The following is a 139,019-nucleotide window of genomic DNA, read 5'->3' on the forward strand; positions in this document are numbered from 1 at the left end:
TGCACTGAGTACGAGAAATTTTACAGGTTGTTTCATAAAAGTATCAGAATTAGTCTCCCTCTTAACAGAAAGTGGAGCCACCTGCAAAGCATAAGCAAAAATCACTCTCCTTGAAATTAAGGAGAAGATTTTTGTACACAAATTGGCATTGCCAGTTGCATGTTCTGAGATATCCTATGAAAAAAAAAATAGTAGTATACCAGCTGAAAACAATGATAGCTATTTTATTACAAGTCACAAATGAACTTACCTATCATCTCTGTAGTGTGTCATGCAAATATGACATGGAGTGCTTGTCTGTTTGACATTGTTAAAGAGTAATTATGTGATAAGTGAAAAATTGGTTCTTTAGCCTGATTAAATTTGGGGCAGAGGCAACAGCTTGCTCATTGCTTTGTGATTATTACAATGCAGCAGGAAAAAAAATAATCAGCGTGTGGAAAACAATGGATTCAGTGAATTAATTTAAAGAAGTCACTGTAAATGTTGCTCATGAAGTATTACAAGTTAAAAACAATGTGGTGCAAGAAGTAATTATGCTGTTCCTGTAAATTTATAATTGTAACAGAAAGAAAAGCAGCTAAATGCCAATATTCTTTTAAGTCTGAATACATTAAGAAACTCTTGAATGGCCAGACTGTTAGGAATAAATGTTGTCCAAGCTTCAGTTGTTAAATTGCAAGGAAATGAGATCAGGATGTGGGGACTAAGAGAGTGAAAAAATGAATGAAAAATGAATCCTCAAGCCTTGTTGGTAAGATAAAGGCTGGGGAGAAAAGAAGGTTATTCAAGCTCCACCCCACAGGAAATATTGCAAACAGGCACCTTTACACCTAGACTTTTAAACAAGTGAAAGGCACCGGCCATTCTGTGAGACAACAGAAGTAAAGGAGGCCATTCAGAGGAAAGCTTCAGAGCTGCTTATACAGGACATATTGATCAGATATGGGCCAAGGTGAGCAAGGAGGAAGCCCCTTCTGTGGTGCTGCTTGTTATTTTCTTACATCCACACCTCATACTCAGCTCTGTAATGGACACTGAAAGATCACAACTTCTCTAAGGAGGGTTGATCCAATGTAGGGAGGGGGTGGTGGGAAAGAAGGAAGAGAAAAATTCCTCCATCAAGAGTTCAGAGAAGGATTTTTCACAGGCATTGCATTTTTTCCCAATTGCATGGGGAAAGCAAGATTATCAGAATGAGATTCTGGAGAGCAAGCGTATTATCTGATGGAAAAATTCTGTACTTTACTTTGCAAATAGGAAAGAAGGGAAAGTCTGTAGATATTTGAAGTTGCCAGGCAAATGAAAATGAGAGACTGTCAAATGTGACACAAGAGAAAAACAAAGCAGAACTTGAAGGTGTTGTTGCAAAGGCTGAGGGAGGCTACAATACGAAGAGAAGGTTGAAACCTGAAGTTAAAGCAGAGAGGATACAAAAATTTAGAGGATCTTTTTCAGGGGTCTGTTTGTTGCAATAGGCTTTTTTTTTATTTATTTACATGCAAATATTTGTAAGCATGTAAATTGACAAGTCTAATAATTATTATAAATGGTCCCAAGTTGCTTTTCCAACCTTGCCAGATAACTCCTGCCTTTCTAAAGAAACATCTTCCCTATCTCTCAGCTTGTTCTAGAATAGATGTGATTAACTGCTAAGGTTCTAAAGATGTGGGGTTTTTTTAAAATAGGTATGTTCCTGAAAAACTGAAGTATGTTCTGCTCACCCTGCTGCTGTAAAAAAAGATGTTCCCCACATCTGAACTGTGACTTCATTGCTGTAGTTATTTCAAGACTTACCTAAACTTGATAAACTTAAGCTCATGTCTTTAAAATCTATTTAAAAATATCTTTACACTAATAAATCTGGTTGAACATGGGATAATGATTTTTTACTGAATAATGGCACAGGATAATTGTGTTCCCCTACTAACGACCACACTCTTACTCTTGCCTAGTCTTGCGTTTTGGGGCTGGGGGGGAAGGATGGAGAAAAATAAAAATATTTTTGAAAAGCACATAGTGCCCTTAGGAAAAAAAAATTAAAAATCACTTTTTCTTCTGTACTTCTGCACTTCATTTAAAACATTTGAGCTTCTACTAGAGAACTGTCATAGGCTCTAATGATGCCAGAGCCAAACCAATCTCAGATGCTTGTTCTCTGGCCTCTGACTGAAGCCACAGTTCACATACAAAAGCTTTCTGCAACATATTATTTCACATACATTATTTTAGTAGTGTTCTCTCCAATATTGCCATCTCTCCCACTGCCAAATAACAGACCAGCGTCCATCAATATATTCTTGTTGGGTGCTTCCCACAGATAGCAGCTGTCAGTTATATCAGAGGTACATGACACATAAATGGGGCTAAAAACGTCATGGTTTAAAACGTGTGTTTCTCAGCTCAATCAGGCGTCTTTATTTTTTATTCAGAAGCAGCAAGGCTATGCTTACATTAGTACAGCACCATGATTGGAATTAGCTGAGTTCAGCCAGATTCTTTATCTAAGTAACTCACAAGTATTCAATTCTCCTAGGGTTCTCCACTCTTAGATGCCTTTCGGATTTTCCTTTAGTACCAGATACGCTATTCCTTCTATATTTAATTATGCAGATAATCTCTAACAGAACTACACAAGGTGGAGTCTCACTTGAAAAAATAACAATTAAAAATAACAAAATGCTATAAATAAGTTATTTCTATTCTTGGTGGAAGCCTCACATGGGTAGAAGTTACCTGTAGAAAGTAACATGCAATTCTTGAGAGTGTGTCTGTGCTCCTTCCCCCTTGGATGTCCCTCTTCAAGTTTTCTTGCTCTTCTCACTTTTTATAGCTGCAACGCAGCCAAGTACCAACTGGCACCTGAAAGAAAATGCAAGAGATCACCACACAAGTAAATTTTCTAGCGAAGAGTTAATTGTGAGGAGAGGACAGGCCTTCACTGTCACCTTCAATGGAACAGGACAGCCTGAACAAAATTTAACATTCATCGCAGAAACAGGTATGGCTTCCAACTTCTTTCACAGAAAGAGTAATGCTATCTTGTGACACTCTTTTGGCCTGATACGCAGTACAGGGCAGCAAGGTAATTCCTCAGAGCCAACATGCTGGTTCACACCATAATGGAAGTAAGCGTTTGAGGTGTTTGTTGTACTGCTCACATCTCAGCTAGCAGTGATAGCTTCCTTCAGTTTCCAATGTATGGCACAAATTCATCAGAGGGGAGGGTTACATCCCTTCTGAGTTTATTGACAACTAAATCAGTATTTCAGCAAGCTGGGGGAAAAAATATATGTTGTTTATTTTCCTCAAAAGGTCCAAAACCCTCAAAGCTGGCTAAGACCCAGGTCACATTTGGTATCTCCAGCACAATGAGCACAGAGAGCTGGAGTGCAATCCTGCAGTCTACCAGTTCCAGCTCTGTGAGCATCTCCATTTCCAGCCCACCTAATGCTGTCATTGGACGTTACAAACTGAGTGTTCAAACTACTTCAAGTGGCAGCTCCTCTCCAGCAATCCTTGGCACTTTTGTTTTGCTCTTTAACCCTTGGTCTTCAGGTAAGAACATGTTGGATTTCCCCAGAAAGAACTAAATTGCTTGTAGCTTCATTAATATTTGCAGCTTCTCCATTTGATCTATGCTTATTTAATATGGGGGCTGAAGATACACCACATAATGTATCAGTGAGAATAGGGCTTAACAGTTTGTTAGGACCTTCTGGTACATAAAACCGGCTCTATATCATGTGCTTACTAGAAAGCTTCTTGTCCTAAAAGATTAAGTTATGCTTTTGGCAGAGCTTTCCTACTTCTGCACAAGTACAGAAGAACGCGTCTGGTCTCTGCAGAACCAAGAGTCATATCTACCAGTTGCCATCTTCTCCCAGATTTGAGTGTCATACCTCTGTCTTCACTCAGACACTCCCCACCCACCCTGAGTTTCATTTGTAACATGATCCATTTGTAACAGCAAGAACAGCAAAGGGTGGATATCTGCAAGCGCTCTTACTGATGGAAAATGAGTGGGTTGCACATTGTAATGGAGACTGTGGTTGTAGACTGTTTTGGTTTTTCAGGTGATGATGTGTTCATGCCTAACAAGGCTGAATGTGAGGAATATGTGCTAGAAGAGTTTGGCATCATTTTTGCGGGCAATAAAAATCATATCAACAGCTTTGGATGGAACTTCGGCCAGGTAAATGCGGCACTGAAGCACTAGACAGTGTTCTGTGCTCTGGTTTGCACATGAACTGGGTGACAAGGGCTTGTTTGCTTTTTCCAGTTCATCACATACACCTCTGTAGAGGAGGACACTGTGGTATTGAAATCAGAACTTGTGCCAAGCCCTGTTATATTGATTAATATGAAGATTTGTAATTGACTAGTCAGTGACGTTACCTAGGACTCGGAGGAGCAGCCAGCAGAAACCTTAGTGTCTGCTGGGCAGTAAAGTACTGTAGCAATGCTAAGAGTCAAAGACCCAGCCTTAAGTCCACAGATTCCAATTTCTGAAAAGCTCTTTGAGGTCTAACCTTCACAGTTTGCTCAGGCTGCCTTTTTATATGGCAACTCCTGGCTGAGCTGCAGCATTTCTTTAAGCAAGTAAAAAAAAAAAATTAAATGCTCACATGGCTCTATTTATCCTGATTATTAGTAATTCCAGAACACTAACTTACTTCTCTATCTAACATAGTTTCAAGGAGATATTCTCAATATTTGCCTTTCCATGCTGGATCGAAGCTTAAACTATCGTCAGGATCCTGCCACAGATGTATCTCACCGAAATGACCCCAAATACCTGGGCCGTGTTCTCAGTGCAATGGTAAGCAACATGTCCAAAAAGTCCAAGCTACCAACTCACTGTTCTTTGTAGCAGAAAACTAAGTGAAAGTAAGTATATGTAAGTTCTCAGAAATTTAGGCCACTGACTGTATGCACCAAAAATGCGGGCCAAAGAAACATCTAGGTGGTCCTTTGATCTAAGCCTGCCAGATTTATGTCATCTGCAGTGTTTCTGACACTTACACTTTGATATCCAGTGGTCAAACTGAAATTATAAGACATGGGGTGGTATGTAAAAGGACGAGACCCTTGGAGGTCTTTAGTCCAACCTTCCATTTGAAGTGGAACTACAGTGGTGCTAGATCAGCTCAGCCACGGATTTCACAGCCTCTCTGGCTGCCTGGTCCAGAGCTGCACTACCCTCTTAGTGAGAAATTTTTCTTTTATGTCAAACATGATTTTCCCAACCTATAACTTCCTGCCACTGCCCCTTGTAATATAACCTGCCAGCACAGAGAAAAGTTGTAATCTGACAATTTAGTGTGCTCCATTCAAGTACGTGTAAGCTGCTATTCCATTCTCTTTATCCCCTTCTTAACCAGAATGAACTAGCTGAGTGCTCTCAATTTCTCCTTGTAGATTTTGTGCTCCAGGGCCCCTGACTCATGCCCTCCTTCTTCAGTGTCTCAATATCCCCTTGAACTGAGAGACCCTAAAGTGGATAGAGGATTCCTGGCACAGCCTTGCTAGGGATAATGAAAGGGGGCTACGGCTTCTGTCAGTCTCCTGCTCACACTTTTTCTAATGTAGCTGCATGATATGCTTTGATGATGCCATTCAACCAGTGGTGAAGTTGCCAGCCACCTCATGTCAGGAAGGTTCACTGAAAACTGGTGTTTGCCTTCTTGCCTGATGCTACTGTATATTTGAGTAGGAGAAACAGTGATTAAATGCTCTCCATTTCTTGAGAGGACACATACTTAATTTCCCTAAAAAGATAAGCTGCATGAAGCAATGGACTTTTGTCCACTAAAATGTCATTTGAGACTTTTCTCCTTCCTGCTCCCCAAATGCTATCACATTTATTGTAAACTCTTAATTATCTCATCGTAATTTTAGTGACTATTTTTATAGGTGAATGCCAATGATGACCAAGGGGTGCTGCTAGGAAACTGGAGTGGAAATTATGAGGGCGGAAAAAGTCCAAACAGCTGGACTGGAAGTGGTGAAATCCTGCAAAACTGGAAGAAATCAGGATTCAAACCTGTTAGATATGGACAATGTTGGGTTTTTGCAGCGGTATTGACTACAGGTATGTTTTATACCATGCACATAACTGACACTGAACAGATTCTATTAAAAGAAGCACTGATAATACTTCACGCATGAAAGCCTTTCAAGACATTAGTATGTCATATGAAACTTCATATTCCAGAAATACTGCTTTCTGACTGTCTTTCTATTCACTCTTTAGTGCTTAGATGTCTGGGGATTCCCACTCGTACAATTACAAACTTCAGTTCTGCCCATGATGCAGATGGAAATCTGCGTGTAGATGAGTTTTACGATGCTTCTGGAAATCAACTGGACCGGTCAGCTGACAGCATATGGTAAGGCTTTATGATATTTAATGGTAGGACCTCTCAATGCCTATACAGTCTTCAGGTGCAGAATACAGATTCTAATGACAAATGTTTTGTCACCTTCTTAAATGTTGCCTTAAAAACAACTACAAACACTGTGGATCAATTAAAAATAATGCAATATAATACTACAAAATAAGACAATATATGAAAAAATCTTGCAATACTGCAAAAGAATACAAATAATAATAACAAGTAATACAAAATATAATAATTTAATTATAATAAAATAATACAAAATAATTACCAATAATACAAAAAAAAATAACAAACCTTGGTGCTCTTTTTTTGGTTAAGCAGAATTGTGACTTGAGTTACAACAGCTAACTGAAGCCAGAGCAGGCAAAGTTAACAGTTACGATACCAGAGATGACTGAAAATTTGTGATATTACACTGCAAATATCAAACAGTTGGACTTTACTTAGTTTGGAACTATTCTTCAAAACAAGTTCATGTTAAAACTGTAAAAGTTCAACAGAACCAGCTTCACTGACTTTTTTTTTTTCAGTGACATCATTAACAGTGAAAATAATATAATTAATGCCACTACTGAGCATCAATGAAATTCAAACAAGCTTGTACTCAGCAAAGAATGGGTGCAGTCCCAGTCCTTCATTTTTTGCCTTTACTCCTCTGCTTGTTCTGGACCCATTCTAAATATAAGTGCTAACTGCAGCACTGTGCTATAAGTAAACCAGCTAAAACTAAAGAAGTGCATGTGCTCAGAACTTTTAGAGAAAAACTGGCTCAAGACATTTTGTATAATTTTATAAATTTGCTTTCTGCCTTTGAACATTTATGTCTGTTCCACAATATTCAATTAATCCAGTTAAGATCAGAATGGAATCAGTCTCAGACAAGAACCTATGCAAAGTAAGGCATTTAATACATTTAACTGTCTGATTAACAGATGTGAACCATTCCAACAGCAATTTAGACATACATACTAGTAGCTTACTTTGTTCATTTTTGTACATAGGAATTTCCATGTCTGGAATGAAAGCTGGTTTTCCCGCCGTGATTTGGGCCCCTCATACAGTGGATGGCAAGTTCTAGATGCAACTCCCCAAGAAGAAAGTGGAGGTACACAGATTTAATTTCACGAATAATGGTGAAAAATTATAAAGTCACTCATCTTCAGAGAGAAGGGGGAAGAAAAAAAAAGAAAGTAAAACCACTGTAAAAAGTAATTCCTCATCCTGCTCAGAAAGAAAGTGGCAGAAAAGAATACTTTATCTGTTGCATTAGAAAAGCCTCAGATTACTTGTGGGTGCCAAGAAACAAACTAGACTTCTAGGAGCAGTCTTTTGAAGCAATTCCTACATTTCCAATGTAGGCATCCTGAGTTACTGAAAATCAAGGAATGATATTAAATAAATCAAGTGTCACTTCAGCATAAACACAAAATACACTGATGCTTCTTGGCCTGGTATGAGGGTCTGTATGGGTGAAAGGGCTAGAATTGGACAACAGCACTAAGCAATCCAGGAGTCATTGATAGATATCTGTCTAGTAATCTGCTTACTGTCAGAGAGTTGATTAGGTCAGCTTTTTTTTTTTGATGCCATAGGAATTTATCAGTGTGGTCCTGCCTCACGGAATGCCATCAAAGAAGGAGATGTGGATCTGGACTACGACTGTCCATTCGTATTTGCAGAAGTGAATGCTGACTGTATGTACTGGAATTATGAGGCCACAACTGGAAAGAAAACATTAATGTTCTCTAAGTCTACTGTAATTGGCCAATTCATCAGCACAAAGGCAGTTGGTAGAGATGATCGTGTGGATGTCACAACTGATTATAAATATGAAGAAGGTAAATAAAAACACTGGTTCTTCTGGTTACATAGCTACTTCATCCCCAAACACATATAAACTTAGGCTAGGAGTCTCTTAAGTGTCAATTTTGGGCAACTATAAAGGTAGGAGCAAAGTTTATACTCAGTTTATTAAGTTCTAACAGAAAAGGGAAGAGAAGGTAAAGAATAAAAAAATACTGCCTTGCCCTTTCTGATATGGAGTTGCTTTGTGGGACCTAAGTAAAGGAAGTGTAAGTATCCCTGAGCAGAACATTCACTGTTCCACCTACCTGCTGCTAATGTTTACTGACTGCCTCTGCTTTGTGAAAATTAGTCTACAGTCCAGTTATTTGACACCAGAATGAAAGGCCTCTTAAAGAAACCTAAACTAAATCAGCACTTTTAGTCAAGGAAAAGCAACTCTTTCAAAGGGTCAAACCTTGCTGCTACAGTGAGTAAATAGTGTGAAGGTGGGCAAGAGGCTGGGAGGGGACCCAGCCAGGACAGTGGACCCAAACTGACCAAAGGGATAGTCCATGCCAGTGCTCAGCAACAACAGCTCAGCAAGAGGTGGAGGAAATGGGGAGGGAAGAGTGGGGGCCTTTGTGGTTATGGCATTTGTATTCCCAAGCAACCATCCTATGTGTTGAAGCCCTGCTTTCCAGGAAGTGGCTGAACATCTGCCTTCTGTAGCATGGAGTGCATGTGTAGTAGTGAAAATATTATTCTTTTTGCTTTGCTCATGTGCAGTTTTTGCTTTCCCTGTTGAATTGTCATTATCTTGATTTATGAGCCTTCTCGCCTTCCTTTGTTTTCTCCCCATCCTGCAGCAATGGGAAGTGAGAGAGAGACTTGGGTTGATGTTTGGCTGCTGGCCACATCAACCCACCACATAGTGCTATCAGCCTTCCCTTATATCAGGGCCTTTTCTCTATTAGCAAATTAAGAGTACATTTCTAATTATTACAACCATATAGAGGGAGAGAAATGGGAAGAGTGAGCAACTTCGGACTTAAGATTTTGTGTTACCGAAAAGAAAAGCTATTAGAGGGGCAGTGACATTACTAATGGCAGTACCAGAAAATCAAGTGTGGCTGTAGAAAACAGAGGCTCTGTTCATCTGCAAGTACAGATGCGACATTCTGCTGGTTTGTCTCTAGCGTACGTAAAATAAGAGATGCATGTTAACTAACCACTAAGAATAAATTTCATGGTTGTCTCTGACAGGCTCTACAAAAGAAAGAGATGTTTTTAAAAAAGCCCGTAAGAAGCTGGGACTTGAGGATAAATTTGATCCTACAGCACCAAAGCCACAGGAAATCGATCAAAAGCCTGACATCTCAGGGAGGTTCAAGGTGGCTGGCCCTTTAGAAGTTGGCAAAGACCTCAGTCTAATTCTGGTTCTTGAAAACTTACAGTCCGATGCTAAGACTGTTCATGTAAATATGACTGCTTGGAGCACTGTGTACACTAGAAGACCAGTTCATGAGATCAGGAAGGACTCCATATCTGCCACTCTGTCTCCCAAGGAAGGTAATTTTTCAAAACACTCTTAATCGTAGTTGTAAAATTATTTTATCAGTAAATGGGCATTAGAAGCTGGTCAAATCCAGGGGGAAAAAATTAACAAAATGTAATCTTAAATTTCTGTGCAGAAAATGGCTGAAAAAAAATCGTTTCATAGAATCATAGAATCGTTAGGGTTGGAAAGGACCTTAAGATCATCTAGTTCCAACCCCCCTGCCGTGGGCAGGGACACCTTACACTAAATCATATCACCCAAGGCCTCGTCCAACCTGGCCTTGAACACTTCCAGGGTTGGAGTCACACTTATAAACATTGAAAAGGCATGTTTCACACCACCATTTCCTTAAGTAGTATTCACATTTTGAAAAACTTACCTAAAAAAAGGGAAGAGAAGATGGTGAGTAAACATGAGGTTTCATTTAACAAAGTTTGCATAAAGAAAATAAGGGCAACATAAGAGCATAGAAATCAACTCCAACTAAATGCGTTCTGGTCAATTATGAGGGGCCCTACTGAAAGGTAACAGGACATGGCAAACAGCAGAAACAAGAATCTTATTCATTAGCACATTAGAGAATGGAATTAAAGTGTGAGGAATAGAAACAGCTGAAACAGCCTGCTAAGATCCACAGAAAAGAAACTTTCTATTGAAAAACTGTTGAGGAGTAAAGGATGTCAGATTTTTCTTTAAATTTTTTTTCAGATGCAGTTTGATAACCTTTTGGAAGAAATTTTCTACTTAGATATGAGTATTGTTGAAAGATGACATTAAGTTACTGTTAGGAGCTTGGGATTAATAGATATATATCAGCATCCCTAAAGTGAACTGAAAAATCACAGATTTGGAACTGATAGTATATTGTATTAATATTAGGCTTTGAGTCATTAGTGAGAAGCAGAAATAATATTTCATTTCTTTAATATGTAATTTGATTTCTGAAGTTGGGATCTATCAGCTTCCTCTAAAGTATTAGGAACTGGACTTTCAGTGAAGACAAAGTTTATATGCCTAATGGCACTGACATCATGAAGGCACCTCATAGTATCTTGTACTCACACAGGCTGTGTTAAACCAGTAGCTGAATTTACAGTCAGCAGGGAGGGTTTTCCCCAGATCTGATGGCAGGGACCATTGAAAGAGATTTTTTCCCCTTCTGGAGGTATGCTCTGTTTGCTAGGGTTTGTAGTTAAATCTGTTTGCTACTGCATGAATCTAAGAAATTCACCCTGCCCCCATTTTCTTGCTTACATTTGTGGAGTTTGCATTGGTGATTTGTGATCTTTTCTTTGTTTTTCATTTGCTGTCTACTGCTGGAAAGTACTTTGTGGCTTACAGTGTTACAAGCAGCACAGCTACTCTACTTTTTTTCTGAACTTGATGTTTATTGTACAAATAGTCAATAATGTGCAAATGGCCTGGATTCAGAGACAGAGGAGACCCCTTCCCATCCAATATTCCTTGATTTGAACTACAGCATGGAAACTACCATAAAAACACATTATAACAAAAAGTGACTAGGGAAGACAAAAGAAACGGAAAGATGTCATTCACCTCATCTCAGTGTATCATGAGCAAGTAGAACTGATGAGGCCTGTCAGATAATGTCCTATAACAAATGGAGTGCACTGGTAAACTCCTTAAACTTCAGCTGTCTTATCTTTCCGAGCAACTAGGAGGAAGACAATACAGTCAATCTGGCAGTAGGGAATGGAGGAGGGATAACATTGCACTGAAAAAAAAACACTCAGTCTCCATAGCAAAACAGTAGATTTGCATTAATTGAATTTGGCAGTGATGGCTGAAGGCCCTCCTAGTCCCAGACACATAAAAGAACATACTAATTTCAGGTATGAAACTCTGTGGGCTTATAAAAGTGTGTATGAATTTATTATTTTTTTCTTTTTCTTCCAGAAATACAATTTCCCATTAAGATACTGTATACTGAATATCAACAGCAGTTAACTACAGACAACATGATCCAGGTAACAGCTTTATGTCATGTAGAAGGTGGGATTCAAGTGCTAGTGCAAAGAGACATCACCCTCGACAATCCTGCCATCGACATACAGGTAAATTGCTGTCCCTTTGCTCTAATCGCAGTGTCAGAGAAAGGGGAAAATAAGCTCTTATAAGCACTTTCTTCACCAAAAATATTCTGCTCACATTCTGCCATGGCCCATCATAGCATCTCGTAACACCTCCTCTTCCAATGACTGAGAAGGCTTGGACAGAAAAGAACACTGAGAACCTGGCTTCTCAAGCATTTTATTTGCACAGGTACTTGGTGAAGCACAAGTGAATAAAGAAGTGGATGTGGAAGTGATATTTACCAATCCTATTGATATGGAATTGATGAACTGTGTGCTGCAGGTAGAAGGCAATGACCTGCTCAGAGGAATCCTTGAGATAGAGTAAGTACAAGAAATGCCTTCTTCCTGCTATTAAAGATACATGAGCAAGAATGTAGGCATGGATGACCTGGAAGCGAACAGTGGGATGAGACAGCACTTTCTTCTTGCTAGGAGGCCAGTCAATGTAACATCTCGTGATGAAGTACACAACTTAGCACCATTATATCCAAGCTAGGCTTTGCCTGCATAGTTTGAGGAGTCAAATAATTGCTGTCGTAATTGGACAGAACTTGTTTTCCTGCCTATCTAGCAGGACTCACAGTTTCAGAAAAAAATACATTCTTACTCATGCAGTAAATTTTGCTTTCTATGCTACTATAGGCCAGGTGGGTTGAACCTTCTTGTTCTGATTATAGGGACAATAATAGGATATGTGACTGTTTCTGTCCATACTATACACAAATTATAGCATATATTAACCACGGAGTTTTTTTCCCCTTCACTTTATTAAATGGACTGCAAGTGCCAATCTGGTGTTCAGCCTTCTAAACAATTTATGTTACATCAAACAGATAGACCTACACATATAAAGCAGATGCACAAGTGTATAAAAATGAACACAGATAGCTTCAACACAGGTTGTGATCTCAAAGGGTGGTACCTCTAAAAAGTGCAACCCCAGGTATACTTCATGTGTAGCTTATTCCAGAGAGAATAAATCACAAATATAAGGAGGATAGCTTTTAAAGAACAGACTAAACACAACCAGCAGATATCCCTTAGATGATTGAATTTACCTTACTAAAGTATGGCACTTGAGCACAGCAGAAATCCATAAGGCAAGCAGAAAGAGAATAGGGAAAATGGTGAATATTGCAATTAAGGTTTGGGTTGAGTTTTAATAAAGAAATTAAAAAATTAAAAAATCCAAACCAAGAATTAAACTACAGGCACACTGATTTTCAAGCTCTCCTTTCAGAACTTTACAAAATAATTATGTTAGGTTATTAATAAACAAAGTCAAGAAACTATTAGATGGTGTTGCGATAGTGAATAAGAAGACTGGAATAAAATAGGTTCCTTTTACTATAGATCCCAGGTTCCTATTCTTATGCTTTGAGGATTTAGCATCTTGTTTTTTTTTTCCTTCAGTATTTCACAACTGAAACAGAATTTTTCAGACTGTCCCCCACTTTGTACATATACAAAATTGCACACACATTTTTACATATGCTAGAAAAGGCAGTTATTTTTAAAAAATACTTGGGATGGACTGACTTTTAACTGAATACACACACATATAAACACAAACGCACAAAGCAACTTAACACTGTCATTTGTGCTTGAGCAACTAGCAATGGTCTACCCCATAAACTGTCCTGAGGGAATTTAGCAACCTCATGTTGCCTTACCACATAGAACTTTATCCTCAGGCGAGACAAGACAATATGACAGTGTAAGGCTGCTTGGAAAAACCATAAACATGAGTTTCCAAGAATTATAAAATATACTGGTTTAAAACATCTTAATTTTCATTCAGAATTTCCTGCCATGTAAGCACTGAGGTTTTCTTGAGGCTATAATCTATCCTAATTCAGGAGTCTCTATAACATTCTTAGTAGTGTAAGATTATTTTTTAGTTTTTTTTTAATAATTCAGTGATGTGTTTTACATCCTCTGTTCTGCATGAAGCTTTATCTTATATGATACTAATATGTCCACCTTTGTGTGCTTATCTTGGTCACCACATCATGTATTCATGAGAGACCTTAATGCATGGGTTTGAGTATTTAAATACATATCAAATAACCAAGTCCTGTATGGCCTTTTCACGGTCATCCTACACTGAACTGACAGGAGTTACTTAAGATGGGAGATAGTTAAGAAAGTCAAGATGATGCACAAGCCTGTTTACAGCTTATATTTTTCCTTATTTTTTTTCTCTTTTTCTCCTACTTTTAGTGTACCACCAGTGAAAGCCAGTGAGAAATCCAGTACAAAGCTTAAACTCATGCCTTTTGAGACGGGTCGCAAACATCTACTTGTTAATTTCTCCTGTGATAAATTTGCAGATATCAAGACCTTTAAGATGGTGAATGTGATTGACTAACATGAAGATATACAATTAATGGTGTGTGTATAAATAGAACAAAATGTCACAAGAAATCTTGCATAAGAAAATAATGAGAAAATTAGCAAAACAAAGTCCTTGCTTCCTGTAATAAGGAGTTATGAACATCAGATCACCAAATTTTTACATTGTAATTTTAAATAAACTGAGAAACAGTTGATTCTTCATTTACCATTCTGAGTGTCCATGTTGATAAGAAGAGCATCTTACCTTCTATTCAGAGACTGTTAGTTTGACATTTGTCTGTTTTTCTTTGGAAATAATTTTCTTGTATCTGCAGAAACATTCGTAAACTCATTTTTACACATTCAAAGCCATATACAGTGGACTTTCAAAGCACTGTTTCACCTTACTGCAACCATGATACTAGAAGGCAGCCAGGATACATTCCTGGAAAAAAAGGAAATTTTTCCTTTTTTGGTAAATTACAGTAACCAAATGAAGCGTAGGAAATGTTCAAAAAGAATCTGGGTGGTGCCCAATTTGAGAGCCATTTGACAAACACGGAGATAATGGCTTGGCTCAACACACATGGTATTTTGCACACTGCTATTTTGCACTTGCTGAAAGTCTTCTTTGGGAATCAAAGGGAGGGTAATCTTAAATTTTAACTTGAGAAGAATTAGAAATTCTTCACCATAGCTTGTGCATCAGGAAGTCATCTTTCAGAATTCAGGTTTAGTAAAGCTCACTTAAACCCTTTATGGGAGGACAGCATTTAAGGCCAAAAGCTGGGTTCCAAGAACAAGTGAACTAGGTGCAGCCCAGCGAGTGACTTGGTTTATGGCCAATAATTGTACACCACTTAAGTCAATCTCTGACTGAAAATGATCTCTGTAGATGAACTGAATGGAAAGTCAAGCTAATGCTCTATTGCACTTTGGACTGCTGGACCAGAAAGCCAATAAGATCTTAAAAAGTGCCTGGAGGCAGCATTGGCCCCAACTCTACCACATGGCACAAAGTACCTGTGACATGCCAGAGGGACTCCTCACTATTACTTAAGCAGCCCCAGTTCAGACTGACTATAGACTTTAGTGTGCCTACTTGGACATACTCACAGAAGGGACTCCACAACATTCGTGGAAGTTATACCAATCTCTTTCTAGTAAAGAGTAGTAATAATGCAAGTGCCTTGTTACCCTGAGGATATGGTAGTGCAATACTTGAACAATAGACAAAAATTATTCAGGAGATGAATGGAATAAAAGAATATATTTTTCTCTGAAAGTTAGCAAGCTGCACTGTAATGTCAAGGGAAAAAGGAGGAATAAAACACTTTGAACCATTTTGGATGATAGGTGGGTGGAACTGAGCTAGGAAAAACATTTGCGACAGTGTTAAGTCATTAGTCACTTAGGAACCATGACCACTGCATTCCAAAGGGATTACAAAAGCAGCTGCTGATGCTTTACTGTGGTGAAGGTGTGGACTGGCAGGTGCCAGTTTGGGATGTAGGCCAGTCCAAGAGAGAGGTTCTGGTGGCTTGGTGAGCACCGCTGTGGGTGTGTCACACAGAGGTAAAGGTGGTGATTGCAGCTAAGACAGAAAAAGTGTTTGGAGATTTAATTACTTATGTGAGTAGCAAGGAAGAAGAAAAGAAATCGTCATATTCCAGTGGGAGCAATGTGTAACATCTGAAGCAATCACTGTAAGTACTGAGCACCTGAACTTAAGAACTGGTCGATGCGGTTTGTCACTAGGACTCTGTGTGAAGATCAGGTAACATCAGAGGCTTGTGGCTCTTATGGTTTCCAAGGAATATGAATTAAGGAAAAGAGAAAAAGACCAACTAAAGTAGCTCTGAACAGCAATCAAATCCATTTGAGGCAGAGTCTGGAACAAGCTTTGACAGCCTGAACATCCCAGAAATTTCCAAGAGGAGGAAGAACCTCTGAATTATAATGTAAGTGGAGACACCAAGTGTGAAAAAGTGGTTTTAGTTTGGTTTTGGTTTTGTTTTTCAGGCTAGGGCTAGCATGAATAAGTACTCTCCTATTCTTTGTGGTATCAAAGAGTGCTCCTCAAAAAGGCGCAAGAAGATTTTTGGTTTTTTGTTTCTTTTTAAATCAACCTTAGAAACAGCTGTTGGAGCTGAATGGCTGCTGCTCTTCCAGTTTGTGGGGGTTTTGTTTAGTTGTTTTTTCTTTCAAACTTGAAATTCAGACTTATTTAAGTCTTTACTGAGTGCTAAAAAATAATCAGTGCAGCTGCATGATCTTAAACAGCTAAATATTCCTTGCCACAACAATGCTACTTTATTATCTGTATCTTAAGCAAGGGTACAGAAATAAGTTCACAGTTGTGAAGCTAGACAGGCTTAGAGTTTGTACTGATTAAAAACTACTCATGCTTAATAGTTTGGGGGTTCTTTTTGAAATAAAACTTCTGCTGAAAGAGTAGTATGGAGCTGACCAGCGTAACAGGTAAACAGACATTTGTTTCTGTTGAGAGTTTATAATTTCACATAAAGCAGGAGGCAGTTGGAGATAATTTGAGACCCAAAAAAACCTTCTAAAACCAACTCACAGCTGCTTAGCAAAACCAGAAGTGACATTAAGCAATCTGGAAGTTAAGTAATCAGGAAATGTTCCTTTTTCCTTCGTATGGCTTTTATGTCCCACCACACTCCCCATTTCCTCATCCTTAAAGATAACTTATTCATGGCACACCTATTATCCTTTGTAGGAAGTTCTTCTTGTCTTGGAATTAATGAGACCGCATTTCCTCTGAGTAAATAATTTGGTATCTCCTCCCGTAATTACACCCACATTGAGTAGGAACATTGGCATTAGGCATACATATATTATAGGAACTAGTTAATCCATTTGACAAGTCTACAGGTATTAATAACAACTAAGTACCTCTCCCTTCTCTCAAATTTCAGCTGACAGCAAAAAAAGATTGCTGGTTGTTGGTCTTTTGGTTTTTTTTATGATTAACGTGACTTGGACATCCTTGAAGAACAAAGTAGAAGTTGTATGCAATTCTCATAAGCTAAGGGAATGGCAGGTGAGTTCTGCATGTCATCTGCTCCCCTTCAGCAGGTACTTTATTCAGGACTGTTTCCAAAAGATACATGCCCTGTAGGTATCTGCTCAGATCTCTTATCTGAAGGATATTTCATAACGTTATTTGTTCTTGTGCTTAATTTTCAATGTTCTATTGTTCTTATAATAGTAAGACCTGTTAGAGAATAATTTTTGAGCTAAGCAGAGGATATTGGGGGGGGGGGGGGAAGGAGAGAAAAGAAATTCCCATTACTTCAGAAGGAACCATGCAGAACTCCATCTAAACCCTTTATTTTTTAAATGGTATTTCAGAGATGGGTTATGCTTTGTATTAACAAAATTAGCTCCATCCAAATGGAGCTGTGAGCATGGAGTCAACAGATGGGAATTCAAAGATGCACTAAAACTCTACCAAAGAAAAGTGGTAATAACAGTGTATCTGCTTTTTAAAGTTGAAAATGAAGATGACTATTGAACCGGGCAATTGCCAAGCAGAGTTCTCTCTTGTTTAATGATGAAACAAACATTTTGAAATCAATTTTTAAAATGTTGCTTTGCAGGGAAAGCAGCAGCCTACTGCAGTTCATTCTCCCAAGTGCGTCATGTTAAAGATTCTTTTTTTCAGTCCATCAATGCTTGCTCACATTACTTCTTTGCGTGTCTTAGACTACAAAGAAAAAAAATGATTCTTCCTTGAATTTAATTATGGCACTTTTTTTTCCCATAAGTTAAATGTTACTTTGACTTCTTCCTCAAAGATTATGTATAAATTGTAGTTTAATATGCAGCAATATTGTTTCAGATCTGATGTAGTATTTCACTGCAATGCTATATGGTATGAGACAGACTTAGAACTTGTTTGAGGATCCCTACCATAAAAGTGCATGGTGCCATAGGCCTTAATTCAGCCTTTCTAACCCACTTTTTTGTTTTGTTTTGTTTTGTTGTTACTGTTTTCTTTTAAATTCCTTTTAAAATGGTGGTGGTCATGTCCCCCCATTCTGTCCCCTCTCCTTCCAACCTCACTGCATTTACGATAGTAGCATTAATAAAAGTGACTTGGAAGAATCTTCATCTCTTCTTTTGTTTTATAGATTTGACACCAACACATATCAGCTGGCAGCCATCAGTAAATGCAAGCGCACACCATACTGACAGATATGCCAACACTGAGTTGACTGTGAGGCGAGGACAAGCCTTCACTATTACTCTGTACTTCAACAGACCAAAGCAGAACGGAGAGAGCCTAGCATTTGTCACTGAAATAGGTAATACTCCCCTAGCTTGATCCATATTCTCACAGAACTGTAATCTTTACCCCTTGTACTTCTCCACTTATACTATTTAGAGATACAATTTTTCCTGATGTATTTTTAATGCTTTCCCCTGGCTAATGTGCTCATTAATATTGAAACTGCACAATGGAATGGAAACCAATTACCCCTTATTTCTGGCAGGACCATCCCCCTCAGAATCTCATCGTACAAAGGCTGTATTTAACCTCTCTGAGGTGGGGGTGAGTGGCTGGAGTGCTGTCCAAGGACCCAGTGAGGCTGGTTATATGAACTTTACAATATCCAGCCCAGCCAATGCTGTCATTGGACGATACAATCTCATCCTCCACGTAACCTCAGGGAACAAGATCTTCTCCAGATTTCTGGGGCAGTTTGTGTTACTCTTCAACCCTTGGTGCCCAGGTAGGTACCAGGGCCCTTGCTCTTGAACACAACTAACCTATTTGCTTTCATATCTGCACACTGAGCTTGCTGCCTCAAGCTGCCTCTCTTTGGGTCACCAGTGGCAGCAATCTCAGCTATCTGTTCAGAGATCTGGTTTTACTACTTTAAAAAGCTATTGCTGCACCTCCCCTCTCCCTTTTATCATAGAGAGATGTGCTATATGGGGTGATATCAGAGACTCTTACTTCAGGACTAGAGCAGATCACTTTTCTGTAGATGAGGGGTGACAGACTTTTGTAAATTAATGAACTTCTCAGCAACATCCTTGACTTGCACCTAAATCAAAACAAGACTGTTCTTACAGATGTTAACTGCAAAGACAACAGCTGAACTAACTGTAAGAACTGATAGAGGGCTAATGTGAGGAAGATTGACATTTCCCAGGTCTTTCATCATGGGTTGAAAAGGGATATCTCTTGCTGCTGGTTGGTTGGTTGGTTGGTTTTTTTTTCCTGCAGCCTTAGCATAATACAGAGGAAATGCAAATTCCTAACCACAAATTTTTGCAAACATGCAATCGTCTAGAAACCTAGATTAGCCTTAAAATATACCACGAGTTACAGGAGCTCTTAGACAACCAAGTGACTAAACAGCTTATAAAAGAAATGTAACCACAATCATCCACTGTTTTCTTCCATGACTCTATGTTCGCCAAGGGCCCCTAACAAATATATCAAGAGCCAAGATGAAAAAAGCTGCTACTTAGCTCAGCCTGTCTTAAAGATAGAAATAATTATAGAACTATGCTCAGGAAACTCAGACTGTCTCTGCATAGACAGTCTTTTGGGAAAAACCTTCCCAGAACCCCTTGAAAGATCACTTGTGGTGCAACTTCCATGTAACTTCAGATGGAAACCACACTGCAGGCAAGGACTGAAATATTTGACAGCTCCTGAAAAGCTTGTTCAAAGTACTGGCTCTAGAACATTATAATTGAGAGCATATGAACTTCAGAAAAAAAAATATTCTTCAAGTGATTACTGAAGGACATTTAGATTGCTCAGAATCATAAACTCATGGGGCTAGAAGGATCTTACGAAGTTATCCATGCTCTATTTAGCACTTAGGTAATTCCTGACAGATCTTTAATTCCTTCTTAAGGGTCAGCCATTAGGGAAGCTCCAGTACCTCCCCTGGCAATTCATTCCAATTAAACACTAGCCTTTCCACAAGAATTTTTTCCTACTAACCAACCAAATTTTTTTGCTTTGATGTCAGCATAAAACTTGTCATCCTACATATGATAGACAAGAAGAACAGATTTTCTCCCCTTTCTGCCTCATCCTCTTCACAAGAATTTCTGGAATTGATTACCGTGCCCCATTCCTCATCCCCTTTTTTTTTCTACCTTAATAATTGAGTTAATTTATAAGTTATTTTCTTCATAAGTAGTATTTTCAGGATTACTGAGCATTCTCAGTGCTCTTCTCTTTCCAACTGATTCACACATTGACATGCAGCACCTGCAACTGCACACAGTTCTCCAGGCCTGTGCTGGCTCAAAAGATTGGGAATAAATAATGACATTATTTAAAAAAAAAAACAACAAAGTGTGGACAGCCACCACAAAAACAGACTTTATATAATGTGACATTTTTAAAATAAATTATACAATCTATATATTTGCAGGAAGGGAAGGTAAAAAAATTGACTCACGAAAAGCTGGTTTTAGTATGCATTTCCTGAAATCCTGAAGCTTTTAGAAAATAATTTTTAACATTATGAAACACTGAGCTAAGTAGGCATTGCTACCTAAAGAGTGATCAAAACCTAAATATCTGCTTTCATAGCAGCTACATGTTGTGCCATAGATTAGGGAACCAACGAGTAACAATAAAAATCAAAGTGAGTGGTGAACAGACTATCCTAATAACATTCTCAATAGCACTTTGGATTAAGCAAGGAGACATTTTCATTTAGGAATCTTAGAACAAGACAAACATAACAGGAAAAGAGAGAGAAATGTCATCTGTGTGATTCTTTTCAAATGTCTATGTTAATTATAACTACCCTGAGAAGGCAGATATATCCAGTGAACTAGCCTGGACTTTTCTTCATCTTCCTCACAAAAATACAACATACAGATAGGAGATATTTAGATAACAAAGACTATAATAGAATTAGGGAAAAAGTTACATTCATTTAATGTGGAATCCCTCTTCCCCCCAGCCATATACAATAGCAGGCCTTTTCACTGAGCTGTACATGTTCAGGGAGCTGTAACAATACATTTTCCAAATAGCAGTTTTCCCCCTTGCTAAATCAAGATTCAAATGTTTTTGAAAGGCTGTTAGTATTCTCAGTTTTAAGTGTAAAAGCATGTCCAACTTGGGTTTCAGGTGATGATGTCTACATGGATAATGAAAACGAGAGACAAGAATATGTCCTAAATGAAAATGGAATAATCTTCGTGGGTAATGCAAAGTACATTGAAGCAAGAGGATGGTACTATGGGCAGGTGAGCCATAAGGAATTCATTTAGGCTCCTATTCCATCTCCAATAGCATTTTCTTTTATCATTACTTGCCTCTGTAATTGGCATGCCTATCTATATGGAGACTGAACAAACCTGGCCAGCCTTGCTTATGGTTTGCTCACTGTGTGCCTGACAGGACTTTCATGTGAGTGGTGACTTAACACAGCACTGAAGCTAGGACTGGCTTCTACATGTGCTTGAAGCTCATGGTATAAGCACGGACCTCATCTGGGACCAAAGCACCACAAATGACAACATACCTGTGTGCCTCCAACACACTCACTATTTTTGTAATGCTGTAACAATGGGCTAGAACAGACACTGACATAGAATCATAGAATGATTTGGGTTGGAAAGGACCTTAAGATCATCTAGTTCTGACCCCCCTGCCACTGGCAGGGACACCTCACAGTAGACCATGTCACACAACGCCCTGTCCAACCTGGCCTTGAACACTGCATTTAGCACTTCTTTGGCCAAGAACTGCAGTAGAATTTCCTCTAATTCTCTTTGTAAAAATATTTTCTTTAAAAAATTATCTTATTTGATCACAGTTTCAAGATCATCTTCTGAACATCTGTCTCACCATGCTTGATCTGAGCCTGTACTATCGTCAGGACCCAGCCATTGATGTATCCCGAAGAGGAGATCCTAAATATGTAGGCCGAGTAATCAGTTCTATGGTAAGAAATGGACAACTTAATCTGAATTACACGTTTAAGCAGAAAGCATTAGTTATACCACCGAAACCCAGTCACCCGCACCTTAAACAACATAATTAACTACATATGGTGCATTACACACAATTGATTTTGTGCATTCTGTCCATTGGCCTATTTTTAGATCAATGGAAACGATAATGATAATGGAGTTCTCCTGGGAAAGTGGCAAGGAAGTTTCCACTCAGATGAGAATCCATCCAGATGGGATGGTAGTGTGGTAATCCTCCAGAAATGGCGTCAGGACAACTACAAGCCTGTTCAGTATGGCCAGTGCTGGGTTTTTGCAGGTGTCATGTGTACAGGTAAGCTTTAAGAAAAGAGCACTGTGGTGAAATGGAGGCATTTCTGACCTCTGGTTTTATCAACACTACAAAGCAATTAATTCTACAAGAGCAACAGTGCTCTGAAGACTGCAAATGCTGAAGAATCGCAAAATATCTAGACACTTAACTTTGTTTCTCAGATATATGCAATCATTAAACTAAAGCTCCGTGTGTGTGTGGTTTGTGTTGCTTGGGAGTTGTTTGTTTGGGGTTTTTTTTGTAGTTTTATTTTTTGTATTATTTTTTAATATATTTCAGTTCTAAGGTGCTTGGGGATTCCTACTCGTTTGGTTTCAAATTTTAACTCTGCCCATGATGTGGACAGAAACCTGAGCATTGATAAGTACTATGACAGCTCTGGAAAGAGTCTTAATATCGGCAAGGATTCCACATGGTAAATATGATTATTTTTTTTTATATCACCAGTAATTAGAGAGAGGATTTAAGGGACTTACAAATATGAACACCAGCAGTACAAAAGCAACTGAGAGGTGCCTGAATAATTTTTTTTTTTAAATTAATACACCCATTTGGAAAGAAAACATTCTTCATGGTTTTGAGATAACAATTCCAACAACTAGCCCAATTTTTTTCAATCTCTGATCTCCAAAAATTGCAATTTTCTTTAAAAGTATGTTTCCATTGACAATATACCTATTGTCAAGGCTCTTTTAATTACTGGCACCTAACCGGTCTGTTCATAATAATGCAGCTGTGCACCTTTCATGCTCTGAACTGGTTTACTGCTGTCATAACTACCTCTCATCACCACTATAGATAGATTATTTGGACTTTATCTCACTCAGTATAGTTATTTTGAGTTTCTGTTTAAACAGAGCATTTCCCACATTTGAAGGTAACTAAACCAAATCACTAAGTATATAGAATCATAGAATAGTTAGGGTTAGAAAGGACCTCAAGATCATCTAGTTGCAACCCCCCTGCCATGGGCAGGGACACCTCCCACTAAACCATGTCATCCAAGACTCCATCCAACCTGGCCTTGAACACTGCCAGGGCTGCAGCATTCACAGCTTCCTTGGGCAACCCATTCCAGTGCCTCACGACCCTCACAGAGAAGAATTTCTTCCTTATATTTAACCTAAACTTCCCCTGTTTAAGTTTTAACCTGTTACTCCTTGCTGTATCACTACAGTCCCTAAAGAAGAGTCCTTCGCCAGCATCCCTGTAGGCCCTTCAGATATTGGAAGACTGCTCTGAGGTCTCCACGCAGCCTTCTCTTCTCCAAGCTGAACAGCCCCAACTTTCTCAGCCTGTCTTCATACAGCTCCATATATCCACAACTTAAATCTTTCACTTATAGTTCGTATTGCTCCCAAAGCAAGCTGCAAACATCTATATTCTCTCCTTCCCTGTCCTGAGGTCTACACCTCAAAAGCAGCCAGTAAACCTATCCTTTGAAGGCGGCAGTAAGTCGCTGTAACAAGACAGCTTCTGTCAGACCTTACAGAATTTAAAATAAAAAAATCCTTACTCTTTTCAAACTGGAAATTTGTAGGCCTCTATAGTACTGTGCTTTCTAGACACTGTTCTTTGTCTCCAGGGATTATCATGTCTGGAACGAAAGCTGGTTCATTCGCCCAGACCTGGGAACATCATACAATGGGTGGCAGGTTTTGGATGCGACTCCACAAGAACAAAGTAAAGGTAGCAGGAGAAGTTCTCATCATGACTTAACATTTTGTCTTCAAACTGAGCACGACTAATGAAATTTGAATTTTTTATTTCTTTTCCCCCATGTTTTAGGATTATTTCAGTGTGGTCCTGCATCTGTGAGAGCCATCAAAGAAGGTGATGTAGACTTGGATTATGACACATTATTTGTGTATACGGAGGTGAATGCTGATTGCAACAGATGGATTGTATACAAAGATGGAACTAAGAAAAGAGTTTATTGTGATACTGAAATAATTGGCAGGTTTATCAGCACCAAAGCTGTGGGCAGCAACTCCCGTGTGGATGTCACCTATAGTTACAAATATCCAGAAGGTAAAAGAATTATCACAAGTATCTCCTACTGAATTATTGGTGCTAGGCTAGGATGGGTAACCAGTTTTGTTTGATTATTTCTCCTCTTCCTTCAGAAAATATTCCTGCCCTTGTTTTCAGAGAACTTTCTTAATACAATGGGTATTATATTTCTGGGTTTGTGTATTTAGTAGTGTCCTTATTAAGACACAATACAAAATATAATTTAGTCCCTTACAGAGAAGTATAAAATGTAATATATACACAAAACAGGGCTATAAAATACATTTTACTACCCAAGGCAGACAAACCCTCAAGCTGTCAGACCAAAAAGCCTTAAAGCTGAGTCCATTGTGTATCATGAACCGCAGGTGTGCAGTATGGGAAGTTACAGAACAATAAATACTAGGTTACTGCCATATCTGGCAGATGAAGCAGGGCAACAACCAAGCCACCAACCTAAAATCTTAAACTCCAGTCCTAGACATCCACCTCCCAGTAAACCCCATGCTCAGTCTTTCTCTGCAAGTAACTGTTGATGTGTCTATTCCAATTCCTCATGTTTCCTTCTGAAGACCCCATTACATCCCACTCCCAAAAGAAGCGACCGATCTCCATTTCTGCCTGTATAAATTCACCAAGTTAGGCTCTCTTGTGCTCCTGCTCTGACTTCCAGTCATCACCTTGCCAATCAGTTATGTGTTTGCACTCCTGCTGGACTTGGCCTCCACATTATTGGATTCTGGAAACAAAATACTAGGAGATGGCAAAAGATGAAGTGCCACTCATCTGTACTTCAGAAAAAAATGCAACAAAGTTTAAGAACTGCATAGCCATACGTTTGCAGGAATATTTTTATCTTCCCTCAAAATCTTGTACTTATGTCTTTCCATCTTTTTTTTAAATTCAGGGTTACAGAATTCATATATTAGTCTGCTTAATGTCCGTGGCTCAAAGTCTTAAAAAAATGGAAAAAAAAAGAAGGAAGATATATTTAACATTTTTTAATATTTGCCATCCAGAATCAGTGGCCATATTTCAATACTTCACTCCTCAAGGTTTTAGTGCAACCATATTTAATACAGAGACTGATCATCATCAGATTAGCAAAGTAACGCCACATTACTGTATGTTCTGACCAAAGAAAAAGGAATCCTGCATCCTAAACAAATACAAATGCATTTATTTTATTTTAGTGACTTATTCACCTTAGTACAGTATGTTTATTATTCTCTTGTGAAAAACCTGATCAGAGGCCTAATAAAAGCATGGGGAACTTTTAGGTATTGCAATATTTCTGTGTGATGCAGAACTGACACCATGTATCATTCTGAAAGCCTTTCTACAGAGAAGGAGCAATAGCAACAGAAGTATGAATTTTACTTGGTTCTTTCCTTTGACCAGGTTCTCCTGAGGAAAGACGAATTTATAAAAAGGCCTTGGCCAAGATATTTGGGCCAAACATCACAGAAGGACACAGAGAATCTCCAGATGAAAGGCCCTCAGAGAATATTAGAAACCCTGGGATCTCTGGGAAATTCAAGCTGGCTGAACCTCCAGTATTTGGCAAAGACATTACCCTGATCTTAATTCTCAGTAACCTATCTTTTGACCACAAGACCGTGAAGGTGGACATGAATGCGTCAGCCATCCTGTACACAAGGAGAGCAGTGGCAGAGATCCTGAAGGCAACCACTTCTGTGGATCTTGGTTCTAAACAAGGTAACTTTTAATGTCCCTAAGGAGCCAATAGAGCTCTCTTAGCTACATGAAGTTAACTAGAAGGAAGAAACATCAATATCCGTATCAACCTTGTAATGCATCTGCTTGTTCCATCTCTTAACAGTATTTTTATGAGCACATTTCATAAGACATTTTTTACTCAGAAAACTTTAACTAGTTCAACCAGGAACGGAAGGTCTCTTGAGATGTTATATAGAAGGCTACATTTACATTATAGCTAACATATATATTGTATACAAATAACAAATAGGTTATAAGGATGGAATAGATAAAAATGATTATACCTCTAATTTCAAGAAATACGAAGAGATAAGAATCCAGTGAAATGCAGATGAGTAGATCTCCCTGGTTTCAGGATAAAATCCTCCATTCAAAACTGTAGGGGTCAAATGGATTAAGAAAAGGATCACTAGAACAGGGAAATACACCACCAGTCTCACATGGAAGAAATACAGACTCAGCTCTCTTATATTCTGTTCTCTTCAGTAATTTCAAGACCACCACCACCCTCCCAGTAACAATCTTTTCTTTAGCATTCTTTGAGAACGTAATGATTCCTAAATACATGTCCAAATTCCAGGGAAACATATCCGATTAAAGATCCCTTATTCTTATTATGGAAAATATCTGACTACCGACAAAAGGATCCAAGTTACTGCTTTATGTGAAGTTATCCACATGCATGGGGTAAAGCTGCTGGTGGAGAAGACAATCATTTTAGAGGACACAAACATTATCATTAAGGTAAACAATTCTCTTTCTGATGCCCTGAACAGACAGAAAGAATTAAAGAGTGTTTCTGGAGCTCAGATGTTAAGATGAGAATGTGGGAATAAATGCATTATTTTAGGCTGCAATTTCAGACGTTGCTCTAAAGTTCTGCCTGCTTAAATTGAGAAAGTAAGCATGCAAGTGAGCAATTTCTTTGGCTGAATCTGCTCCCTGTTCTTCTGAACAGCTCTGTTACCTTCTTTCTTTCCCAGTCACATGTTCACAAAACTTGTTTTCATTTCATCTGTATTCTAGTTATTGGCAAGTGCTTGTGTTGCCTTTGAACAACTTTGCCTGCTCACAAAATATAGACTTAAACCCTTAATTCTAATCTATGTTAGGGACAGTTTATATTGTTTTAATGCTTTAACCCTAATCAATGATGTGCGAAAATAAAAAAATAAAAAAATAAAAAAGCCACTTAACAACCCAAACAGCAGACAGGTTTAATGAGACGTGTCCACATAGTCAAGACCATTTACTGAACTAGTGCACAAAATATTGCATACAGCTTGACAGCACTGTTTAGCTAACCCAAGTCCAGCTTCAAGTACTGAGAAAGGAGTACCAGTTGTTAGTTAAATTTCAGAGCTCCTACCAATATCTCATTCAGCCTCAAATATGAGAGATGTTCTGCTTGCAGTCTGACTGAAGCCTGACTCCAAAAAAAGTGTGAAACAGTGAATGATTAGAAATGTGTCTTTGCCATTTAGATTCCTCGGCGGGTTGTAGTGAACAAAGCTGTTTCTCTAGAGATCTCATACGCCAATCCCCTTCCTGAACCTGTGAACCGCTGTGTACTGCTAGTGACTTTGATGAATCAACAGGTCAAGATACAGTAAGTGAAAACTGTAACATTCACTCAGTGCTCTGACCATGACCAACAGCATGTCTAGGTTCCTCAGTCAGAAAAAAAAATAGTTGAATTGTCTTTTTCATATTTTCTATTTATGAAAATAAAAATGCTACCAAATATATATCGAGATACTATGATTCCTCAATCATGTTTTAACTTTTCTAAGTCGGAACTTGTTTAACAACTAAAACTTGCTAGCATTCTTCTTTCATGGGCAAGAAAATGGGCATGTCAAAGTCTTTTCCAAATTAGTTGATTCTACGATTCTATATGTCAAATTCTTTTGTTTCTCTTTTTTTTTTCTACAACTTGGCTTTGTGGTTCTATTTTTATATACAGTACCATAGCACTACAAAAATAAGTCTGAGTTAAAGCAAACAAGTAACACACTGCCATAGCTCCCCTTGTTTCAGCCCAAAAAAGAAGTTGCTCTGTTCTCCTTTAAAGTAGGAGAAAAAAAACCTAAGAGCAAAATACTCTACTACTTTTTTCTTTTCTTCTGGACTCTCCTGCTTTCAGATTAATTCAGTGCTGAGCAGCTCATATTTCCTAGGGATTTATTATAAAACAGCCTGACTTGCTGCGACTCTGTAAATATTTGGACATATTCCATAAAAATATACAGAAAACACTATTCCAGTGAAAGACAACCAATTTAGGCCAAGAGGAGACAAAACGAAGAACCCCAGTCATTAGAAAAAATCATATTATTGCCAAAATGGATACAAACCAAGCAGGCATTGGACAGAGTGCTGACCTTTGACATGAGAGTTTTCCTGTTCTCAGTTTGTGTTGACTATCCAAACTCGTACCCAGCCCTAACAAGGCATGACATAGTGCTGCTCATTTCCACCAGGCTATTTAAGAGTAAATGAAGACAGTACTATCTTCTCTCATTTCCTGGTCTTTACAGAGGCTCAAACCCTAAGTAATTCTCAAAACCCAAGGCTGGGAGTCAAGTAACTGTAGGTGCCCCCATTATCATGCACTTCTGCTTCTTGGGAATCTCACGGTATGGCAATGCAAGCCTGAATTAATTGATTTTTCTTTCTTTTTTTTTCTCCAGTCTGGCACCACTGGCACCAAGAGAGAGATCAAAAATTTATTTTGAATTCACACCTCGCAGGACTGGGCCCTTACAGCTGCAAGTAGACTTCTCCTGTGACAAATTTTCACATGTCAAGGGATTTGTAACCATTGCGGTAGCACCTGCATAATGCATTGGAATCAATCTCCTGTTTCAGCATTAACCTGGCAAGACATCTTCCTCTATACAGGGACAGTAATAACAGCAAGGAACTTACCACAAAAGTTGGTGACCTCTTACACTGCAATAGAATCAAGTCTCCTGCTTTCACAGTGCTTAATTCTGTAGTCTCTAATTGTTTGGGGTTTGTTGGCTTTTTCTTGTCTTCTTGTCTAGAAAATTGAAGTCCCTTTCTATAGAAATAGTTTCACTGTTTTATCAAATGTCATTGTGTTAAGCTCCTTGTTTTGACTTTTCCATCAGATTATTAATACAGTCTCTTTTCAAGCACATTCTAATTCTCAGCAATAAATAAATCTACCCCTAGAACTGTATTCTTTTGTAATGAATTGTACATTCCATAGAAATATTATGAGAAATCACAAGATTGAGGATGATGCTTTTCCCTTCATTTCTCAAGCTTCTTACCTAAAGAAGTAGAAAATCTAATTTCTGTATTTTGTGACACCTATGAACTCTCTGAATGGGGAGAAAAAAAGCCTACAAAGACTGGGAAAAGTAATGTTTGGGGTCCATGACAACAATATTTCTGTAACCTGTGGGCATAGGACTGTCCCAGAGCAGACCACACATATACACATTCAAGTAGGTAACTTAATTCCTGTGTAATGTGGCAGAGTCCCAAGCACCATTAAACACAAGGGGAGACCCTTGCATTAATCTGGAAATTCAGCAACAGAAGGTAACTAACACTTTCTGCCCATCAGCGTAAGGTCACTGAAGAGAAGGAACAAATTTGTCTTCAAACCTTCCCAATGTAACTCATTCCCAGGCAGCCCCTCCTCCATACCTCTGGCACAGTGTTTGCATATAGATGCCTCTTTTGCAAGTTCCTGATCCTACATTGCTGGGTACCAGGTTTCACCTGAAACTCACTTTCAAGTAGCCTTAAAGGATTCTCTATTACTGCAGGCAATATAGCTTCTTGAGGGACTGCTAGGAAAGGTAACGACTGACAGGACACAGTAACCACCTGGCCATGTTGCTTAAGTAGAGCGTGAAGCAGTAATGACGTACAAACAGGTCTGCCAAGCCTGAAGATTTAGATTTGATGTCAGATGTATAAAATGTTTAAAGCAGAATATGGCCAAAATTCTGAACCACAGAGATGTCAGAAGTTCGATACGGACAACTTTTGTCAGACAGCTGATATTTCAGTCTGACACATCCAGACACGATCACAAATTCTTAATGAAGATAATGCACGAGAAACCATAATAAAACTTTAGATTCTTCTTTAAAAATAAATTTAAGCTGCAGGTAGTTAATTTGCCCAGGTTGCCATCAATCATGATACAAATTTGTAACAAAACCAAAACAGCACCAGACAGAAAAAAACACAATGTAGAAGTGTAGGGGTGAGGAAAGTAAGTGATCACCCCTTCCTCCTCAGTACAGTCCAGCGAAAGTTGGGAACAGTGCACAGCCTCCTCTCAGGACCAACTGGCAGGGCATGTTTGTAGATAAATCGTGAAACAGGATGAGGGAGGAAAGAGCATGAGCAAGCTTCAAGAGTGGAGAAGAGAGTGTCTGAAACTAGAGTGGGCAGGGCTCACACAGCACAAGAGCTCCATAGCCTCCTTCAGGGCTCAGCTCAAGACGTCATGCCAAATAGCTACAGAGAAACTACGTACCTGTGTTATGAACACCAAGCTATAAAGAAAAATTTTTAAGAGCAGAGGCTGCCATGAAATCCTGGTACACAGGTGACTCCATAGTAATAACAATGTCATCTCAGTGGGATGCATTGCTTTTTACTAAGAAAGGCGTATTACAGGTAATCATGTCGGGAACAGATCATCAGAACGTCACACCTGTGTGCTTCCAGGAAAGAATGAATTCTATGCAGTTATGTGAAAGGTCTTCAGTCAGACCTGCCTTTAAAAAAAAAAACCAAAACTGGTTTATGCTATTGCAAACTAATCAGATCACTCTGTGTCCCAAACATCCATGCTCTACGATATGTATATTTGTCTATACCTGCCCTATGTACATACTGTCAAAAACCTAAACCGACATAAACACAACCATCCAAAATTAAGCTGCTTCTGTCTACTTCAGACTTTATTTCCTCATTAGGTCCAATTTGGGATGTTTTCTTCTCTTAGTAATTAAGACATCAGGATGCTGTTTATCATCTTGCCTCAGCCATTCACCAGTCTTAAATAAGCATAATTAGAATCAAGACTGCAATTAAAGCCATCATAAGTAGATGCTCACGTAGGACATTACTACAAAAACAGTAACCACACTGCAACCACAGGTCACACCCAAGTTGTATAAATTCTAAGTTGTACAGTTGAGTCCTAAACCTTTTGTTACTCGTGCTGGTGGAAGAGGATTCAGAATGTTCTTGCACACTTTTGTATCCATAACCTGAACTACGCACAAGTGTAGAGAAGAAGAAAAAAACGTTATGGCAGGTAAGTTAAAAACAGGCTGATTGCTCCAGATATCACTCTTCCAATACAGATGAGTGACATTTGCTGAGGAAACAAGATAAATTACATCTGGCTGTTCTCTTGGCTGTTTGGTTCTTTTTAGGTTAATTGCATTTATGGGTTATTCTACTAGAATAAGAAAGTATTTTTCTACCATATCCATTAACTGGTCTATACAGTGGCTTTTGCAGCCACATACTCAATATTTTTGACTTGTGATTTGGGCAAACTGCCACACAGAAATTCCAGGCTGTAATTCCTCTGTGACATCAAATTGATGTCTGGCCTTAGACAAGTCACTTGATGGCCTCTGGACTCCCAGTTCACCTCCCTGCAGTGTGTCTACAATTAACCTGTGCTATCTATGTATGACATTGCACCTGCTCTGATTCTTACGCTGACTGGAAAGATTTCTAGTTAGAAAGATGCATCATATAACAGACACACGTGGAGTCTATCTAGAAGGTGAAAAATTAATGTAATCTCAAATCCCACCATCTCTATTTCTGTAGTAGAACCATATGGATTTCTTCAGATATGAACTTCATTAAGTGATTGAAGGTGGTGGTAAACCAATCCCATTGGTCTGCAAAGGGTTAACATGCTCTAGTCATGGTAGGAAGTTTTTGTCAAGTGAGATTCCTTTGGAATATCATATTGGGACTCTTCAAGGACTTTAGCAATAGGACAAGGGGTGATGGGTTTAAACTTAAACAGGGGAAGTTCAGGTTAGATATAAGGAAATTCTTTACTCTGAGGGTGGTGAGGCGCTGGCACAGGGTGCCCAAAGAACTGGTAAATGCTCCATCCCTGGCAGTGTTGAAGGCCAGGTTGGACAGAGACTTGGGCAACATGGTCTGTTGTGAGGCAGCCTTGCCCATGGCAGAGGGGGGTGGAATGAGATGATCTTAAGGTCCTTTCCAACCCAAACTATTCTATGATTCTATGATTCTGTACTGGGGAAAGGCGCTTCTCAAACACACGAATTCATAGAGGGTTCTGTATTTTTTCTGCTTTGTTTCTGTTTGTTGTTTTGTTGTTGTCATTGTTTTTTTTAACTGATCAAGGATCAAGAAAGGTTGAAAGCTTTTGTAACAATCTGTGCTTAAGTGTCCCATTTTCAATAGTGGGCAATCTATCATAGAATGGTTAATGTTGGAAAGGACCTTAAAGCTCATCCAGTTCCAACCCCCTGCCACAGGCATGGCCACATTTCACTAGAGCAAGTTGTTCCTTGTCCCATCACTACAGTACCTAATGAAGGTCCCTCTCCAGCGTCATTGTAGCCCCCTTCAGACACTGGAAGCTGCTGTGAGGTCTTCATGCAGCTCTTCTTCTCCAGGCTGAACAGCCCCAGTGTTCTCAGCCTGTCTTCGTATGGGAGGTCCTACAGCCCCTGATCATCCTTGTGGCCTTCTCTGGACTCACTCCAGCAGCTCCATGTCCTTCTTATGCCGGGGATGCCAGAACTGCACACGGTGCTTCAAGTAGGGTCTCAATACTCCAAGTGGGTTTCATCATGATATAATCGATCAATCCCTAGCACTGCCTGAAGATATACCAGACCTAATGCTACCATCTGTCCTCCACTGGTTATCTTTCTCCAACAGAGCATGAAAAAACACCTAGCTTCAAGCAACAAAACTGTAAATAACTGAGATACAAGATATAGAAGAAGATAATGTGCAACTCCAACAATGACGATACCAGCCTTTTCTTCATCAGCTGTCATACAGCATTTCCAGGATCAGGCATACACTTGCTCATGAGTTTTAATACTTCTTTCTGTACATCTTTAAAGCATTCTGGGAACTAGAGAACTCCCCCAGAAAAACGAGCAGGAACATGGTACAGCAGAACAGCCTCTTCAAACTTTTTACAAAGTCTTATCTAAATACAATAGCTTTTTTGATTTATTTTTTAAATGAAAGATGAATTCTCCGAATAGATGTTTTTTTCTGTCTCTGAAAGTTGCCTGCATGAAAGATACGGCAGCTGTTCCTCCAAGTTGTCATTGCTTATTTTACTAGAGCATGTAAATCCAGCCATATAATAAAATTACATTGCACAAGCTGAAAAGATGTACATGCTTGAAGGAACAATGTTTTAATTAAATTGCCTTGTGTCTTTCTAGCCCTGAAAATAGTAAATGTCAACTGGCAATCCAAACTAAATAAAGCTGCACACCACACCTCTGATTACAGCAGCACAGAAGCAATTTTGAGGAGAGGTCAGGACTTCAATATCACTCTGAACCTCCGAACAACAGTGCAATCTGGGGACAACTTCACCTTTATTGCAAGCACAGGTAATTTCCCCACAACACTCTCATCCAAGTCACTGCAGCTCCAAAACACAAGTGCCTTACAGCTATGTGGTCCATTCCGGAATCATTAAACTTTGTCCTGTATAAATTCAGGATTTGTTGTCCTGTTAGGCTTAGGAGCTCCCATTTTAAAGTTTCATCTGTACCTCAAGGCAAAAGACAGTTAAGGTAACAATTAACAGAAAGGTAGGGGCCATTCTCATTCTGTGATCATTCACTTTGTGATCATTCATTTTATGATCCCCAAACATTTTTACAACTCCACCTCTCTCAGACCACAGACCACCCACCCCCACTCCTAACTCTCTTCTTCACCTGCTTAAACAGCCCTTGATTAACTTCATGTATTCCCTACTATGAGAACATCTATATGACTCCATTTGTAAACCGTGCCTTCCCCAAAAAAATTCTCCAAAAAATTCTCCGGGCAGCTATCAACTCTTAATGAAATGTGTATTACAATGTGTGACCATCCTGCCTGCATATTTTCTTTTCAGGACAACAAGCTCATCTAAAATGATTATGGGTGTGCTCACCTTTACTGGGCTGTGCATCTAAAAGGTTACAGAGATTCTCTGGATCAGAGTGCAGCTAGTTTACGTTGAATAAGCATTTGACCTGACACACCACAATCTCTCGATGTACTCTTCAAAAAAATACAGAATTAAGATCATCACTGACCCCAAGTTTGTCACCTACAGCTGTCATTCAGAATTGCTGTCCCTCTTCCCTCTGTCAGGACCATCTCCAGCAGAATCGCAGCAGACCAAAGCCATATTTAACCTTTCTGAAAAGGGTGCCAGTGGCTGGAGTGCAACCCAAGAGCCCAGTGAGCCTGGCTGCATGAACTTCATAATATGCAGCCCAGCCAATGCTGTCATTGGACGATACAAACTCAAGCTCCACATTGTTTCTGGGAACAAGAGCTCTTCAACACTCCTGGGCCAATTTGTGCTACTCTTCAATCCCTGGTGTCCAAGTATGTTTTGATGTATCATATCGTTCAAATAACTCATTGTGTCTCAGCCAGGAAATCCGGGTGTCATGGTAAAGCATGCAACTGACAGTCACAGCTACAGAAAGATTTTTTTTAATTCAACATCAAGGATTAAGTTTTTGCCCCTTCAGTGCTGCAAAGCATCATAGACCCTATCTTTTGCTTGTAGAGTAAGAAATCAGAGGCAGAAAATATTCCAAATATTTATTCTGTATTTTTCCTCCCCTGATACTTGCATTCAGTTATAAACCAAGTGGTATCTACCAGTAAGACACATACTGAGATTAGTGAAGGGACAGGAGCATAGCCAGTTCCCCTTAAAGGACTTCATGCTTCTATTATTCACTCTGTAAATGATTATGGAGTCCTAAGTGTGAATGCACAGGCAGCCTGACCTGTTTCTGAACTCCCCTTCAAATGAGATTTTCACGTACAGCAAGATAACTTTGCTTTCAGTCAGTATGTCTCATTCTGCTTCTAGATGATGATGTCTATATGGCTAATGAAAAGGAGAGATGGGAGTATGTCCTGAATGAGAGTGGAATCATATTTCAGGGAGTGGAAAAATATATTCAACAAGAAGCTTGGAACTATGGACAGGTAAACAGCATCACCTATTTTAGAATGTTGAAAATAAGAACATTATTAGGCAAATAGGCTCTTGAGAAGGGACAAAAATTATCTTGTAGCATAAGAGTTCAGAATTCCTCTCTCACTTCTGATTTACTTGCAGATATATATCTCATTTATCGACACATTACAGCATCATCAGGATCATCTTCCCTGTCTGGCATGTGCTAATACCAAAATAAAAGAAACAAAGCATAACTTTTGTTTTCTTTTGCCTATTACAGAAAATGGCAAAATTCTACTTGTTTCTTGACCCTTGTAAAGGGCAAGGAAAATTATGACAGTATTAACCTCTAGGTATTGCAAGGCTAGTACATCTAAATATTTACAGAGTTGGTTCAATAATGGGGCAGAAGATACTAAAAGGATATCCCAAATCTACTCAACTGAAGTAACTCAATTTGGGATTTCTGAAAATCCGTTTGGCTTTTTAAGCATAACTGCTACAGTCATAGCTCCAGTCTATATGCAGTCACATTGCCATCCTGCAACTCGCTGGGACAGTCAAAACCATTCCTGAGCACTTCATGATTCACTTTTGCACTAGCAGTTGTACACAGTGCTCCTCCTGATCACTGCGACTACTTTTACAGTAATAAATGAAACAAGGCCAGACCTGCTTTCTGTCTTAGAGGTCACGCAGCATCCTAGCCTGACTGCATCCATGCAGCACAGCACTTTGGCACCCTGGACCCAACACAGTGTCCCAGTGAATCTAATCCACAATAATTATTTCTGTGGATTTCTTTCCATTCAGATCATCTGATGTAAGGTATAGACAGTCCATCAGCTTTTATAACATAAGGGTACCTGTGGGAGCATGACAGGATGTGCGAGAGTGAGAAGCCTGCTGAGCCAGATCTGGAGTGGTCTTTTGTGTTCCACTAGGCCATGTGAATGCTAGCAATGGCCCCAAACCATGCTCAGAAATATGCTGTCCTTCAAATACTATGGAGGCTCAGCAGTGTAATGCTTGTTTTCTTTGTGGCCCTATTTTCTTTAACAGTATAGAAAATTCCTATATTACCAACATCATGCTATTGCACTAGGAGAAAGAAAGTTGGTGGGGAGTTCACTCTTGGGTTGATTTATGAAATTAGCCTTTAATTTATTGATTGTTTTGATTTCAGTTTGAAGAGGATATCCTTGATATCTCTCTGGCTATACTGGATCGAAGCCTGAACCACTGCCAAGATCCAGCTGTTGATGTATCCAACCGAAACAATCCTATCTACGTGAGCAGGGTTGTCAGTGCTATGGTAAAGTGATCAATTAGTTACAGCTGTACAACGCACTTACTAACAAAAACCCCAATACTTTATGGTGAATCCCTTGATGTTTTATTGAAGTAGCTAACTTTTCTGCAAAAAGAAAGAAGAGACAAAATGGAGATATATTTTCAAAACCAATAGAATCAAAAATAATACAATGGTTTGGGGAACTTAAAGCTCATCCAGTTCCATCTCCCTGCCATATGCAAAGAAAGCTGCCACTAGACCAGGCTGCCCCAAGCCCTGTCCAACCTGGCCTTGAACACTGCCAGGGATGGGTCAGCCACAGCTTCTCTGGGTAACCTGGGAACAGATCTTTCACTAATTTGGAAAGCTTGTGTCCATTCTGAAATCATTTGCTAAGTTTTTCAAACACCAAGAGAAGCATGAAATATTTTGGAAAACCAGTGTTGGCATAGCCGCATTTCATGTGTGTATTTAGTATTCTTCACTTAAAGGGTATTTATTAAGGGGGACCTGTATGTATTTCCTTGAACAGTTACATCTTCTCAACACACCCTCACCCTCACAAACATACTGCACAACTACACCACTGAGAAGTTTTCCATTTTATAAAGAATACATGCCTTACTACCACATTCCAACTGTTGCATGTGAGCAGGCAAAATTCTATCTTGGATTCAAATACTATACCCCACCACTCAGCCAATGAGAAAGGTGGCACAAAGAGGGTCATTCCCTCTCTCCCTTCTTCTGTAAATGTTTCAATTCTCTCATGAGAAGGACTCTTTCAGGTTAACAGCAATGATGAAAAAGGAGTAGTGGAAGGGAAATGGAATGGAAAATACTGCTCAGGAACCAACCCCCTGCAGTGGAGTGGAAGTGTGACCATCCTTCGAAAGTGGTACAGGGGGAGATACAAACCTGTCCGGTACGGCCAGTGCTGGGTCTTTGCAGGAGTCATGTGCACAGGTATACATGAAGGGGTGAAAAATACTATCAGAAAGGAAGCGTACTAGAATTTCTGTATCTTTAACTTTCTGATGTTGAAGTTTTGACAGAGAGAGTTAAGAATCTATGCTTTCCATTCATAAAGGGTTATTTTGTTCTATTTTAAACAGCCATAAGTTGTAGTACTGCACCCCAATTTTCTGAATCGCCAAACAAAATGCAAAGCAGTTTGCAGGCTGAAAACAGCAAGGTTTCCTGTTTCAAAGCTAGAGGTCAAATTAAAATCAGTGCTCTTCTATGTCCTCGCAATGCCAGTGTTGTGTCTTACCTACTGATGACAAAAAAACAAATCACATTTTGGAGGACCTATAAAAGGAGCTGCAAGTTGGGAAAAGCGTTTCATCTTAGCAGTTTCCATTCAGACCTGCTCTGAGACAAGAGTCACTTTTGGGAAAACACAAAGGAAAAATAATGTAAATGAGTGGTATGTCTCAGACAGGAAGAAGAAAAAGAAGGCGACACAGAAACAAACACAGGGAGAAAATGGGAAAGAGAACAGGATGAAGAATTAAAGATTAAAATAAATGGGTGAATCTAACTCTTCAAAAGAACATGGCAGCTAAGAATGTCATGCGAGTGGAACCGTCTTCTAAGCAATTGTGCACAATGACAGTGACTTCCATCATTATCCAAGAGGGAGGTTTCTGAGGGCTTGTTTCCTCACTGAAAACATATACACTAGACTGCTTTTCCAAAAAAAAAAAGACCAGAAAAATACTTTCTAAATGTCTGTATAATGGATTTACATCATTTTCATGCTATTCTATATTGCAGTTCTGCGATCCTTGGGAATACCTACTCGTGTTATTACAAACTTCAACTCTGCTCATGACAGGAATATAAATCTAAGTGTTGATAAGTACGTTGACATTTCTGGAAAGACCCTGCACTTGACCGAAGACAGTGTGTGGTAAATACAATTATTTCTTTCTCTTAGTATTTATTCCATTATATTCTCCTCTAATTAAAAGATCATGCTTCTGAAAAACCACATGCTCCCAGTGCTATAAAACCCTATAACAAATAATCAGCGGAGTGTTCAGAAATGCAGCATGTGGTCAGTTTCAGCATTACAAAAAATTAGCAGAGGAGATACTTTGTACCACTGCTATTGAACATATAATTTGAAAATATAACTGCTAATTTTGTCTCTACTGTATGAAAGTTTAAATAATAAAAAAAAAAAAACAAATTGAAGTGATTCACCTCTTGCCCAAAACTGGAACCAGCTGGTCTCTCAATTCCCAGAGCAGTGCACTCTCAGAAGCCCCAGTTTTAAACCCAGTTCTGTGCTACATGCTGTTAATTGTCTTAAGTCTCTCATGGTTACCATTATGCATCCCTTGCACAGTACTGTGAGGTTACCAAAGTAAAAATGATACATTTAATGCAGCTGAGAAATAAATCCATCCCTTAGGAAGAACATGCCATTTCTTTCTAGACAGAAAATACCAGACTGCACATGAGTTGTACTGCATGCGTGTTTCAGTGACTAAGCACACTATACTATGGGGACCAAATGGCTATATGTGACATGAAGTACAAAGCAACTGTGAAATAAATACCAGCAGATAGCAATGTGCACAGGAGACCTTTGGCTGTAAAGTATGTTGCTCTGGAATGTCCAGAATTCTTCAACACTTGACTCCGCAATGAATTATTTTCCTTGTAACATTTTTCTCATAACATCCCAACATTTCTCAGAGATCTGAACACAAAAAAAATAGCAAAGAAGGCTAGAGAAGGTACTCAAAAAAGGAGTTGGCAGCTGGTCTCTCCACAGAGTTTTCAATCACTCAACAAGGGTTATTTCATGCACTCTACCAGAAATGTACCAAATCTTTCAACACAAAATTAATTGTATGAATTAGAGATTCCTTATTCTACCTCCCTTATAGGAATTTCCATGTTTGGAATGAAAGCTGGTTCATTAGAAGAGATCTTGGCTCTTTTTATGATGGATGGCAGGTTCTGGATGCAACGCCCCAGGAAAGGAGCAAAGGTAACACTGCTGTAAATACAAAAAGCTGTAGATACTGTTACTCCTAAGAACTGGTTCTGAAATTTCAGGATAGCTCTCTTCCGTCTGCTCTCTGTAGATGTAGCATTAATTCAGGTGCAGAAGAAAAGTAATACCCACATCAATCTCCAGTAAATGCTTTTCTGTCAGCCTCTGGATTGCCTACCAGCATGCAGTTCTTTCATTTTATCTTCTGCCTCCAGAAAAGCCAGCCCATCTTAAGTTCACCTACCTCACCCTTGCTTGTCTGAGCTCCTAAGAGATTCATAAAATGACACAGAATAGCTAAGGTAAACCTTCAGAGTTTGTTTACTCCAATCCCCTGCTCAGCACAGGGTCAATTAGTAAAGGTTTCTCAGGACCCTATCCAGTGGGGTTTTGAATATTTCATAGGATGGATATTCTACAAGCTCCCTGGGCAAACTGTTGCAGAGGTTGACCACCCTCACGGTAAAAGTTTTTCCTTCTGTTTAAATTGAATTTCCTGTGTTTCAATTTCTGCCCACTGCTACTTGTCCTTTCACTGGATATTCCTGAGGAGTCTGATTCTGTCCCCTTTATGCCCTCCCACCAGGTATTTATACACATTGATAAGATTCCACCAGGCCTTCCCTTCAGGAAGAACAGCCCCAGTTATCATCCCTTAATCTTTTTTGTGGCACTCTGAAGGACTTGCTCACATATGTCCGTATCTTTCCTGTACAAGGAGCACAGAACTAGACACAGCGCTCCAGATGTGGTCTCACCAGTGCTGAGTAGAAGGAAAGGATCATGCCCCTTGACCTGTTGGCAATGGCCTTCCGGATGTGGCCCTGGATGTTGTTGGCCTTCCTTGCTGCAAGGGCACACTGCTGGCATTAGACACATTTGCTGGCTTGGACTGGACAGATATAGCTAAAACACCCTTATCTTACTATATCTTACTAAAATCCCTTTTAGTAAGATGCTAAGTAAAGATTTCAGAGCCTATAGTCACAGGGCTGAACCAAACAGTTTACACCAGAAAATAAAATATGCCCCATGACTATACCCTGTACTTTACAGGACTCTCTGGAATGGGTAGGAATATATGATATCCCTGTGGCATCCAACAACATGGCATATATATACAAAGCCACATGAAAGAAACTCCAAACTGTTCTCTGGTTCTGAAACCAAGTGACATAGAATGGCTTTTGTTCACAGCACTGAACTCTCTGTACCAGACCAAAATAACAGCACAACCTGCGGGGAACAATCCCTGTTCCATTCCCTGAATTCTTCACAGCCACTGTCTGAAAGATATCTCATTGACAAGGGAAGAAATAACCACACTAGGGAGCTTGCTAGCAAGTAAACAGTGTTGACAACCAATAGCCAGCACTTGGGTTCACACTTTGGCTCTAGCTTCATTTACTAACAAAGACACAACTTATTTGATCTAGTTTGATTACCTCCATCAAAAGAATAATTTATTTGGCCATTTAAAACCCATCAAACTCCAGATAAAGTGCTTCACATTCCCCGCTACTGAGTTTACCAAACTTAGTTTCCTGGTTCTTCTCAATGCACACACACAGCATTGATGGCTCGCATCTCGTAAGTCTGACTACACTTCAGACTCGGTGCCATCCTTTCCTTTCACAAAACAGCTTAGCATGCAGCTTTGCAAGCTTTGGAGGGTTAGAACATTTCATACAGTACACATCATAAAAAGTGTTTCCTACACCTTAGTAGCCTTACAACCTCCTCTGTGCTCTTTCCTTTTGATAGAAAATGGAAGTGGAATCTCTGGATATCCGTTTCTACACAGATGTAGAAACGCAGCACTTTATCCAAATGCGTCTTTGGAGTGACTACCTCTCCTTCTTGCCGTCAGCACAAGGATTTGTGTTCTTTTGCAGCAGGCAGTCATTTAACTTCTCCCTCTCTCTAATACAGGCATATATCAGTGTGGTCCTGCCTCCACTAGAGCCATTAAGGAAGGGGACGTGAACCTGGATTATGACAGTTCATTTGTATTTGCAGCAGTGAATGCTGACTGTGTTACCTGGATTCACTATAGCAACAAAAGAAAAGAGAGAATTTATTCCGATACTAGGAAGATTGGAAAATGTATCAGCACCAAAGCAGTGGGCACCAACTCCCGTGTGGATGTCACTGCTAATTACAAATATCCAGAAGGTAAGCTCTTTATTACAGTTGCCTAGCCACTGATGGTCAGAAGTGAAAAGAATTTAGGCCTTCATTGGATTGAGCACTGACTTTTCTTTACTTCTTTCTGACCTTTCTTTACTGCTTTCCGACCTTTCTTTACTTCTTCTGGAGCAAAGGAATTGTGAATTTTCAAAGTTGTAGGGCTCACTGTCAGCTGATCAGCTCTTCCAGGCTCATAACTTCTAACAAGTGCCTATGATCAGCCAGCTGAAGCTGACAGGCAGGTTTTACGTTCCATGTACACTCATTTGCTTTTGTATGACAATTATTCAGGTTAGACCTCACTTTCTCTTTGGGTATATTTTTGCCCTCCTCAGCTTTCCTAAACTGTATTTATTGAGAGCAATCATAGCTGCCTTGCACTATACTGAACATTCACGAGACCTCTGACCATGTTATCTTTCAAAGCAGGATCCCGGAAAGAAAGGCAGGTGTATAAAAAGGCACTGAAGCTGCTTGGGGTAAGACGCACTGGGAAAAGAACCAAAATTAAAAGACACAGAAGACAATCTTCAGTAACATGGAGACAAAATATGACACAGCCTGCACAAACCCCCAGTATCTCAGGGAAGCTGATCCTTGATGCATCTCCTGTAATTGGCCAAGACATCCTCCTAACCTTGGCACTCAAGAATTTAATCTCAGATTTCAAGATGGTTAAGGTTAAACTGAGGGCTTCAGCCATTCTCTACACAAGAAAACATAAGGCAGAGATTTTGCAGTTGTCTAGGTCTATCAAACTTGGATCTGAAGAAGGTAATTTTAATTTTATTACAGCTTACAACAAGACATAGCTTTGGTTTGTGGCCAAATCACATAGAAATAATGAATGGCTCAAGAAACGCAGGACCTGCAAACGGCTGGAGGTTAAGGCTATTCAGGGGAAGAGAAACATACGTATTTGCCCTGTCTTAACCATTTGCCTTTGAGCACTGTCAGCAAGGATACTGAGCTGGGTGACCTTTCGTCTGACCCAGCACAGTCATTATTAGTTCTACATTAAGACGACCTTTCTTGATAAGATAGAACAACTACAAGACGCACACAGGAGACTACTTGGATATCAGCTTCCCATAAGCAAAATCTAAATGCAGATTTAAGGAGGAATCATAAGCATACATCTTTTGCAGCAGAACAGGAACTACCTGCAGATAGTAGCCTTTGCCCTTTTATAGGGCCAGTGCTGAAAAATGAGACATGTAGAAGAGATTAACATAGCTACCCTCTGAAGCTAACACACACACGTTGTAAGCCTTTCCATTGTTCCAGCAGTAGATTAACATTTTTTCCAATGTACTGAGATCCGCTGCACACAGGCTGACGTTAAGGCAGAGGCTGGACAGCTGCTTCAGAAAGGGCATTTAAACCAATCCACCTTCTCACTTCTGCCTTCTTTGCAAGGAAGGGGCATTAAATGCTCAGCTTCAGATAGATGAAAAAAAAACCAAACCCACCAGCAGGGGTTGCCATATATATCCATCCTCCAAACTGTCCAGCTACCAAACCGTATCTGGGAATTTAGTGTTTAGTGAATGTAAGTAAAAGTTACCCATGAGCATCATTCCTGTCTATGGGCTGTCACACCCACAAATGGACAGCCCCAGGGTGATAGCATCCTTGCTCCTTAAAATACAGATAGATTACAGATAGCTGGTACTTAGACACAGGAAAAAGAAGAGAGAGAAACCCTGTTTTTATTTACATTCCAGTGAAAAAGATTTCAATCAAGATCTCCTATTCCCAGTATAAAAATGCTCTGATGGATGACAGGAAGATCCTAGTGACTGCTGTGTGTGAAACCAAACAGGGAGCCTCACTTCTAGTGGAGAAGGATATTGTACTTCAGCATCCTTTTCTCACCATCAAGGTAAAAGCTAGTCCCCTTTGTGTCCCTGTAGAGATGTGCTGAGAAGAACTAGAATCCTTACTCCATTTACTCCTCATGGAAATGAGTGTGGGAAGTGAAATCATGCCTGAGGGTTATTTGATCTTGTGGCTCTAGTAACAAGCCATATGATACAAGTGAAATGAAATACACTAAAGAAAAGCAAACTATTCCAAGACATAGCTGTGCTATGGCATTCTTGTCAGTGCTTGTTGATAAAAGTTCAGTGTTACAAGGGTTACAAGGTAAGATTATCTCCAGACAGACATTGGGAAACAGAGACACAGAGATTTAGTTCACATCTAGGACTCCACTGTTGTCAGGGAAGTCTAATTATTCTCTTCCAGTTTATTTAGGAATCATGGTTTTTACAAAAGAAATCTACTTAACTGATAATACCTGGGGCTGGGGCTGTAAGGCTTCTTATTACCAATCCTCAAAGAAGTTCTTTTACCTTATCAGGAAAAGGGGCACTTTTCACCTTGTAACATCTTCTCAAATGATGAATAATTAGAACCAGAGGCTATTTTTTTTTCTTTACTACCTTAAGACAGACACGTGACAGATGTTGCACAATGGATAAAAAGCAATATTTAGTCTAACTAGCCTAACTTCTTTTGGACAGCTCAGCACATTTCACATGCTGCATCAGACATGGGATTGAATGCTGTCTGTCTACCGTACTGCAAACAACATACAGGGAGTATGATAATTTCTGGAGTCTTTCAGAGCTCCAGACTACATTAGCTATCCCAAACCACCGTCAGTAGCGTATGGGAAAAGCAAAGTTACTCAGAGGAACAAAATGCTGGATTTTTATAGGACTGGTGATTTCTGAATACCAAGTTTTAGTGAGACTTTGTAAAAAGACTTCTATGCTGTATCATGCAAATAAGAGTCATCTTATATAAGGCAGGCACCCGAATTAAATTTCTTCAATTCAGTGACTAAGTTTCAAGAAGGGTTTATGTTTCTGTTGACTGAAACTTCTGTATAAACATACACTCAACAATGGAGAAATGCAACTGGGGTGATGGACTTTCTCCATTATGTTAATTAACATTAATATTTGTATTCTCATTATGTTCTCAGTCTGGTAAGTATCATACACTGTGTTATACTCAACACCATACACTGACGTAGCTAAAAAGTTAGGACTAGGCTGACTAAATCAGCCAGCCACAATGGGTTCAAACCTGAACTCTGATGCCCAAAAATAAGTACATATATTAATTCTTGGCTCCTTCCTGTCCAGGAGACCCTAGAGAAGGTAAGTAGTTTGCAGTGGGAATTAAATGAGAAAAAAAAACATGAGAAAGAAGTGAGACTAATGCCGTGGCTGAGCAGAACATTTCCTCTCTCTAGGTCCTTGGTCCAACAGTGGTACACAAGGCTGTTAATGTGCAGGTCACATTTACCAACCCACTGCCTGAAGTGGTGACAGACTGTGTCCTGAGAGCAGAAGGTAGCGGCCTGCTCAAAGAGCAACTCAGAATCAAGTATGTAAACGCTATACGGCTACTAACTTCTTCACTTTTGTGCGAAATCTGGAATAAAAGTGGGCTTTTTTTAAGAATCAGACAACCTCCTGAGTCTTGTTTGCACCAACCTTGGACAAAATACCACCACATCAGTACTCTCCATATACTACTTGGAGTTCTTTACACCTCCTTTGCCAAACCTTGAATTACAGAATGCTCAGGAAGTAGAGAGACAGCCTGCTTCTAATGACAGCGTGTAACTCAACACTCCTGTAGTTAGTGACTGAATTACTTAAAGGGCAAAAGTTTTAAAACTTTCTTCTTTTTGTGGTTTGCAAAACACTCCTTGAAGGATAAGGGGAAAAATGGTACCTTTTCTTCCTTCAGATATTAAATTACTAAAGAGCCAGGACATACACTGTAATGAAATGTCTTAAAAATGTGTCCACTGCTATCGTACCAATTTACCATATACTTACTGTACAGAAACTGTTCTCCCATCTCCTCCATGGTTATTATTTTTAAAACGTTTTTTAAAGTCTTCAAAATTTTTATGTTGGGGAAGTTTCACAAAGAAATTGTGAGGGGAAAACAAAAACAAGATGGCAAAAGTGGGATAATGATAAAAATCACTAAGGCTTCATTTACGTTGAATACAAAATTCAGGCCTAGATTGTGACCTTGAACCTTAATTTGCCTTTCCATATTGGGTTTGCTCAGCTTCAATACCTCCTTAGAGCATAAAGGCCCTTTTTCCCCACTCTCTGTTTTCTGGTGCTAGTATCACTCTCCTTGTATTGGACAGCCAAGAGCCTTTCAAACCATGGACATAAAATCAACAGGTAATTATATTTACCACACCAAAATACAGCATGAGCATATCTACAGTACTGTAAATGTTGTGAGTGTTCAGGGTAACATACAGCTGGTTTTGAGCCCTTCTAAAGGTAATCCTTCTGATTGTTCCTCAGGTGCTCAATATATTTTGCCCTCATGATACAATTCTTAATCCCCTATCACAGGTTGAGAACTGCAACTATTCCACTACATCCATTCCAGCTTAATTAATTCCTCAAGGATAGTCTTGTGGGGGCTGTGAACATGGAACGTTACATCCACCTGTGCTAGGAGCATGCAAACACAGCAGTCTCTGACTCTTCCCTTCCATACTGTCTTAGATTTGTGGCTCTGAAGAATACATAGTAAGAATTTTTCACATGCTTGAACTTACAACTGTATTCTTTCTTTCAGTGTTGCAAGAATGGACCCCATGGAGAGCTCAACAGTCCAATTTGAAATCATACCCTACAGCAGTGGCATGAGGCAGCTTCAGGTAGACTTGGTTTGCATAGATTTCTCAGACATTAAGGGGTTTGTGATGCTTGATGTGGCTCCTGCTCAGTGATATCACCTGTACATCAGTACCGTTTTGGCTCTGTTTATGAGACTGATGTAGCGTTCATACATTATTCTGACTGGCAGCCCAGAAGCACAGACTACTCAGCCAAAGCACAGACTACTCAGCCAAAGCAAAGTGATGCAATACAAACAGAAATTAAGAAAAAGGTACTAGACATTATACTTGCAAAGGCAATGGCATCTTTTTCATTCCCTAACCTGTTTTATGGTCCTTCATGAATAGAATTCCTAGTGGAAATCATTATGTAATTTAACTTGAAGGATAGGATCAAGTGTGATGGTTTTCAGCATTAGAGCCTGTAGCAATGATAACAGCTAGTTTTTCAAGGAACATCATTTAAAATCACTGTTGTGTAAGCTTCATTGAACACAACTTAATTATAATCACTAAATATGTTTTATTCAATAATAGCCAAAACACTATCCAAATAGCTGACATAATTCAATTCTAGAATTAAATTCATTATTTAATTATTAGGAGAAAAATGCAGCAAAAAGATATGACAGCAGAACTCTCATGGCTGAAAAAATTAGAAGCTATTCAATAAGCAGTACTCTTAGATTCACAGTTGTCCTATTCAGATCATGACTTAATCATGTGATAAACTGTAAATAAATGCTTGGCAGAGATGTGACTGGGAGTAACAGTACAAAAGCAGATAAAAGAAACAAGTCCTTGATTAAGGAGTGGCAAGTACTAGAGTATCTTAAATAGTAATAGGCTGGAATAGCTGTTCCAAAAAACAGAAATTAAGCAGAACATCATTAAACAGTAAAAATGTGACCTGTCATCTGGACTGACACATTTATTCACACACATATCTCGTCACACATGCACCACTGTCTCAAAACGCGCCGAGTTCCTTCTGAATGAACCACAAGAAAGAATGAAGTTTCTCCAAAGATAACTTCATAAATCATTACAACAGCAAATCTGAGTGAAACCAAAGCACATAACTGAACATGAGCTGGCAGTGTGTGCTCGCAGCCCAGAAAACAAACAGTATATGGGGCTGCATCAAAAGGAGTGTGACCAGCAGGTAGAAGGAGGTGATCCTGCCCCTCTACTCTGCTCTTGTGAGACCTCACTTGGAGCACTGTGAACAGTAATGCTGTTCCCAGCATAAGAAGGACATGGAGCTGTTGGAGTGAGTCCAAAGGAGGCTTCAAGGATTATCAGGGGTCTGGAGTGCCTCCTGTATGGAGATGGGCTGAGAAAGTTGGGGCTGATCAGCCTGGAGAGGAAAAGCTGTGTGGAGACCTCAGAGTAGCCTTCCAGTATCTGAAGGGGGCTACAACGATGCTGGGGATGGACTGTTCATTAGGGACTGTAGTGACAGGACAAGGGGTAACGGGTTCAAACTTAAACATGGGAAGTGTAAGTTAGATATAAGAAGTTCTCTACCATGAGGTGGTAAGGCGCTGGCACAAGTTGCCCAAAGAAGTGATAAACGCTCCATCCCTGGCAGTGTTCAAGGCTGGGTTGGACAAAGCCTTGGGTGACATGGTTTAGTGTGTGATGTCCCTGCCCCGTGCAGGGGGATTGGAACTGGATGATCTTGAGGTCCTTTCCAACCTGAGCTATTCCATGATTCTGTCACTGATACACTATAGTTAAGCACCATGCAAATTTTCATTACAAATGAATCTGTCTTACAAATTTACCTTGCCATTACAGCCTCAATTATCACTTACTTTAGTTGGCTCTACCAGGAAAAGAAAGTATTTTGACTCCTGACAACGGGGAAAAATATATTTACCAAGGAAAACATAACAAAACATGTCTTATAGCCCCTATCCTACAGGTTCGGCCCCAAAACTTGTTCAACTGGCCACATGTCTACAATCACCCTCTTCCACAAAAGCTTATGGATAATAAATTTAAAGTAAATTTACATTTTAATGTAAAATTGTATTTGAATTGATTAAGGAAACAGAGATGTCACAGCAAGTGCACTCAGAGTGCAGGTGCACATACAAAATCTCCTCTGTTCCAGGAGCATAATGTTTTATCCAAGTCTTAAAGGTCCATTTGCTAAAGTCTCCTTCTTCTATCAATCACATACACAGAAGTATCACTCCTACTTTTATCTAAAACAATATCATCTTTAGAGATATACTATTTATGTAGCTGCATGAATACACACAACATTTTTTTAAAAGAAGTGGTAAGGAAAAGTCTTTACCCCAGTTTACTCTTTTGATGAGCTTTAAACAGAAAATATGAAGAACTTCTATTTTAAAAGGTGATTTGATCTTAGGACATGAGAAATGTTAAGAATTCATAGGTAAACAGAACATGGAACTCAAGAAATTATTCTATTTTCATCTAAACTAAGTGCATTTGGTTTCCATGAGTTTAGAAGAACATGACTGCAACTGGTCCTATACAGTAGCAGAGCCAGCAACTGGTCCTATACAGTAATAGAGCCACAAATGTGAAAATAGCTATCAGCAACTCACAAAAAAAAAGGGGGGGGAAGGGAAGAGAGAGAAGAAAGGGGAAAAAAAAAAGTTAATTTGAAAGAGCTAAATGAGTTTACCGGAGGGGAAAACCTGGTTCCCATTCCCATTGCGCACAGACAGGAAAAAAAAACACAGCTGATGTAATAAGTAAATTTCTCAATACTCTGCTAACTTAGATGCTCAGTTTCGCAAGGCAACTGTGGAAACAGATACCTGTACTGTTCAGTTTACAGAAACTACCTAAACACTTTCTACTATAACTTTTCTAACTTAAGGACAGCTAAAAGCTTTCAGGACTTATTTGTAACTCTGAGACCGAGTGCTATATTTCATTGCATTTTAAATACAAATGATGGGCAAGTTTAAGGTGCCAATTTGGAAGATACATTGCAAGAAAAACTGACTGAGCTATCATAGTGTCCCACAGCAAAGGATCCGAAACTGTATCCTCTTCGTAAGGAACAGCTGCAGTCACCTAGGAGTATTTACAAAAAGTTTGCTAAGCCTAAATACAAGCAGTTTCCCAAGGAGAGAATTAATGCGTGTGGGGACGCACCCTACAACACTCTCTGGCTTTGCAATCTCATCCCCTACTAGTCTGAATCTATTCTAGAGCTAATAGGCAGTAGTAGTGATCAGAAACCATAACCAACACAGGCAATCAGTCAATGCACTGGTCCAAATTATTTTTGCATTATGCATATTAATAAAATGGGAGTGGGGGCTGGAGGAAAGCTTGGGTGACTTTTCTCTTGGTCAGAAACTTCTTACTGTACTACCAGGAGCATCGCTCAAACTTGTCCACAAGACCACATGAGAAAAAGCAGCCTATGACACGTATTTTTGTTTTGCACTGGCACTACCACCAAGGCTGACACTCGCCCGCACCTGCTGCCACACACTTCACCCAGCCCTTTATACGTATCCTAGAAAGTCATTGAGTCTGTCCTCCTAACTTATGCCACAAGAAGTTCCACCAGTTTCCTTTCATGCAGGTATCATAAAGCAGACAGAAAAAAAAAGATTTTTCTGTTTGCAGAGGGAGATACTTTGCAAAGTGCTCAGAAAGCACAGGATTGGAATAAAAGGCTCAAGACGATATAATCAGAAGGATATATGAAAATTCACAATTAACAGTTACACATCCTCATTCTACAAAGCTACTTAAAGTCGATCATCATCTTCCATGAGGAAGGCACCATGCCACCCATGTCTAACTCCCAGCGCTGTGTTTATTTTTTCCTTGAAGAGTTAACAAGCCAAAATGGCAAAGATTTGAATGCTCCTAAGAGATAATTTGACCTTTTCCTCCTGACAGTGCCTAGTACTGTCCAGCAATGGAGTCCAAACTTCCCCCAGAAAGAATGTTTCACGGACACAAACTGACTTTGCAACACAGACTGAACTGAGGTCTCATTTAAATGGCTTTGATTTAAAGCCAACAAATTTTTCAGAACATATGAACTCCTACTTTATTACACCTACTACAATATTTTGCCACCAACTCATGTATTTACAAGGGACGCAGGAGCTTGTCAAAACTAGTCTGCCCAGAAGACTGGAATGAAGATTGAAAAGGACACACACACACAGAGGAATTCAGATTTCTCCAGGCAAAGGAGAAGGGAATAGGTAGCTTTGCACCCATCAATTAAGTCTTGCAGCATCTTGCAAAGTCAGGGTATGCAGTCCTGCACTAACCTCAAAAACGGCCTTGAGGTAGTGATGGTATTTCAAAAAAAAACCTCATTAAATCTTGCAAGAATGCAGACTGCCATTATATTTAACACGCAGTACAGCCAAGTCATTCAAATTCTTTCAGTATTTCTTCGTAAATATAATCCAGGAAATTATTTCAGACAGTGTTTGTCACATAAGCTTGGAATGACCTCATCCTAATTAACTCTTTGTAAAGGAAGCTTGCTGTTCAAAGGAAAATAAACCCTAAAGCTTGTGCCAAGTTCCAAGCTTTGCAGCATTGTGAGTACTGGGGTTTCAGGCTGTCAGCATTATTAACTGACCTCAGCAAGCACACTCAGTTCAGTTTCAGTGTTAAAATGCAGATCTGGCCAGTGCCATGTAAAAGAAATACACATTCTTCCTGTGTTGGACATAAGAGAACTATTCAATTAAACTCATTGTTAGTACAGAGAAAAATGCGTAAGTGCCCAAGTCAGGATTTAAATAGCTTTTGCCAAACCTATAATCTTCGTTTAGCCCTTAGTCAAAACTCAGTGGGTGCTGGTGGAGTAAAATACAGTTAATTATCAGCATTTTTCTTTATAAATACACAGTTTAAATCTTAGCATGTCCAAGAGGTTGACGCAGCTCACATTCCATTCAGATCACTCAAAAAAATCAAGAGCACTGGCAGACATGACACATTCATACTACGAATTGGCTTGAAAGATATTAAAACCAGTCCCAGGATGGTGAATGGTTCTCCCCACCATTCTGTTCTCCTGATCTGAGCATCAAGAGCCTTGATTCGGCCAGTCAATTAAAATACTACTCTCTTACAGGTTAAAAAACTAGTTACTTCACCACCTAGTATCTATCACTGTGTACCAAATGCACAGGTTACTAATCACAATAAAAGATGAAGCAGAAGTAGTCACAACGTAAACATTTCTTCTTGCTCTAAAGAAACAACAAATTCCACCAAAAAGGAAAATTCACATCAAATTCATGGATGTGCCATGTCAGAGCTGAAAATGTAGACACAATAAAAGGAAAAATTACATGCGTGAATTCTGTTATCACTACATTCAGAAAGAAACACAGTTATTAAATATGCTCAGGTAACATTTTAAGCTTCTATTTTTACAGGTAATAAAAATTAGATTTTCATGGATTTATGCTGGGACCTGTAGAACACCAAGAATCCCCCAAGCACTATAAAGATAATAGTGCAGTAATATCCATCCAGGATGGATACTTTACAGGATCTTATGGGTCACTTTTCCTTTCAATTTCTATGAGCATGTCAGGGATGTAGTGGATGCAGAACAGTGACAACACTTGGCTCAGACCTGGATGATTTTTTTCAAAAGAAGCAGTGCAAAAAGTGAGTGCAAAATCTACTCACAACATATAGCCTTTTAATTTACTGAGGACTAAAAAACCATCACGAACTTCAGAGAGTCCCAAACAAGGCAAAATGGATGATAGTATAACAATCAGTGAAACTCGGCTTGGTAAATACACAGCAGGAAAGCAATTTTCAGTACGCCATCACACAGAGTGTTACATCAGATCAGCCATGTCAACTGCAGAAGGAGATCTCAATATAAGCAAACAGCTCAACTGAGACTACAGCCCCTTGTGCTTCTGTGATTCCTACTAATGATGTTAGACTGCAAAGTAGACAGGAGGGGACCACTACAAGGAATATTTATCACTAATGAGAACTCCCAGAGTGGTATTAAATCTTGCATTATCACAACATACTTCGTCTTGAAAATCAACTACAAAATAATGTCCCACTTGCTGGGGGTGAAGCTCATGCACATTCTTCTGAGGCATCTGGCATTGTGTACCATCAGAGAATAGACTACAGTGGACGAACCTCCATCCTGATCCAGTTTAGCAAGCTGCACGTGCTTCTGCTTTTGTTGCATTTTAGAGACAAGTATAGGTTTGGACATGGTTAACTGTGAGTCAGTAAATGTTAATTCTTACTGAATCCTTATAACAAAGAAAGGAATTCATTTAGTTCATTTCATGGATATTGGGTACATGAGGTTACACATGCTGACATTGATGTTATTACATCCTCAAGTTCAGAGGTTTAAATCAGCATAAGCAGAATGTTGGTCTATCACAACTGCATTGTTTATAAACAATGGCACACATCAGAAGCATGATTAATATGTGTTAAATGCATGAGCAAATTATGTTCACAAGTAGCACCTGTGCAGGACAATGGACCATATTATAATAAAGGACAGCTTAAGTTTATATGCTTTGACTTATTGAATAAAAGGAAGCCTGAAAAACCCGATTTCAAGTTGACTTTGTGACTGGAGAGATCACAGAGAAGGACTTACAGGAGGGGTGAATTTTGCAGGGAAAAAAACCAAACCCAGTCTTTTCAAAAGAATGTCATAATGAATGCTTATTCCTGGAGCTCCCACAAAGATAAGTTGCTCCTTTATGGAGCCAGAAATATGTAAGTAATAGCTATGTGGAAAGCATATGAAAGAATCACCCTTTCAAAAAATTTGCAAGACAAAGTAAGTCAAAAGGTTACTGAATTTGCCCTGTACAGTTCAGATTAAAAAACTAAAAGCCAACGCCTATTTTTCTGAACTGCCTGATCTTCTTTGCTGGAATTTCTTAGGGCAACAGCTTTGGAGGATCCATACAGTAGACCAACCTGTCACTGTATCTGAAGGGCTGTCAATTTGACTACTTCCTGACACAGAACACAACACTATCAACAGACAGCGTTGTACTGAAGTTAGGCAACCAGTAAGAAGAGAGGAGAACCTTTGTGCAAAATTCCAAATACAGTTATGCTGAGTGCATGGAAGAAATACTACTCCAAAGTGCCAGTGTGACCACCTTTTAACCACCAAAATATAAAGAATACAAATTCTTGTATGTGCACATCAGAAATACCTATCAACACATCTGAAAGTTTGGATTGCCTGCACAGAGACATGCAAATTGCTGGTTGCAAGACACTGAGTAAAATAGCTGAATCAATCCAAACTCAAATTTTCACAGTACACTTACAATTGAAAGATACAGAAATGACTGCATCATTTTAGTACCATTAGTAATGAAGACCGTGTTTTAGGTTTGCCTTTACTAAACACAAGTGTTGGATCAGATATGAATGGCAGTTAAACTAACAGGTGAAACAACTGACAACTGAAAAAAATCAACATATGAGAACCCTGTATTCCAGACAGAAAGGTGATTTACAAGTAGGAAATACCAGCACTTCTGCTAAATGTTTTGAGCTCTGTAGTGGCCAACTCATTTCTTCTCTCAGATCTTGGATAGAAAACCTCAGGTATCTAACCTAGGATTGCAAACCCCCACCAGATGGAATGCCAGTACAAGCACTTGAGCACTGGATGGAGGAGTCTCTTTTGAGGGCTAACCTTTTTAGTAGGCTTTTTAGCCCTTTTCCTTGTAATGAAAGATACAAAGGGGCAACAGGTAGCTCTTTGTTCACAGTTTTCAACAGGCATCCTACGTAATGAATATTACTTGCAGTTACCAAGTTGACCAAGAGATGGCACTATCCTATAGGCAGCCACACCTGTGTACCAAAAAACCGTGCAAAGCGGAGGTTTGATTACCACCGCAAACCAGGCATTGCATACCGCACGTAGCCGTTCATATAAAACGGTTAGACACTTACTAAAATCATACATTTTAAAACTGACATTTTAAAATGTCAGAAGGAGAAGGCTGAGGTTTTTAGTGACTTCTTTGCCTCAGTCTTCACTGGCAAATGCTCCAACCACACTGCCCAAGTCATGAAAGGCAGATGCAGGTACTGTGAGAATGAAGACCTTAGGCCCACTGTAGGAGAGGATCAGGTTCGATACATTCTTAAGAACCTGAACGTGCACAAGGGAAATACAACCCCCATTTTCAAGAAGGGGAAAATGGATGACCCGGGGAATTACAGACCAGTCAGTCTCACCTCTGTGTCTGGCAAAATCTTGGGAGCAGATTCTCCTGGAAAGCATGCTAAGGCACATGAAAAACAACAAGGTGCTCGGTGACAGCCAGCATGGCTTCACTAAGGGGAAATCCTGCCTGACCAACTTGGTGGCCTTCTATGATGGGGCTATGGAGCTGATGGACACGGGAAGAGCAGCTGACATCATCTACCTGGACTTGTGCAAAGCGTTCGACACTGTCCCACACGACATCCTTGTCTCTAAATTGGAGAGACATCAATTTGATGGATAGACCACTGGGTGGATAAAGAACTGGCTGGATGGCCGCACGCAAAGAGTTGTGGTCAACAGCTCCATGTCCAGTTGGAGACCAGTAACGAGTGGTGTCCCTAAGGGATCGGAGTTGGGACCAGTCTTGTTCAACACCTTTGCCATGGACAGTGGGATTGAGTCGCCCTCAGCAAGTTTGCCGATGACACCAAGCTGTGTGGTTTGGTTGATACGCTGGAGGGAAGGACCTTGACATGCTTGTGGTCTGATGCCAATCTTATGAACTTTAACCAAGACAAATGCAAGGCCCTGGGTCAGAGCAATCCCAGGCACAGCTATAGGCTGGGCAGAGAAGAGATTCAGAGCAGCCCAAGGAGAAGGACTTGAGGGTGTTGGTCGATGAGAAAATGAACATGAGCCGGCTTCAGTGTGCACTTGCAGCCCAGAAAGCAACCGTATCCTGGGCTGCATCAAAAGGAACGTAACCAGCAGGTCGAAGGAGGTGATCCTGCCCCTCTGCTCTGCTCTCATGACACCCCATTTAAGAGTATTGTGTGAAGTTCTGGTGTCCTCAACATAAAAAGGACATGGAACTGTTGGAACAAGTCCAGAGGAGGCCACAAGGATGATCAGGGGACTGGAGCACCTCCTGTATGAAGATAGGCTGAGAAAGTTGGGGCTGTTCAGCCTGGAGAAGAGAAGGCTGCGTGGAGACCTCAGAGCACTCTTCCAGTATCTGAAGAGGCCTATAAGGATGCTGGGGAGGGACTAGTGGCTGCAGTGACAGGACAAGGGGTAACGGGTTCAAACATAAACTGGGGAAGTTTAGATTGGATACAAGGAGGAAATTCTTTAGTGTGAGGATGGTGAGGCACTGGAATGGGTTGCCCGAGGAAGTTGTGAACGCTCCATCCCTGGCAGTGTTCAAGGCCGGGTTGGACAAAGCCTTGACTGACACAGTTTACTGCGAGGTGTCCCTGCCCATGGCAGGGGGGGTTGGAACTGGATGAGCTCAAGGTCCTTTCCAACCCTAACTATTCTATGATTCCGCGATTTTATGTTAACAATAAACTCACCGAGTTTACTGAAGTATCTCCTCAGTGTGCTTACATTTGTTTCTCAATTTCTGCAAATTTGGTGACCTCCATGCTTCCTAATGGAAGTCAAAGCTAACATAAGGCAGCAATGTGTCCTTTTCACAAAGAAGGCTAATGATATCCTGGGGTGCATTAGGTAAAGTATTGCCAGCAGGTCAAGGGACATGATCCTTCCTCTTTACTGAGCACTGCTGAGGCCACAACGAGCCTACAAGAGATACGGACATACTGGAGAGAGTCCAGCAAAGGGACACAAACTTTATGAAGGACTGGAGCACCTCAGGCTGCAGTCTCCATCCTTAGATACTCAAAAACCATCACCTGGACATGGTCCTAGACAACCAGCTCTACATGGACCTGCTTAGCGGGAGACTGGGACAAGACAACCTCCAGAGGCCCCTTCCAACCTCAGCTATTCTATGATTTTGTGACAAGTCTCACTCAAGACAGCATCCACACTTTGCAAAAACTGGTTAACAGGCTTCCTCATTTTGAAACGGTTTCACTTTTCTCAATTAGGCACAAGGTCAATGGATGTATTGATCTTTGGGTTTTTTTACTCCTTGAAGGGTTTAGGAGCTAAACAGCTTAGGGCCAATGTTGGAGAGCAGCTCTTCAGCACTTACATTTGAAGTGCGTTCCTTGCGTTGTTTAGAGCCAAATTAAGACTTGAATTTCCTACTCTCTTTTCTACATTGGCATCTCCAATACTCTTGAAATAAATTGTCATTGGCTGTCTTTGAAGACTTCATATCCCACTGTGAAATTTAGCCTCATCTGTATGTAGGAAGCTACCCCTTTCTGTGAGTCTCTAGTGTGGTCTGAAAGATAAAAGAGTCCTCAACATCTGCACAGCAGGCCTGCAAGATAAGCTGAAGGAGAGGTCTCCACATCACATCCACCCCATATAAAGAAATTGAGCAAACAACTCTGCAAGTGGATAATTTTGAAAGAAAGCTGAAGGAAGGAGCCATTGCCCATCAGAGCAAGAGAAGCTGAAGGCTTTCACAGTACGGGGAACTAGACATGGGTCAAGGTAAGCAAAAATCACTTTGGCTAGTCCCAAGCATTTCCCAGTTGTTTGTCAGGTAAAGCAACTGTCCGGGCTCCAAGACAGTGTTCATGAGTTTTGTAAACGAGTTGGGCTTCTTACAGGGCAAGAGCCAAGGAAATTCTCTAAATGGAATTCACACAGAGCACTGCCTAAAAAGGGGGAGCAAACAAAAGCTGGTATCAATGCCTAAGGGGCATTTGAGAGAGGCAGGAAGCAGCTAAGGCAGACATCTGAAAGTTTAGAAGCAAAGGCAAGAGTCCTTAGCACTGAGGATGGGGGAAGGACATGGGGAAGGTAAGCCAAACTACAAAACTGAAGCAGAGAGATTACAAAGTGTTTTAGCTACTTGAGCAAGAAGACAGTCTAGGTTCTAAGCAATCTTTCAAAAAAGTTAGATCCACAAAAAAGTCATATGAAAAGTCATATGAAAAAAAAGGAGCCAGACTGCATATGACTCACCAGTCTACAAGACAGCCAGAACTGACGTATTCATCACAAAGAAGAAAATATAGGTCAGAGCTGGCTCTGTAAAGCTTAAACCGTGCAGAGCTATGAGCTGGGACAGTCATAAAGGGATGTGAGAGCCAGACCAGAATCATTCACTGAAAACAACACGACAAAATTAGTGTTGAAAAAACAAAACACAACGAACAGAACAATAGGAACAGGAGAAGGTATCAATGTAGAGAACAAGGCAAGTCAGATGAAGAACAGAGCAAACCACTGATAACTGCAAAGAGCACTCACTGCTCCTTTAACACAGGAGCAATGGCTTTAGACAGCAGGGGAATGCTCCGTGGATTATTTTTCTTTTAGCTGGAACAAAGGGAGAGCCTAGGCCAGCAAGGCAGAGTAAGTGACAGAATGTGTCATGTAACAGACAGCAGTTTACAAAACACAGGTTAAAGGATCTAACTGATGAGTTGAAAGATGAAGAGATAAGTGAGGTCAGCATGATCCCAAGCCTGAGAAAAACAACGCTGAGAAAAAAAACAGGGTGTTACCTGCTTCTCAACAAGGAGTCTGGAAATATTAAGACCACCAGCAAAACTGTAAGACAAGTGCAAATACATGATCTCAGTACAGCCACTGAGCACCAAACTGGGTGCTTGAAATTGTGACAATTCTTTTCTCTCTTTTGGTGCTGGACAAAAGCATGTATAACGTGTATGATGCATGTGTAGGAGACAGGAGGAGGTGCTCTTTTGCCTCCTGCAGCTCTGGGTGTGAGACTGATAATTGTATGTGGTGCAAAGAAGGAAAACATGTCTTACTTGCCGTGATCCAGTATAGTTCCAGGACTATATTGGCACATTACATTCGAACCAGCAGTGAAATTTGCACTAGCTGTTGCTCTTTGTGCATATCAGACGTACACAGGAAAGTAACTGCTGGAAGAGCCACACCCACACTGCAAGTGGGGTGAAATAGTTTGTCTCCTGTGCACAATTTCAACCACGTAACCATGTGGAGGGATGCTGCTTTGAGTGCCATCTGTGCCCTTGAGTACAGAGAACAAGACTCCAAATGTAGTCACAGTGCATGCTCAATACTAACATACATCTATACCATCTGAATGCTCAGGCCTGTTCTATCTCCCTTCCTGGGCAGGAAAGAGCTTTTGTATCATCACTTGGTTCACTTACTGATCCTAAGGTATAAGCAAAGGCAGCTCATTAGCCACTTGACACAAGAACAACTAAGTTCACAGTGAAGGCCCTTACAGTTAGTTGGCAGAAAGTCCCAAAGGTAGGGGTTCACTCTCTGAGTGGAGAAACACATGATCAGTTGCTTGTGTGCCTCAGGATGTGGTCCAGCACCAGACTGTGGGCAGCTCACAGCCCCAAACTCATTCTGTATCTTCTCATGCTACAGGTCTGAGCATCAAAAAATGTGATTTCAAGGTCACAATGAACAACAATAACCACCACACAGAAGAAATCAGCACTGAAAGGCTTATGGTGAGGCGAGGGCAGCCATTCACTATCACTGTATGCTTCTCAGCTCCAATACACAACTACCTGTGGCAGCTGAAGAGGATCCTCCTCATAGTACAGACAGGTAACATCATTACCATTGCTATCAGAGCTCTGGTTCTCCATCCACCTTAAGAACAGACCTGGTGGCAAAAGTCATGTCCAGAGCTGGACAGGGGTGCCCAAATTTAGAAGTGAGGCCAGTTAACTGTTTATCTAAGGCAGAGAAGAGTCTCCTGCTGCTGCAACTGCAGGGTCAAAATTAAACCACTTTCCAGAAGAGACACTGTATCACAATAACCAATGCAGGTTCACTACTCTCTGATTTGAAAGTTCTCATGGGATCTCTCCTCTCCCCTGGAGAGGAATGGTTTAGGAACGTTCAAACTTAGCTAGTCTGTTACAGATGCTTGCTGTTACAGAGTGTTTCCTAGTAAAACCTCTGAGAAAGGTAGCAGCATTCAGCCCTAGCTTGTTTTAGCATAATCTGAGCATCTGGCTGTGACTTTCGTTACGAGACACTGAAATCCAGAAGCAGCAGGCCTGCGCCATTCTGGTTGTTCCTAGTTTTTACAAATCTATGAAATAACGCATCCCACTTTCAAACATGGGGGCCTGAGCACAGTACTAACCTTAAGAAGATTTACTAGGCATTAAACTGCTAAAGGGTTAAGACTCTCTCACAAGAAAGGAGTCATGGCTACAGATCTAGTCTAGGTCCCTGCAGTCTGCATGGGGTGAGGGTGTGTGTCTGGAATAGACACAACCAGCTCTCTTTGGCTGCAGGATCCCATCCTTCTAAAGCAGATGGAACCCAGACTGAATTTCCCATCTCCAGCCTGGGAGACCAGAAGCAGTGGAGTGCAGCACTGGAAGAACAGGACCCATGCTTCTGGACCATCTCTGTGAACACACCTGCCAATGCTCCCATTGGCCAGTATACTCTGCTTTTACATGCCTCCAAGTCTGACCATCTCCTGGGCAACTTCACCCTTCTCTTTAATCCATGGTGCCAAGGTATGTGGTCAGAAACAGTAAAGGCAGGATAGGATCAGTCACTTCACAAAACCAGCCTTTTTTTTTTGGCAGAGATGGCACTCTGCCTTCATGGAGGCTGAGGTCAACTAACACTGACGGCCACTCCTGTCCCCTCCTCACAGCACCTTAGCAAGGAGTAAGGGCTAATGAAAGCTCGAAGCTGCCTGCCTCAGCACTTCTGCCCCTTCCTAGAGTACTCCACTGCCAGAGCCCTGTCCTCCTGTAATAAAGATTTTAAGATGAGTCAATATTATAAGTGGTCTGATTACAACCACTGTATGTTTTTTAAGAATAGTCAACAACAGCCAGGAGAGTAAAAGAGCCAGCTAGCACAATAGCCTAGGTCTGGAGAAACTTTTTCAAACAAGCAAACAGATAAGACAATGAAATTCTTCTTTCCTGTGTGAATCAGCATTTGTGGTATTTTTCAGGGCACAATGCCAGGGACTGCTGAAGTCCCTGGAGTGCAGTGGAATCTGCTGGTGTAAGAGAGATGCAAGTGCATCTGAGACCAGGAATGCTCTCTTCCTGATGTTTTTTTCTTCTAATCTAGATGACGAGGTGTTCTTGGCTAATGAGGCACAGAGGCAGGAGTACATTTTAAACCAAGATGGTGTCATCTACTGGGGGACAGAAAACGCAGTCCTAGCACAGCCTTGGGACTTTAGTCAGGTAAGCAAGAGGTCCAGTATGTCTGTGCTCTCTTACACCCACCAGCAAAGGAAGGATGCATATCTCCTTTGTGCATGCCATTCATTTCCATACTGTGGCTTTGATGAAAGAACTTGCAGTCTGCACTCCCTGTCTTTGTCTAAGACTGTGCAGGAGAACATGGACCTGTGTATGAAGTCCCATAAACCAGTATATGTAATTTTAGCTACCTTCTCAGGCTGTCCTCTATGAAGAAATGCATTGATCTATATCTGGGCTTTGTGTGCCTTCCTTTATCAACAGATATAAAAGCATTTAACAAAGCTTAGTTACTTTCTCTGTTTTACAGGCAAAGTGCAAACAAGTAGATCTTCCAATCTGCCCAAGGTATCTGGTACAGACAGTGATTAGAAAAGGACTTTATCCCATTTCAGTGCACCAGACTGAAAAAAGTACCTCTGTGTCAACCTGGAGAGTGCTTCAGAAAAGCATCAATTCCCCTCAGTCAGGGAATGCAGTATCATGCTAATGCATTTCTCACCTTGCTTCAATAAAGTTGTAAGTCTGCCTTTAGTATGTTGTGCTCCCTCTCCAAACCTCTGCCTGGACCTCTTCTCTACAGCGCACTTCTAGAAGACTATCAGTGGAAAGAAAGAAATAATCTGCAGAGTTACAAATCCTTGCAGGGACTCCAGAGAACAAATGTTCAGGCTAAATTTTCTGAAATGACGTGTTCTTATTTCAGTTTGAGGAGGATATTGTCGACATCTGCTTCACACTGCTGGATGTAGGTGAACGCCATCGAGACAAGGATCACATCCAGCGCAAGAACCCTGTTTACATCTGCCGCACAGTTGCTGCCATGGTAAGAAGAGCTGCCAGCAGCCCTGACCCTAGCAGAGAAGGCCCCAATACAGAGCAAAGGCCAGCATCTCTCAATTCCAGTTTATGGCAACACAATGCACTGACCAAAGAGGGAGCCTTCTCAAGGCTCTTACAAACAACACCTCCTGCCAAACTCCAGCCCTTCCTGATATTCCTGCAGCAAACAAGTAGGGCTGCAGGAGTTTCTTAGCAATGGCAGTACACTTACTGAATAAATCGCAGGGGAAGCTGTTGTACCTGTACTGCACAGCCATGACCTTCATTCTTTGCACAGAACATTCTTTTGGTTTCATCTGCCTTGGGGGTAGCTTCAGGAAACAGGACGAGGCATTCCTATCAAAGAGAGGAAATTCCTTAATCCATCTTTCTCTCCTTCTCTGCAGCTGAACTCTGATGAGTTTAGAGGAATCCTGACAGAATGTGGGACTGGGCAATACTTTAATGGGACACCCCCTTCCAAGTGGCTGGGAAGCAGTCCCATCCTCCGGCAGTGGGTTGCATCGCAGTGCAAGCCTGTCCGCTACGGGCAGTGCTGGGTGTTTGCTGCAGTCATGTGTTCAGGTATAGTGGTGATTCAAAGACTTCTGTGCTGAGCAAAGCCTTATTTGCAGAATCTCTAGCATATGCCTAAGTTCTTGAATTGACACAGAACCCAGTAAAATAACCTTTAATTTTTAGGTGAGAGGCAGATCCTCAGAGTTTCTTCATCAACATACAGCATCGCTACCTCTAAGATAGAAAAGTATCAGTACACAACATTCACTGAACACACCTATGACAGCTTATTTCCCAAGGCAAGGTGCAATGCCTCTTGCATAAAAACAGCAGGCATGGTGCCATTCCTAACAGGCCTAGCACAAAAAAATGCTCTATATCACTAGAGGACCCTTAGGGCAGGATGTACAACTGATTCACAGATCTTTCTTCTGCAGTTTTAAGGTGCCTGGGAATTCCTACCAGGGTGGTCACAGGCTTTACATGGGCTCACAACACTAACAGCAGCCTGAGTGTGGATGAGTATTATGATGAAGACGGGACACTGCTAACACAAGACAAGAATGCCCGTGTCTGGTAAGAAAACATGGCAGGGCCCAAGCACAAATCTGAAACAATACCTGTATATAGGAAGTGACAGAGGTGGTGGAAAGAAAGAGGTAAACAGCTGCAAGGAGGCAGTTAGGAGACAGCCCAGCTGAAATCCTGTCTACATAACCTGTTCTGGAGAAATCACTACAACCCAAACTGAAAAGCACCCTATTACTAGGGCCCACAAAGGAAGAATGATAGTCTCCAGTCCAGCTGGAGAAACTCTATTTGTGTCAAAACCCCAGTCTCTGCGCTCCTCAACATGCACTGAGCTCTTTCAAAGGAGCATTAATTGGTTGTGGTTTGGCTAAAACTTTACTGTACCTCAGATCTTAGTCCCTTGATATAAGTACATGATGCTGTCTCTTGCAGGACCTTCCATGTTTGGAATGAATGCTGGATGGCTCGAGCAGACTTGCTACCAGAATACAGTGGGTGGCAGGCACTGGATGCCACCTGCCAGGAAAAAAGCAAAGGTAAAATATCAAAGATGGGCTTTGGGGAGGTACGGAGGTGGGAGTGGAGTGGAGTGGTGAACAAATAAAGCAGTTCAATATTCCTCCCTTCCCAATTTCCAGTGGAAGGATGCAGAAGGACAGGGACTCACCCTGTTGAATTTAAGCACTAAATCATCATTCATCTGTTCGGTTTGTGTACCTCTATCATAGCACTGCTCCCTAATGATCTCCAAAACTAGATACTTCACCACTCCTGGTATTGGTCTAAATTAGGCATGGGTCCAGTTGGTAAAGCATCTGAGTCTTAGCTAGGCCACAATTTCTCTTCAGGTCCATCCTTTTGTGGGCCAGCCCCTGTTCAAGCCATCAAGGAAGGGGACACAGAAGCAGATTATGATGTCTGCTACTTCTTTGCTGCCATCAATGCCAAGCGCCAGGTCTGGATACAAAAAGCAGATGACACCCTCAAGCCAGCTCTCGGTAGCACAAAGTACACTGGCAACAACATCAGCACCAAGAGTGTGGGCAGTGAACGCTGTGAGGATATCACACAGAACTACAAGTATCCTGAAGGTATAGAATCATAGAATAGTTAGGGTTGGAAAGGACCTTAAGATCATTTAGTTCCAACCCCCCTGCCATGGGCAGGGACACCTGTCACTAAACTATGCCACCCAAGGCTCCATCCAAGATGGCCTTGAACACTGCCAGGGATGGAACATTCACAATTTCCTTGGGCAACCCATTCCAGTGCCTCAGCACCTGCACAGTGAAGAATTTCTTCCTTCTAGCTAACCTGAACTTCCTCCTCTTCACTTTAAGCCCATAACCCCTCGTCTTCTTGCTACAGTCCCTGATCTAGAGTCCCTCCCCAGCATCCTTGTAGGCCCCCTTCAGATAGTGGAAGGCTGCTATGAGGTCTCCCTGCAGTCTTCTCTTCTCCAGGCTGAACAGTATGGGGTAGGCAAGTGGTTGAACACATTTTCTCTGCCATCATTACAAAGAGTGAAGGACTAGAGAGCAGAGCTGTACCAGAGCATTAGGGTCATCCACTTCTCACTACTTCCCCTTTCTGAGTGGTACAAGGACACCTTACTCTTGCTGTCTACAGAAGTCATGCACAAATTTCATTCTGCTCCATTGCATTAATGAGTTCTCTCAAGGGCAACACCCTTCTTCAGCAGGTACTTTCCCGTCTGGAAAACCTTTCCTGATTTCTGTTACCTGTACACTCTGTATCTCCACCTCCCATTATCTCTGTAATATATATATATTTCAGACTCCAGCTTTCTGAAAAGGACTGCTCCAGATACTGTCTAAATCGCTCCCTTGAAAAGTAGCTCCCCCTTCAGAATCTATTACTGAGTGCTATTTCCCTTACCCAACCCTACCATCCCATCTTAGACCATGGCATGCTGTCTCCTTGGCTGCAGTCCATCACAACATAGTCCTGTGCCCTAGCTACAGCCATAGCTAAAAAGGCAACTGCTGCTTTTATTCTGACAGATGTTAGCACCGAGGTGCTTTAAAAACTAAGACAAACGTTTCCCAATAGAAGCTTTTGGGTACATCCAATGACTGTCCTGTCAGCTGAAATTCTCAATCTGCTCCAACTGAAGCACAGCAGGCTCTCTCTATAAAGATAGAAACAGTTATCTACAGTACTGCCAGGATAATTCAATGCCATCATTCTGCATCTACTGCTTCACACTAGTAAAGAATTCTAAAACATGTGCTCCCTTGTGACAGGCTCTCTTCAGGAAAAAGTTGTACTTGACAAAGCCTACACAAAGATAAAGAAGCTTGAGACAATCAGCAGCAGCAGCAAAACACAGTTTAGCTTCGTTCCTACTGCCCTTGAAGAGCCAGTTAACCTCTTCATGCACCTCCAACTGAGGAATTCTCTGCTACGGGGACAAGATGTTCCACTTTCCATTGAAGTATTTAACCACAGTGGTGGAGAAAAGGCTACTCACCTGCTAGTTGGGGCCCAGTCTCTACATTATAATGGTGTTCCCATTACCCAACTTTGGAAGGAAGAGTTTCATTTTACCCTGAGAAGCAATGAAGGTAAGGATTCTACTGGGTGCATGGCTAGAAAAATGTGTCTAGTCCTCTCACTTCAGGAAAAATGCACTTAGCTGTAACTTTTCAAAAGGTTCCCAAACAGCTGATTGCAGGGGACAGAAATAAATTTTCTTTACGTTGACACTGACAAATGTTTTGAATCTGCAAATGCAGTTGGGATCACTGCAGCTTTTAGTACAGTATTGGGCATTAAACACCCTTAGGCATTATGCAGCCTAAGACCAAATAGTACTTATCATCTGCATTGTCATCTGTATTTCATCACTCTGTATTCCAGCTAACAACCTGCAAGTCTTTCTGCCTTACTCGCAATACAAAGAAGAATTGGGACAGGACCACCTGCTTAGGCTGACTGCCGTATTGAAAGACGAGGACTCCTTCTACATATACTTTGCACAGGAGGAGATCATCATTTGTGATCCCCCTCTCACTATTGAGGTTAGATCAGTTGCTCTGTTACTGCAGTAATGAGAAAACAGCTTTCATAGTCATAAAGAAAAAAAAAAAATTCTGCTGGGTTGAGTAGCTCTCCTCAGGCTTTTTTCAAAGCACTGAGACATCAGTTTGGGAAAAGTGCGTTGTGTCACACTGTTGTATACAGTACTCCCTCTTCTACCTTATCTACGTGTGAGCATAAGAAATCCCAATGACTCCCAACTCACTCACCAGTATGGAAATCACACGATGCAGAACAGAACTACAGCAGAATACCATAGTCAAGAAGAAAGTAAGCTGGACTTTGCCCCTTCTGGCAATTGGCAGCTCAGACTGAAACCTCTCACACACACAAAAAAAAAAAAAAAAACTTCCTTTAACCACAAAAGAATCTCTTTCCTTCTCTCAGTTTCAGCTCATTTCCTTCTTCCAACAGTTTCCAGAAAACATGGTACAGTATCAGCCAAGCACAGCAAAGATCGGCCTCCTGAACCCTCTCACCGAACCCCTGGAGAAGTGTGTGATAGTGGTTGCAGGGCGAGGGCTCATTTACAGACAAAGAAAGTACAAGTAAGTGCAAACTGAATTATCTAAGAACAGCTAAAGAAAACCCCTGTGCAGGAAAGGATGTCCCCAAAACTAAGTGAGCAACAACATGGCAGGAAGAGACTACAGCAGCATGAAAGCCCCAGGCATCCCATCCTTTATTGACAGATAATACAGAAGATTTTCACTGAGGAGAAGAAAATCCAGGTAACATAACTTTCAACAGATGTGTAATACATAAGCTGAAGTCAGTACAACATTTGTGAAAGCTTCAACCCCAAAAGCCTAGACAGCAGAAGGAAAGCTCCCTGCCAACAAGAAGGTTAACGAGAAGTACTACAAGACCTAGGGAGAAATACACATTAGATAAGACAACAGTTATAGGCTGCTGAAATGAGCTACAAAATTGAGAAATTATTTGCTGCTGAGAAATCAATTGTTTTTTAGATAGCCACATGAACATACGTGAATGGGGTGAAACTATACTCTTCGTGACATATCTTTCCACATACTACCCACTGTCAGCAATAAAGACAGTCCCTGGGTACAATTTTAACAGTCTACCCCTTCTCTGAAGAACCAGACAAACCTGGCTTAGCTGAGTCACCCAAAAAGGCATTAACCCTGCCTACACGCACACTGCTCTCAAGAAGCTGCATTATGGCAAAGTAACCTTAGATGACTCCATGGGGAGTTCAACCCTCCTGACATATATCCTGCCCTAGACCATAACCACATCATCACAGTTCCATTGGGATAGTTCAGGTAACCACTACCTGCCACCTTCCCCCTCTCAACCCCCTTTCCTTTTCTGGCCCCATACCTGTGTCGATCAAATGCACCTCCTGGGCCAGAAACTAGAACTACAAAGAGGCGTACTTCCTGCATAATCCCTTCTCACCTTTCAGGTTGGGCTCTGTGCAACCTAAAAGCACTCAACAGCTGCAAATCCCATTCACCCCCACCCAAACTGGGCCCAGAAGACTCACTGCACATCTTACCTGCCTTCAGCTCCAGAACCTAAAGAGCTACAAAACTATCAACATTGCAACTGCCTGATGCCCAATTTAGAACAGATCCTGCTGTTCTTTTACAGAAGAGCAGTCATGATCTGTGCCCTGGTCTCAGGCAAGCATAGATGTTAACAGCTGAATTAAAGATATTTAAAACCATGACTGACTTTGATTATTTGTACAAACAACTCTCTTCCATCTGCCATTATGCCCACTTTCCAGTTTTTAAGCTCGACCTTACTGTGGCAAAGATGGGGTAAATGCTCAAGCAAATGCTGGATTTCTCACCATGCATATGTGCTGAACCCACCACTGCTTAGCCATTTTTCCCTACCATGGCAAAAAGGAATATCCTAGAACTTTAAAGTGATGACAGATGTAACATTTCTCTAGAGAAATACTATTATTCCTCTACAGATCCTTTACACTGGCAAAGTAGTAAATAGTATTTTCTACTGCGTTCTGAGGAAACAGTAAAGAGAAAGATAGGTCACTCTTCTCTAAGGTTAGACAGGAAATAGCAGCAGTACTACATGTTTTTAATGGTTCATTAAGCTTCCTGCAAAAGAAGCAAGACCCCTTCCTTCTGTACATATCCTCTGCCACCTGAAAAGATAAAGCCACTCATGCAAATCTAGCAATATTTTATTTTCTTTGAACCCATACTGGTTGCAATGTCTGAAGAATGGGGCATAGTCACAGCATTAAGATGCAGCCCTGCACCATTTCAGGATCACAGGAATCCAGGCAAAATTATACCTTCTGCAATAGCAAAGAGCAATTCCCTGGGAAAGTTTTACTAAGTGACAGTAAAGTTCTCTCCTAAAAACACTGTTATCATTCTCCCAATAGCTGAAGAATACCAAGATTCACCGGAAAAGTACATGCCAGAAACAGTGGCAGCAACACACACACACGGAAGAACTAAAGTTGACCCTGTGTGAAGTTCTTGATTTTGTTCATGTTGTGATCTACTGCACCAGTTAGAAACTGCACCCAGCCTTCCTCTGATGGTGGACATACATGGCTTGTCCTGCAAAAGTGGAGGAAATTCATTAGGAAAGCCTCCTGGGTGTCTTTACACCTATGCATCCAGACAACACATGGGTATTGTGAAGTGCTGCATTACCACAGTATTAAAACAGAACTGCTATAGCCCAAGTGCTTTGGACAAGGAAGAATCAACACCTGTGTCTCTAGTGCCAAACCTTAACTTATATGTGTGTGTCTTCAGTGGGAACCACTTTTATCCCTACCATCCTGTTCTTACTTACATTCCTTTGTGACTGACTAACATCATAATTACTGCAAAATGCATTTGCTGCCCAGAAATGAGGCACCTTAGGAAGCAGAAAGCTATCAACAGGGAACACACACATATAAAATTAACTCATACTCACCTTGTAATCTCTAAGACTTTCTTTAATACCGAGGCCAACTTAGCAGCCTAGAAAGAAACAAAAAGGAAATAACATCAGCCAAACATGTTTAAAGGAACTCAGCAGCACTGGAAAAGAAAGTAGGGTGCACAGCCAAGAATGAGTAAAACTGCCACAGATCTGATGCAGAAAGAAGTTATCTATCACTGCCATGGAGGGAGTGTCTCCCAGCCTGCCACTGGCTGGGACAGACAAAAATAAAGACAGACTGTGTTTTAAAGCATATGTTGAAATGCTTTTTTCTTTAAAAAGATAAAGCCTATTAGAAATTAGTAACTGATATTACGGTATAAACTTACAAGTGATCAACTGTCATGCAATTTGGTATTAAGCAATACTTTATTTCTTTACCTCAAAAAAATCAAGCCACTGGCCAAAGGCATGAAATCAAAATTAAGAATAAAAAAATAATCTCAGATATGAGAAGATACATAGCTAATCTATGATGCACGGGAGACCTGGAAGTTATCTAATACAGCCTCCTACCCAAAACAAGGCCTACCTCAAAGTTCAGTCAGGTTGTTCAGGGCCTTGCCCAGTCAAGTTCTGAGTATTGCCAGAGATAGGGATTCCACTGCTGCTCTGATCAGTTTCTTTCAGTACTTAACCATGCTCACTGTGAGAATTTTTAATATATATTTTTAATTTACATAACTTTATTTGAGCAAGTCTACATTACCCAAGGAGAAAGACATGCAGTAAGAGGCAGCCTTAGACCTCACTTTCCTGAGATACTGTCACTAGATGTCCTTATGGTTTATAGTTCAGAGCCAAAGCTTAAGTGGCCACCCTCTTCCCTGTCAAAGTAAAGATGAGGAATACATTTCTACCTGAAGGAAGCTAAGTCTGCAGGAACCAAAGGGGGACTCTTCATCCCTAAAAAACTTGTTACTGAGACAGTCACTAACACCCTCTTCCTGACAGTCAGTCATTTCTCCAATTCAGTTTCTTCCCCTTCTCTACAGCCAAGTGAGTAGAGCTGCATGCAGGCTGCAGATACTTACATTAAGCCGCACAGCCAGCTGGTTCATAGGTGGATACATACTCAGTGCCAGCTCATCAACACTAGAACAGAAGAGGGGAGCAACAGAAGAAAAAGTCCTGATAGCACAACTCATGGATCCTGGTCAAAGCTTACACCCACCCTCAATACATGTCAGGAACAGCACTGCATAACAAGGACACAGTGGCAGTCATAACCATGGGATACTTTTCATTGCCTTCTCAGACAAGTGCATGCCACTCTCACCTCAAGAAGGGGGTGACTGGCTGGGAAGCTGCCCATGGAAAAGGATTTGGGGTGCTAATTGACAGAGTTAAACATGATCCAGCTTCTGCCCAGGCAGCCAAGAATTCCAACAGCATCCTGGCCTGTATCAGAAATAGCATAGCCAGCAGGGCCAGGGAAGTAATAAACCCCCTGTACTGGGCACTGGTGGGGCCACACATTGAATCCTGCCCTCAGTTCTGGGCCACTCAATAAAAGAGAGACGTTGAGGTGCTGGAGCAGGTCCAGAGGAGAAGGGCAACAGGGCTGGTGAAGGACTGGAGGACAAGTACAATGAGGAATGGCTGAGGTACCTCAGGGAGATTAGTGTGGAAGGCTCAGGGGAGACTTACTGCTCTCTACAACTACCTGAAAGGAGAAGAGGTGGCTGGTTTCTTCTCCCAGGTAACAAGTGATAGGACAAAAGGAAACAGCCTCAAGCTGTGCCAGGGGATTTTTAAACTGGTATTAGGAGAAATTTCTTCACCAAAAGGGTGGTCAGGCATTGGAACAGGCTGCCCAGGACAGTAGTGGAATCACCACCCTTGGAAGTGTTCAAAAACCATGTGGATGAGGCCCTCAGTGACACTGGTTAATGGTGGCCTTGGGAGTCCCAGGGGAATAGTTGGACTTGATGGTCTTAAAGGTCTTTTCCAGCCTACTTGATTCTATGCTCCTCTCCCATCTTGCACAACTCTAAACAGCCGACACCTTAATAGTCTTCCCAGCACACCTGCTTCCACCACCATCTCACAGTTTCAGTATTATACAAGGTTTTCCTAATCTGTTGTCTACACCTCAAGGACAGGGACCGCTCTGGAGCAAAAGTGGCAAAAGGGATAGACCTGCTTACCTTGGACTGATCTCATTAGCAATGTCTGCAAGATCGTCCAGCTGAGCAATCTGGTCTGGAGAATCAGCTTTCCCATAAGCCTTCACTACACCCAAGACCTTCTTCAGGCAAGCTTTAGAAGCCTTCATTAATCCCATGCAGGAGCCAAGCAGCTTCCGGTCAGCTTCTGACCAATATGTATCTCTGTTACCTCGAAAGCCCAGCTCTTCATCTTCCATGATGTCACTGTATGGGTCTTGCCCTTCCACCAGAGCCTAAGAACACAGATGCACTGAAACCCCAGAGCCTAATAGCAGTTCCACCAATACCCAGGAGGAAAACATACTTTAGAAATCACACAACTAATTTATGGAGGAATCTCTCTCCGACCAGAACCTCAGTTACCAGATTCTGTTAATTTCTGTACTTAAGAAAAACTACTCCCCCAACCCAATTCAACACAGCAAACAGCAAGAATTTGGCAAGTAATGCCATTGTTACATCAACCTGCCCTGCTGTCTCAACATCCCCCTGCAATTCAGGACATAGCTTTATGGAAACCTTATATAAAGTAAAGCAGGCTTGAGTTTAAACACTCATTAAGATCCAGCTAGATCATAGAACCAATCTAAGTCATATCAGCACAAATTTAAACCAAAGTCTGTATATAAAACAATCCCTGTATTCCATCACTAAACCATCACTGCAATTCACCACTGAAGGTTCGTCAAAAGCTGAGGGGCTTCCTTACATGCTCCATCTCCTCCAGAGCATCCTTCACCACACCCAGACATGCAGCCAGAGTTGACGCAACTGCTGCCTGGTTATCTGCAAATGTAAAAGGATGAAAAGTACGGCACTACACCGATTCAAATCAGTTTGCAAAAACACTCATCTTGGTTTGCAATCATTAGACCTTGAGATTATGGGATCAAACTTTTTGCAGAGCTCAGAGCGGCGCTGCTGCAATGCAAAGCATCTGGCCTGGTTTCTAAGCATTTCAAACCCAGACAGGTTTTGCAGAATGAGTGACTCTTCACTGTAGTAGCCAGAATGTCCCTTGCAAGGGCTATTGATATTCCAAGACAACATGTCCTAGTTCTGTTGTTCTGCATATACAATCCTCACCTCGTGGAAGACTGGACACTTGTTCACATGCCTCCCACACACCACCAGTTGATACAAGCTGCTCCTGAGACAAGCTGAAATGAAACAAAGCCCCCCCAAGTTAAACTCAGTAACACTACTCTGCTAGACTATTTATTTTCTGCACCAAAGATGCACACTAGTAGAAACTCTGCTGGAAAGATGTCACCAACCAGCCTGTCACTAGTATTTCATGTCTGTGTAAAGCTAAAAGTGCTTGTTTCTCCTGAGTTTAATTATTCACTGGAAAAAGAAGCAGAAGCCTCTTACAAAGGCCTCTCAAGGTGCTTAGGCATGTATCTTTCAATATCTATGCAAACCAGAAGTCTGTATTAGACTGCTGACCTCTGCCTAAGGGCAGTGGCATGTAATGCATGGAGAGGAAGCAGTCTGTATCAGTCCAGTGACAAGCTTTATAAAGTGACAAAATCACTGCATATGACAGTTCACTCCAAGGGCAAAAACTGCCAGAGTAAATGCTATGCAGCGCCTTCATTGTAAACCTCCTCTCAGAATCTTTTCTTGCCTCAGACAGAATGAAAATCTATTCTCCATGAAGACAAATGTACCTGACTCAGGTCACTGGAACAAGAGGACACTGTGAGGGCCCTGAAGTGCATTCCACCCTCCCAGGAGTTTAGTTGGCTATATACAAGGTAGAAGTCTCATACTCATATCAAATGGGTATGAGACTTCTCTTTGATTCTGACCTGGATCCTGACCAATGGATTTGACCTGCCTGCCTTCACCTCAGACCCAACTCATTGTAACAGATGTGCTGGGCAATCACTAGATGGTGTATGATGCTGTTTACTCCCTCTGGAGCTGACCCTGATCCTGACTTGCTGGCCTGACTTTCCAGCTTGACCTCACTGCTACAGGCTTGTCTTATCATCTGGACTCTCAACTGAACCTCACCAGCACTGCCCTGCTCACTCAGGCACAGGGGTACAGGGTCTTTGCTGATGAGGCCACTACCTCTTCCTGCTTCATAACAATGCTCTGCTTCTGCCTTCCCCCTTCCCTTAGGAAGCAGTCTGCACTTGCAGCTTCCTAACAAATATGCTTGTAATTTTCTCTCCTTTTTTCCCCCCTTGAAAATCACTACCTCTCCAATGGAGCACTGAGAATTGTTTCTGTGAGTTGGATCATTCCTTGCACTACTTCAGTGGTAGCATCTCGTACCATCTTCCGAAGAGTAGTACCTGGTGAAGATTGAGAAAGAGCAAGAAAGTTGCCACAAAGGCAGCACCAACAGAAAGCAACTGCTAAGATGGACACACAGACTGCTCAATCTGTGTGGATACACTGTATAAATGAAGTTATAAATTACTTTGGACAAGGATCTCAACACTTCATAAATATGAAAACTTTATAAGTACGAACACTCAGTCAACTATACAACTTCCAACACTGTCACTCTTTCACAGATGGAAATCTAAAGGAGTAGACAGAAAAGTGGTTCACTCAAACAAGTGCAAGTCTACAGCACAGCTGATAATGGGACTGCCTGCTCAAGAGAACCTGCTTTCCTGCAGATGCCAGATCTTACATTAGGCACTGAAATACTGGGTTTCTTTATACAGTGGCGAAAGAACCAGCATCCTATATATTGGTGCCTACCCAGCTGTCATTATCTCACCTTGGCCTTTGGGGAGCCAGTAGTACACTGTGGCAACTGCAAGAATGGCATTTTGGACGTCTTCACTCAGCTTCTGGCAATCCTGAAAATGGACAGGTAAAAGGTTAACTGTGAATAGTCCATGGCTGCACAGAATTTAGAAGGTCTCACAAGCAATCACATTCAGATACTTTGAGAAAAGGGAAGCACAGTAATAGCCACCTTGCTTGAGAAACAAATACAGCACAAGAAGAAGATACAGTAAGCAAGCTGTATACATCTTAAGTCACCTCATGATTTGGCAGCAAAACATGTCCTCATGTAGCAGTCATGCATTAAAGAGAAGTACCTTAGATCATTATTCTGAACTAGATGGCTTTCTTTTTTCTCATCCAAAAACAGGTGTTACAAATGTCTCTGAATTAACAGCAAAAATATAGAATGACAGACTAGTTTGTGTTGGAAGGGACCTTAAAGCTCATCCAAGTCCAACCCCTGCCACAGGCAGGGACACCTTCCACTAGAGCAGGTTGCTCCAAGACCCTCTGTCAACCTGGCCTTGAACACTGCAAGGGATGGGGCAGCCACAGCTTCTCTGGGCACCCTGTGCCAGGGCCTCACCAACCTCACACCAATGACTTGTTCCTAACATCTCATCTCAATCTCCCCTCTGTCAGTTTAAAGACATCCCCCCTTTTCCTGTCCCTACAGGCCCTTGTAAACAGTCCCTCTCCAGCATTCTTGCAGGCCCCCTTTAGGTACTGGAAAGTTAAATCTAAGGTCTGTACTGTCCAATATCCTGTATCTATCAGCAATCAGCTGTAGATATTAAAGAAAAGAATGTAAAATTACTTCTATTCAGTATGTCTTCCTATCTTACAGAAATTAGTTTTCTGGAGAATTCCTGAACTTCATTAATACACCCTACAGTGGATAGTCCACCCAGACATCCCTTTTTTGTGATGAACCAAGTGAGTTTGTTTAGTCAAATGAACTAAGAGATACCTGAAACTTGTCTCACACATACAGCTATTTCACTGTGAGGGCTTTCACTCACCTCAGCAGAAGTCAGTGGAGGCCTTGAGAATGCCAGACTCAGCTTTGTAGCTTCTTGTGATGTTACTTTGAATGTCTGACCTAGAAAGGATCCAGTGGGAACAACAGAATAGAAAGTAACTTGGGTAAAAGATGAAAGAACAGAGCAGCCAGATGAGCAACACCTCTGATGCTACTTTGCCCTGCTGCTTGATTGTAATTTCTTCCGTCCAAACAATACACAAAAAGAAAAATTCCACAGTACATTTGTGCCATGTTTATTCCATGTTTTTTTACTTAGTTGGTAGTGATATCCACAACCACATTTTGTGTCCTGGTCCACGATACCTTCACCAGGATGCTGTGAGGCTTCAACTGAGACCAAAGGTTTTCAAAAATATAGAATGACAGACTGCTTTGTGTTGGAAAGCACTGTAAAACTAATCTAGTTCCAATCCCCTGCCATAGGCAGGGACACCTTCCACTAGATCAGGTTGCTCTAATGCCCTTTGTAGCTTGTTTTGTACCAACTGTCTGATACTGGCCGCTGCTGTACCAACGCCAGCGCCTTGCAGTGGAGGGCAAGTGCCAAGGCCGTGGCCAGAAACATGCCGGGATCTCTCCCCCACGACAGACCCGCGCCTCGGCCCGCCCCGCGCCGGTCTTGACCCAGCCCAGCACCTTCTGCGCGGCCGACCGCCGGCCGGCTCCACTACCCGTACCTAGCGCGTCCCAGAAGAGCGGCAGTTCGAACGGCTCACGGCCCTCGCCCGGTTCGCCCTCTGAAACGGCAGAAAGAAACCTCAGTCAGCGAAGAGTCAGCTCGGCTCAGACCCCGCTCGGCCCCAAAACCCACCTCGGACCCGTGCCAGCACCGCCCGTAGCGCGCCACGCAGGACCAGCAGCGGCTCCCGACCCTCCATGGCTTCTAGAGGTGCCAGCGGATACACCCCGCCCCTTCCGGTCACCGACGCACTGTGCGTCAGTCCGCTTCCGGGTAGCGGCAGACCGCTACATCGCCTCTTCCGGCGAGCGAGTTCCGTGCCCCGGCGGACGGGACCCTTCGCCTCCCAGCACGTTGTTAGCGGCGTCCCCGGCTCAAGAGAAGCAGGAGCGACGCCGGCAGCCGCTACAGCCAGCGCAGCTCCTCTGAGCAGGTTGTTGGTCGCCTAAGAGCATGGTGCGTGGGTCGCACCGTTCATCTCAGAGGCGAGGCTGTTAGTGCTGTCAAGATTGTCGTTTGTTCCGCCAATGACTGCTTACCTCTGGGCACTTGCTCTTCTCCATTGTCCATCCACAGCTCCCAGTCACATAGATATGCCCATTTTTGCACTTGAATCAGTGTCCAGGGGGACAGCCAACAGCAGTGACAATCTACACCTGCTCAGCTTCAGAGATCTATAATCCTGACACAGGCAAGGCAGCACAAAGCATAGCCAGGTCAGCCTTTGCAGTAGCCTCATACTCCTCTGTGAACTTCTTTGTCCCTTCCAGGATCTCACAGGCACTGGCAATCTCTGCTTCAAGTGCTGGGTGTATCGTCACACTTTCCCTCTGCACCTTGCCAGGTCTCAGGCTGCAGGTCGGAGAGATCCTGTGCTGTAAAACTGAGCTGTGGCTCATCCAGCCACCCCTGGACTTCCTCCAGCTGCTTTCTCACCCCCTTCCTCTCACTTGCATCAATTCTGCTCACAGAATCGGTTAGGTCTGCTACACGCTTGTAGAAGTCTGGTACTCTTTGTAGAGGTTTTAGTTTATCCTGCAGCATGAGATACTTAAGAATTCCTATGCAGAACAGAATTCCCTTCAAGTGCAGCCTGCAGTCTTTACTAGACGCACTTTCCTGTGCTGGCCCTTGGCTAACCCTAACCCTAACCCTAACCCTAACCCCAACCCTAACCCTACTAGGGGGCTCGGCCCGGCCCAGGCACCCCCGGCGGGCAGCGCCCCTCGCCCGCCTCCGCTACCGGCCGCTGGGTGCAGGGGAAGCCGCAGGCGCTCCGCATCCCTCCCGCAGCCCCCAGGTTGTGTCCCGCGCGGCAGGAGGGGCAGCCACTGCCCCACCCACAAGCGAGGGTCCGGCCGCCATTGCGCATGCGCGGCATCCGGGGGGCGGGAAGAGGGGCGGGGCAGTGTGGTGTGGTGGTGGAGCCGCTGGCGGCGGCCATGCTGCAGAGCTTAGGCCTGGTGGGCACCATCGCAGAGGGGGACGTGGGGCCTCAGGACCCCGAGTCTGGCGACTCCGAGGATGAGGAGGTGGGGCCGGGAAATAGCTGTTGCCTGGGTCGAGGATGGGCCGGGCCGGATTGGATGGTGCGGGGCCCGGTTCGAATTGGATCGCGCTGGGTCGGCCCACGTTGCGTTGAGTCGAGTCGGGTCGGGTTGGGTCGGATCGGATCGGATCCGATCGCATCGCTCCGGGGCCGGGCCGGGGTCTGGGTCTGCGCGGTCCGGTTTGACCGTCCTGCGGACGTTGCTCACGGGTATTGTAACAGGATCTGCTCCGGGCGCCGAGTGCCAGGCGGCGCGGGCCCACAGGCGGGGACTTCAGCGCCGCTTTCGTCTTTGGTGAGACGGAGGCCGGTGGGGAAGGCGCCTGGGCGGAGACACTGCGCCACCTCCGCAGCAAGGTGAGGCCTGAGGCTGGGGCCACAGTGTCAAAGCACAGTGCCCCAGGCTTTCCCATGCATTTATTACAGCTCTTCTTTTGTGATTTTCTGCCTAGAGAGCAGCTACGACACTGGATGAGAAGATTGAGAAAGTGAGACAGAGAAGGAAGTTCCAGGTCAGAGCCTTTCTCTCTCACTGCTGAAGACTGGCATGGGTTTGGCCTCCTACTGCATTCCCTCCAGGGGCACAGGCTCTGACAGCATCCTGAGCTCATGACCTCAGCTTGTTTTGCAGCCACACCTGGTGGGAATGCAGAATTGTTAATGCCTAAAGTTATGCAAACCCATGGGCTGATAATAGCAACAAAATAAAGCTCACAAAGGATTGATGTTTCTTTTTGTCCTTTTATTTTTTAAAACTTTTTTTTTTTTAATCTCTTCTTAGGAAAGAGAGGCTGAACAAGCAAAAGTGAGCGATGAAGATGTGGAGACCGAGGATAATCAAATAAAAAAGAGGGAGTGTGAAGATTTCAGTAGGGATGAAGAAGATGTGGAGTCTCAATGTTTATTGGACGATGAAGCTATCTTCACAAAAGCAGGTATTAGCAGTACATAGGGAGATGGTTGAGGGGCAAGGATCTGACAGACTCCTGGCTCACTAGAGAAAAGTCTGCAGTGAAACTTTGCTGGGAGTGAGCAAGAACTTGTTGTCTTCCTTCTGTGATACTGCTTCTGAGCAAAATGCTTTGTTTGAGCATTTTACTCTGTTACCTGCCTGTACTTGTTTCTGAGGCTTCTCCCTCAATAACTCATTCAGACAAAAAAAAAAGAGAGATTATGGTCATTGCCATATCTTGTTATGTGTTTAGCTGTGCTTGTCAATTGCTATCATGTTTCTCTGCAGATACAGTCAAAGTGAAGGAGCGGAGGAGATCAAAAAAGGGAGAAATAGTAAGTGTTAGACAGAGTGACACTAGGTCATTCTCCAGTGTTTCTTGTGGAGGAATTTGACTTTGGTTAACAAAGTGAACTCAAAAAAACCAGCCCAGAGCCCATTGGTAATATGTTGTGGTGGTCATGTTGCTGTTTCTAGGAAGCAGGGAGCTTTTTTGAAGATGCGTCTCAATATGATGATAACTTGTCATTCCAGGACATGAATCTTTCACGACCTTTGCTGAAGGTATTTACCTAGTTTAGTTATTACATGTTACTCTGAAAAATGTTCCTACGTGAGGTGCTCCAGTCCCTTCATAATGTTTGTGTCTTTTTGCTGGACTCTTTCCAGTATGTCCATGTCTCTTGTACTGATAAGCCCAGCACTGGGCACAGTATTCCAGGTGTGATTATACTAGAGGCAGAGTTTAATTGCTCTGTGTCCTTTGTAGGCAATCACAGTTCTTGGCTTCAAGCAACCAACTCCAATTCAGAAGGCTTGTATCCCAGTGGCTCTTCTGGGGAAGGATATTTGTGCCTGTGCTGCCACTGGGACAGGTAGGGGGTTGAGCAGGGCACAGGAAACATCAAAAGTTAGATATTCACAATAATTGGTAATTCTTACTCTTCTTATTTAGGTAAAACAGCTGCCTTCATCTTGCCTGTCCTGGAACGCTTGATTTATAAGCCTCGCCAGGCTCCAGTAACAAGGGTTTTGGTTCTTGTGCCAACACGAGAACTGGGCATTCAGGTGCACTCTGTCACAAAACAGCTGGCACAGTTCAGCAGCGTCACAACCTGCCTTGCTGTAGGTGAGTGAACTGTGCAGCTCACTGTAAACTGCTGCACTGTTGTGAAACTGGAGACTGTATGGTTATTGCAGGTATGCTTCTAGTGGGTGTACTGTGGTTTAAAATCTTATTTCTAATACTGTGCCACACTTCTTACTTGTTGGTTTCTGAGCAAGAAAAGGTGGTTTTAATCTGAATTGTTTCCCATTCCTCAGGCAATTTGCATCTGTGCATCCTGCTGCGGTAGTCAGTAGTCCATGTTCGCTCTCTTTCAGGTGGCCTAGATGTGAAGACTCAGGAAGCAGCTCTGCGCTCTGGGCCAGACATTCTTATTGCCACTCCTGGGCGACTGATTGATCATCTCCACAACTGCCCTTCTTTTCATCTGAGCAGTGTTGAGGTGCTGATTTTGGATGAAGCAGACAGGTAAGCTAAGCAGGTCAGCAGTGAAAAATGAGATGGTAGTTTCCTGCTTTCCATTTCCCAGGCTATAGGGCAGTCTTTGTTGCCCTGCTTTAAGTAATGTTTCTTAGCTAGAATCAAATGAAGCTGCCTTACATTGCTGTTTTTCTCCTGTGTAGGATGCTGGATGAATACTTTGAGGAACAGATGAAAGAGATAATCAGGTTGTGCTCCAACCATCGTCAGACAATGCTTTTCTCTGCCACAATGACAGAGGAGGTAAGATAGGCTGCTGAGAGACTTACTGTGGCAGAAAGTCGAATACAGCTTTGTGTAATCTTTTACCAGAGATTATATGAACTTTTTTCTCTTAATCTGTTTTGGTAGGTGAACGATTTGGCTTCTGTTTCCCTGAAAAATCCCATTCGAATTTTTGTGAACAGCAACACAGATGTCGCCCCTTTCCTGCGGCAGGAATTTATCAGGATCAGACCCAACCGAGAGGGGGATCGTGAGGCCATTGTATCAGGTTAGTGATGAGCAAAGAAAAACTGGAATCAGCAGGTGACTGTGAAGCAGGCTCCTGAGAAGGCTTTCTTTCAGCTCTTCTGACTCGAACCTTCCCAGATCATGTGATGCTTTTCACCCAGACCAAGAAGCAAGCTCACCGTATGCACATCCTACTGGGGCTGATGGGTCTGCGGGTTGGTGAGCTTCATGGGAACCTCTCTCAGGCACAGCGTCTGGAAGCACTCAGGTATTAGCAGGCTTCATTGGCAGTCACGGGCAAAAGAGAAGTTAGGAGGTAGAATACTTGGGGCAGAAACGGATGGCTGTATTGCTAATGCATTTGCTGTCTCTGCTCAGGCGCTTTAAGGATGAGCAGATTGATATTTTGGTAGCTACAGATGTGGCTGCACGTGGACTTGATATCGAAGGTGTTAAAACAGTGAGTATTTGCAATGTTGAGCTTTTTAATAACTCCTTTAATGTTGTTTCCCTACTAACAGTTTTCCTGCTATAGGTAATCAATTTTACCATGCCAAACACCATTAAGCACTACGTTCATCGAGTGGGTCGGACAGCAAGAGCAGGCAGGGCTGGTCGTTCAGTTTCACTTGTGGGTGAGGAAGAGCGCAAGATGCTGAAGGATATTGTGAAGACTGCCAAAACAGCAGTGAAAGCCAGAATTCTCCCTCAAGGTACACACTTCACTGAGGTAAAAAGCAGGAGAGCAGTACACAGGGAATATTGTGGTACAGAGGGACACTGAGAGATGTACTGAAAAATACAATGGACTTACATGAGCTGTTTCTAATGTTCATGCTGTATTGTTCTTAGATGTCATACTAAAATTTCGAGAGAAGATTGAGAATCTAGAGAAAGATGTTTATGCAGTTCTGTGCTTGGAGCGTGAGGAACGTGAGATGCAGCAGTCAGAGGCCCAGGTAAGCTTTGTTTTAGGAATTACTTCTTTTTACCTTACTTTTTTTAGGATCTGGAGTAGGTGTAGTACATAAGGAGGCTGCCATAATGTACTTAACCTGCCTACTTTAGAAAAGAAAGATCTTTTTTATGAGCGCATTTTTTGCCTGAATTATCTCAGATCAATAAGGCGAAGAAGCAGCTGGAGACAGGAAAGCAAGAGACTGTGGGTGAGGGTTTGGAGCGGAGTTGGTTTCAGACCCGTGAGGAGAGGAAGAAAGAGAAATGTGAGTAATTGACACTGCTGCCATTTTAAATTCCATAGTTACAACTGGACTCTGCTTTGTACTTTAAGAGGTTCTTTATTCTATGTTTTTCTTTACTCCTCCAGTGGCTAAAGCCCTGCAGGAGTTTGACTTAGCATTACGAGGCAAAAAGAAAAGGAAGAAATTTATGCAAGACAGACAGAAAAAAGTCCAAATGACAGTGAGTATATTTATGGACAAGCAAGAACTTGGGTGGATTATCCTAGTTTTCCTTGGCAAAACCTCACATCACTGCAAACTTGCATTTTAACACCTTTCAGCCAGAGGAGAGGTCACAGTTTGAAATCTTGAAATCTCAAATGTATGCTGAGCGGCTGGCAAAAAGGAATCGCCGAGCAAAGCGAGCCAGAGCCTTGCCAGAAGAGGAGCCAGCAGCAGTACCAGCAGGTGGAGATTTTTGGTTTGCAGCTGACTTACTTTGTGTCACTTACTTTGTTACAAACAGGTAAACTGAATTAATTTGTTTAGAGGGAGACACTGACCTGTGAAAGAATGGCTACAGGTGCTGGCCAGGGTGCGTGGTTGCTTTTCCTGATGGTTAGGCTAACTATGTGGTCAAGGCTACTGAGCTCTAGTAAACAAGGTGATGCTGTGGCCATCTCTCTACAGTGAATGTTCTGACTATTGTCTCTGTCAGGCCCCAAAAGGAAGAAAAAAGTGTCTGTGTTTGATGAAGAGCTCACCAACACGAGCAGGAGAGCACTGCAGCAGTACCGAGCTGGGTAATGCCTTACAGTAATGGTCCACACTTCAGTAGATGAGAATTTTTTTCTTTGCATCTTTGGACTTTCTGAGGGATACTTCGAGGGATATTGGGGCAAAAGGCGGGCAGAGCAGAGAAGGGGGTGTCACCGTATGTACCTGTGCTATTGATGTACTTCAGTGTTTTTTATCTGGTCTCCCCCTCTCTCCTCTCTTAAAAAGCCCGTCATATGAAGATCGAAAACGCTTGGGTATGGCCCAGCATAGGAAAGGAGGAAACTTCAAATCCAGGTCCAGGTATAGCACCTTTTACTTGCTTATTCAAGACTTTTTTTTCCCCCTGCTTTCTCTTTCCTCTTTTTGTGATTGTTTAAACATCCTTGCTAAAGCGTTGGTTGGTTCTGCAGTCTTACTGTCGGTCTGATGCTAGGGCAATCAGGGATACTGCCTTAAAAGCCTAGAAATGTGCTGTTAATGTGGGAGAGCATTGCCTAGATGAGGAACAGCACTGAGCATTTTCTATCATTCAGAGTTAGGGTGATGGAATGTCATTTCAAGTATCTTCTCTTTCAGGTACAAAAGAAAGTAAGAACTGTTGGCCATTACCAAATGGGTAAATCAGACATGCTATTTTCATACTGCAAGGAGACAACTCCAGTAAAATTGATTATTTTTTATTAAAGTTCTGGAATAGCTTTGGGATGTTTGTTAATACCTGTTTGAAGATCCTGTGTGAAAACATCTTCAGCAGACCATGCAATAAAGGATTTATTTTTTTTCCCCTAAACCATTTCCTCTGCTTATACAGTAGCTAGAGCAATTGAGAGCTGGGATGTGTTACGTCTTTCTAGCAAACTTCTAGGTCATGAAAGTCAAATTGTCTTTACAGCAAAGCCTGGAGCACATAGTGCTTTGTTCATGTACTTCTGTGGTCTCGATTAATTAATCTGGGTGAAAAGGATTTCTGCAGTTAAGAGCCTATTTCTGAAACAATGGCTTCACGAAACTAAAACTCCAAGAGCCTGCTCTCAGAAGAAAGGAATATCTCCAAAAGGGGAGGAGGGGGCAGGCAGACAGCTCCCTCCTTACTGAAAAGCAAGCAGCTATAAAGTGAAGCCAACAACCACAATGCAGGCTGGTTTACATTATTGTATGTAGCTAACGATAGGTTTGTGGAGCCTGGCTTGCTTTTTTGACTAGAAACAATGCAGCTCCACCTGTAATGATCAAGCTTAACACAGAGCATCAGAGATCACCATTCCTAATTGTTCTGGGTTCAGCTGTAACAGTTATTTTTCTCCTTCTTCAAAGCTGGTGCAGTGCTGTGTTTTCAGCTTCAGCCTGAGAACAGTGCTGATACCAGACCAATGTTTTTAGCTGTTCCTAAGTAATGTTTACCCTGATCAGGAAGTGTCAGTCTTGTGCTCTGCCAGTGAGGAGGGGCACAAGAAGACGGGAGAAAACGAGACAAGACACCCGACCCAAAGTAGTCAAAGGGGTATTCCATACCACAGCATGTCATGCCCAGTATATAAACTGGGGGGGGGGGGGGGGGGGGGGGGGGGGGGTGGGTGTTACCTGGAAGGCCCAGATCACTGCTTGGGTCGGGCTGGGTAGTGGTAGGCAGGTAGTGAGCAGCTGCATTTTCTCCCCTTGTTATTTCCCTTCTCATTATTATTGGTGGTAGCAGTAGTGGTTTTACATTATACCTTAGTTACTGGACTGTTCTTATCTCAACCCATGGGAGTTGAGTTCTTTCTGTTCTCCTCGTCCCTCTGGGAGTGGGGGAAGAAGGCAGTGAGTGAGCAAGGGGCGTTGTGGTTCTGAGTTACTGGCTGGGCTTAAACCATGACACTAATACAGCCACCAGTGAGAATTCAGAACAGTGAAGTGTTAAAACTCTTTCTTTGAATTTTTATCATTTCCACCACCCCAACATTTCCCCCTCCATCAGCCTTAATAAACTTATATGGATATGTTGTAATTCCCATAAGAAACAGACTTAAGCAGCCCAGATCAACTGTTAACCTTTGAGCTGTCACTACAAACTGAGGTTTTTGCCTCAAACCCCCTCATCTTGTGGGATGACCAAAGCACAGCAGTGAATAATAACAGCTCCACTCCCGAAATATACCAGTGAAGTCCGGGATTTTTGAACTTTATTAAAAAAGGCAAACTTCACAAGCAGCAAATCTAAAATGTACATAGCAAGGTTCTGACAGGCAGTATTGCTCGGTACATTCCCTTAACTGGTCTTCCCACAGTTTTAAGGTATGTTATAGGGTAGCTTATGGCCTTGGTGGACGCATGCCAGGTGGAGGGGGTCCTGGGAATAAAGCAAAGAGTTGAGTAGTGAAAAGGAAAGCAGCAAAGCTAAACCAGAAACATTTTCTTCGCCATGCTCAAAGTGGCCTTAGGGACCCTTTTTTCTGTACTGAGGTATTTACTGACAACTACCAGAGCTAGGGAGGCACTAGAACGTATCACCCTTCAGACATTTATGTTACAGCTGCTTCTAGCTTCTAGGCATTTAAGATAACCTCCACTCACCTCTCATTCCTGGGGGTGGTGGTCTCATGCCTGGTGGGGGCATTCCCATAGGAGCACCTCGGCCAGGTGGCATTCCCATTGGTGGGCCCATAGGTGGTCTCATGCCAGGAGGAGGTCCCATCATTCCTTAAGCCAGAGAAAGAATAAGCATATAAACCCACCTGAATATTCAACGTACTAGTTGGATATCAGAAAAATCCTCCATAATACCAGCTCTTGAGCAGACTTGATATCAACATCTTTTTATCACCAGTTTTGCCACATAACACAAGCTCCTTTCTGCCCCACTCCATAGAGCGATTCTTAACCTGGAGGAGGTGCTCCTCTGCTCATGGGTGGGGGAGGACCTCCACGCCCTGGTGTGTATTGAGTTGGTGCTCCTGCTATGCTCGCAGTGGCTGCAGCAGCAGCAGCTGCGACTGTTCCACGACCCTGAGGTGTCATCACCTGCAAACAAGACAAGAGGTTCACAAAGAAACAGCACAACATCTGCTTTATATTAATACATAAAAAATACACAAAATTCATTATTATCCCTTTATAAATTATGCTACTCCCCTTTTAATGTACTGCATAATGCTAAAACCCTGTAATACAGTTCAAGGGATAATACTTGAATTTCATGCGAGAAGCTACACTTTTCAAGCCTCGTCTTCCGTCATACAAAACAGAGTTCCTAGGGGGATCTAGTACCAAAAAAGCCTTCCCAGGTTCAAACTCCCTGGTAACAGAAACTAAGGAACAGTTCCTCCACCAATTTCCTGCATCATATTTGGTACAAAGAATTAAAAGCCACCCCAGAATATGCGAAACAACAATTTTAATGGGTCATAGCACTTCACCTGTTGAGATGGTCCTCCCACTCCTCTGACAGGGCCAGCTAATCCTGCTGGAGCCTGTGGCATGGGTGCACCAGCTGGTACTCCCCTGCCTGCTGCTCTCCCAACTCCTGGTCCTCCAGCGGCTCCAGCAAGAGGTACTCGGGCAATTCCAGTCTGAAAACAGACCCCCCAAAAAAAATATTATTGACAAATCCTCAGATCCTAGAGATGCTCGCAGACTTCCTCTGTCCAATTAATGCCCTATCTCTTTGTGGGCTTGGGCATTAATTGGACAGCTTCCTACAGCCAAAATTTGTTGGACCTGGTCACAATAGCATCTAGAAGTGCAGGACAATGCTGTAGTAGCATCCTTCTGCAAGACAGCAAATTTATCAGACAACCCTTCCCTTTCTCCTTAGTTCTATGCTCATTCTCCTTACATCTTTCGGAGGTGGTCCTTCAACTGTCATGGACACTAGGTTTTCTCCTCGCAGCAACACAAGACCAAGGACTCGTTTCTCTTCCCGCTCCGGCTGCTTGGAATTTTTAGGTCTGGTAAGAAGAAAACATTGCAAGTCAGAGATAAAAAAACCAAACAAGACCCAAAGCTATTCTTTGAATTTGCAATGGAATATACAAGTAGGCTACTGCCGAGAGCAGAACCTACTGTAAACCCATTTCTGTATGCCTTAAGCTAAGTACATAGTCGAGTCTGAACACAAGACACACATTATCTCCGTGATTGTTTTCCCCATGATGCTCAACTGTTCAGTGACTGTTGGCATGATGTAAAGGTATAATTCGGTTATTAAGAAATAACTCAAAGTGCCCCTTTAGCCTCGGTGGTTTGGGGATTTGACAAACGAGGCTAAAACCACGACTGCAGGTGCACAAGCGGGCAGCAGACCCTGGCCCGCTGCTGGCCCGCTCGCCGCACGCAGCCGGTACCGGGAGGCAGCGCCCGGGAATCCCAGTGCGAGCCGCGCCGCTCACTTGATCTTGCGGAATTCGTCGCAGTCGCAGAGGATGAGGTTCATGTGCTTGTCGAAGGCCTTGAAGGTGCCGATGAAGACGCGCCCATCCTGCAGGATGCACCGCATGCGGTAGTCGATGTGCTGCAGCATCTTGCTGCTCTTCCCCACCGTCTGCAAGACACCGCGGTTACACCGGGAGCCGGCGCTGCGCGGCGCGCGCCGCCCGCCAGCACGCAGCTCACCATGGCTGCGGCTCCCGCGCTCCCGCCGCCGATCCCGCCCGAAGTGCCGCCCGCTCCGCCGGAAGCTCCTGCTCGCAGCGCCTGCCGCTTCCGCCCGCTCTCACGCGGCAGCACGCCAGCCCCTTCCGGCGCGTGTCTGACGTACTTCCGGGGGCGGAACTGGTCCGAGGGGCAACCTGCTGGCGGGGTGGGGGGAGGGCTACGCCGCGGCCCTGGTCTCGCTCAGCCCGGTGCTGTGCGCGGCCGCGCCGTCACTCCGGTGCTCGCTGCCAGCTCCGTGAGCCGTGGTCGGCAGAGCGGCAGGAACGCTGCGCTGCATGAGCCGGTGGAGATAAGGTCCTGGGCAGTCGCGGCCAGTCCCCGAGGGGGGGCACCGTTGGCATAGGGAACTGACGTGAGCTCTCCCGCGGCGGCCCCGAAGCAGCGGCGGGGTGCGGGTGCCAGGGAGGCTAGGTTAACGTAATTCATTCGGGCTGCCGGAGGGGGAAAAACGTCTGCCCGCGGGGCGACTCACGGCAGCTCCGTCCTGCGTCGCGCTGGGGCGGGGCCTTCCGCCCGCGGTTTCCATGGCAGCGGGCGCGTGACGCGCGTGTCGCTGCCAATCGGTGGCGAGGCGGCTGAGTGACAGCCTGCTGCACCAGTGGCGCCTTGGGGGGGGGCTGCCGAAGCTGCCGGGCGGCCGGACGCGGAGCGGCCGCGGCGGCGCCGGGTGAGCGCAGAGCGGTAGGAGGCGGCGGGGAGCCCGGAGCCCAGCGGGAGCCGGGCAGCACACCGCTACCCGCCATCTGGTGGGTCCAGGCGCCGGTGCTGCTTTCCCGGGCCCACTGCTGCGCCGCGCCCGCGGTCCTTCCTCTGGTGGCCTGTCTTGCCGGGAGGGCCTGGCCTAGGGTCGTCTTCCGCGAGGTCGCCGGTCCCGTGTTGCGCCCGTCTCCGCCTCCCCAGTTGCCGCCGTGCTGCGGCTGCTGGAGCCGCGGCGCACTCAGTGTGCGGGGCCCGCTGCGGAGACCGGGGAGGGGCCGCGGTCGGGCCGCGCAGGGTGCGGTTCGTGGCTGCTCGGGAGGCGAGCAGACAGCGCTTCCTCAGGAAAGCAGTCGTTTAGCGCTTTAAATTGAGTTTTGGTCTAAGGCTGCTTTCAGCTTGCCTCACTAATAATGAAAGAGCGGTTCTCTCTGTTTGCCTGTTGCTCACTTTCTGTCTCTGCCTAGCTGCGGTGAAATGTGCAAGGTGAGAATCCGGTATCATAGGCCTGGTGTTTTATAGCCGAAGTGCAACCGTGGAAGGCCTTTGGAGGACCATAAGATTCCAGAGACAGAAAATGTGACCGCCTGGTTCTTTTGTTTGTCTAGTAAAGTATGTTTCTCTTTGCTTGCTTTATGAGGTAGCATAGAAAGCTGTATGTAATCCTCGGGTTGGACTGCAGTCTGCTGCCCTCTGATGCTGCTCAGTCAAGGAAGCTGTCTTTGCACGTTTACCCAGTTAGTGTCTCTGCTGCATCTGTTCCAGCTATTGTTTGGCTTTTGGAGAGCTGATCAGGATGTTTTGTCACATCTGCAGGTTTCAGAAGCTGCAGCTATTTGCTTGTTAACTGTGGGATTCTACCAGGCAGCTTTTCTTTTTCACAGAACATTCTTTCATCCTCATTTTCATTCTGTGTGCAGCACACTTTGTTCTCTATCTGTAATGAAAAGACGATTGAGTTTGTGACTAAGGAAATTTTAAGTACTCTAGTTGCCTTAGCTTGCAGCTTCTCAGAAGTCTCTTGAATGGTGTGTTAGTAGTGGCTCTGCTGTAAGTCTTGCAGCTTACCCCCACACCACTGCTTTGTTTGAAGGAACTTACTCTATAGAAACAGAGTAAATTAATCTTTGATGTATTTCAGCTTGGCTGCTCTTTCCCTGTATAAAACTGTGAGAATTGCTTATGTGCTGTTGTTCAGAAGAATGTGCTGAGCGACTCGTAAGCGAATGATAATCCCGATGATGCAAACTGGCAGCCTGTGCTCCTCCCCAAGAGCTTTCCAACAGTTATTTTATCAGATACGCCACTGGTGCACTGCAGAATATCATTGTAAAATTCAACATCTGTCACCTCTCTTGTCTGCAGCCATACAAAAATCTTTTCAAAAACCACTTTTGACAGACAACCTTGTGTTAACATGCTGACTTGAAGTACTCTGTGTATTTTTCCTCTTCTGGAAAGCTGCTTCAAAGGTTTTTTTTGACTCAAGAGTGTCTGATGAGTAGGTGCTTACTTATGGAGGAAATTTTAGGCAGAAATAGTCTAACTTATCATGATGAGTTACTTTCTGAGTTTGCATGCAGCTGAAAGCTTTTTTTGAGATCTAAAGGTAATGAATTACAGTATAGTTGGTTTTCAGTGGTGAGTGTATAAGGAAGCTGCACGTAGAGTGCATTGCCTCTAGGAGCTGTGAGCTAGCCTCTGCAGTACTTTTTTTTGATGAAACAGGGGACTTTGTTTATATGGTGCTTAGGGACGTGGTTTAGTGGTGGACTTGGCAGTGTTATTTTTTACAGTTGGACTTGATCTTAAGAGTCTTTTCCAACCTAAATGATTCTATGATTTCTGCAGAATTTTCCATAGTATCAATGTTTTAATGTGCACTTCTCTTCCTGAGTGATGCGTGTTCTTTACAAGGAAGATGACACGTTAGGTATTTGTAAAAGCTTTTATCTATAGTAGTCTGGACATCTTTGTTTTGGCATGTGAAGTACTTTTCCTTGTACTCCTCACAAAAAACTTACGTTGCAAGTTGCTGCACAAATAAAAGACTGTGACCCTACTGCTGGAGGCTGAAAGGAAAAGTGGTAATTAGATGCTAATTATGGATATTTTAATGAAGAATTGCAGATTCGGTTGTTTGTACTCAAGGAAGCAGTCTTTGAGCCGTGTCTCTTCGCTGTGTATTTGCTGGAGCACCCCCAGTATGAAGACAGGCTGAGAAAGTTGGGGCTGTTCAGCCTGGAGAAGAGGAGGCTGCGTGGAGACCTCAGAGCAGCCTTCCAGTATCTGAAGGGGGCCTATAGGGATGCTGGGGAGGGACTCTTCATTAGGGACTGTAGTGATAGGACAAGGGGTAATGGGTTCAAACTTAAACAGGGGAAGTTTAGATTGGATATAAGGAGGAAATTCTTTCCTGTTAGGGTGGTGAGGCACTGGAATGGGTTGCCCAGGGAAGCTGTGAATGCTCCATCCGTGGCGGTGTTCAGGGCCAGGTTGGACAGAGCCTTGGGTGGCACGGTTTAGTGGGAGGTGTCCCTGCCCATGGCAGAGGGGTTGGGACTGGATGATCTTAAGGTCCTTTCCAACCCTAACTATTCTATGATTCTGTGCCTTGAACACTGAACGGATTTAGATGGTTTTTAGCTGCGAGTTGGTTTACTCATGGGAGAAGTAATTATCTGTTCAGTTATTGCAAGCCAGTCTGATTATTGGAGTTGACATGTGCTTATGTCATATGACTAAGAGTTCTTAGGCTTTCAGATTTTGGCCATCACAGGCTTTAGTTGCTGAATGGAGAACAGTGAGTGGAAATCAAATACCACTTGGGAACTGTTTGTCTGTTTCTAGACTATATGTAGAATGTAAACCTACATATCCTATAGTTCTGAGGTTGTGCAAAGTGACTACTTTGGGGAGTTTGTACAGAGCCGTCCTGCTGCTTGTATGCTAGTAATTACCATAGTGACTTAAAGATTTAGAGATAAATTATGCCTGTTTTGAGCTACTGCTGCAAGATATTTGAAAGTCTAAATCATTTTTTTTTTCTTTCTTTTGCATGTGTGATTCAAGAAGTGTGGCAAACCAATTCATAGTTTTGTTAGGTTCATCTGCCTCTTTGTGAGACAGAAGGATTGGGTGTGTTCCAAATTAGGGCAATGCTACAGAGTACAGCTTTCTAGGTTCCTGTCTGTATGCAGAAGCCTTAGTGCATTGTGCTGCTTAGGCAGTGAGATAGTGCTATTCTGGTCCTGGGCTCCTTATGCTTTATTGCCTGAATTCCTAGATTACTTTGAACAAGAAGATAATTTGGTTCAGGGTAAGTGTAGAAGAAAGGACTAGAGCCCAATTTACTGATTGTAAAGGGTATGAAAATAGCACCAGCAGCTGCATGTGCCTTCAGGGTTAGAGGCCTCTTGAGGACATACTTTGCTGCAAGTTATCAGGTCTCTCCTAGCAAAGAGTAAGTTGTATGTTTCTGTATTGGAGTAAGAGAATAGAGCATTGACAATCAAAATTTGTGAAGAAAGGGCATGTTAGCCCATGCTTATGGGATTTGGGGACTGTGTTTCCATAGGCCAGCATACACTCTGTGCTGTCTGTTTGTGACTTAGCTCTGTTGGCTGTGAAGACTTTGAAACACTAATTTAATTGACCTGTCATATGAGCAGTCTTCCCTTGTGTAATCTTTGCTTGTCCAAACAGTTTTTTTTTTACCTGATGCACCTTTTCCGAAGGACAGGCTTTCCTGTTTGTTGTCAACATTAGTGATAAAATTTTTGTCCAGAGTGAATCTTGGGGTGGGATAAGGCTTGGTTTTCTTTCCTGCAGGATTAGGAAGTAAAATATCAGGTGTTGCATATAAAACTCCCTGACTCTAACTTGCAGTTTTGTGTGATGGGAGTTATACAAATGCTTTTGTATTATCACCCCCAAGACCTTCTCAACCTGATTAAGGCACTGAGTCTGTTGCTATTCTGAGGCCAGATCTTCATTGCGAACCTAACTTGACTGGGACTTTTCCATGTGATGTGCTTAGTCTTACAGTCATTTTATGGGTTTTAAGAAAACAAGCTGCTCTTGGGATTGATGCTAAAAATGAGAGAAGGCCAGAGGAATACTGACTGTAGCCAGCTCTTGAGGTAAGCTGTGCATTTTCAAAATATCATGGAATTCCGAATCTGGCCTGCCAGATACTGTCTGAGGGGTGGAATGGTAGAGTGGACAAAGTGTGGAGGAGGATGGTGTTGCTATGCGTATGCAATACCAGAATCACTTCTGAATTGGCTGAAGCCCCAGATGGCTTTGGAGTTCAGGCTTTCTGGATTCCTGCAGGAACTGCAAAGACCATACACATGCTGAGAATAAATTGATCAAGGCAGCTTCAGAAGGGCTTCTCATGATAAACAGTGCTTGGTTTAATAGAGGAATGGCTGATTTTCCTCTGCAGCAAGTACCTTCATTGTAAGTATGTCTGATCTGGTGGAGACTTGGTAGCTGCAGTGATAACATTGAGCATTTCCAGGAGCTGCTATTGAAAGAAATGCTAAACTTGCATCCTGCATCCTCAGTTTCAGCAGGCAGTAGCGATAGCTCAGAAGCCTGCACCAGGCGATCATAGTACTCTGTTAGTGTAGGTGAGGAAGCTGCCTAAACTGGAGTGAGAAGACAGTCACAGCGGTCTGTGAGTTTATAAAGAGGCCTGTGTATGTACAAATGCAGGGAAACATCAGTGCATCTGAGTTTCATGTCTTTCCATGCAGCGATACCAGTCTCTGTGAGGGAACGAAGTGGCATATGAGCTACATTAATTGAGATCATCAGTATTTCTAGGTCAACATTGTATCCTGACCAGGCATACCCAGCTTTTGTGGTAGACTCAACTTATTTTATAGAAGTTTCATTTTCAAGGACAGTCATGTAGTTCAGTTTCCTGGGCCAGGTATCTCTGCAGCTGCTTGGCCTTTCCTGATCCGTAGGAAGTCCTCAGGGAGGGTGGTCTGTCTCCCATGTGACTTTCTCTCTGGTGCTGTGGGAGAGAGCAGGGCTACTCACTCTACCCAAGAGAGGATTAAAAAGGAACTGAACAAGTACGTTTCTTTACAGCCTCTTACTACCAGATGAAGCACAAACCACCATGTCTGACAACTGTCTGGGACCAAACCCTGAACACAAGCTTATGTTCTAAGGCAGATAAAGGAGTGGAAGGTAGACCTTCAGAGCAAATGCTGAGTTAACTTTTCTTCTGCGATGGATATTCATGTTTTGGATTTATGATGTTATAGGAAGGGACTTGGGATAAAGCTAGGTGCTGCTACTCTGCCTAGGAGCCTGTTTGGGTATCCTGAGTGGATTAAGGTACCTCAGAAATATGGGGCATCAGTAACAACCAGCCCATGGGAGGGAGGCTGCCTGGCCTGCATGTTTCCTCTCTCACGCACAGACAGTAGCTGAGTCAAAGGAGCTGTTGTTTTACTACTCCTGTAAACTGACCTGGCAGTACAGACAATGGGTAGCAGATGGGGCTTTGCTGGTCAGAGTGACTCTCCTTTCTGTGTGAGTACCCCAGCAAGCTCTCAGAAGTATTCCTTCTATTGGGAATAATTGAATATTGGGTATTCGATTTCACTATGTGCTGTTTTAGTGTGAGGCCTTGATCTCTGGTACAATGCAATGTAACAATTGAGATAGTTTTCAGAGCTGCTCACTATCCTTTCTCTTAGCAGGTGTGGGTTGTATGCTGTTGTAAAGGCATCTGGAGCAATGCCACCGCCCTCGGACATTGTGAAAGTAGCTGTTGAGTGGCCAGGTGCCAATGCCCAGCTGCTGGAAATAGATCAGGTGAGACCTGGTAACCAGGTGGAGGAGAAAATGCCACAACCGTGATACTGGAATGTGGGAAGCATAGAAATGGGCAGTATTTCTTTCTACTTGAGAACTAGGATACTGAGGACTCTCTCTTTCTGTTCTAGAAAAGGCCTCTTGCATCCATCATCAAGGAGGTTTGTGATGGGTGAGTAGCTCTCTGGGAACCCTTTTGGAGAAAGCCTGCTGCCGTGACAAATCTTGCTGGGGTAATGCGGAAAATCTCTGTGGCTTGTCAGTTTGCTGCTGGCACGATCCATGCTGCCTGCTATTGGGTTTTGGCTGTGGAATGGGCCAGGGTTTAAATTGAGAAGGATCTCCTGGAAAACAGGGGCTTTGCATCTTTATTTCAATTCTGAGTGTGTGCATATGTATGCCCCTCAGGTCCTTGTCTCTGAAGATGGGCCCATCTTGCTGTTTGTGAAGTGCAGGCCTCGTCAGCAATTTTACAGATCTTAACTTAGAGCAGGCTGAAGTCCCATTTCCCTCTCAAGAGAAAATTGCTTTCTGCTCTTTGGGAGACCTAATTTCCCATGCTAAAGCTTTGCTCAAAGGTTCCTTTCAGCCCTTCTGGGGTTAAGCTCCTCTTCCTAATTGAGAATAAGAAGAAAGAGGAGGAAGTTTACGTATCCTTCTTCTTCCTCTGCCAGGTGGTCATTGCCAAACCCTGAATACTACACCCTGCGGTATGCTGATGGTCCTCAGCTGTACATCACAGAGCAGGTCAGTGTGAGAGGTAGCAATTTGCTGATGTCCTGGGCAAGAGTGCAGAATGCCTTGAACCAGTGTCATGGAACAATATTGTCACTAATCCTTGAGGAGCAGCATCTCTTCTATCAAAAAAACCTCTGACTTGAATGGTGTCATTCATCTGAGGAGCCTTGCACTTCTCCCTCTGCATGCCCATAGGTGCAAGGACCCAGTGACTCAATGCCCTCAGTAGGGTTGTGTGGTACAGGAACCCCTATGTGCACTGTAGATCCAGTTGCATTATTTTCCCTGCACTTTCCAGTGGTTTGAAGTTTTATGTTTCCTTTCAGACTCGCTGTGACATCAAGAATGGAACTATCCTACAGCTGGCAGTCTCCCCGGTAAATGCTTCCTCCTATCCCTTTTTCTCAGTAGCTATCCTCATATGACAGGCTGTTTCTTGCCTCTGCTTTTCTTTCTCTCTATATTGTACAGTGAGGTGCACACTCATTTTCCTTCCTGGTTGTGGTGTGTATCTTTCGTTTGGATGCTTTTCCCTTTGCCAGGACTTTTTATTGCATTTCCTAGACTAGTGTGTTATAAAGCACCTGGCAAACACATTCTCTGTATGGATGCAGTCACTATTATGAGTCGGAAAGTAGTAAATAGTACTGATGATTTAATGCAGAAGTTAAGAGACGAATTTGATGCAGAGTGGGTTGTTCGTTGTGAATTCTTGCTATTGTGACCTCAACAGCTGTCTTTTGCATGATTGCTGAAGCTTCCTTTTTACTGAAATTCTTAAACCTTTTTTTGTGCAAGTGTCATAGCATATAGCTGAGAGTGAATAGAAAGGGAGAAGTTATTTGTGCAAGAGGTGGTTGAGAGAATATCATTGACAAAATTTTACAGAATATTGTGTGCATATACCAGATGAGCTTGTGCTTCTCTTTGAATGTCTGAGAGAGATTTTATTTTTTTTTTAACATTGTATTTCTTTAATGGCCTCACTCTGTGTTCCTATATCCACCTCCACTCACCTCACCAAGAAGAAAAGCAAGCATTTACTCTAACATGTAAAATAGCATTTTACTCACCTTCTGCTGGCTATAACTGTTGCCGAGTGCAACTTTTTTAAGTCCGTCTTAGACTTGTTTACTGCTGCTACTTATCCTGTGGTTGCTGGTATTTCTCTGCCCTTGCTGTGCTCCCTCTGCCCGTTCATGGATTCCTGATGGAAAGCTGTTGCTGGCAGAGCTCAGTCTGCAGGTGACTAGTCTGTTACTTGGCATGATTCCTCTTTCCTCCCAGTCTAGGGCAGCTCGCCAGCTGATGGACAGGATCCAGTCGCACAGTATGGAAGCCCGACTGGATGCCATGAAGGAACTGGCTAAACTTTCAGCTGATGTTACCTTTGCCACAGAGTTCATCAACATGGAAGGGATTACAGTGCTGACACGACTTGTGGAGAGCGGGACCAAGCTTCTGTCCCAGTAAGTTTCCTGTATTCCAGGATTCTGGAACAGAAACTCAAACAAGGAGCTGTATTACCATGACAATAAACAAACAAACAAAAACCCTGGAAAAAAAAGAACCCTCAAACACTGATCTGGAAGTTTCCCCAAGTATATTCATGCCGAACTTTGATGCACTTGGCTTTTCCACTGTATTTGTTCTGTTTCATTGAAAGCACTTTTAAAGTCATGATAATTTATTGTTGTAACATTTATAGGTCTTCTATTTCCTTATATATTAGCAACTAACATGTTTTCAGCATGTTTATCAGTCTTTCCCTCAGTCTTTTTTACCTTTCTGTCCTGTGGTTATGTATTAAATTTTCCACAATTCATGCTGTGCTTTCATTTTGTTTCAAGCCAGGTCCCAATGGTTACAGAATGACTCTGGTTTATTCTGGTGTTAAAACGTTTGTTTCTTGTGTGTGTGCACGTGGAGAGGTTTAATTTCTAAAGATTTTTGCATGTTTTATGGTAGAAACATACTCAAAACAAAGTATGATACTACAAAACACATTATCTTCATAAATACAAATACTTTATTGCTCCCCGAGTGCCAAACTGTCGCCTCTTTTATTAGGAGAAGTTGGCAAAATTTTTCACTTGTCCAGCTTATTCAGCTTGGACAGGCTTTCTGAAACCTTGCTACCAGATCTCTTGTAACCACATGCTTCATTTTCTCAGTTACAGTGAGATGCTGGCTTTCACCCTGACTGCCTTCTTGGAGCTCATGGACCATGGTATTGTCTCCTGGGATATGGTCTCAATCACCTTCATCAAACAGGTGAGTTAAAAGGGGGTAAGTGAATGCTATTTCTTTTCATGCTTTAATGTAGCTTCCATAAACTGCAAAATGACTGAGAAGCTGAGTACTCATTGAGAGCACAGTGCACCCAGCTTTCTGAGCCATGTCTTCCTTGGCGTGTTTTTCATATCACAGCATTTCCTGGATGGGCACCTGTTGACCTGCTGCTTTGTCTGGTTTTAGATTGCAGGTTATGTGAGTCAGCCTATGGTAGACGTCTCCATTCTCCAGCGATCCCTAGCCATTCTCGAAAGTATGGTGCTAAACAGTCAGACTCTGTATCAGAAGATAGCAGAAGAGATCACTGTGGGGCAGCTCATTTCTCATCTGCAAGTGTGAGTGTCCACCCAACAGTGGTGTGATTTAAATCAATTTTGTGAATATCTGTTTATTTGAAAATACATTGTTTTATTTATAACACTTGAAGATGCTATTTTTTAAGTATTACTGGTATGACATCTTGAACTTCAGGATTTCTAATGTATTGAAAAAAAAATTAAGATACTTATACAGAGTAAGTTGTTTTCGCAGATTAGGCCCTAACACAGGACACACTTGTGCAATTGTTCAAGCAAAATATCTTTGTTGAAGACATATGCATAAGTGCTCCTAGAACACAGAATGTTGCTGAAGAAAGTATCTATGCAGGAATATTGTAGAAAGTAAGGCTGGAGAGTGAGTCAGAAGTTGCTGGTGTGTATTTGGCAAGACTATCAGGAGTGTACAGTCTTTATTAGAGCATAGGTTCTGGAAAAACAAGTCCATGGAAAAGTCTGAAAGAGATGAGGTGGAAGAGGAAAAATTAATTTAAGTATTATTTTGCTGTGTCAGAAAGCAAGCAGTGTGGTGAAAATAGCAGCAAACCCTGAAAAGGAGGGTAGAAGAGGTTAAGTGACAGACTTCAGAGACCTACAACGCTTAGAAGCCCAAGGAAAACCTAAGATGATGCATGAACATTTGCATGTTTGAAGATTGACAGGTTGAGCAAACTGAAGAAGATTTGGAAGGAAGCAGTGGAAGAGGGAATATGGTTGTTATCCACATTTATGCCAGGGATAAATGCTAAAGTGGAAAAAATAGCTATTTAGGCTAAAAATTGTTTTAGCTTTAGATGTTTTATAAAAATTTAATTTTATAAATATAAATATTTTCTTAAAAGTTATACATACACACAAAAGTTATACATACACACAAATTCACTCAGGTCATGCGCTGGACTTGTGTTAATCAGAAGAGCTTGAACTTCTGCAGAAGTCTCCCAAGAGTGTATTGGGTCTGGCTGAGATATGGAGTTAGTTTACCCCATAGCAGCCCTCCTAGTGCTGTGCACTGTATTGGTAATTATAAAGGTGCTCATAACACACCAGCGTTCTGGCTGCTGCTGAGCAGTGCTCCCACAGCATCAAGACTCTCTCACCAGCATTCCCCCCTCAACAGTAGGCTGAGGTTGGGCAAGATCTTGGGAGGGGACAGAGCCAGGACAGCTGATCCAAACTGCCCAAGGGGATATCCCAAACCATATGATGTCTGTTCAGCAATAAAAGCTAAGAGAAGAGGGTAGGGAGGAGGCATTCATTGTCTTCTGAAGCAACCACTATGCATACTGAAGCCCTACTTCCTGGGAAATGGCTGGGCATTGCCTGTTAATGGGAAGTAGAGAATAAATCTTTTGTTTTCATTTTCTCTGCACATGGCCATTGCTTGTGCTTTATTAAACTGCCTTGATCTTAACCCACGAGGGATTTTCCATCTTATTTTCTCCCCTCCCTTCTTCTGCTGAGAGGAGTGCTGTGCTAGGGTGGCTTGGTGGGCACCTGGCATCCAGCTATACTGTTACCCTTTGTGAGTAATAGTATAGCAGAAAACAACTAGATTTAATACAGCATCAATACAAGGGTAGAAAACGGTATGATTGACATTTTGAAGGTTTTTGAAAATATCACAAGTGAAAACACATGCTGGGTGTGATTGAGGAAAAGACTAAGCACCCTTTTGCCTGAAGAAGCTCTTCAATGAAAATAAGGAAAAGATGTGAGTTAGGCCAGACTGTTGCAGTTGGAAGGCAATTCCATGAAGAGAAGCATATTTCCTCCTTAGTTTACTTTGCATTTGATGGCTTCCATTGACATAGGAGAGAAAAATTACTTGCTCTATGTATATTTCTAGCTGTGTATATATAACAGGCTGGCTGCAGTGTACCTAGGCTTTACAGAGGTAATTTCAGCATTGGAAAAAAACTGGTGGTGCTGAAGTCTGAGCTCTGCTGGGCTGCAATCTGCCCTGTTTTCTGAATAATGGAGCTATCATGTCAGCAATTTCTGTCAGCTTTTGCAGGCTTTATGAAGAGTTGAATGGCATGAAAATAGGTTACCTGAATCTTCCTTGTCTGTTGAAATGCAAGGTAGCTGGAGTAAAAGTTCTTACAATGCAGGCAAAGCAACAAACTGTAATGTTTTATACTGTCTGTTCTCTTATGATCTTCCCATTTTTGTTTCTGCAGCTCAAACCAAGAGATTCAGACATATGCCATTGCCCTGATCAATGCCCTCTTCCTGAAGGCTCCTGAGGACAAGAGACAGGTTTGTTCTTGTGTTTTGACTTTAAACCTCAATAATACTTACTTGCCCACTTTTTATGCCTCAGGAATTGTACTCTCTGGGCAAGGCAGACTTCAGACCTTGCCAAGAACTTATGTAGCTGGTTTAGTTTGGCAACATAGGAGAAAAAGTACCATCCCATTAATAATGTGTTCCGGAGCAACACATTTTGTTTAGGAGGTCCTCAGAAAGGAATCTGAAAGGCCTTGAGAGACAGAAAGCCATCCTCTCTACAGCATTGAAGTTAATTGTGTATAGGAGAGGCGGGGCGTGAGTCCTTGGGGCTGTGTGTACTTCATAAACAAATACCCCATCTCCTCCCCTGTCCCCAGACAAGGGGCCTGTCTGAAACTGCAGGAGATATTCCTGCTGGTAGGTTTGAGAAATGAAACACCTGTCTTGCTCTGAGGAAACCCTGAGATCTTGGCTACATGCAGGATGTGCATATGTCTGTATTGTGTACCTTTGCTGTGTTAAGCCTTTCTTCTCTAGTGCCCTGTTTGTGCCTTATTTCTGGACTCCCAGCTAAATCCTGTCTGCTTTTCTTTGTGCCTCTCCTTTTTTTTTTTTTTTTTTTTTTTTTTTTTGCTTTCTGCCAGCAGGACAAGCTGCTTAACCCACTAGACCTGCCCATCACTGTAAGTAACTCAAGCCTGGGGGCTGGTCATGTGAAACTGCAGGCATGTTAGCTTTTCTCCAGTTACACCTCCTTGTATCTCAGACATGATGCATACAGGCTTCAGATAGCAGGTGAGCCTAGGGAGAAGGGCAGAAGGACTCCTGGGGATGCACTCATATTGTTAAGGGGAGAAGAATCAGTAGCAAGAGAAATCTGGAATATATTATTGTGCACACAAGATAATAAAGATGATCATAAAAGGAATTGGATACTACAAGACTGACCAGGTGAACCAATTGTAAAACTAGAACCAATTCTTTAGTAGTCTGGGTCTCCTTAAACTTACTACAGCCTGAGTTTATACCGCATATCTTGCTTGCATTAATGACAGTTTCATACCCAACTGCATCCTTCTAAAAGTAGAGCTGTTTGTCTCTAAAGAGCAGCCACAAAACTTCTGCCTGTGACTTTGCCCTTATGAGACTTGTACTGTAAGAATGTTTTTTGCCCCGTGCTGTCTCCAGAGGAAGAGAGAAGACTCAGGGTGATCTTATCAATATGTATAAATATCTGATGGAAGGGAATAAAGGAGAGGAAGCCTGACTGTTTTTAATAGTGACTGCTGACAGGACAAGAGGTGCAGCTTAAAACAGGAGATTCCACCTGAACACACACAAACAAAAAAATTAGGGTGATCAAACACTGGAACAGGGTACCCAGAAAGATTGTGGAGTGTCTATCAGGAGATACTACAACCTGACTGGCCATGTCCTGTGCAAACTGCTCTGTCTGATACCGCTTGAACCAGGGGACTTGGACTAGATGACCTCAAAACATCTCTTCCAACATAAATGATTCTGTGATGCCATCAGACAGCAAAGTGGCAGAACACAGAACCCTTAGCAGTGGCTGGGCTTTGTGTGTGCTCATGCTTCTTACTATGCTGCTTAGAATTGTCTTTGTCCTTACCACTCTTTATCTGCTTCAGTCACCTGTTATTCATCCCATGTACAAACTAATTCCTTCAGAGTAAGGATTATTTGTGTTGCATGCATGAACAAATCTTAAGAGCAGGCCTTGCTCTCAGTACTACATCTCTTGAATCATAGTAAAAAATGATGACTCAGAGGGCAGTGTGTTATCTGTGAAACCACTTCCTACTCCATCTACATGCTTCTTAGATATCTTCCACTCAAGCACTGATTCATTTTGGTTGTAACATGAGTGCTGCTGAACTTGCAGCTATTATGGCTTGGCTATCAGCCAGCATATCGCTTTCTTGTTTTAGGAGGTTTCTGTCTGGAGCAAAAGTGATAATAGGAGCTTGGAATGAAGTTAATACATTTTACCAGACTCCTTATAAAGCCTGTCAAGAACAGGGCTGATATGAGCAGTTGGAACAGTCTTGGATTGCTCAGAATGTACAGCTGATTGAGTGCAATTGTCTGCACATCTGGTTCCAGTTCTCAGTCTGCAGTGCATAGGAATGTGAAGAACTCTCTGGCAGTTCTTTTGGACTTCTTCCAGATGATATATTGCCAAGCAGATTTTTCTTACCCAAAGGTTTTGCTTATAACAGCAAACTTCTGATAATATTCCATCTTGCCATTAGCACTTGTGCCACTAGTTGTGCTGCTCCCTAAGTAGGTCTGGTGAGATCACTGGTGTTTTAAAAAGTGCATCTTCACAATTTACAAGGAAAGCTCAGGTTAGGTTTTTTGCAGGTGCTTGTGTAATTGGTCCCAGAACTGAAGAATTGCAGTAGGTGCTTGCAGTAGATATTTGCGTTTGCTGTTTGTCATCATGATGTCATGGTTGGGAAACCCTCTAATCTGGGGAAGGAAGCCATGCAGTAAAGAGGGAGACTGGAAGCTTCCCTTTAAGCATGAAAATTCTTTACCCTTAATTTTTGTAACTGAAATGCTTCTGCAAATTGTCTGTAAACTGATTTCTAACTACCTCTTTAGGAACTGAGACAAAGGAAGTGTGAATTTCAGAGGGAGAGTTTTTGAGAGAGAGGCAGCACAGGCCTTTCTATCTGGGTGTATACCTACATATCAAAAATTTTGACATGCTAATTGAAGGAACCTCTTACAGATGACAGATTCTTCTTGGCAACCTGCAGTATGCTCCCTGCTGCCATATCTCCTGATATTGAAGTATCCTTAGATACTTCAATAGTTCTTTAACTACGCTAGTGCCTTTCTCTCCATTGACAATGTTTTGTAGGGGAGCCATCCAGGACCTGTGCCATGGTAAAGATGACACTTGCATCCCAACTTGATGCTTGCTTTGTGGTGAGGTGCCATGCTAAAGTGACAGTCTGTAGTAAAAGCACTTTCTTGTGTGCCAGTGCTATCTCCAATTCATAGGCTTCCTTTCCCTCATTTCTGCAGAATGTGGGCTTTTTGTTTATGCTTCACTTATGTTACTTCATCTCTAAATTCCACAGGAAATGGCTAATGCATTTGCGCAGAAGCACCTGAGGTCTATAATACTGAATGTAAGTACATCTGGAATGACAGAGCACTTCCTAACGTTCTCTCTGTTGAGAGGTTTCACTTGTTCAGAGTGTAAATTCTGCTGCTCCCAGGGCACTTCCAGAAAAGTGATTCTTTCAAAGGTGAAATTGGAGCCACTTGTTCAAAAGGAGTTAATCAGATGCTTCTTTCTGCCATTACAGAGCATTATCATTATGCTTCTGATGGAATATAGATGTTAAAAATAGCTGAATCTTCATATACATAGATGTACATGCATCGTAGCATATGCTACAGCTAATAGTTCAGGTTTTATTTGTATTCTCTTAATTTCTACCCTATCCTTTATTTTGCAGCATGTGATCAGAGGAAACCGTCCAATTAAAACAGAAATGGCCCATCAGCTATATGTGCTGCAGGTTCTCACCTTTAATCTCCTGGAAGAGAGAATGATGACCAAGATGGATCCCAATGACCAGGTCACTGTTAAAGCTGAGTAAGATCTGATAGAATAGGAGGAGCAAGAGGCCTTATTCCTTAGCTCCTTGGCTCTATAGGTTTTGAAGTGGATGATGCAGAGTTTCAAAACCACCTCTCGCGTTGTAGTCCTTGAGATTAGGGTATGTAATGACTATCCTGCTGTATGCTATGGGACTTTGAGAGATGTAGGCAGTCACTGGAAGCCTTGTGTTGCTTGCTTGACCAGTGTGATGCCAGTTGTCAAACTAATTACTCCACCTTTATGGAGGGCACATCATTTTACCCATTCCCTTGCTGTGTACAAGGAAGGTGGGCATTTTTAAGGTGTCTCTTACTCAGTTCTTAGGTGGATTGTAGTCTTGAGTGTCATATGCCTTACCATTATCTGACTGCCTAGAAATGCTTTTAACTAAACTTGTGGCAGTTAAAGGAAAATGCAGACAAATATTTTGCATTACCAATATACTGAGACTTGCAATTTTGAAATGGGTTGCCTCTTGTTATGTAGTATTAATGGCCTTTGGCATCTCTCTGTAATCATTGTGTGAGCTCTGGACAGGGGGGAGACTACTGTGCATTATGTGAAAATACTGCCCTAATGATTGATCACGTTACTGTTTCCCTGCCTTCTCCTCCTTCAGGCACAGAGAGACATCATTTTTGAGTTGAGAAGAATTGCGTTTGACGCAGAGACTGACGGCAATACCATCCCTGGCAGTGGAACAGAAAAACGCAAAGCCATGTACACCAAGGACTACAAGATGCTGGGATTCACTGTATGCATCTAGAGAGAGTGCTGACCGTAAAGCATATGAATACAGTTTAAGTGATCTCTGTCAGAGTTGTGGGGAAATAAAGAACAGATACAGAAGTTTGCTTCACCATACCTCTGTATCTGAGTTTTAGAAATTCAGTTACACTCAGGCTCCCAGGGAAGATCATTATGAAGTTGCTGACTGGTTAAATGCCAGGGCTCATGAAGCACATTCTCTGGAGGCATTTACTTACCATACATGCCTATTCTATGAAGAACTGGAATCAGCCTCTCTTCTAGAAAGTTCGGGTAGTGTTGTCAGCAGGTATCCAAGGTTACCTCTTGGATATATGTGAGGAAATGTTTGATGGACTCATGATTGTAAAATTAATTCAGAAAAAGTTCTCATACAGTTTATTCGAGCTAATTTTTTGGGTTCTTTCTATACACTTTTTTTCACAGAATCACATCAATCCAGCCATGGATTTTACTCAGACTCCTCCAGGGATGCTGGCATTGGACAACATGCTCTACTTGGCCAAGTTTCATCAGGACACCTACATCAGGGTAGGTGAAGCCGCTGTTTTCTGCGGATAGCAACACCTCAGCAGCTCTTCTTATTGTGTGTTGTATCCTCTTTTAGATTGTTCTGGAGAATAGCAGTCGAGAAGATAAGCATGAATGTCCCTTTGGGCGCAGTGCCATTGAGCTTACCAGGATGCTTTGTGAGATCTTGCAAGTTGGGGAACTCCGTAAGTACCATTTATTACCTTGTCTTTCCAAGTTGCTGGGCTTATGCTTCTGGAAGTAAGTTACAGGCTGACCAATATTTACAAGCATTTGTACCTCAATCTCACTTTTGCTGTGTAAGGACAGAAGGAGCTTGGAGGTGCGGTGTCAGTGTCCTAGTGATAATACCAGTATCAAGGTAGAGTAAGACATTTTGTCATGTGCACTCAGGAAAAGAAATCCTGCTGGAGAAAAGTCAGAAACAACTGCAAGTAGTCATTTGGGGAGATGAGGAGACATGAGACAGAGGCTTGCATGGTGAAGCATGGGGGTAGTTGTCATTCCCAATATAGAATGTCTATGGGGAGGTGAAGCATTGAACTGTCTTAATCTCTTTGAGTTAGTACTGTTGTACACCAGCAGGATTCTGTCACTGTAGTGGACTTCAGTTACTCTTAGTAGCTCTTGTGCAATATGCTTATGTGGTTGTGGTTTCTGTTTCTTCCTGAAGCCAATGAAGGCCGGAATGACTATCATCCCATGTTTTTCACCCATGACCGTGCATTTGAGGAGCTGTTTGCCATCTGCATCCAGCTGTTGAACAAGACCTGGAAAGAAATGAGGGCAACAGCAGAAGATTTTAATAAGGTCAGAGTGGAGAAGAAGTATTTTTGTAGAATCTTTTGCAGAACACCACATGTTCACTCAGCCTATATACTTGATTAAAGAGTAGGGCACAGAAGGTATGACAGGGCATTGATGTGGGCTGTAAGGGAGAATGGTCCAATTTTTATTTGGTATGATTTGAGTTCAGTTGTTCCATGTGAGTTCTTTGCTGCCACTGAGCTGTGCCCTGGTCCTCTGCTGCCATTAAGCAGCAAGAATGCGACTTGCTTTTCTTCCTGCCCAACCTCTTTAGGTTATGCAGGTTGTGAGGGAACAGATCACACGGGCTCTCCCCTCTAAACCAAACTCTTTGGACCAGTTCAAGAGCAAACTGCGCAGTCTGAGCTATTCTGAGATTCTGCGACTACGCCAGTCTGAGAGAATGAGCCAAGACGACTTCCAGTCACCACCTATTGTGTAAGTGCCTAACAGAAAAGGTTGCCTTTTATGCTTGCTGTTATCTCCATTTTCTGACTACTCTTCCATATTTGATTGCCAGGGAGCTGAGGGAGAAAATCCAACCTGAGATCTTGGAGCTGATAAAGCAACAGCGCCTGAACAGGCTTTGTGAGGGAAGTAGCTTTCGCAAAATTGGAAATCGCAGAAGACAAGGTAAGGTGACAGCATCTACTGCATTCTTTTCATGTGAAGAACTCTAGGCAAACAAGATCTAATGGATTAATCTGGTGTGTTGCCAGAAAGAAAAGCTTCTTACTCAGGCTTTCTCTAACAGCCAGTAGTTTGGTATGGAACAGATGTGCATGTCTAAGAACACAGCCATCCCCGCATGAACAGGAAGCAGGGTAGAGGAATTAGGTGGGGTGACTGCAATGTAGTGGCTGTAAGGCCTTATGTTAATGAACTTGCTTAGCTTACTCTACTTGATATGTGTTCCAGAAAGATTCTGGTATTGTCGCCTGGCTCTGAATCACAAGGTGCTACATTATGGAGATCTGGAAGATAATGCCCAGGGTGAAGTGACCTTTGAATCTCTACAGGAAAAAAGTAAGTTCCAGTTACTGTTCTGAGCACACTGTGCAATGTTCTGTGTGTTGCCATCTAGAGGCTGTTATGAAGTACCCTCCTAGCAATGAGAGAAAAGGAGCTGTGGCTGAAGCCCTGACAAAGATGGGATCAACTTCTGGTTCTCACAGAGATCCTTTGAGTCTTGAAATTGCTTTCTGTTTCTTATAACAGCCAGTTGTAGGGATGTGGTAATATGTTTTGGAAAACTGCAGTAATGAGCTGCAAAACCAGGAACAATGCTCAGGTGCAAAGACAAAACAAAGTTCTCGTTAGGTTTTCTTGTTTGTGAGTTTTACTTTTTACTGTTAGTTCCAGTTGCAGATATCAAAGCCATTGTCACGGGGAAGGATTGTCCACACATGAAGGAGAAAAGTGCACTGAAACAGAACAAGGTAAGTGCTCCCTTTTTGCCTGTAATTGACATCTTATGCTGTAGAGTTGAAGACTGCGACAGCAAAGAACAGGAGCAAATGGTCTTCCACACTGCAGGTGTATTGTTTACAGACCCCATCTCATATCTGGGTCTTTTCCTAGTACTCATTTGTGATTGCTATAGGCTCTTTGAAGCTGCTCAGAATACTGATACAGGAAAGTGCACTGAGCTGCAGCAAGGCAGCTTCTCTGGTTGGGTTAACAGGCAGAAAGTGCTGTGATGTTTTGTTTTGTTTAGTCCATGAATGAAAGATTCTTTTCCATTTAGGAAGTGTTAGAATTGGCCTTTTCAATATTGTATGATCCTGATGAGACCTTGAACTTCATTGCACCTAATAAATACGAGGTAAGAAACATAATGGGGTAAACAGTAGAATATAAAGCAATTAACTTCAGAGATGAAGAAGGATCAGTTGCTTCTCATAAGCAGCTGATGTCTCCTGCCATCTTCACTCCTAGAAAATGTTGCTGATGCTCAGCATGAATCTTTTTTAGGTTTTTTGGTATTTTTTTAATACGAGAAATTCCTACACTCATTTCCCTGAGTCTGGGCTGCTGCTTTCTTTCCTCCTATGCAGTCAGTTGTTCCCTTTTCACTATTCTATAAGAGACTGTTGCCTAAAATAGCTTTGCTTTTTTTGTTGTTATGCTGCAATAAAAACTCAGCCCTCTCCTGGAGTCATGGGGTCAAGCTTACCTCTAGGCTTCCACCTTCCATTGAAAATAAATGTGGGCACTGTTTTGGGGTGGCTTTTCTCCTTCCCCCCCCCCCTTCCTCCCCAGATCGTGAACTCCCATGTTTGCTGTTTTGGAGCTGTATTAGGAGTATCTCTAATTGTTGTATGGATGGAAAGATTCAACATAACCTATCCTTTATGCCTGGAGTTGTGAGTTATCCTTTTTTCCTCATAGTACTGTATCTGGATTGATGGGCTCAATGCTCTCTTGGGCAAGGACATGTCTAGCGAGCTGACTAAAAGTGACCTGGACACGTTGCTGAGCATGGAAATGAAGCTAAGGCTCCTGGACCTGGAGAACATCCAGATACCCGAGGCGCCGCCACCCATCCCCAAGGAGCCGAGCAGCTACGACTTCGTGTACCACTACGGCTGAGGGCGCGGGGCCGCGCGGGGGCGTCGGGGCCGCGCGTTCCCTTTTGTATGTCACAATAACAACCGGTAGCGTCGTTCCCGCCGCCTCCGCCTCGTTCCGCGCTCGATCCCCCCCCCGCGCACCCTCCTTCCGCCCGGCCCCGCCCCGCCCCGCGCACCCTCCTTCCCCCGCAGGCAGCCGCCGGCCTGGGCGGGCCGTTGCGGCGCCCCTGGTGCTGCTGCGCTACGGCTTCTCCATCGGCGTCACTTCCCACAAGTGGCTCATGAAGGTGTGGGGCAGCTCGGCGCGGGGCGGCGGCATGCGGACGGCGGCAGTGACAGCGCATGTCGGTCCCGCAGAGCTTTCCTTCCCCGCTACTTGCAACGCTGCTGCACCTCCTCCTCATCTTCGGTCTCGGCCTTCGCCCCCTCTCTGCCGCTCGGGCCGGCCGCGGGCCGCGCTCTCCTGGGCTGACTGCCTCAGCCGGGCCCCCGAAGGTACAGCCGGCGAGGGAGGGGCCGGGGCAGGGGCAGGGGAGCGAGAGCGGGGCGCTGAGCGGTTGCTCGAGGCCGCCCGCGCCGCCCTCTCAGGCCTCTTCCGAGCCGCGTTTCCTGTGGCTTTCGGGCCGGGTCCCTCCGTGATCGGCAGCAAGCGGGCACCTGCCGCGCCGCTGGGGCGGGCGGAGCGGGGCGTCCGTGCGTTTCTCGCCGGGTGCGGGGTAGGTGGAGGCGTTCCTTAAAGCTTTAGCTTCAGACGCGCAGTCTTTATCGGGCCTAACAAAAAGCTGGTTAGAACGTGGAGAGGCCTCACTAAATGTGTTTTTCTGAAGGCGCCACTGGCGCATGAGAACAAACAATGAGAACCTTGTACAACATCTCTGGAAATTGTTTCTGCAAGTTATTTTTTCCTCTTTAACATGGTATCAAGCCGTGCATTTATGTTATTTCAGGAGCTTTCTCTGGTTGGAACGTAGTCTTCATGATACAGAAGTTTTATCATATGTGACACACAGAACTGCTCTAGCTGAGGCTGAGGAGTGAAGCTCCTCAGAACACAGCTTAGCTACTTCATCAGTGCTTTGGCTGTGTACGATGTTGGTTCAGTGGCTGTCGTACTGCCTCGCACAGAACAGTATGTATCTAAGATCTTGGGCAAGGTTTGCAATACCTTAGGTATCATGCCCCATGGTTTTCTGAGAAATGCTTTCGCCACAGCTGTAGCAATGCTGCTTCTCGGTGTAGCACCCTGTAATCAGTAAAGCTGTTTCTTGTGGGAGAAAGCTTTTGTGCCAGGGGGAATACACTGTAACAAGAGCTGCATGTGGATACTGAGGACTGTTGCCAGACTTGCTTCTTTAGCCTCCTTGCAGTAGCCCCTCATACTAGTTCTCATGCCGTGATACATTCAGAACAGACGGTACAAATCCATGATGGTTTTCCCTCGCAGGGAGGGCAGGTGTTACTTCTGTGCTTCTGCAGGGTTTGTTCCGAGAGTGCAGTGCTGAGCCGAGCTCAAATTACAGGGCGGTAGTGTAAAGAGCTGAAGATCTCTGAGCTGTGTTGGTATTGAAGAGTAAACCTGAGGAAGATGTTTTGGGTTTTTCCCCCAAGTCTGTTCTCTATGTTTCTGGTCAAGTAGCAGGGGTTTGGTTGGTTGAATGGTTTTGGGTTTTGTTTGTTTGGGATTGTTTTGTTTTTGTGGTTTTAATGCAGCAGAAGACAGTTAACTTAAGGCGTTTTTTTCTTTGATTCCTTAGCTCTGACAATTTCCTTGGATATTGGGCTAACTGGAGCTCCCTATACATCACTGTCTCCCTGTGAGTACAAACACCATCATCTGGTGAGCTTTAGACAAGGGTCAGTTCCTTCAGATGAGTGTCTGGCTCAGTGGGGTCGGCATGCAGGGACAGTGACAGCTTGTTGGTAGCAATGTAGAAGAGGGTGATCTGGTTCCTAATAGTACTTTGCTGGGAAGGACTACATTGGAGGAGACTGATAGTGTTTCTTGGTCCTTACAGCTACACAATGACCAAATCCTCTGCCATTCTCTTCATCCTGTTTTTTTCACTGCTCTTCAAGCTGGAGGAAGTGGTAAGGGTCCCACACAGTGCCTTAGGGAGGAAGAAAGTCAGGCCTAGCAAAATAGGCAGTACATATACAAGTAACATATAAGTAGAGGACGAGTGCAGCTTTGTGGATGAATGTGGAAGAAAGTAGCTGTCTCTGTTCAGCTCCAGGAGTCTGTAGTGGCTTTGTGTTTGCTCTCATCCAGAGGGTAGCATTGCTGCTGGTGGTTCTGCTTATTGCTGGGGTGGTTCTTCATGTTCACCTACAAGTCCACACAGTTCAACACATGGGGGTTTGCGCTGGTGCTATGTGCCTCTTTCATTGGGGGTATTTGCTGGACTGTCATACAGATACTTATGCAAAAGGCTGAGTTTGATATGTGGGGTGTTAGGAAGTGTGGGGTGGTGCTGGTAACGGAGAGGGGATTAAGGAGATGGTAGCCCTTGCTGCAGAAACAAAACATCTTGTGTAAGGGGAAAGGATTATCTGTTGATGGGTAATGAAGATGGCTTGGCATCTGCAGCAGCACAGGCTGTGGGCATTAGGGATGGCACTAATAAAGGCTCTAGGCACTGTGTTATACCCTGACTTGTTGCTACCTGGTCTGTTATTCTTTCAGGGCTCCAGAAACCCATTGATACCATGTTTCACCTGCAGCTGCTCATGTTCCTGGGGCTCTTCCCACTCTTTGTGGTGTCTGAGGGTATGTGAGTTAACAGGAGAAAGCAGGGATAGCTTTGTAGAGTGGTTGGGGAGATTGCTTAGCAGTTCTTTAAGATTATTCATTTAGATAAGCGAACAGGTATGAACTTTACAAAGCCATTTGAGACCTGAAATTATAAGGAACTAGGTATGCCTTATGCTGGCAGAACATTAAAGAGTGCATAGGAATAGTAGCCTCCCACGCTTGTGGAAAGTTGTGAAGAACTGGCTCCATATTATCATTGGAATGTGAACAGCTCCCCCTGTCTTGTTGTAAGGAGGGGGTGTAAGTCCTGGGAGTTGGGAAACATATGCTGCGACTCACTCTCTTGTTCCTAGGCCTGCCTTTGTCCATACTGGAGAAGCTCTTCCATTTCCATGAAGCAGAAATGCTGTTCTGTCTGGTAGGGAAGCTGTTCTTGGGTGGAATTCTTGCCTTTGGTCTAGGCTTTTCTGAGTTCCTCTTGGTTTCCAGAGCATCTAGTCTCACCCTTTCCATTGCTGGTGTTTTTAAGGTAAGGCATGGTTCCTATGCTAATGCTAGAAGGCAAGAACCCAGTTGTCCCTAATGGCCCTCACATGGTGGGAACTTCCTTGGAGCCTTAGAAATCATCTCCTGTTATTTTTGCTCTCCTTGCACAGGAGCTTGATGCTTTCTTTGCCTTGCAGTCTGCAGTGAAGTCCCCGATAGCAAGGGTTAGAGACTGGTGGCTATTCTATAAAAAATATCATTAAGGTCCAAAGTTTGGTGGTATCTGGGATAGACTAAAACATGTGGGCCTCGTGAGCAATGGATGGGGAGGGAGAAGGGGTAAGAAGATCTCTTGCATCAGATCTGGATATGAACAAGCCACTGGTTTTAGCTATGTCTTTAATCTAGTTTGGCACATCCTCCCCTCCTCTGAGGAATCCACATACATACTTTTGAGTTGAATGGTAACTTGTGAAATTTGTCTGATCTGGAAGTCATGGGATTCCCATGTCGCCAAGTTGTGCAGTCTGAGGACTGAAAATCCCACATCCCAGTTTAACAGGTAGTTCTGTTTCTAGAAACTGTTTTTAGAACTCTCTGCCCATGGAAGAATGTGCTGATGGATATTAGCAGCCTAACATCATGATCTAGGCTTGAGCTGTAAAACATCTTGTGCATATCTCCTCAGGTCCTGCTCTACCACTTATCATGGTTTTTTTGTTTCCACAGGAAATCGGCATTTTTTTTTCCTTGCCACACGTTTGCTGGGAGACCACCTCAGTCTGTTGAACTGGCTGGGCTTTGCTGTGTGTTTGTCAGGAATCTCCCTTCGTGTCATTCTCAAAGCTGTGAATTCCAAAGGTAATTCTGTTTTAAATCCCATCCTATTTTTCTGTAGGCAGTCTAGCAGCTTCAGTAGGAGCCATATCTAGTTCCAGCTCCTTGACAGCACCAGGTTTGATGCATCCTCTGGTGAGTTTGTCACTAAATGGGCTGTCTGCATGCAGGTGACAAATCACTGAAGCTACACAAAGAGGCCATCTCTGACCCTGACCTGGAGCTGATGCTGCACCCCACTGAACATGGTGAGGAGGAGGAAGAGGATCTTGAAACCCCACAGCAACACTGACTGAACATGAAGCACAAAGCCGCCTGCTGTGTTCTTACCAAACCTGATTGACAGCGGCCTAGGAGGAAGGTACAAGAGTCTCTGCCTGTGACCACCTAAAAGAGCCAGGGCCTGATAAGATTGTCCTGCTGCTCTGCTACAGTGTGGATCTGTAGACACTGCACAAGAAACAGGCAAAATCCCTTTCACAGAGAGCGAACTTGGAAGGCGAGTCCTGATTCAGTGGAAGTAGAACAGTGCAGTGAGACTGGGAAAAAGCTATAGGAAGCTTATTGGGGAATCCCTGAAGGCTGTATATTGAGAGCATAGATCATGAGCTGTAGAACAAGCATGGACATGTCTGGACTGCAGGCTGAGTGGTTCAGGATGATTTGAGTGTTGCTTGAGCTTTGGGTTCAAAAGAGAAGGTAGATAGACCATCCCATACTTACTTTATGGTTCTGCTAAGTAGGACCTTCTATCTTGGTGGGAGCAGATGACTACGTATAAATCTGTAGACTTGTCCTAGTGAGAAGGAGCCTTTGTGCCTGGTGACCTCCATGTTTTGTATGCACAGTATGGAGAGAACTAAATGCTGGTATTTGGGACCAGTTGAACATGGCCAAATGATGTTGGTTGGAGGAAGGACAGAGATGTGTGAGCACTCACAGCCCTACAGGCTAAGGGGAGGTAGAACAGTATCACAGGAGATCTAGTTTAAGCAATAAGCTTGTCTGAAAGTATGTGGGTGCCTGGGGTGGGGTGTTCTTTGTTTAAATAAACTGTTTTTCTGATTCTCTTTGTCTACATGTTATGCACGTATGCTTCAGCAGCAGAAGTCATTTGTTTTCTGAACTGCTTTTCTTTCAGACCCACACTGACCTTGCATGCCCAATTATTTTTGAGGCCTGGCATTCAAAACACTTGCCCATGAACAGGATTTTTTATCTCTAAGACTAGGGGGATCTTTCTGCAGCTGTCATACTTGTGCAAGCCAAGAGAGCTTTCTGCCATCACGCATGAACAAGGTGCTGCATCCTAAGAAGATTTCTAGTATTGTGGGTTTTTGTAGAAATCTTACCTCCTTGCCCCATTGGACTGAAGCAGCTAGTGCTGCAGCCTTGTCCAGGAAAGGGGAGTGGTGCAGGATTTAAGATGTCTTTTTCTTCCCTCCTAAACCACAAGTGCTGTTGGGCAGATGGCCTCTTCGTTTCTTTTTTTTTTTTTTTTTGCATGGTCTCCTCTTGACAGTTTTGTTTGATGCTAGCTTTTAGAGGTTTTGCAGTGAAAATACCTTGAGAGAGCTTCCCAAAGGGACAACAGTGCAGTCTTCCTCCTGAGTGGAGCTTGATACTAAAGTCAACTCCTTGCACTCGGAGAACCTGAACCATTTTGACGAGACTGTCACTGTTGATCTTACATGTCATAGTTTTCAGATATGTAGTCTTTCTTGGTGTCTTTGATCAAGAGCATGTCCTGCAAAAAACTGGTTCTGAAGAAGAAAACTCCTGTTAATAACGATAATTTTTAATGATGTTCTGATAGACACTGGTAACTTCCTTCAGAGCAGACAGCAGGTGGTGCAGCTACCTCACATAAAGCTATTGAACCAAATGTTTAGGCCAGGCTGGCATCTTGTGCCAAGTAGGATGCCTGGAGCTAAGAATAGTTTGGTTGTGCCAAGTAGGATGCCTGGAGCTAAGAATAGTTTGGTCTGTCCATAGCTGGATTTTCCAGTAGCTGGGACTTGTGATGATTCCAGTTGGATTCACTCTCCTGTCATGCACTCGCAGCCATGTGTGCAGGGGTAGCTGTAGATCTGTAAATTAAGAATGGAAATGCATCTCCTTCACTGGAGTTTCAGAGTTCCAGCACAGACATTTGCACTTAAAAGCAGTTTAGTGTTGGGTATGAATGCCATTGCTGCAGATGCCTGACTGGGATTACCAAACAATAAGCAGTGAGTGGCTCTACTTAAGTATCTTTATCTTCCTGCCATTAACTGACCACAAAGGGGCTTTTGCACTCTAAACTGTTGTCGAGTGCTTGGTGTTGCCTGGGAAACGTGGAAGGAAAATGAAATGTCCCTGTTGTTTGTGAGCTTATCTTGCTTTTGTAACAGCTTCTGGTGAGAGCCTAAACTCTGCAAGGGAAGGGAGCACAGTATGCTCCCCACACCTCTTGTGCTGGCCTTGCTGTTCTTGGTCCAAGATCTGCTTGCTTCCGCTTCTGTTCACCTGCATCCACTGTCTGTGTGCTCTGTATCACTTGCTCAGCACTGGCAGGAGTACTGTGATGAAGGATGGGTAGATCCTGCGATATGTGCTAGCAGTACTTGCTGCTGTCAGTGACCTGAGACCAGTTCTCCATCACAAATTTCAAGGCTCTGATTAAAGGAGATGGAGAGTTGAGGCACAGAGGCAACAAAATGGAGAAGCAGTGTTGGTACTTTGGAGAAATGGACAAAGATTTAGGTCAAAGCAGCGAGGCATAGCCATCCTGTTGGCCAGAGCTGTCTTTCTCAAATCTCAAATCCATTGCACTTCTGAGCCTTTCAGAATCACTTCTGTTCCCTACATTTGGGAAAGCAACAAGTTAGGGATAGAGTGCCTGTGGTGAATGCTTTCCCATCAGTTTTTGACCTTCCCTGCTGCTTGTTCCCACCCTGCTTTTACTTTCACTGACTGCCATGTCTGCAAGGCTCCTCAGCTATGTCAGTCCAAGGAAGCTGTGAAAGAGCCTTTGCTCCTAGTCTTCACCCTGTACTTGGAAATGGCTCACTTTTCTGATGTCATGCTAACCTGAGAGGTTCTGTGTCCTACAGTTGCTTGGGGTATTTTGGGGGTGAACTGTTTGTCTTGCTTTGTGTTAGGAAAGGTGATGCAGCAAAAACTGACCTGTGTCTGGGACTTGATAGGGTAGTGGTGTTTGTGATGGTATTTGAGCTGAGGGACCAGCTATGCCAAGTGCAAGCCTCCTGTGAGGAGTGTGCTCTTCCAACAGCACAGGTAGCTGTGCTGCTGGCCTCCTTCCTCCCAGATGGTGATCTTGTTGCCAGGAGCACAGAGGTCTGAATGCCTGGCTGGGTCTTTGTTGCCAGCCTGGCCTTCCTCTGGCCCTTGCCAGGAGGAGAGGCTGCTGCCAGCTTCTGGCTGCTTGCCCAGTGAAAAGCAGCAGAATTGACCATGCGATTGTTAATGACAATCACAAGAGGAAGCTGCAGCCAATTGTAATTGCACTAATTGGAGCCATCGTCAGGAGTGTGCTAAGAGCTGCTCTCCTGGGCTCAGCCTAGTAATTCTTCTAACCTTATGTTTCAGCGCTTCCTCCACCACCCTGCACAAGGCAGACCCATCTCCCATATAGACATAATTCATGGTATAAAGGGAGATGGAAGGTGTTATGTCCTGTGGAGCTGCTGCTTTATTTCTAGATGATGAAGGTGTGCAGTGGAACTCCCCAGAGAGAATGAGGTGGAGCTGGTGCCAGGTACTGGAGACTCTGTGCTGCACAGCACTTAGCTTGCAGCCTTGAATTCTCTCTCCGTCTGAAGATAAGGGTCAGCCTTGGCAAAGCAGGAGCTTCCTGGGCTCTGGAAGTATGGGAAGCAAGTGTTCAGCTGTCCTCGATGGCAGGGTCTGGGGTGTAGCAAATTGTGTGTTGGGAGGGGACCGTGGGGCTGGTGCCGGTAGCTGATGTATTGCCTCATCCTGTCTTGTGAGCATGGATCTAAGAGACTCTTTCTCCTTCTATGCTGACTTAGATCACAGCATAATTCAGGTGGGAAGAGACCTCAGCAGTTCTCTGTGCAGGCAGGGTCAGCTTTGAGAGCAGGGCTCAAGACTTCATCCAGGCAGGTCTTGAAAGCCTCCAAGGTGGGAGACTGCGTAGCCTCTCTGGACCCCTTCTTCAATGTTCTTGATTGAAGAGGAAGAGGTTTTTCCTTATCTAGTCCAAACATGTCTTTATCGTTAGGCCTCTTGTCTCTCATCCTCTCACTGAGCACCAATGGTAAGTGCCTGGCTCTGTCTTCTCAAATAATTTCCTCGTAGGTACTGATGGATTGCTATGAGGTCCCCCTCATTTCTTCTCTCAAGCTGAACAAGCCTTCCTCTGCCTTTCTTTACAGGATAAGTGCTTCAAGCCGTGAGTACCTTGATGGTCCTTTACTGAACTCACGCTAATTTGTCCATGTCTTTTCTGCATGCAGTATTCATGTGAACTAACAGGTTCACGTGAATATATATAAAGGTATAAAGGGACAGGCACTTCCCTCGGTCCTCTGGCTGTGTTCCTCTAATACAGTGTAGGATGCTGCTAGCTGCCTTTCCTGCCAGTGCACATGATGTTCAGTGTGTTGCCTAACAACCTTGGTGGTTTCCAGATGAGGAGTGGGAGAGCCAAGGATGATGCTGGAGGCACTAGGGTAGAGCCCTAGTGTGCCTCGGTACACACTTCCTTCTGCTGCCTTGGCATGGCCACTGCAGGGGTGTTTCCCCCAGAGGAAAGAACTACATTCTGCTAGTGAATCTTCAGTAGTATCATCCAAGCCCCAAGTGCTGGAATTTGGTATCCGTGGAGAATTTCATCTTTGAGGTAGGTCAGGAATTAAGATCCTGGGCTCTAGAAACCAGGCTGTGGGGAAAAACAGGAACTGGATCCCAAGGCTCTGACCCTCGTAGGGAGGAAAGAAAACAGGTATGGTTTTAGAAACTTCATGCAGTTTTTGAGGATCTGACTTGCATTTTTTGTTAAGTTAGGGCTGGCAACTGGAGCCAGGACTGAAGCAGGAGGACAGCAAGAACACACAGTGCACTGCTCTGTCACTGTGCTGAGTTATGTACAGCAGGTGCTGAACCTCCTCTTGGCCTGTGCATATCCTATGGAGGTTGATGCTGCTCTTGCCGAGCACTCTCTGTGAGAGAATGAATCCTGCAAACCCGGGATAGCTTCTGCTCTGGGACACAGGTCTTTGGCTTCATTCTGATGCTGCTAAAGTCCTCCCACATGCTCTGTCTCTTCCCAGGCACTTGCCCTGGACCTGCTAGTGCCTCCCTCAGTGGTCACAGCATCTGACCCCACATCTGCAGGTTGGGGTTGGATTTGCCTTGTAGCTCTGGTAGTCATGTACATCTCTTGGATTCAGCAACCTAATTGTCCGAGTCATACTTGGATCAGAGGCTGCAGCTGCACTCCCCCCAAGCAGTGTGGCCAAGGGAGGACATCAGGCACTGGCAGTCTGGTGGATCTCAGTGTAGGCAGGAGGGACAGCATGAAGGGAAAAGAGCACCTGTGGGAAGAGGGCTTGAAGGAATAATGTTGATATCCTAACATGAGCCTCACGGGGAAGGGAGCATTGCTATAGCCAGGGGTTACCCTGGCCAAGCTAGCAGCCATCCCATGTAATAGTTCTGTCTGTTGTGGGTTTGGGCAGAGGCAGGCCCAAACTGGTAAGCACTGATGTTCCTGGGTCTGTCCCAGTTGCCAGGTAAGACCAGTGGCTGCTTGTAGACTTGAGATTCGTGGGGTTGTTCCTGCTGCAGAGAAGGTTCCTTTTTCCTTCAGGTATCAAGGATGCATCTGTACACAGTGCTTTCTGTACCTTCTGACTGCAGTTTAAGAGATTTTTAAGGCCTGAAGGAGTGTCCCTGTGTAACTCAAAGTAAGAAATACCTTTATTCTGTTTTGCTGTAATGGACCCAGTGTCTCAGCTGATGTATCTTCCATGACAGGGTGGAGGATGCGAGGAAGCAGAGCAGATGGCACTTCTCAGGTAGCATGGCCCAGTGCCATGTTTCCTATTTACACTTTGCTTGACTACATGCTCCAGCCTCTTTTATTAACAAAGTTAATGAGCTCTTTCACACCAAATATTTTTTTTTCTGTGGGAAGTGCTCATAATCAAATCAGCTCCCTTTTTGGTGAGATAACAGGCTGAACTCTTTCATTCTGTCCCTGGCGAGTGTTTTCTCCAGCCTCCAAATCACATCTGTAATTATTCTGCACATCCTCCATTTTTTTCCAAATCCTTTTAGAGATGTGGGCACTATATCTGACTTAGTGCCATGCAAGGGGAGCGTTGCCAGCCTGCTCCCACTTGTTGTTTCCTATCCATGTGTCCAAGCTTGCTACCAGTGTATCCTCTACTGAGTGTGTGCAGGAGGCAAAGGGTGTTCTGTGTAGAGCAGAAAGGACTGTGATGTGGTCCCATGGAAGACTAGTTTCCCCTCTACTTGATGCTAGTCCAGGTAGGTCATCCCTCTTGTCAACATGCACTGAGGTTCTCCCAAGGTACTGTCCCTACAAGTCAGCAGTTATTGCAGGATAAAAGGCCAAGGAGCAGTATTTTTTTTATGGGAACTGTATCAGCCACCTTTCATACTATCACATCACCCCCTGAAAGGCAAACAAAGGGGGGTTTTCAGCAGAGAAGTGGGGGAAGGTAGCTGGCTAAGAAGGGTGGAGAAACACAAAACAAGGAATGTGGATGGTTAGAGATTGGAATTGCAGAATGGCCGAGGTTAGAAGGGACTGCTGGAGGTCATCTGGTCCCAATACCCTGATGAAGCAGGGCCACGTAAAGCTGGTTGGCCAGGACAATGTCCAGATGATGGCTTTTCTGTATCTCTAAGGATGGAGACTGCAGCCTTGTCAGGGCAACCTGTGCCAGCACTCAGTCACCCACATAGTGAAAAAGCATTTCAAGTTTGTGCCCACTGCCTCTGGTCCAGTCACAGGGCACCACTGAAAAGAGCCTGGCTTTGTCCTCTTTTCAGTCACACTTCCCTTATTTATATATACATGGATAAGATTCTCCCCATGTCTTCTCCAGGCTGAACAGTTGCAGCTCTCACAGCCTTTGCTCATACATGAAGTGCTCCAGTCCCTTCATAATGTTTGTGTCCCTTTCCTGGACTCTCTCCAGTATGTCCATGTCTCTTGTACTCCAGTTGTGGCCTCAGCAGTGCTCAGTAGAGGAAGGATCGTGTCCCCTGACCTGCTGGCAATACTTTACCTAATGCACCCCAGGATATCATTAGCTTTCTTTGTGACAAGGACACATTGCTGCCTTATGTTAGCTTTGACTCATAGCTCATTGAAGTGCAGGAGGTGTGCAGCTTGAGAGCATGAGTGCAAGAACTTGCTCTGTCTAGCACTGCTAGAGGGTTTGCTGACCCACACTAGCGTAAGTAGCCCTACCACCTCATCTTGTGCTTTCCAGCCTGTCAGAGCTGGGTAATTGCTTTATCTAGCAGGGGTCTATGCATTAGCAGGCAGTAATCGGCATCTTTGTTAAAGAGCCTGGTTTCAATTCCTGCTGAATGCGGCTCAAACTCCAGAGCTGGGAGATGACATGGGGGAGGAGCAGTAATGCTCATATTTTCTCTCTGCCTTCCCACCAGGTGCTCCTCTTCCCTACAGGGTGAAGCAGCTTTTGTATGTCTTGCTTGTGCATTGAGTCTGCAAAACCATCAGCAAGGGCTGCATGGTGTGCCTCTTGGGAGCACGGGGAGCAGGCATAGGTGGCCCGGTGCTCAATTCTGTTCTTCATGCTTCTTACAGCAGCCTCTACTATAAACCCTACATTGAGTAGTGGGGTAGCAAGGTGTGGGCCGGAAATGGTCTTTGTAGATGGTGGAGCTCCCCCAGCACCATACAACAGTCCCGGGAGCTTTCCCAGACTCTCCCCTTAGCTATACATCTCTCTTTGATTTCCACTGCATCAGCACTTCCCTGTGGCTGGGCCCAGCCCCCTTTTGCTGCCATTCATAATTTCTGATGCAGTAAGTTGCAGCATGGTTAAAATGCATGGGGAATTGTTTTCTGTGATTTAGAGCCATGAGCCCTTAAATTTCCATTTGTTTATTGGGTGATGAATAGAGAGTTGTTGGTGCTGGAGCCATGCAGAGAGTATGAGAGCTCGGACTAGAGCAAGTAGTGCTCCCTCCTGCAAGCTTTGCACTAGGGCCTTGTCAGTTTATGAGGAAGCAGCTGTCTGGGGCTCCCCTTTCCAAAAAACCTCACTGGTTCAGTTCATAACAGGGGTCAAGGATCAGGTTTGGAGGGGCGAAGTCAGAACGTTTGGGTTTTACTCCTGTGCTGTGGGGAGACTTATGTCTGTCTGGAAGAGGGAAGCACTGAGCAGGATGCCAGGGCCATCCGCTGCGCTACAGAAGCAGAGCTGGGAGTCTCAGGACCTTCAGCTGCCTGAAGAACTGATGCAGAAGGTGGGTAGGAGCCCTAACTTGAGGAAGCAGGCATAGATGGAGATCCTCAGCACCAAGTGAGGACCATGGAATAAGAAAGAGGGCATGGATGGGTGGTACAAGTGCACCAGGCAGCTGGGGAAAGACTGCTGGTGCTTGCATCCAAGGAATGCTGTAGTTTATTGGCTTCCCAGTGGCAGGAGAAGTCCTGCTTGATGCTGCAAGTTAGGTGGCTCTTGTAAGATAGCTGTTCCTAATAGTGAGGTGCAGGACTGCTGGGAACAGGCACCAGCCATGCCTGGGGAGGCTGGCTGTAAGCAACTGCAGCATACAGCCATGGGGGAAGACACAGCATGTTTGAGGTAGCCGCTGATTCTCAGTGCTGAGAATGGCCCCCCTGAAGGCAGTGAGATTATTTATGACACTGGTCCTGATGTGTTTCTGTGCGAGTCAGTCCTCTTCAGCCAGTGCACGCTGCTGTGTCTGTGCAGTTTTGTTTTTTTTTTCTCCCCAGTAACCTGGAAGCAAAGGCTGCATGTGTACCACAGTGCTTAACCTGTGCTGATGTGGGGCATCATCATAATGGGCATATAGAGAGCATGACCATCACTGCATGGTTCACTTCCTTCTTTCCCTGTGTGCCTGTGTTCTTGCGAATGTAGTTCTAGTCGGTCTTGCAGCTCTTTAGACATGTCTAATGGGTTTAACATTGGATGTAAGTGTTGCTGCATGATTCCTGTCCCATAGTTGAGTCTCAGAGTCCTGCCTTGAACAATAATAAATTCCAGATCTAAGCTGCTCTGCCTGCACTGCTAATGCATTTCAGTTTTGCCCTCTTCCCTGTTTTTTCAGGCTGCAGACCACTGGTAGAAGCCAGTGAAAGGCATAGAGTTCTGTTCTCCTACTCTGGGGCACAGTGCAGCAGCCATTCTGCTGTCATGTATCTCCAGCATTTGCATAAGTGGCAGGAGTAGGCACAGAAAGAGTTAAACAGTGCTAGGGAAAATGGTATTTAATCCATTGCTGTCCCTTCTTGCACACCTAAGGAAAAGGCCTCCCTGTTAGAAACAGTGCTTCTCAGAAATGGAAATATAGGATGGCTGGGGATTAGGGTGCCTATCGCTGGAAATGGGTTTCTTATCATCTCTCTGAGCTGAATTGGTGGGACAGCCTCTGAAAATTGAATTGCCTTCCCTGTTTCTTTCTCTGCCATTACATTCCTCTTGTGCTCCAGCTTTGCACGTGCCTTCCCAGACTCTGGTTTCCGTTGTCCCCATCCTCAGTAGAGCAGGGACTGCCTCCAGCAGGGTGCGTGTCTGCAGAGAGGGACTGCCCTAGCTGGAAGGTGAGCAGGACTGGCTACATCTGGGAAGATCAATCCTTTGGATCCTCAAGGCTAGGAGGATGTAGCCCCTCTTTCCAAGCTTCCTTCCGACCTTGTGAAGACAGTGGTGGTCTGCAAAGCCTGGTTTAAGACAGCATGAGTGAGGGTGTGAAATGATCAGAAGACACCAGGCACAACTGGAAATGAGAGCTGGTGATGAGGAGCTGGTGATGAGGAGCAAGGCAGTGGGATGCAGAGGGGAAGAGACAGTAGCTGGAACAGACCAAGGAGAGACCAGGTTAAACACATCAGAGCAGGAATGAGAACGACTTTCTGTGATACTGGAAGCAGCCTGAACCCTGGGTCCTTGCTGTGCCAGGTGGAGGCACCTCTCTCCCATCAGTGCTCAGGCTCTGTCCTAGGATGGTCAAGGTGGTTCTTTCATGCCCTCCTCACAGTCTGTGCACATGGTTTGAGCCAGAGGGGTGTCCAAGCTGTCTGTGAGTGTCCAGCTATGGTGCCAGGGATTTCTTTTAAGGTTTTTATTTCCAGGGTTTGATTTGTGGATAATTCTGTTTTACTGAGCTGTATTTTACCGTGGGTTGCCAGTGCCTGATTCTGTCCTTGACTTTATCACAGTATTGCTTTTTGGAGGGATTTCCCTTTTCTGTTAGTTAGGTGTGAGCCATAAGCACAAGAGATGCTGAGTTTACACCTGTCAGTGGCTTTTCAGTGTACCAACTTGCAGTCGTGGTACTGCTCCAGTGCACAGTTGCTGCTTTTGATTCTTCATCTGCCAGACCACACTGAGTTTGAAAATTAAAATAAATACTCAGGATTGAGATTTTTTTTTTTTCTGCTCTTTCTGAGCTTCCATTCATGGTTAATGGAAGCTGAAGCAGAGCTCTCTTTCAGAATGGCCCCTCTGCACTGAGCCAGAGCACATGAAGTAGTTGCTGGCCGTCAGGGGAAAGTCCCAGCCGAGGGCCTGGTTCCTCTGGCAAGAGCAGGCTGTGCAGAGATGTCTGCCCTACAAGAGTGGAAGTCCTCCCTTCTGATCAGGGTGCTGTTCTTGCCCTCTGCTGCTGAAGGACTGACTCAAATTGCTGACAAATCATGGGGAGGTTACCTTTAATTATCCAAGTGCTTCGTTACATGCTGAGGGGTAGCTGCAGCCGGGTCTAGCCACATCAGAGGAGTAGGGAGCCTTGATTTCTGCTTCAAAGGAAATAAGGGACAAAGGCATTGTGTTACTTGAGGACCCTGTTGAAGAGCTAATTCCTGCAGGGGGATGCAGATTTGCTCATTGATCCCTAGCAGCATCTACACTTGCATAGGAAAACACAGTGGTTTGTTATGTGTGATGCAGGCTCAACGTGACATGGTGACCTGGAAAGTAGAGACAGGGATGGGGGCAGAGCAGTAACAGCCACAGAGCCATCTTTAATGCAGTTTTGGGAAGTTTCTTTGTTTCGGCTCTGCACTCTTCTGCACAGCCTCAGATCTGCCCATGGTCCTGTGCCTGGGGAATGGAGCTATGGGCTTACCCAAGGTCTATTTTGCAAGGGGGTTGTTTCCACAGCTCTTGGTCCAGGCCCACCTGCACTCTGGCACAGGAGCAGTCTTGGTGCAGAGCTGTCCCTCTGTCACCTTTGGACATGAAGTCACTTAGCTGGCCACAGCAGTACCTGCCCAGATGTGTATTTTGCCCTATGGGACCGCCACAGCCCCCTGGTGTGGTCATGTGTTTAGCAGTTTATCCAAAGCAACTTCTGTTCCATTTTGGGCTAAAACTGATAAACCAAGGTGACTCTGGGGAGAGAAATAATTCCTTTTTCAAGATTTGCATAATCCTGGCTGGTGATATGATAATAGTGTTTGTTAAAGACAGAACTCAATGAATTAATACTGTTAAGTTACTGCTGCAAAATGCAGAGCAGGTAATTTATTGTGAGTGCAAGGAAGGGTGTGAGTACAGCAGGTATGGCATCAGGCACAGCCAGGGTATAGCATAGAGTAAGCAGAAATTAGCCTTTGTACCCTGCTTGACTGTGGCTGGAGGCTTTGTTGACCTTGTCCAGGGGAGGATTACCTGTTTCAGCCCCTTTTCCTGCTGTCTCCGTGGAGTTGGAACCTGCTTTGTTCCCCTAGATCATTCCAGAGAGCCAGCGGTGCAGGGCCAGTCCCTGCTGGAGGAGGGACAAGGGAGCTCTGGTGACATGCATCAGGCTGGTGCTGAAGGGACTTCCCTGTACAGAGGTGCCCTGGGGGTTTGCAGTGGTGAGGCAATAGGCCCTGGCACTGTGCTTCATTCCACCGTGGCCACCCCCAGCAGCCAAGAGACTTTGATGCTATTCAGCCCCCCAGAGGTTTTCCTCCCACTGCGAGGAGTGAGCACCCGGGGAAGGACCAGCCTGGAAACCTGCTGCCTCCAGCCCCAGTCCTCAGCTTTCACCTTGTGCAGCCAGGGCCAGCTGAGGGAATGGTGCTGCAGGACAAGCAAGGAGAAAGACTTGGTATGAGGCAGAAGGGGACAGAGTCTTGAGAAAGATGTACTGGTGCTTGCTTGTTCCGTGGGCTGGTGCTGCAGTTTCAAAGCCATCCTTGCCTGCCAGACCCCACTGAAATCCTAATGCACCATTACCTCTGCAGCTTCACAGCTCTATCAGAGGGAGATGCTGTGTGGGAGACGGAGCAGGATTTCAAGCTAAGTGGATTCTGTGTCTCTGTGGCTTCCCATATAGGTCGACAACAGGGATTAGCGCAGTGTTTCTGAGGAACAGAGGATAGCTTCAGCAAAGGACTTTTCTGGACAGGCTGTTGAGGTGGGAGGGCCCAAAGCAGTGAATTCCCACTCTGTGGCACCATGGCTGTCCAATCGCTTGTGCTCTTCCTGAATCTTTGAACCAAGTGCAGTCCCCTTCCTAGGGAAGGAAATGGCTCAAACTCCACCTGAGCCTGAGCAAGATTGACAGTGGTCTTGTCTCTCCTGATAACTGCATGTGGGAGAACCAGACAAAGGAATCAAGGAACTGGTGACTCCTGCACGGAACCAGCCAGCCACCCGAGTCTGCTCCCTCTCCACTTCCCTTGCCAGGCCTAGCTGCTGGCTAGGAGGAGCACATATTTGAACCTTCTCCTTTCCCCCAAGGTCCTAGCCTTGGTTTAGAGCCGGTCAGGGCAGGAGGAGGATGCACCTCATTAAACACATTTATTCCTGTATAAACATTTCATTCCTTTAATTGCAAAGCAGCCGTGTTGCAGGCAGCAGCGGTACTGGCTCCATTTGCAGTGGGTATTGAGGAGTGCCAGCTGTGTGAGCCTGATGCACTACACGTGGCACGTGGCTGAGTGCACACAGTTTTGTGACATGCTGTGGTGGCTGCATGTAGAGGTGTGTGCTGTGCAATGCAGGATCTGCCAGTCTAGATGGGTGTGTGGCCCTGAGCACAAAGCTGTCCAGCAGGTCTGTGGTTTCATAGAGCTAGGGAACTGTTTGGGTTGGAAGGGACCAGTAGGGGCAGGGAGTGATCCCCCAAGGAGATCTGGGATGTGGCCTGCCTGTTCCTGCCCTTGTCTTTACTCATGGCACTACCAAAATGCCAACATCTGCCATCCAGGAAGCTCCCTGGCAGCCCCTTCCTGCCAAAAGAACAGCTCCCAGGCCCTGGTCAGGCAGGCATTGATGCAGGAGGATGCACCCAGTCAACAGTGGCTGCTGGGCTCTAAATACAGCAGCAGCAGGTACTTGCCAGCCTGCTGCTGCAGTTCATGGTCTCTGTTCTCCCACATGCTCATCCAAATGTTAATTTTATGGACACCTTTATAAATCTTGCAGCTTTCCCCTGTCCACAGGCTACATAGGTTTCATCTTATTGAGAGGTGGCACTTCTGGCCACTTCTTACCAGCCTATGTTGATACTAATACTCTGAGACTCATAAAAAACATTGGGACATAAAAAAATGTGATTACTCTGCTACTTCTTTCTGAACCTTTTTTTGTGCCGTCTGAAATTCCAGGATGTTGGGTAACTGCCTCAGCTGCTGGCTGAGCTGCAGGCTTGGGACAGCAACAACCAGAGCCAGCCTCCCAGCTAGAATAATTACATGGTTTCCAAATTGTCAGCTGCTCTTTTCCTGCTTGCCAAGAAGATGGAGGTTCATGGTCACCTTTCTGTTAGATCTGGTAATCTGGAGAAAAGCTTGTTTGTATCCCACCTCAGAGCCCCTTCCATGTGCTCTGAACACGGGACACCTGCAAGTCTGCCAGCCTCACAGTGTATTGATTTGCTAGGCTGAAAGGAAAGGCATTTCTCTGCTCACTGAGACAGCCTTGCTGCGACAAGCCTGGAAGAACATGTTTAGGTCATTCCATCGATGTAAAGATTAAATGTTTAGCTGCAGCTATTGAAAACAAAGCAACTGCAGCAACAGCAGCATCAACAATGGCAAAAGAAATGGATGGATTTAAGAATCAGTGTCTGGATTTAAGATTTACATCTAAACACTCAGCAGGTAGAGTGCACTGGTTCTCACTGGACAGAGCTGCCCTTCAGCCCTTCTTCCCCTGTGAGCAGCGGTGCAACAGCTCAGCCTTCCTCTGCCCCAGCTCACATCTTTGCAACATGCATTGTTGGACTCATTTTTGCCTGGGGATTTTGAAGAAGCCCTGATGTTTTAAGGCATGTCCATACAATTTCTGCTGATTAAGAGGGCTTATGTTGTAGCCTTACTTTTATAGACACCCTCTGTGAGAATGCCAGTGACCTACTCCAAAAGTTATCTAAATATAGGTCTTTTGTTAAGTAAATAGGAGTCGTCTTTTCTACCCTGCACATCTCCTGTTTTGGTAAATCAGTAGATTTTTCATACACTTAACTCATTGTTTTGCAAAACCCACTAAGTTTATATTTTAGTATCATAAAGCAGGTTGTCTTTTGGACAGCATTGCTCACAGCTTTCGTGACTTCGTAACAACTTACAATGTGCATATTATTAACAGAAAAAGCTAAAACCTCATCATGATACAATATGTTTAACAGTCCCATAATGCCTGGATTCCCTTTTCCTGTCATGTTTGTGGGCATGTCACAGCAGCTGTGCTGCTGCCTGGCCATTGCCTCGGGAGTCAGGCTCACTCTTTGCAGTCCTGTGCTCTGAAGACCTGCAGAGTACAAGGCAAGCACCAGGAAACACTTCTTTCAAGACATGGGCAGAGGTCATGCTCCATGTGTATTCCTCTATGCACTCTGTCTCTCTGCATGCCTTTTCATGTTGCCCTGTGTCACGAGGGTTGGAGATCTTGCTGGCTTGGCCTGCCTGTGACGGGGCCCTTTGTGCTTCAGCTGTGCCCCAATCACACCCTGACAGATGAGGAGCCTTTGCCTGCTCAGGAAGAGTGGTTCAGTTTATAGCCCTGACTGCAGCATCCAGAGAAGCACCAGGTGCTCAGAGCCCCATCCTCCGTGCCCAAGGCCAAGTCTTTGCTCCATGCAGGAGGCAGTGGCTCCTGGAAGCACCCATGTGAGAGCTGGCAAGCAGCTGTTCTGACCATGTCTAGGTGCTATGGCTGCCCTGCAGTGGGAGCTGGCACCTCCTTGGGGATGGTGCTGGGTGCTGGCATTGAGAGCTGGCATTAGATGCTGATCTGTGCAAACTGCTGTCTATGCTCTATCGCGCTTTCTCTGTTGGTGTCTGGCAGTTGCTGCCGTATGAGATGAGCGTATGATCTACTAGAGTTCACAAGCCTCTGTTCCTAGTGATGAGAGGAGCACAGCTGACTGATCCAGTGGGGTACTACATCACAAGGCTCAGTGGGGAGCAGCCATGTGACTCTGCTGGCTCATAACCTGAGCTCCAGTGTGATGCCTTGGCTGCCCTGTACTGCTGTGCATCAGCCCAGCCACAGGCTGCAGCTCTGGGGTGCGGGTACCCAGTGAGCCCTCAGGTCCCAGCTGTGCCATCACCCGAGTAGCAGCAGTGGATGGATGTGGAAAGCCTTTAAATTCAGCAAATGATCAATTCTAATCTGATCTTCTGGAACCTCTTTTAAGATTACCCCAGCCTCCTGCATCCAATTGTAAGAAAATCACTTGGCACACTCAGAAGATGTAAGGAAAGCAGCAGACCCCATTTAGGATGTACAGAGCCAGAGTGACTTCACAACTGTTTCTTGCAGTAAATAATTAATCCATTTTACATTCAGTTTTATTGCCCGCCCCCCCCCCCCCCCCATGTCCCTATATTGGTTCCTTTCTACCAGTTTCCCTTTCTTGTCCTGAAATTCCCATGCCAGGTAATTTCTGGCATCATGATTTCCTGCCGCACACATGTGTGTGCTTGTACATACACACACAGACACAAATCAGTCCCAGTCCAACTTCTGCTGGTTGTCATGCCAGGTAGAGCAGTGCTGGGGTAGAGGTGATGGTGTTTCACTGTTCGGCATTTGCAGAACTGAGCTGGCCTCAGGCTGGGCCCTGGCCTGGGTTTTGCCACTTTGGTCTCTGTCTCAGTGCTGCTTTCACACGGTGCCAACATGCGGAACTATTTGAAATGCATTAATGATGCCAATAGTATTTCTGTACTAAGTAGTAATAGCATTTGAGCAAACTCTGTCTTTGTGACACGAGTTATCAGCCTGCCAGCTGCGGAGCGGGGCTGCAGCTGGCAGACAGTGAGCAGCTCTGGCACAGCAAAGCTGCTCCGGCACGGCACGGGGCTGTACCTCCCTTCCCTGTGCTCAGCATTGCACAGTCAGAGCCAGGCAGGACAAAGCAGCAGCTGGATGGGCTCTGGTGTGTGGGGCACACCATATCTGGGCTGGGGTGTCTGGTGGGCTTTGCTCTGGGCACACACTTACCGGTGTGGACTCTGCTGGGCTCGCTGAATCACTGCTCATGTGTCAGTGCAGGTCACTACAGCTAAAAACAGGTTGACAGGAGTCCCTGCCATGGGATGAAACTTTTCTGGCCACATCAGCTGCAGCAAGGCAGTTATGTGTATCTCTGAAGCCCTTGGCAGCATGCTGGCTTCTGAGGCATCCTGCTTCTGGGTAGTTCTGTGGAAAAGATCAAGTACAGATTGGTGCATGTCTCAGCTGAAAATTGTTGGGGTCTGGGAGGGTGTCAGGAGTAGCATCACACTCGCTTGCCCTGCCCCTGTTCTGCACCAGGCAGTAGCTCCTGGCCACTCTGGCGACACAACATAGGCAAGGAGGACTCTTGGACCAGACTTTTGCTGCTCTCCATGGAAACCATTTTGACTGTGTCTGGAGCCTTGTAGACATCTTCCCGGGGGAGAGGGAGGCGGCTCTGGTCTGCTGGGGGTGCTGTGAAGCTCTTATCACATCTCTGGTTCTGTCCACCTCTGATCACTGTGAGTGGCAGGAGAGCTGAGATCATGGTGGCTGTGGTCTGACCCAAACTGCATCTTCATGATGCACCTTCAGAGCAGCCCTGTGGAGAAGGACTTGGGGGTGTTGGTCGATAAGAAACTGAACATGAGCCAGCTTCAGAGTGCACTTGCAGCCCAGAAACCTAGCTGTATCGTGGGCTGCATCAAAAGGAACATGACCAGCAGGGCGAAGGAGGTGATCCTGCCCCTCTACTCTGCTCTTGTGAGACCTCACTTGGAGCATTGTGTGCAGTTCTGGTGTCCTCAACATAAAAAGGCATGGAACTGTTGGAACAAGTCCAGAGGAGGCCACGAGGATGATCAGGGGCTGGAGCACCTCCTGTATGGAGACAGGCTGAGAAAGTTGGGGCTGTTCAGCCTGGAGAAGAGAAGGCTGCGTGGAGACCTCAGAGCAGCCTTCCAGTATCTGAAGGGGGCCTATAGGGATGCTGGGGAGGGACTCTTCATTAGGGACTGTAGTGATAGGACAAGGGGTAACGGGTTAAAACTTAAACAGGGGAAGTTTAGGTTGGATATAAGGAGGAAATTCTTTCCTGTTAGGATGGTGAGGCGCTGGAATGGGTTGCCCAGGAAGGTTGTGAATGCTTCATCCCTGGCAGTGTTCAAGGCCAGGTTGGATGAAGCCTTGCATGGCATGCTTTAGTGTGAGGTGTCCCTGCCCATGGCAGGGGGATTGGAACTAGATGATCTTAAGGTTCTTTCCAACCCTAACTATTCTATGATTCATGAATAGATCCTCTCTTTCAGGTGTTGCCCAGCTATCTCAACTGGCTCTTTTAACAGTCTTTCCAGCAGCACAGCAGGTGACCTTTTGGAGAGAAGTAATCCCACCATCAGATGGTATTTTGCATGCTGTCCCCTTGGGATCTATAACTATAGGCCAAATCAGAATTATTCTCACCCTCTGCTTTGAGAGGTGCTGGCAAGGTCCCACCATCCAGGAGGCAGAGGCTGCTCAGGGAACTATGGCTCCAGGCCAGAACTTCTGGAATGCCTCAGGGGCATTTCTTGCAGTGCTGCTCTGGGGCACCTCCAGGGCTGTTGAGGGTAGGGTGCCACAGGCACAAGCTGCTCAGCCAGTTTCTGACCACCCCTGCTTCTGGCACAGGAATCTGTCTGCAGACGGGCTGACCCTCCATGAGGTGTGAGTACAAGGGCCCCAGTGCATTGGGCATGCAGAGGATTACACTCCCAGCAGCTCCAGGTAGGCACCTCCACATCTTGGGCCATCTCCCCAAGGGGGCCTCCACCTGCCTGTTGCCTGTTAGGTGCAGATCCCAGCCGGGGGGTGGGTAAGGAGGTGCCTGCACAGCCCTGTTGGCCCTCACCACTCTGCTGGCTGCCAGCAAGGGAAGGGGATGGAGGGGCATGGGGAAGGCACCAGGCCTCGCTGCTGTCTCCGGGGCCAGTCCCTGGAGCAGAGCATTCTGGATCCCCCTGCAGAGGACAGCCGGTGGCACTCAGCACCTCTGAAGCCATCCTCAAGGCTTCGGGTTTGCTTTCCATTCGAGGTGCGTGCCTTGGCTTGTCCCCGCATGCTTCCTGTGGGATTAGGTTTGCCATGCCCATAGGGCTTGCTGATGACAATCCGCCTGTTCCACCAGAGAGCAGCCTGTGGGTCTGGGGCTGTACATGGCTGTGTCAGGCTGAGCTGACAGGGTTGGTGTGAAATAAGATGAATGGGCTGAGGTTGGTGAAAATTATTCTAATTTATAATCTGCTGCTTTGTGGAGCTCCCCAGTTAATTCTCTCTAGATACATAAGGAGGCCACATGTTTGCTTTGCTTCAAATGTAATAAACATCACACTCTGTCCTCTCCTTTTGGTGCTGGTTCCTGTCAGAGCGTTCATCCCTGTGGCTAATTCGTCACCTTCCTCCCTGGCTCCTGGGACCCAGGCAAGGCATGGGGCGGAAACGCCATGCGCCAGGAAACCTGTGGCATGGAGACAAGCTGCTGATCAAAGGGCTTGTGCACAGAGCCTCTGCAGGGCAACCCACCCCGCTGGGAAAGGGCTTTGCTCCTACTGTGCTGTTTGCTCCACTCTGTGGCAGCGAGAGCTGGGGTGCAAGGGGGTGCCAGGATCTGTGCACCCCTGAGCCACAGAGAACTGGCAAAGGGTGGGCTCAGTGGGGTGCAACTCCAGTGGAGAGGCTGTTTGCAGCTCTGCTGGTCCAGATGTCAGCACAGGGCTGCTGCAGAACCAAGGACTGGCCTCTACAGCTGAGGAGGGTACCTCCCAAAAGTCTGGGCACTGCTGGCCCAGGAAATGCTAATGCCTTTGTCAGGTGGAAATAGAGGTGATGGGCAGTCCCTTGTTTCTGCAGAGGCCTCCTGTGTGTGTAAAAGTAGAACCAATTTTGTGATGCCTTCCTTATTCCTCTCACCTCCTTCCTTACATGCAAGGGATGGAGGTTGATTCCGGATTTGCTGATAACAAGAGTGAAGAGAGGTTTGCATGAGAAAAAGCCAACTGCTGGACCTTGGGCTTTAGGTTTTTTGATTATTTTGGGACTGTTGACAATCTTTGCTCTCTCTGCCTTGTTTTCTACCTCCTGCCCCTGTACAATTACTGTGGTCTCTTCACCTACCTAACAAGTCAAGACCATCCCACAGGTGCTTTTTCTTTGCCATCACATCTATCCTCCACCGAAATTCCAAGACTGCCAGGACTGAGGCAAAGTTTGATGCAGAAGGATGCACAAGCTTTTGCTGAACTACTGACCCTCCTGTTTGTTCTGTTGCTTGTGGCTTCTGTGGTCCCCGGGCACCAGGAGACCTTTCCCAGGCCTTCCTCTCACTTCCCCACCCAGGAAACATCCTCCATCCTTGCTGACTTGTCTCAGCCTTCTCAGCACCCTGGCCTTGCTCTGGTGCTGTGTTGCTTCAGCAGATGAAGAAGCATAGAGCCGCTTTGCTTGTTGAGATGCCTTGGTGGAGGGTGAATGAATTGGAATCAGTGTGTGCTGGGTAAAGGTGCCAACTTCCATCTCGTTTGATGCAATGATGTGGTATTGATTGCTGTGCAGAAAAGTGGGGACAGGCAAGTTCCATTGAGGGAAGAGGTGCTGACTTCTTGCTCTGCGCCACAGCACCAGTTCTTTGCTGGCCATAGGCATGAGAAGCCTGGCTCAGCATCTGCAAAGTGTCCAACCACATCAGGGTACACACTGCCCACCTGCTCTTATGCCAGGGGAGTGAGCATTCACTCCGCACTCTCTGAGGAGGTTCTAGCAGGAGCCGTGTTCGGGGCTTTCAAGGACAGAGATGCCAGCCTGGCCTCAGGGCATGTCCCATCTCCTGCCCCCTCATCCACGACTCCTCCTGAAGCCTCAGACACTGGCCCTCGTGTGCCCCATGCAGGCCTGCCAGGGCGCGCACCAGGCCGCCGCTGTTACCGGGCTCGCACAGACCTTTCCCACCTGGGAGCTCTTGGGAGGAGCGATTCGTGCTCCCTGCAGGTGCCGGCAGCCTTCACTGGGAAGCGCAGCCAGGGCGGGAGGCTGGGTGAGGAACGGCCGCAGCCTGCGCCCTCCAGGCCAGGTTAGTGCAGCCCTGGCAGTGCCTGCGGCCCCTTTTCTCATCTCGGATGTGCAGATGGGAGCTGATGTGGAGCCCTGGGATTTGAGTCGGCTCAGGCAGCTCGGGCGGTGTTGCGAGAGGCTGGGAACACAAAGGGCATCCTGGCTCTGGGTCCAGAGAGGGAGGGAGAGCCAAAGGGCTGCAACAGGAGAATGAACAAGGCCCTTGAGACTCTAAAGCCACCACTTCTCCCAGCTGCTGTGAGGCAAGTCCTCTGTGAGCCCTCCCTCTGCCCTGCGGAGGTCTGGTAGGGCACTGAGTGGCCGGGACGAGGGATCTGCTGCAGGCGTGGTGGGGATCTGCTGCAGACATGGTCAGTTTCTGCACTGCTGCTCTCTCACTGTCCTCCCCACAGCCGTTTGAAACGTGCTGCTGGCAGCAGGTGGAGAGTACACACACAACCCCCCCCCCCCCCCCCCCGCCTGGATAGAGCCTGCTGAAGACCTCTCCCGGGGTGCTGTTGAGCTCTGTGACTGCCGGGCCACCGAGGCTGAGCCAGGGCACTGTCAGCTCTCCTGTGTTTCCTAAGGCTGTTCCCAAAGCTTCTGGGAAGGGCTGAGCTGTGCCACCGGCTGCAGATGCTTCTGCATGGCACAGGGCAGAGCGGCCGTCCCCTCAGGTGTCAGCCGCTTGCTCTGTCGCTGGCAGATGCGGGGCGCTGCTGACTCCTGGGGACCTGGGCTGCCACGTGTGTCCAGGCCGGCGATGGGAGTGTTTCTCCCTGATCCATGCAGTTTGTTTCAGAGGGGATGGAGCACTCACTGCAGGAGCAGACTGAAGTTGATGGGCACAGGCGCAGCCAGGCTGGTGAAGCAAGACATTTTAAATGCTTTTCATTCCTGCTCTCTGCAGCCGGTGCCTTGCCAGAAGCTGCTGTCTGTTTTCAGTTAGCTTTGTAACTGCATTAGCTCCCAGTAAACAAGAGCTTTCCAAGCATGCCGCAGGAGCCAAGGCAGCTCTGGGCATCTTGGTTGTATCCCTGGGAGCTGCTGACACTGTAACACAGCTGCTCCGCACCTTGGCTTTGGGAATCTGCAGCACCTTCTCCTGGGAGACTGAGCCTGGGATGTGGCTGCAGACAGGGAGAGGAGGGCAGTCCCTTGATTGTCTCCTTGGAGAGCAGGGCTCAGCTCTCACCCTGCACTGGGCAATCTTAGCACAGCTCCACTCCCTCTGTGTATGTTTCCTTCTCTTTTCTTACTCCATCTACACCCCAGAGAGAGGACAAAGGACTGTGAGGAGTTAGAATAGGTTATAACACAGCTGAGCACCCAGGCACCACCAAGACCCACCAGCCTTCTTAGCTTCAGGTTCCCTTATCTTCCGTGGTACCCTGCTGACAGTCGGTGAGCTGCCAGTGTCAGCTTTCACGTTTTGTAACTCTCAGAGAATTTTTTAAATTTAATGGGGTTGGTTTGTGGGTGTTTTTTTTACCTTCTTATCACCTGAGCTGGAGCCTCTCTGAGCGGCTGCCGGCTCCGGGGATTACGAGTGAATAATTTAGGTCTGATGGTGCGTTTGAAGTTTAAGAGAAGGAAGTGGCGTGTGCAGCCTGCTCCTCATCCCTGCCCCAGAGCCGCAGCGCACACAGCTGCTGTTTCTCCAGGACTACCTGAGGAGCCGCACCGTGCATTGCAGGCCCTGCTTGGGCACGGGCTCCTGGATCCTGCCAGCCTGGAGGCCAAGGCTCCCAGGCACCAGAGGGGCAATGGGCCCGTTTTTGCTCAGCTGCCCTGCCAGGCTGTGACTGCAGTGAGGCAGCTCCCGGTACCAGCCCTGATGGCTGTGTGCCCCACGGACCGAACCGCAGCGCCGTCCTGCCTGTGCAAGGCCTCACGTGCGGGCCCGGCGCCAGGAGGGGGTGAATGCCAAACCAGCGTGTCGTGTGTGCGTGTCTTGGCAGCTCTGAAGCATAGTGAAGAAGGCAGTGGGCAAACACAGCTTGCTCCAGAGCTGACTTAGAGCCCAGCTGCTGCCTGGCAAAGGGAGGTGCTTCTTGGGTCACCAGCCCGTTGTCTCCCCGTGCTGGTGAGGGAAGGAAGGAGTTGCAGTGTGCTGAGCAATGGCAATGCAGAGCTTTCGGCTGGCTTGCTCATCTTTGCTGAGTGCAGGAAACACCACTGCTTCACTCTTCAGGGTGCATTGGACTACACAGAGTCTGGAGCAGATGCGATTGCCCTCCCTATGTCCTTGGGGGTTGTGCTCCCATCAGGGGTCTCTTGTGCTCTGTGCTTGCACAATGTCAAGTGTCGCTAGTTCTCAGGACAGGGGGTGCAGAAAGATACTCTGGGAAACTACTTTGAACCCCCTGCAATTTGTTTTTCCGAAAGCCAAGTTGCTTTTGTCAGTGCTGGTTCACTAGCAGCCCCAGTGGAGCCATTCTGTTCCTCTCACATGTACGTCTCTTTGCAAGGTGGCTCTGACAAAAATTAAGCATGAACTTCAGTGGTTTCCAGGAGCTCTTGGAAGAACTAACAAGCTTATCACAGGGTCCAGCATTAAACCCTTCCCTGCTGGGGTGCAGTAGAGAGCAGAAACTGTCAGGCAATTTGAGATCCACTTAGCAATTAGTGCAGAGGAAAGAAGCATTAACGCAAAAGCACCAGTCTGCTTTGGGTGGGAGGAGGGAAGGAATGTGTAAGAGAAAATGTAAACATGACAAAATGTGGCTGCGTATCCCACAAAACAATGAATCATATTAACATTTCCAATCCTTTTCATGCAAGCAGAAACAGTCGATCGATATGTGACAGAATTAAAGACCTGCATTAAAACTCTTGGAGCTGAGGATCTGTGAGAACATACTAATCTGTGGAATTCTGCATACAGCATAAAGGGAAAGGCAAGTGGATGCACAAGGGCCAGAAGCTGCAGTAACAGAAGTCTGCTGGGCAAGAGGACTCCTCTGCCCACTCAGAGGAGCAACTACTGGAGAGGAAAAACCATCACTGGCAACGGATATGGTGGGTGCACCTACAGAAAGTAGTATTTCCCCAAAAGCTTCCAGTTACAGCAAACATGGACCTAAATCATATCCTTGTAAAAGCCTGCAAAGACAATTTCAAGGTAGGTTAGGAGGATGGAATCCCTGGAAGAAGGAAAGGCAGGCGTACAACAGTTAAACAAATGAATGCTTAGTTTCTGTGCATAAAGGGTGTGATGGACTATGTTTGAATCTATTCTAAAAGTATTATATACTGGACCACTTGAAAAACAGTAGGGAGGACACAATTGCACCGCTTGGAAATACTGACTTTTAGAGAGTTAAGATCATGCTCTGGATCCTGGTAACAGTGAGCAGAGGAGCTCAACATGATGCACTTACATGTCTTTTGGGAGGTTCAGATTCCTGCAGTTGCACTTTGGAAAAGCCGTAGAAGCTTATCCTGTACACGGAGAAGCCTGCTACTGGCAACAGCAGAACAATAAATGGCACAAGGAAAGCATAACTTTAAAGAGAATTCAGTACAACAGGGGCTGCCAGGGGGATGAAGGAAGCTGGGGGATTGACTGGATATGCACGTTTGTTAAAAGCAGTGGGTCTAATAGTGGTGGTGGCTGAGTAAGATTTGAGTCAGAGCGGACTGGGCATGATGAAAGATAAGCAGAGCTGAGTGTGATGCTGCACCTTTCAGATGTAGGCTTCTGGACAGGGCTTCCTTGTCCTTCCATGTAGGAGGACTTTGCTGATCCTTTCCAACCACATTATGGTGGTCTTCTCATTCCAGATCACATATCCTTCAGAGTGCTGGTGTCAGTGCTAGTGTATTCCAGAGGTAGTCAGATCACTCTGTCTTTCTGGAGTGTGAGTCCAAAGACCATCCTAGTGCCAGAAACAAACAACTGTTTTCCATCTTACGTACTCTCCATAGCCTTTTGCAGCCAGACTGTGTTTTGCACTGCACCACACTTCTCCTGTCATTGTTCTGGGAAGACTACAATTGCTTTGAGATCTGTTTCTCTCTGATCTTGGCTGATCTCAGGGCCACAGGAGAGATACTGTGTGTGTGAGAGTGCATGCCTGTGTGTTTACTAGAGAGAATGACAAAGGGGGCTGTATCATGCTCCTTCTGCCAGTTAACCCTATCCTAAGCTTACCATCTAGCTGGGCCCCTTGCATGCATCCCAGACCTCTGCCTTTCCTCCATTTTCTTTGCTCTGGTTTGTTATATTGCATATCTAGGGCATAGTTTCAGTTATCCACTCTCTTGCATGCCTGGGTGGTGAGATGTGCATCTAGCTGTAGGTCTTGGGAGCAAACAACTTGGGATGAGCGCCTGTGCCACCGACAGGCACTTGGGGAACACGTCCCACAGCAGAGGGTCATTCTCTCTGGCTCACCTCTCAGTCACACTGTCTGCCTGCCCACAAGCAGAAACAAACACTTGCCATTGTGCTGTCTTCAGGCTATAGTTTGGGACTGGACCAGCAAGGCAAATGCTGAACGACTGCTACAAATAACTGCCCCAACCATTAATTTTTATAGGCTGAGTGGCAGCATTTCATGCTGGGCACAACCAGCAGTGGAGATGAAAGCTTGAAGCCAAATAGACATCACAGAGCCAGTACAAATGCTATTTATTAAAGAAATGCCTGGATTGCAGGGGAAGCAGAAAGGTGCATCTTGAAAGGAACCTTTAACGCCTGTGAGTGAAAAGCAATAAGGGCTGGAAAGCAGGGGGAGCTGCCAGAGACAACAGCTAATGGACCTGGTCCTGGGGTGAGCTGGCAGCAGGGAGCATGTGGCTGGGAGCCAAAGGGTAAGTTGTGCTGCTTCATCTGTAGCCGTAAAAGCCAGAGCTGAGTGAAGGGACTGCCCAAGCTGAGCTGAGAAGCAAGAAAGTGCTGCTGGGGAAGGGAATCTCCCCAGGCCCCCACAGGATACTGCTGTTCTTTACTATGGTCTGTGCAGAGAAATCACTAACGATGCACTCCTTCAGCAGGGTACGTGACATTTCTGCACCCTTCAGCACTGGAGCAGGGACTCCACCTCCCACCCCATGGTCCAGATCCAGTGCCTCAGCTATGGAGCTCATCTGAGCAGACTTCCCATCCATCGCTTCCCAGTGTGTGGGCACAGCCTCTCCAGGCTGGGCTCCAAGCCTGCCTTCCCCCATCACTGCAAATAGGCCTGCCCCATACCAGGGTAAGTTTCCAGGTTCCAACAGCTAGTGAGGCCCTTTCTTCCAGCTGTTCAGACTCTGGCTAGGCTTAGGATATTTAAAAGGGGGTGAGCAGCATTTCTCTTGCTAGCCCCAAGCTGCACAGCAGCCTGTCCTCCATGCCTGCCTCATCTAAGGGTACTGCATGTGGGTGCCTGTCTTCAGCCTTGGGGCCACTCTGAGCAGCAAAATCTGCTGCATTAGGTCGATTTCAAGAGCTCCTCCAGGTCAGTTAGCAATTGCCTGCACCAGATATGCACTTGGAAAGGAGCTTCTGATCTCTTCAATGCATTCTTTCTCCTCTTTCAATTTCAAATTTGCCTCACTGGAAATAGGCACTTCAGCCTCTTTTACAGACCATGCTAAATCGGGATTTCTCCCAGTTCTGCTGGGTTTGCTGATATAGATGTTTTTCCCTACAGAGGTGATGCCATGGCCAGTCTGAGGTGTGTCCAGGCCCCTCCATTTAAACTATTCCAGCTGAACCTGCAGCTCACAGTATTTCTGCACAGACCACCAGCCCTAGTGTGTGCTGAGCAGCCTCTCCCAGGGTGGGCACCCTGGCACCAAAGCTCTTACCAGTTCAGGCTGGTGCCCTGTGTTGTTAAGACATGTCCAGTGAGCAAAGGCATTTGTTCACTTTAAGGCATTCCTCCCTTAAAGTCAGTTGTGCAGGTTTCCCATCTGCATACTCCAGTCTTGTCCTGGAAGGAAAAGGACTGGAAAGAAGGAAAGCCAGTGTGCCAACAGCTTGTCACAAAGGTGTTTTCTGCAGGGACATACTTGCTGCTGGGCTCTTCCAGGGTAGCACTGGTTTGTTCTGCTGCTTTGTTCTGCTGCTCAGCTGAGGAAGACACGTCTCCTGCTGGTGCCTGAGGACACATCACAGGAGAAGGGAGCTGCAGTGCAGTCCCGCAGCTCTGTGCAGCTCCTGGGGCCGGTGTGGAGCCATCCAAGCGGTGCCCTCTGTGGGCGCAGCCAAAGAGGCCAGGGCCAGCACCTTGTGCGCTGGGCACAGGGTCTGATGGTTTGCTGCTGCCTTTTTGTGGGGCTCCTGCAGCCTGACATGGACACATGACATCCTATCCCAAACCAGTGGTTCAGTGCTCAGAGGCAGAAGCAATTTTACATAAAGTTCAATTAAATATTTGCTTTATAATTGCACAACAAATTATTCATAAAGGCATTGGAATCTAATCACAAGGCTGACACCGTGGAGTCTGCAAATGACACGGTACTTGGGGAGAATAAAGATTGCGGGAGGGAGCTGCCAGGCTTTGTGATAGGCAATGACAAAATGTGTGGGACAGTAGGAATACTCCCAGGAAAAGATTCAAGTCATCACCACCAAAGAGCCTCAACAAGACAGGGCTGTTTGTCTGGCAGGTGTAAATGGGGTGGAATGTGAGAAATGGTTCTGGGAAGTAGATTGGGATTTTTGGCCCATGTGTGCCCAGCAAACTTAGGGGAGCACTGGGCTGTGCCCCTCCAACCATGCTGTGTCAGCTCTGGCTTTGTGTATGCGCAGTCTGTGGTGCATTGAGGAACGTTCCCAACTCCGCAGAACCTGTGTGAACACAGAATTGCTGCCTTCAGCTCTTGTCCCTATCTTCAACAGGAATCACAGTGCTGGGCCTTTTAAGGGGGTGCAGAGGCCTCTCCCTAGCTGTGGGGTATGAAGAAAGCCATGCGGGGGTAAGCCTGTCTCCCTAGCCTGTGGGGTCCTGTGGGATTAGAGCTGTGCCAGAGCAGCATACAGGAAAAGGTAGGAGGCAATCTGAGCATGTAATGTGGCATCATCCCACATTGCATCCCCCAGAGACAAGTGGTGTGAGGCAAGGACATGCAGCTTGCCAGAGGTGGCTGCTAAGCACAGCAGGAGCAAATGTGACCACCCAGGG

The 139,019-nt window shown here is 44.2% G+C and overlaps 9 protein-coding genes across 26 annotated transcripts; 7 read left to right on the forward strand and 2 right to left on the reverse strand.

The window, feature by feature from the left end:
* Positions 1 to 540: 540 nt before the first annotated feature.
* LOC130607546 (protein-glutamine gamma-glutamyltransferase E-like) lies at positions 541 to 14,406 on the forward strand. 2 transcript variants are annotated; one of them, XM_057424739.1, is made up of 13 exons: positions 541 to 955; positions 2,834 to 3,001; positions 3,316 to 3,558; positions 4,077 to 4,195; positions 4,694 to 4,822; positions 5,917 to 6,094; positions 6,257 to 6,374; positions 7,406 to 7,509; positions 7,997 to 8,242; positions 9,453 to 9,758; positions 11,665 to 11,822; positions 12,031 to 12,164; positions 14,067 to 14,406. In XM_057424739.1, the coding sequence occupies exons 1-13, from the start codon at positions 946 to 948 to the stop codon at positions 14,212 to 14,214; spliced, it is 2,061 nt and encodes a 686-aa protein (XP_057280722.1). In that variant the 5' UTR covers positions 541 to 945; the 3' UTR covers positions 14,215 to 14,406. The 2 variants fall into 2 exon arrangements, with proteins under 2 accessions (XP_057280722.1, XP_057280721.1); XM_057424738.1 differs by having other exon boundaries at positions 542 to 955; positions 6,257 to 6,392.
* An 893-nt stretch (positions 14,407 to 15,299) lies between these two features.
* Positions 15,300 to 29,423, forward strand: LOC130607543 (protein-glutamine gamma-glutamyltransferase 6-like). 3 transcript variants are annotated; one of them, XM_057424730.1, is made up of 14 exons: positions 15,300 to 16,141; positions 17,123 to 17,247; positions 18,341 to 18,514; positions 18,704 to 18,943; positions 21,325 to 21,443; positions 22,016 to 22,144; positions 22,305 to 22,485; positions 22,765 to 22,900; positions 24,071 to 24,174; positions 24,274 to 24,516; positions 25,900 to 26,217; positions 26,819 to 26,982; positions 27,723 to 27,847; positions 28,932 to 29,421. In XM_057424730.1, exons 2-14 carry the CDS (start codon positions 17,241 to 17,243, stop codon positions 29,080 to 29,082), a joined length of 2,091 nt encoding a protein of 696 aa, XP_057280713.1. In that variant the 5' UTR covers positions 15,300 to 16,141; positions 17,123 to 17,240; the 3' UTR covers positions 29,083 to 29,421. The 3 variants fall into 3 exon arrangements, with proteins under 3 accessions (XP_057280713.1, XP_057280714.1, XP_057280712.1); XM_057424731.1 differs by lacking the exon at positions 15,300 to 16,141 and having other exon boundaries at positions 16,765 to 17,247; XM_057424729.1 differs by lacking the exons at positions 15,300 to 16,141; positions 17,123 to 17,247 and having other exon boundaries at positions 18,232 to 18,514; positions 28,932 to 29,423.
* Positions 29,424 to 33,033: 3,610 nt separating this feature from the next.
* LOC130607541 (protein-glutamine gamma-glutamyltransferase 6-like) lies at positions 33,034 to 46,756 on the forward strand. The gene is made up of 13 exons (XM_057424726.1): positions 33,034 to 33,080; positions 33,670 to 33,881; positions 34,639 to 34,878; positions 35,378 to 35,496; positions 36,657 to 36,785; positions 37,553 to 37,730; positions 38,544 to 38,679; positions 39,668 to 39,771; positions 41,710 to 41,952; positions 42,397 to 42,741; positions 43,695 to 43,852; positions 45,236 to 45,369; positions 46,603 to 46,756. Exons 1-13 carry the CDS (start codon positions 33,034 to 33,036, stop codon positions 46,754 to 46,756), a joined length of 2,199 nt encoding a protein of 732 aa, XP_057280709.1.
* A 10,379-nt stretch (positions 46,757 to 57,135) lies between these two features.
* LOC130607545 (protein 4.2-like) lies at positions 57,136 to 67,640 on the forward strand. Of its 5 annotated transcripts, none has more exons than XM_057424732.1 (13): positions 57,136 to 57,284; positions 59,178 to 59,363; positions 60,065 to 60,295; positions 60,870 to 60,988; positions 61,713 to 61,832; positions 62,236 to 62,413; positions 62,785 to 62,923; positions 63,311 to 63,414; positions 63,727 to 63,969; positions 65,146 to 65,466; positions 65,762 to 65,922; positions 66,335 to 66,489; positions 67,374 to 67,640. In XM_057424732.1, exons 1-13 carry the CDS (start codon positions 57,275 to 57,277, stop codon positions 67,522 to 67,524), a joined length of 2,118 nt encoding a protein of 705 aa, XP_057280715.1. In that variant the 5' UTR covers positions 57,136 to 57,274; the 3' UTR covers positions 67,525 to 67,640. The 5 variants fall into 5 exon arrangements, with proteins under 5 accessions (XP_057280715.1, XP_057280716.1, XP_057280719.1 ...); XM_057424733.1 differs by having other exon boundaries at positions 66,356 to 66,489; XM_057424736.1 differs by lacking the exon at positions 65,762 to 65,922 and having other exon boundaries at positions 66,356 to 66,489; positions 67,374 to 67,536.
* Positions 67,641 to 68,105: 465 nt separating this feature from the next.
* CCNDBP1 (cyclin D1 binding protein 1) lies at positions 68,106 to 75,765 on the reverse strand. 2 transcript variants are annotated; one of them, XM_057424740.1, is made up of 11 exons: positions 75,675 to 75,765; positions 75,541 to 75,600; positions 74,841 to 74,920; positions 73,805 to 73,886; positions 73,271 to 73,367; positions 72,145 to 72,218; positions 71,768 to 71,844; positions 71,038 to 71,291; positions 69,922 to 69,982; positions 68,879 to 68,925; positions 68,106 to 68,511 (listed from the first exon to the last, which is right to left on the reverse strand). In XM_057424740.1, exons 1-11 carry the CDS (start codon positions 75,739 to 75,741, stop codon positions 68,403 to 68,405), a joined length of 1,008 nt encoding a protein of 335 aa, XP_057280723.1. In that variant the 5' UTR covers positions 75,742 to 75,765; the 3' UTR covers positions 68,106 to 68,402. The 2 variants fall into 2 exon arrangements, with proteins under 2 accessions (XP_057280723.1, XP_057280724.1); XM_057424741.1 differs by lacking the exon at positions 75,541 to 75,600 and having other exon boundaries at positions 75,675 to 75,756.
* A 1,200-nt stretch (positions 75,766 to 76,965) lies between these two features.
* Positions 76,966 to 82,793, forward strand: DDX27 (DEAD-box helicase 27). 2 transcript variants are annotated; one of them, XM_057424727.1, is made up of 21 exons: positions 76,966 to 77,074; positions 77,314 to 77,448; positions 77,544 to 77,603; positions 77,873 to 78,026; positions 78,332 to 78,378; positions 78,521 to 78,607; positions 78,813 to 78,918; positions 78,999 to 79,172; positions 79,427 to 79,577; positions 79,733 to 79,832; positions 79,941 to 80,082; positions 80,157 to 80,310; positions 80,421 to 80,502; positions 80,578 to 80,755; positions 80,895 to 81,001; positions 81,160 to 81,265; positions 81,370 to 81,464; positions 81,565 to 81,691; positions 81,942 to 82,026; positions 82,229 to 82,303; positions 82,580 to 82,793. In XM_057424727.1, exons 1-21 carry the CDS (start codon positions 76,985 to 76,987, stop codon positions 82,593 to 82,595), a joined length of 2,271 nt encoding a protein of 756 aa, XP_057280710.1. In that variant the 5' UTR covers positions 76,966 to 76,984; the 3' UTR covers positions 82,596 to 82,793. The 2 variants fall into 2 exon arrangements, with proteins under 2 accessions (XP_057280710.1, XP_057280711.1); XM_057424728.1 differs by having other exon boundaries at positions 80,181 to 80,310.
* Positions 82,794 to 84,143: 1,350 nt separating this feature from the next.
* Positions 84,144 to 86,667, reverse strand: SNRPB (small nuclear ribonucleoprotein polypeptides B and B1). Its single transcript, XM_057424742.1, has 7 exons — positions 86,594 to 86,667; positions 86,371 to 86,522; positions 85,818 to 85,929; positions 85,399 to 85,551; positions 84,865 to 85,003; positions 84,557 to 84,682; positions 84,144 to 84,332 (listed from the first exon to the last, which is right to left on the reverse strand). Exons 1-7 carry the CDS (start codon positions 86,594 to 86,596, stop codon positions 84,295 to 84,297), a joined length of 723 nt encoding a protein of 240 aa, XP_057280725.1. The 5' UTR covers positions 86,597 to 86,667; the 3' UTR covers positions 84,144 to 84,294.
* Positions 86,668 to 86,782: 115 nt separating this feature from the next.
* ELMO2 (engulfment and cell motility 2) lies at positions 86,783 to 107,177 on the forward strand. Of its 9 annotated transcripts, none has more exons than XM_057424686.1 (23): positions 86,783 to 86,918; positions 92,438 to 92,539; positions 93,055 to 93,172; positions 93,304 to 93,344; positions 93,847 to 93,919; positions 94,237 to 94,287; positions 95,198 to 95,379; positions 96,085 to 96,184; positions 96,389 to 96,540; positions 98,706 to 98,784; positions 99,402 to 99,440; positions 101,874 to 101,924; positions 102,258 to 102,380; positions 103,023 to 103,157; positions 103,598 to 103,702; positions 103,779 to 103,887; positions 104,376 to 104,512; positions 104,784 to 104,947; positions 105,030 to 105,142; positions 105,428 to 105,535; positions 105,866 to 105,948; positions 106,257 to 106,334; positions 106,901 to 107,177. In XM_057424686.1, exons 3-23 carry the CDS (start codon positions 93,095 to 93,097, stop codon positions 107,099 to 107,101), a joined length of 2,202 nt encoding a protein of 733 aa, XP_057280669.1. In that variant the 5' UTR covers positions 86,783 to 86,918; positions 92,438 to 92,539; positions 93,055 to 93,094; the 3' UTR covers positions 107,102 to 107,177. The 9 variants fall into 9 exon arrangements, with proteins under 9 accessions (XP_057280669.1, XP_057280665.1, XP_057280663.1 ...); XM_057424682.1 differs by having other exon boundaries at positions 93,058 to 93,172; XM_057424683.1 differs by lacking the exon at positions 86,783 to 86,918 and adding an exon at positions 87,285 to 87,302 and having other exon boundaries at positions 93,058 to 93,172.
* A 93-nt stretch (positions 107,178 to 107,270) lies between these two features.
* SLC35C2 (solute carrier family 35 member C2) lies at positions 107,271 to 112,226 on the forward strand (the record flags this gene model as incomplete). Its single annotated transcript, XM_057424747.1, is given in 12 exon segments — positions 107,271 to 107,369; positions 107,440 to 107,497; positions 107,500 to 107,577; positions 108,837 to 108,860; positions 108,863 to 108,896; positions 109,098 to 109,170; positions 109,352 to 109,387; positions 109,389 to 109,530; positions 109,766 to 109,849; positions 110,188 to 110,373; positions 111,050 to 111,181; positions 111,328 to 112,226. Coding segments are annotated over 12 exon segments (1,068 nt in total), but the record flags the coding sequence as incomplete, so codon positions are not given.
* Between the last annotated feature and the right edge of the window lie 26,793 nt (positions 112,227 to 139,019).

The sequence above is a fragment of the Pezoporus wallicus genome, unplaced genomic scaffold (assembly GCF_028554395.1).
Source record: "Pezoporus wallicus isolate ANWC-B61680 ecotype Strahan unplaced genomic scaffold, APGP_CSIRO_Pwel_v1 contig_13737, whole genome shotgun sequence".
NCBI classification, from domain to species: Eukaryota; Metazoa; Chordata; class Aves; order Psittaciformes; family Psittacidae; genus Pezoporus; species Pezoporus wallicus.

Coding starts and splice junctions, on each gene's coding strand:
- LOC130607546 (XM_057424738.1), top strand. Junction 6,095..6,256: donor TGCAGCGGTATTGACTACAG/GTATGTTTTATA, acceptor TTCACTCTTTAG/TGCTTAGATGTCTGGGGATT. Junction 12,165..14,066: donor AGAGGAATCCTTGAGATAGA/GTAAGTACAAGA, acceptor TCCTACTTTTAG/TGTACCACCAGTGAAAGCCA.
- LOC130607543 (XM_057424729.1), top strand. CDS start 18,235: ATGTCCCCCCATTCTGTCCCCTCTCCTTCCAACCTCACTGCATTTACG. Junction 21,444..22,015: donor GAGGATGGTACTATGGGCAG/GTGAGCCATAAG, acceptor ATTTGATCACAG/TTTCAAGATCATCTTCTGAA. Junction 24,175..24,273: donor TCCACAAGAACAAAGTAAAG/GTAGCAGGAGAA, acceptor CCCATGTTTTAG/GATTATTTCAGTGTGGTCCT.
- LOC130607541 (XM_057424726.1), top strand. CDS start 33,034: ATGCCAGAACTGCACACGGTGCTTCAAGTAGGGTCTCAATACTCCAA. Junction 35,497..36,656: donor AAGCTTGGAACTATGGACAG/GTAAACAGCATC, acceptor TTTTGATTTCAG/TTTGAAGAGGATATCCTTGA. Junction 36,786..37,552: donor GCAGGGTTGTCAGTGCTATG/GTAAAGTGATCA, acceptor GGACTCTTTCAG/GTTAACAGCAATGATGAAAA.
- LOC130607545 (XM_057424732.1), top strand. Junction 65,467..65,761: donor TACCCTGAGAAGCAATGAAG/GTAAGGATTCTA, acceptor TCTGTATTCCAG/CTAACAACCTGCAAGTCTTT. Junction 65,923..66,334: donor ATCCCCCTCTCACTATTGAG/GTTAGATCAGTT, acceptor TCTCAGTTTCAG/CTCATTTCCTTCTTCCAACA.
- CCNDBP1 (XM_057424740.1), bottom strand. CDS start 75,741: ATGGAGGGTCGGGAGCCGCTGCTGGTCCTGCGTGGCGCGCTACGGGCG. Junction 73,368..73,804: donor CTGGCTCCCCAAAGGCCAAG/GTGAGATAATGA, acceptor AATCTTCACCAG/GTACTACTCTTCGGAAGATG. Junction 72,219..73,270: donor CTCAGTGCTCCATTGGAGAG/GTAGTGATTTTC, acceptor GTTTCATTTCAG/CTTGTCTCAGGAGCAGCTTG.
- DDX27 (XM_057424727.1), top strand. CDS start 76,985: ATGCTGCAGAGCTTAGGCCTGGTGGGCACCATCGCAGAGGGGGACGTG. Junction 77,449..77,543: donor TGCGCCACCTCCGCAGCAAG/GTGAGGCCTGAG, acceptor TTTTCTGCCTAG/AGAGCAGCTACGACACTGGA. Junction 81,002..81,159: donor TGCAGCAGTCAGAGGCCCAG/GTAAGCTTTGTT, acceptor GAATTATCTCAG/ATCAATAAGGCGAAGAAGCA.
- SNRPB (XM_057424742.1), bottom strand. Junction 85,552..85,817: donor AAGGACCACCTCCGAAAGAT/GTAAGGAGAATG, acceptor GTCTGTTTTCAG/ACTGGAATTGCCCGAGTACC. Junction 85,004..85,398: donor TGGGAGGACCATCTCAACAG/GTGAAGTGCTAT, acceptor TCTTGTTTGCAG/GTGATGACACCTCAGGGTCG.
- ELMO2 (XM_057424680.1), top strand. Junction 93,345..93,846: donor ATCAAGGAGGTTTGTGATGG/GTGAGTAGCTCT, acceptor TTCCTCTGCCAG/GTGGTCATTGCCAAACCCTG. Junction 96,185..96,388: donor CAATCACCTTCATCAAACAG/GTGAGTTAAAAG, acceptor GTCTGGTTTTAG/ATTGCAGGTTATGTGAGTCA.